This window comes from Scyliorhinus torazame, chromosome 2 (assembly GCF_047496885.1).
Source record: "Scyliorhinus torazame isolate Kashiwa2021f chromosome 2, sScyTor2.1, whole genome shotgun sequence".
In the NCBI taxonomy this organism is placed as follows: Eukaryota; Metazoa; Chordata; class Chondrichthyes; order Carcharhiniformes; family Scyliorhinidae; genus Scyliorhinus; species Scyliorhinus torazame.
The window spans coordinates 162,893,159-163,037,337 of NC_092708.1; the positions used below are offsets into that span (position 1 = coordinate 162,893,159).

Consider the following 144,179-nt stretch of genomic DNA (forward strand, 5'->3'; position numbering starts at 1 on the left):
AGTGTCCGGTCTGTCTGTCCTCTGTGTGTCAATGTCGTGTCTGTCCGTCCTCTGTGTGTCAGTGTCCGGTCTGTCTGTCCTCTGTGTCAGTGTCCGGTCTGTCTGTCCTCTGTGTGTCAGTGTCCGGTCTGTCTGTCCTCTTTGTGTCAGTGTCTTGTCTGTCTGTCCTCTGTGTGTCAGTGTCCGGTCTGTCTGTCCTCTTTGTGTCAGTGTCCGGTCTGTCTGTCCTCTTTGTGTCAGTGTCGAGTCTGTCTGTCCTCTGTGTGTCAGTGTCGGGTCTGTCTGTCCTCTGTGTGTCAGTGTCGAGTCTGCCCGTCCTCTGCGTGTCAGTGTCGGGTCTGTCTGTCCTCTGTGTGTCAGTGTCCGGTCTGTCTGTCCTCTTTGTGTCAGATGTCTGGTCTGTCTGTCCTCTGCGTGTCAGTGTCGAGTCTGTCTGTCCTCTGTGTGTCAGTGTCGGGTCTGACTGTCCTCTGTGTGTCAGTGACCAGTCTGTCTGTCCTCTGTGTGTCAGTGTCGAGTCTGCCCGTCCTCTGTGTGTCAGTGTCCCGTCTGTCTGTCCTCTGTGTGTCAGTGTCCGGTCTGTCTGTCCTCTTTGTGTCAGTGTCGGGTCTGTCTGTCCTCTGTGTGTCAGTGTCCGGTCTGTCTGTCCTCTGTGTCAGTGTCCGGTCTGTCTGTCCTCTGTGTGTCAGTGTCGGGTGTGTATGTCCTCTGTGTGTCAGTGTCCGGTCTGTCTGTCCTCTTTGTGTCAGTGTCTTGTCTGTCTGTCCTCTGTGTGTTTAGTGTCGGGTCTGTCCGTCCTCTGTGTCAGTGTCGGATCTGTCTGTCCTCTGTGTGTCAGTGTCGAGTCTGTCTGTCCTCTGTGTGTCAGTGTTGGGTCTGTCTGTCCTCTGTGTGTCAGTGCCGCGTCTGTCTGTCCTCTGTGTATAAGTGTTCGGGTCTGTCTGTCTCAGTGTCGGGTCAGTCCGTCCTCGGTGTGTCAGTTTCCGGTCTGTCCGTCCTCTGTGTGTCAGTGTCCGATCTGTCTGTCCTCTGTGTGTCAGTGTCCGGTCTGTCTGTCCACTGTGTGTCAGTGTCCGGTCTGTCTGTCCTCTTTGTGTCAGTGTCTTGTCTGTCTGTCCTCTGTGTGTCAGTGTCCGGTCTGTCTGTCCTCTGTGTGTCAGTGTCCGGTCTGTCTGTCCTCTTTGTGTCAGTGTCTGGTCTGTCTGTCCTATGCGTGTCAGTGTCGAGTCTGTCTGTCCTCTGTGTGTCAGTGTCGGGTCTGTCTGTCCTCTGTGTGTCAGTTTCGAGTCTGCCCGTCCTCTGCGTGTCAGTGCCGGGTCTGTCTGTCCTCTGTGTGTCAGTGTCCGGTCTGTCTGTCCTCTTTGTGTCAGTGTCTGGTCTGTCTGTCCTATGCGTGTCAGTGTCGAGTCTGTCTGTCCTCTGTGTGTCAGTGTCGGGTCTGTCTGTCCTCTGTGTGTCAGTGTCGAGTCTGCCCGTCCTCTGCGTGTCAGTGTCGGGTCTGTCTGTCCTCTGTGTGTCAGTGTCCGGTCTGTCTGTCCTCTGTGTGTCAGTGTCGTGTCTGTCCGTCCTCTGTGTGTCAGTGTCCGGTCTGTCTGTCCTCTGTGTCAGTGTCCGGTCTGTCTGTCCTCTGTGTGTCAGTGTCCGGTCTGTCTGTCCTCTTTGTGTCAGTGTCTTGTCTGTCTGTCCTCTGTGTGTCAGTGTCCGGTCTGTCTGTCCTCTTTGTGTCAGTGTCCGGTCTGTCTGTCCTCTTTGTGTCAGTGTCTGGTCTGTCTGTCCTATGCGTGTCAGTGTCGAGTCTGTCTGTCCTCTGTGTGTCAGTGTCCGGTCTGTCCATCCTCTGTGTGTCAGTGTCCGGTCTGTACGTTCTTTGTGTGCCAGTGTCGGGTCTGTCTGTTCTCTGTGTGTCAGTGTCGGGTCTGTCCGTCCTCTGTGTGTCAGTGTCCGGTCTGTCTGTCCTTTGTGTGTCAGAGTCCGGTCGGTCCATTCTCTGAGTGCCATTGTCCAGTCTGTATGTCCTCTGTGTGTCAGTGACTGGTCTGTCCGTCCTCTGTGTGTCAGTGTCGGGTCTGTCTGTCCTCTGGGTGACAGTGTCGGGTCCGTCTGTCCTCTGTGTGTCAGTGTCTGTTCTGTCCGTCCTCTGTGTGTCAGTGTCCGGTCTGTCCATCCTCTGTGTGTCAGTGTCCGGTCTGTCCGTCCTCTGTGTGTCAGTGTCGGGTCTGTCCGTCCTTTTTGTGTCAGTGTCGGGTCTGTCCGTCCTCTGTGTGTCAGTGTCGGGTCTGTCTGTCCTCTGTGTGTCAGTGTCGGGTCTGTCTGTCCTCTGTGTGTCAGTGTCCGGTCTGTCTGCCCTCTGCGTGTCAGGTGTGTCTGTCCTCTGCGTGTCAGTGTCCGGTCTGTCTGTCCTCTGTGTGTCAGTGTCGGGTCTGTCCGTCCTCTGTGTGTCAGTGTCGGGTCTCTCCGTCCTCTGTGTCAGTGTCGGGTCTGTCTGTCCTCTGGGTGTCAGTGTCCCGTCTGTTTCCTCCTCTGTGTGTTAGTTTCGGGTCTGTCTGTCCTCTGTGTGTCAGTGTCGGGTCTGTCTGTTCTCTGTGTATCAGTATCCGGTCTGTCTGTCCTCTGTGTGTCAGTATCCGATCTGTCTGTCCTCTGTGTGTCAGTGTCGGGTCTGTCTGTCCTCTGTGTGTCAGTGTCCAGTCTGCCCGTCCTCTGTGTGTCAGTGTCCGGTCTGTCTGTTCTCTGCGTGTCAGTGTCCGGTCTGTCCGTCATCTGTGTGTCAGTGTCGGGTCTCTCCGTCCTCTGTATGTCAGTGTCGGGTCTGTCTGTTCTCTGTGGGTCTGTCCTCTGTGGGTCCGTCCTCTGTGTGTCGGTGTCGGGTGTGTTCCTCCTCTGTGTGTCATTGTCCGGTCTGTCCGTCCTCTGGGTGTCAGTGTCGAGTCTGTCTGTCCTCTGTGTGTCAGTGTTGGGTCTGTCCGTCCTCTGTGTGTCAGTGTCGGGTCTGTCCCTCATCATGTGTCAGTGTCGGGTCTCTCCGTCCTCTGTGTCAGTGTCGGGTCTGTCCGTCCTCTGTGTGTCAGTGTCCGGTCTATCCGTCCTCTGTGTGTCAGTGTCCGGTCTGTCCGTCCTCTGTGTGTCAGTGTCCGGTCTGTCTGTCCTCTGTGTGTCAGTGTCCGGTCTGTCCGTCCTCTGTGTGTCAGTGTCGGGTCTGTCCGTCCTCTGTGTGTCAGTGTCCGGTCTGTCCGTCCTCTGTGTGTCAGTGTCGGGTCTGTCTGTCCTTTTTGTGTCAGTGTCGGGTCTGTCTGTCCTCTTTGTGTCAGTGTCCGGTCTGTCTGTCCTCTGCGTGTCAGGTGTGTCTGTCCTCTGCGTGTCAGTGTCCGATCTGTCTGTCCTCGGTGTGTCAGTGTCCGGTCTGTCCGTCCACTGTGTGTCAGTGTCGGGTCTGTCTGTCCTCTGTGTGTCAGTGTCGGGTCTGTCTGTCCTCTGTGTGTCAGTGTCGGGTCTCTCCGTCCTCAGTGACAGTGCCGGGTCTGTCTGCCCTCTGTGTGTCAGTGTCTGGTCTGTCTGTCCTCTGGGTGACAGTGTCGGGTCTGTCTCTCCTCTCTGTGTCAGTATCCGGTCTGTCTGACCTCTGTGTGTCAGTGTCGGGTCTGTCCGTCCTCTGTGTGTCAGTGTCCGGTCTGTTTCCTCCTCTGTGTGTTAGTTTCAGGTCTGTCTGTCTTCTGTGTGTCAGTGTCGGGTCTGTCTGTCCTCTGTGTGTCAGTATCCGGTCTGTCTGTCCTCTGTGTGTCAGTGTCGGGTCTGTCTGTCCTCTGGGTGACAGTGTCGGGTCTGTCTGTCCTCTGTGTGTCAGTGCCAGGTCTGTCTGTCCTCTGTGTGTCAGTGTCGGGTCTGTCTGTCCTCTGTGTGTCAGTGTTGGGTCTGTCTGTCCTCTGTGTGTCAGTGTCCAGTCTGTCCCTCCTCTGTGTCAGTGTCGGGTCTATCTGTCCTCTGCGTGTCAGTGTCCGGTCTGTCTGTCCTCTGTGTGTCAGTGTTGGGTCTGTCTGTCCTCTGTGTGTCAGTGTCGGGTCTGTCCGTCCTCTGTGTCAGTGTCAGGTCTGTCCATCCTCTGTGTGTCAGTGTCCGGTCTGTACGTTCTTTGTGTGCCAGTGTCGGGTCTGTCTGTCCTCTGTGCGTCAGTGTCCGGTCTGTCTGTCCTCTGTGTGTCAGTGTCCGGTCTGTCTGTCCTCTGTGTGTCAGTGTCCGGTCTGTCTGTCCTCTGTGTGTCAGTGTCTTGTCTGTCTATCGTCTGTGTGTCAGTGTCCGGTCTGTCCGTTCTTTGTGTGTCAGTGACTGGTCTGTCTCTCCTCTGTGTGTCAGTGTCCAGTCTGGCCATACTCTGTGTGTCAGTGTCCGGTCTGTCCGTTCTCTGTGTGTCAGTGTCGGGTCTGTCTGTCCTCTGTGTGTCAGTGTCCGGTCTGTCTGTCCTCTGTGTGTCAGTGTCCGGTCTGTCTGTCCTCTGTGTGTCAGTGTCTTGTCTGTCTATCGTCTGTGTGTCAGTGTCCAGTCTGTCCGTCCTCTCTGCGTCAGTGTCTGGTCAGTCCTTCCTCTGTGTGTCAGTGTCGGGTCTGTCTGTCCTCTGTGTGTCAGTGTCGGGTCTGTCCGTTCTCTGTGTGTCATTGTCCGGTCTGTCTGTCCTCTGTGTCAGTGTCGAGCCTGTCTGTCCTCTGTGTGTCAGTGTCGGGTCTGTCCGTCCTCTGTGTGTAAGTGTCTGGTCTGTCTGTCCTCTGTGTCAGTGTCGAGCCTGTCTGTCCTCTGTGTGTCAGTGTCGGGTCTGTCCGTCCTCTGTGTCAGTGTCGGGTCTGTCTGTCCTCTGTGTGTCAGTGTCGAGTCTGTCTGTCCTCTGTGTGTCAGTGTTGGGTCTGTCTGTCCTCTGTGTGTCAGTGCCGCGTCTGTCTGTCCTCTGTGTATAAGTGTTCGGGTCTGTCTGTCTCAGTGTCGGGTCAGTCCGTCCTCGGTGTGTCAGTTTCCGGTCTGTCCGTCCTCTGTGTGTCAGTGTCCGGTCTGTCTGTCCTCTGTGTGTCAGTGTCCGGTCTGTCTGTCCTCTGTGTGTCAGTGTCCGGTCTGTCTGTCCTCTTTGTGTCAGTGTCTTGTCTGTCTGTCCTCTGTGTGTCAGTGTCCGGTCTGTCTGTCCTCTGTGTGTCAGTGTCGGGTCTGTCTGTCCTCTGTGTGTCAGTGTCCGGTCTGTCTGTCCTCTTTGTGTCAGTGTCTGGTCTGTCTGTCCTATGCGTGTCAGTGTCGAGTCTGTCTCTCCTCTGTGTGTCAGTGTCGGGTCTGTCTGTCCTCTGTGTGTCAGTGTCCGGTCTGTCTGTCCTCTGTGTGTCAGTGTCGTGTCTGTCCGTCCTCTGTGTGTCAGTGTCCGGTCTGTCTGTCCTCTGTGTGTCAGTGTCTGGTCTGTCTGTCCTCTGTGTGTCAGTGTCCAGTCTGTCTGTCCTCTGTGTCAGTGTCGAGCCTGTCTGTCCTCTGTGTGTCAGTGTCGGGTCTGTCCGTCCTCTGTGTCAGTGTCGGGTCTGTCTGTCCTCTGTGTGTCAGTGTCGAGTCTGTCTGTCCTCTGTGTGTCAGTGTTGGGTCTGTCTGTCCTCTGTGTGTCAGTGTCGGGTCTGTCTGTCCTCTGTGTGTCAGTGTCGAGTCTGTCTGTCCTCTGTGTGTCAGTGTCGAGTCTGTCTGTCCTCTGTGTATAAGTGTTCGGGTCTGTCTGTCTCAGTGTCGGGTCAGTCCGTCCTCGGTGTGTCAGTTTCCGGTCTGTCCGTCCTCTGTGTGTCAGTGTCCGGTCTGTCTGTCCTCTGTGTGTCAGTGTCCGGTCTGTCTGTCCTCTGTGTGTCAGTGTCCGGTCTGTCTGTCCTCTGTGTGTCAGTGTCCGGTCTGTCTGTCCTCTTTGTGTCAGTGTCTTGTCTGTCTGTCCTCTGTGTGTCAGTGTCCGGTCTGTCTGTCCTCTGTGTGTCAGTGTCCGGTCTGTCTGTCCTCTTTGTGTCAGTGTCTGGTCTGTCTGTCCTATGCGTGTCAGTGTCGAGTCTGTCTGTCCTCTGTGTGTCAGTGTCGGGTCTGTCTGTCCTCTGTGTGTCAGTGTCGAGTCTGCCCGTCCTCTGCGTGTCAGTGTCGGGTCTGTCTGTCCTCTGTGTGTCAGTGTCCGGTCTGTCTGTCCTCTGTGTGTCAGTGTCGTGTCTGTCCGTCCTCTTTGTGTCAGTGTCTTGTCTGTCTGTCCTCTGTGTGTCAGTGTCCGGTCTGTCTGTCCTCTTTGTGTCAGTGTCCGGTCTGTCTGTCCTCTTTGTGTCAGTGTCTGGTCTGTCTGTCCTATGCGTGTCAGTGTCGAGTCTGTCTGTCCTCTGTGTGTCAGTGTCGGGTCTGTCTGTCCTCTGTGTGTCAGTGTCGAGTCTGCCCGTCCTCTGCGTGTCAGTGTCGGGTCTGTCTGTCCTCTGTGTGTCAGTGTCCGGTCTGTCTGTCCTCTTTGTGTCAGTGTCTGGTCTGTCTGTCCTCTGCGTGTCAGTGTCGAGTCTGTCTGTCCTCTGTGTGTCAGTGTCGGGTCTGACTGTCCTCTGTGTGTCAGTGACCAGTCTGTCTGTCCTCTGTGTGTCAGTGTCGAGTCTGCCCGTCCTCTGTGTGTCAGTGTCCCGTCTGTCTGTCCTCTGTGTGTCAGTGTCCGGTCTGTCTGTCCTCTTTGTGTCAGTGTCGGGTCTGTCTGTCCTCTGTGTGTCAGTGTCGGGTGTGTATGTCCTCTGTGTGTCAGTGTCCGGTCTGTCTGTCCTCTTTGTGTCAGTGTCTTGTCTGTCTGTCCTCTGTGTGTCAGTGTCGGGTCTGTCCATCCTCTGTGTCAGTGTCGGATCTGTCTGTCCTCTGTGTGTCAGTGTCGAGTCTGTCTGTCCTCTGTGTGTCAGTGTTGGGTCTGTCTGTCCTCTGTGTGTCAGTGCCGCGTCTGTCTGTCCTCTGTGTATAAGTGTTCGGGTCTGTCTGTCTCAGTGTCGGGTCAGTCCGTCCTCGGTGTGTCAGTTTCCGGTCTGTCCGTCCTCTGTGTGTCAGTGTCCGGTCTGTCTGTCCTCTGTGTGTCAGTGTCCGGTCTGTCTGTCCTCTGTGTGTCAGTGTCCGGTCTGTCTGTCCTCTTTGTGTCAGTGTCTTGTCTGTCTGTCCTCTGTGTGTCAGTGTCCGGTCTGTCTGTCCTCTGTGTGTCAGTGTCCGGTCTGTCTGTCCTCTTTGTGTCAGTGTCTGGTCTGTCTGTCCTATGCGTGTCAGTGTCGAGTCTGTCTGTCCTCTGTGTGTCAGTGTCGGGTCTGTCTGTCCTCTGTGTGTCAGTGTCGAATCTGCCCGTCCTCTGCGTGTCAGTGTCGGGTCTGTCTGTCCTCTGTGTGTCAGTGTCCGGTCTGTCTGTCCTCTTTGTGTCAGTGTCTGGTCTGTCTGTCCTATGCGTGTCAGTGTCTGGTCTGTCTGTCCTATGCGTGTCAGTGTCGAGTCTGTCTGTCCTCTGTGTGTCAGTGTCGAGTCTGCCCGTCCTCTGTGTGTCAGTGTCCGGTCTATCCGTCCTCTGTGTGTCAGTGTCGGGTCTGTCTGTCCTCTGTGTGTCAGTGTCCGGTCTGTCTGTCCTCTGTGTGTCAGTGTCGTGTCTGTCCGTCCTCTGTGTGTCAGTGTCCGGTCTGTCTGTCCTCTGTGTCAGTGTCCGGTCTGTCTGTCCTCTGTGTGTCAGTGTCCGGTCTGTCTGTCCTCTTTGTGTCAGTGTCTTGTCTGTCTGTCCTCTGTGTGTCAGTGTCCGGTCTGTCTGTCCTCTTTGTGTCAGTGTCCGGTCTGTCTGTCCTCTTTGTGTCAGTGTCTGGTCTGTCTGTCCTATGCGTGTCAGTGTCGAGTCTGTCTGTCCTCTGTGTGTCAGTATCGGGTCTGTCTGTCCTCTGTGTGTCAGTGTCGAGTCTGCCCGTCCTCTGCGTGTCAGTGTCGGGTCTGTCTGTCCTCTGTGTGTCAGTGTCCGGTCTGTCTGTCCTCTTTGTGTCAGTGTCGAGTCTGTCTGTCCTCTGTGTGTCAGTGTCGGGTCTGACTGTCCTCTGTGTGTCAGTGTCCAGTCTGTCTGTCCTCTGTGTGTCAGTGTCGAGTCTGCCCGTCCTCTGTGTGTCAGTGTCCCGTCTGTCTGTCCTCTGTGTGTCAGTGTCCGGTCTGTCTGTCCTCTTTGTGTCAGTGTCGGGTCTGTCTGTCCTCTGTGTGTCAGTGTCTTGTCTGTCTGTCCTCTGTGTGTCAGTGTCCTGGGTGTCCGTATCCTGGGTCTCTGTGTTGGTGGCAGGGCTTCTGTGATGGCTGCCCTCCCCCCGGTGGCCTGCGCCCCTGGGGACACTGGACCTGGCATTGGCCGTGGGCACGGTACGCCTGACGTTCCGGTACGACCGGTGGTTGGTCCTGTAAGACACAAGACAGCATGTCTCGTTAGACAAGTGGAGGGGGTGAGGGGGTGGAGTTGGGGGCTGGGGTGAGGGTCTGGAGTGGGGGGCTGGGGTGAGGGTGTGGAATGGGGGCTGGGGTGAGGGTCTGGAGTGGGGAGCTGGGGTGAGGGTGTGGGGTGGGGGCTGGGGTGAGGGTGTGGAGTGGGGGGCTGGGGTGAGTGTTTGGAATGGGTGCTGGGGTGAGGGTGTGGAGTGGGGGGCTGGGGTGAGGGTGTGGAGTGGGGGGCTGGGGTGAGGGTGTGGAGTGGGGCCTGGGGTGAGGGTGTGGAGTGGGGGGCTGGGGTGAGGGTGTGGAGTGGGGGGCTGGGGTGAGGGTGTGGAGTGGGGGGCTGGGGTGAGGGTGTGGAGTGGGGGGCTGGGGTGAGGGTGTGGAATGGGGGCTGGGGTGAGGGTCTGGAGTGGGGAGCTGGGGTGAGGGTCTGGAGTGGGGGGCTGGGGTGAGTGTTTGGAATGGGGGCTGGGGTGAGGGTGTGGAGTGGGGGGCTGGGGTGAGGGTGTGGAGTGGGGGGCTGGGGTGAGGGTGTGGGTGGGGGCTGGGGTGAGGGTGTGGAGTGGGGTGATGGTGTGGAGTGGGGGGCTGGGGTGTGGAGTGGGGAGCTGGGGTGAGGGTGTGGAGTGGGGGGCTGGGGTGAGGGTGTGGAGTGGGGAGCTGGGGTGAGGGTCTGGAGTGGGGGGCTGGGGTGATGGGGTGGAGTGGGGGGCTGGGGTGAGGGTGTGGAGTGGGGGACTGGGGTGAGGGTGTGGAGTGGGGAGCTGGGGTGAGGGTCTGGAGTGGGGGGCTGGGGTGATGGGGTGGAGTGGGGGGCTGGGTTGAGGGTGTGGGGTGGGGGGCTGGGGTGAGGGTCTGGAGTGGGGGGCTGGGGTGAGGGTGTGGAATGGGGGCTGGGCTGAGGGTGTGGGGTGGGGCGCTGGAGCGAGGGTGTGGAGTGGGGGCTGGGGTGAGGGTGTGGAGTGGGGGGCTGGGGTGAGGGCTTGGAGTGGGGGCTGGGGTGGGGGGGTGGAGTGGGGGGCTGGGGTGAGGGTGTGGAGTGGGGGCCTGGGGTGAGGGTGTGGAGTGGGGGGCTGGGGTGAGGGTGTGGAGTGGGGGGCTGGGGTGAGGGTGTGGAGTGGGCTGCTGGGGTGAGGGTGTGGAGTGGGGGGCTGGGGTGAGGATGTGGAGTTTGGGGCTGGGGTGAGGGTGTGGAGTGGGGGGCTGGGGTGAGGGGGTGGAGTGGGGGGCTGGGTTGAGGGTGTGGAGTGGGGGGCTGGGGTGAGGGGGTGGAGTGGGGGGGTGAGGGTGTGGAGTGGGGGGCTGGGGTGAGGGTGTGGGGTGAGGGGCTGGGGTGAGGGGGTGGAGTGGGGGGCTGGGGTGAGGGTGTGGAATGGAGCTGGGGTGAGGGTGTGGAGTGGGGGGCTGGGGTGAGGGTGTGGAGTGGGGGGGTGAGGGTGTGGAGCGGGGGGCTGGGGTGAGGGTGTGGGGTGAGGGGGTGGAGTGGGGGGCTGGGGTGAGGGTATGGAATGGGGGCTGGGGTGAGGGTGTGGAGTGGGGGGCTGGGGTGAGGGTGTGGAGTGGGGGGCTGGGGTGAGGGGGTGGAGTCAGGTCGGGGAGTCTCACTTGGTGGTGCGCCTCCGACCTGGCAACCGGCAACCTCCCGGTCCTTGGGTCCGCCTGCGAGGTCCAGTGCCCTCTGCTCATGGACGGTGAGGGAGTGCAGTACGGGTGGACCCCCTCTGTTTTTTCCCGCTCCCTGTGGTTGTGGGCGCTCTTATTCATAGATTCATAGAATTTACAGTGCAGAAGGAGGCCATTCGGCCCATCGAGTCTGCACCGGCTCTTGGAGAAGAGCACTCTACCCAAGGTCAACACTTCCACACCCTATCCCCATAACCCAGTAACCCCACCCAACACTAAGGGCAATTTTGGACATTAAGGGCAATTTATTATGGCAAATCCACCTAACCTGCACATCTTTGGACTGTGGGAGGAAACCGGAGCACCCGGAGGAAACCCACGCACACACGGGGAGGACGTGGAGACTCCGCACAGACAGTGACCCAAGCCGGAATCGAACCTGGGACCCTGGAGCTGTGAAGCAATTGTGCTATCCACAATGCTACCGTGCTGCCCCTGGGGAGGTGGGGGGAAACAAATATCAGTGTTAGGCGGATCGTCGCATGCAACGCAGCTGTTGGGTACATAATGGCATAGGAGCACGGGGCACCCGGCCAATGCGGCTGGCATGGGTGGATGCAGCCCATGTGGATCAGCGAGGGGGATGTGCCGTCCTCTTGGGGGAGGGGGGGGGGCCCTTTCACATGCGTGGGGGGGTAGGGGTGGTGGTGCCAGGGGCACGTTGCTGTGTACTCACCCTGGCTGCCCTTGTTAGGTCATGCAGTCTTTTGCGGCACTGTTCGCCGGTCCGTGGAGTGTGCCCCACGGCGCTGGTGGCGTGGCCCATCTCCCTCCACATTCGCCGGACGGTGCTGCGCGGGTTGTGGCGGCCCGGTCCAGGGTACAGGACCGCCGTCCTCTCCTCCACCGCGTTCAGGAGCGTGTCGAGGTCGTGGTCCCTATCCCTCGAGGCAGCATGACAGCGGCCATCTGACGAGCGTCGGCAGTGAGTGCCGCTCGCATAATTTATGCGACGCAGCCCACGTATCCGACGCCACTCTGGGGCTGCTCCATCAGTGCACGAGATGGCCCCCTGTGCGCCACAGGATCGCTGCTCCCAGCAGCCAGCTGACGCCATCGTAAAACACTCCGGCGTTTACGACGGAGTCAACACTGTGCCGCTGTAATGGAGAATCCCTCCCTAAGTCCCCACGCTGGCGTGAAAACGGTGGTCTTTAAACCACCACCGATTTGGCGTTTTGCTGGGGACTAGCAGGGAGGCAGCATAGAGCTTGCAGCTCTAGCTGCCGATACGGTCCTGAGCATTTCCGGTTCTGTGGCCACGCATGTGCATGGCGGCGGCCTGCAGCGGCTGTGTCATGCTTCATGGCGGACTCAGCCCGCGGACCCAGACCGCAAAAGTAGTACCCCCCTTCGCCCGCTCATGCGCCCTGGACCGCCCGGCCACAGTGCCCCCAGCCCCGAATGAACCCTCCCCTGCCCACGGTTCGTCCCTCCCCCGACTGTGGCGGCAACGGACTGAGTCCGCAGCCGCCATGCGAGGTTCCCGGACGGTGTGCGCACACTGAGGTACCCTCAATAACGACACTTAGAGTGTGAACGGTAAAGAAGGCTTTAATAGACTAAGAACTATGCTAGAGCCGAGACGTGTGCTAACTGCTGCACAGCCCACAAGGCAGCCCCTTATATATGGCTCACAGATGGGCAGAGGCGGAGTCCCCAGGGTTCCAAGCCCGGTCTTTAAGGGGACATCACCTTACATGATGATAAGGCAGTAACCGTTCATCACATTCACCCCCTGTTTAAAAAAGAGTCCGGCGGGGGTGAAGTGCCATCATAGGTCCATCCGTCTTGGTGGCCGGATCGTCCTCATCGACCTCCTCAGTCCGGGCGGTGGCGCGGCGGGCACGGACGTCCCTGTCGATGGTACATCCGGGAGCACAGCGGTCGGAGCTTCGGTCCGGGTCGGGGCAGGAGGACTAGGCAGAGCCGAGGGTAGCGGTGCCGGCGCCGGCGGGGTGTGTAAGGGGGGGGGGGGGGGGCGCTAGGGGGGGCACGCAGTAGGTGCTCACCAACGGGGGGTAGGGCCCGAAGGGGGGGTGTTGTAGGGGGCGCCGGGTCCTGCAGGGGAGCGGCGCGGGAAGGGGCGTCAGTAGTGGGGGATCCCGGAGGGAAACCGTATCTTGCCTGCCGTCGGGGTACTCAACGTAGGCATAACTGGGGTTGGCGTGGAGCAGTCGGACCTTTTCAACCAGGGGGTCCGTTTAATGGCTCCTCGTGTGCTTCCGGAGAAGAACAGGTCCCGGAGCCGTCAGCCAAGGTGGAGGCGAGACCCCGGAGGTAGACATCCTGGGGAAGACAAACAATCGGTTGTGAGGAGTCTCGTTCTTGGCCGTGCAGAGGAGTGACCTAATGGAGTGTAGGGCATCGGGTAGGACCTCCTGCCAGCGGGTAGTTGGGAGACTTCTCGACCGCAGGGCCAGAAGGACAGCCTTCCACACTGTTGCGTTCTCCCTCTCCACTTGCCCGTTTCCCCGCGGGTTATAACTGGTCGTTCTGCTCGAGGCGATGCCTTTGCTGAGCAGATACTGACGCAGTTCATCGCTCATGAACGATGTTCCCCGGTCGCTATGGATATAAGTGGGGAAACCGAACGGAGTGAAGATGCTGTGCAGTGCCTTCATCACGGTGGCTGAGGTCATGTCGGGGCAGGGAATGGCGAATGGGAAACGGGAGAACTCATCGATAACGGTGAGGAAATAGGCATAACGATTGATGGATGGGAGGGGCCCCTTGAAGTCCACGCTCAGTCGCTCAAAGGGACCCGAGGCCTTCACGAGCTGAACCTTGTCTGGCCGGAAGTGCGGTTTGCACTCCGCACAGATCTGGCAGGCCCTGACCATGGCCTTGACCTCCTTGGTTGAGTAAGGTAGGTTGTGGGACTTGATAAAATGGACGAGCCGGGTAACCCCCGGGTGTCCGAGGTCATTGTGGATGGCTTGCAGGCGGTCATCCTGCGCGTTGGCACATGTGCCACGGGACAGGGCACCTGGGGGCTCGTTGAGCTCCCCTGGATGATACTTGATATCGTACGTGTAGGTGGAGAGTTCGATCCTCCACCTCAAAATTTTATCATTTTTTAATTTGCCCCGTTGCGTGTTATCGAACATATAGGTGACTGACCGTTGGTCGGTGACGAGGGTAAACCTGCTACCGGCTAGGTAGTGTCTCCAGCACCGCACAGCCTCCACAATGGCTTGTGCCTCCTTTTCGACTGCGGTGTTGAACCTCGGAGGCGGTGAGGGTTCGGGAGAAGAATGCTACAGGTCTGCCTGCCTGATTGAGGGTAGCAGACAGGCCATGTCTGATGCATCGCTCTCTACCTGGAAGGGGATAGTATTGTCCACCGCGCGCATAGCGGCCTTGACGATATCGGGCCTGATGCGGTTGAAGGCCAATTGAGCGTCAGCCGAGAGGGGAAAAATGGTGGTCTTTAGGAGTGGGCGGGCTTTGTCCGCATACTTGGGGACCCACTGGGCGTAATAAGAGAAAAGCCCCAAGCACCGTTTGAGGGCCTTGAGGCTGCGGGGGAGAGGGAGTTCCTTAAGGGGGCGCATGTGGTTGGGGTCGGGACCTAGGACCCCGTCTTCCACGACATAGCCGAGGATGGCTAGCCGGGTGGTGTGAAAAACGCATTTTTCCTTGTTATAGGTCAGGTTAAGGGCTCGGGCGGTCTGGAGGAACTTTTCGAGGTTAGCGTCATGGTCCTGCTGGTCATGGCCGCAGATGGTGACATTGTCCAAGTACGGGTATGTAGCCCGCAAACAGTACTGGTCCACCATTTGGCCCATCGCCCTTTGAAAGACGGAGACCCCATTTGTGACACCGAAGGGGACCCTGAGGAAGTGGAAGAGCCGGCCGGCTGCTTCGAAGGCAGTATAGGGGCGGTCCTTTGGTCGGATGGGGAGCTTGTGGTAGGCGGATTTGAGGTCGACCGTGGAAAAGACTGTATTGGGCGATCCGATTTACCATTTCCGCGATGCGAGGAAGGGGGTATGCATCAAGCTGCGTGAATCGGTTTATGGTCTGGCTATAATCTACGACCATCCGTTTCTTCTCCCCGGACCGGACTACCACCACTTGCGCTCTCCAAGGGCTGTTGCTAGCCTCGGTGACCCCCTCTCCCAGTAAACGCTGGACCTCTGACTTGATAAAAGTCATATCTTGGGCACTCTAGCGCCGGCTCCTGGTGGCGACTGGCTTACAGTCGGGAGTGAGGTTCGTGAATAGCGAGGGGGGTGCGACTTTCAGTGTCGCAAGGCAGCATACCGTGAGGGGGGGCAAGGGTCCGCCGAACTTCAGTGTCAGGCTTCGGTGACTGCACTGGAAATCCAGTCCGAGCAGCAAGGGGGCACAGAGGTGAGGGAGGATATATAATTTGAAACGGGTGTATTTGGCGCCCTGGATCGAGAGATCCGCAATACAGTACTCCTTGATTTGTACCGAGTGGGACCCAGATGCGATGGCTATGGTTTGGGATGCGGGATGGGTGCGTAGGGAGCAGTGCCTTACCGTTTCAGGATGGATAAAGCTCTCCGTGCTCCCGGAGTCGAAGAGGCATGCAATGTCGCGCCCATTGACCTGGACCTGCACCATCGAGTTCTGCAGGTGTTTTGGCCGAGTTTGGTCGAGGGTGATCGCACCCACTCGCGGGTACTCCGAGTCCTCAGCCGAGTCGGACTCGTAAAATGGCCGCCGCCGTCGGTCGCACGTGTCGGGTCGAGAAGATGGCCGCAGACAAGATTGTTGCTCCCATGATTCGCACGAGGCTGATGACGCGTCAGAAGGGGGCGTGTCGGGTCGGTGCGCAGCCGCATTGCAAGGCCTGAGAGCCTGATCTTCGGGCCGGCTGTTCTTTGTTTTTCTGGCCCCTGGGTCTGGCCAGGCAGACCCTCGCAAAATGCCCTTCCCACAGTTGCTGCAGATCGCGGAGCGGGCTGGGCAGCGTGGGCATGGGTGCTGGCCCTGTCCGCAGAAGTAGCACGTTGTGCCCCCATGGTGAGCGGGTCGCCGCGTGGCGATGGCCTGCAACATGGCTGAGTCTGAGGAAGTCCGAGGGGGGCTCGCAGAGTCCGCGGGGTACGTACCCAAGTTATGTCAGGCCACCTCCAGTGAGGAGGCAAGCGTTAGTCCTGACACACTGAGGTACCCTCAATAACGACGCTTAGAGTGTAAACGGTAAAGAAGGCTTTAATAGACTAAGAACTATGCTAGAGCCGAGACGTGTGCTAACTGCTGCACAGCCCACAAGGCAGCCCCTTATCTATGGCTCACAGATGGGCGGAGCCAGAGGCGGAGTCCCCAGGGTTCCAAGCCCGGTCTTAAAGGAGACATCACCTTACATGATGACAAGGAAGTAACCGTTCATCACACACACGTAACCCACGTCGTCGGGAACTCGGCCGGTCGGGATGGGGCATTGTGGGCCATGGATAATCGGCGCGCTAGAGTACGCCGCTTTTCAGGGGGCGGAGAATACAAAATCCGGTGCCGGTCCCGATATTGACGTCAAAACATATTCTCCGCCCCGGCGCCAAACACGATTACGGCATCGGGGAGCGGAGAATCCAGCCCAACAGTTCTAGTGTGAGATTATTCATTACTGGTTGTGAGGAGCATTACCTGAGACTTTCCTGCACCTCTGCTTGAGTTCCAATAATCGCTGATCCCTCTATGGTCACAGTAGGAAGCCAGCACCATTATTTGGATGGGAGTTCAGAACAATCAACTATCGTTGGAGCGGGTCTGCTATTAATTTGTCTTTTCTCTCTTTTTTAATTTCTGATGGAGATGGAGGCTGGATTCTCCGATTTTGAGGCCATGTCCTCACGCCGGTGTGGGAACGGTGGCGTTTTACGACAGAAACAATTGCGTAAAATGGCCCCAATCTTCCGTTTAGTGGGGGGGCTAGCAGCTGGGCAGCAGAGTGCACCCGACTCTAGCTGCCGATACGACCCGGAGAATTACCCGGTTTGTGGCCGCGCATGCGCACGACGGCGGCTGTGCCGTGCCGTGTGGCACCGGTCGGCTCGCAAGCCCCGGGCCCCAGGTGCTGGCAAAGTCCCCCCTGCCCGCGGATCTATCCTGAGTCCACAGCCGCCATGCCGAGTTCCTGCTAGATGAGACCACACGCAGCTGACACTGTCGGGAACTCGGCCGGTCGGGAATGGTGCATCGGGGGGTGGGCCTCAGCCAATGTCCTGAGGCCGTCGGTACGGCGCGCGGTGTACTCTCCGAGTGCACCGCTTTGGAGGGCGCGGCGCATTGCGAAAGCATCGCCGTCCCCGATTTGGTTGGAAATGGGGATTCTCCTGACGATCGCCGAATGCGATTTCGGCGTCAGTGAACTGAGAATCCCGCCCAAGATTTATTTTAGGGCAGCACGGTGGCACAGTGGTTAGCACTGCTGCCTCACGGCGCAGAGGACCCGGTTTCGATCCTGGCCCCGGGTCACTGTCCATGTGGACTTTGCACATTCTCCCCGTGTCTGCGTGGGTCTCACCCCCACAACCCAAAGATGTGCAGGCCTGCTAAATTGCTCCTCAATTTAAAAAAAATAATTGGGTACTCTAAATGTATTTAAAACAAAAATGGGCGACAGTCTTCACAGTGGAAGACACCAGTGGGATTCCAGAGCTCCAGGAGAACCAGGGGGCAGAGGTGAGTGCAGTGACCATTACTAAGGAGAAAGTTCTGGGGAAACTGAAAGGTCTGAAAGTGGATAAATCACCCGGACCAGATGGACAATACTGCAGGGTTCTGAAGGAGATAGCTGAGGAGATTGTGGAGGCATTGGTGGTGATCTTTCAGGAATCACTGGAGGCAGGAAGGGTCCCAGAGGACTGGAAAGTGGCTAATGTAACACCACTGTTTGTGGTAGTCACCACTAACTGTATATTAGATGTAGTACGGTAAGGCTCCTGTACTAGAGGTACATGGGTAAATCCCTGCCTGCTGCCTCCGCCCAGTAGGCGGCGTATAAATGTGTGTGCTCACCGGAGCCGCTCCCATTCTGGTAGCAGCTACAGGAGGCACAACATCTTTACTCAATAAAGCCTTGATTATTCCACTACTCTCGTCTTTGTAGTAATTGATAGTGCATCACTGTTTAAGAAGGGAGGGAGGCAAAAGATGGGAAGTTAAAGGCCGGTTAGCCTGACTTTGGTCATTGGCAAAATTTTAGAGTTTGTTATTAAAGATGAGATCGCAAAGTACTTGGAAGTGCATGATAAAATAGGACTGAGTCAGCGCGGCTTTGTCAAAGGGAGGTTGTGTTCTTTGAGGAGGTAACAAGGAAGTTAGACAAAGGAGAACCAGTGGACGTGATGTATTTAGATTTCCAGAAGGCCTTTGACAAGGTGCTGCATAGGAGACTGTTAAATAAGTTAGAAGCTCATGGCGTTAAGGTAAGATCCCGGCATGGATAGAGGATTGGCTGACTGGCAGAAGGCAGAGAGTGGGGGGAAAGGGGTCTTTTTCAGGATGGCAGCCGGTGACTAGTGGTGTGCCTCAGGGTCTGTGCTGGGACCACAACTTTTCACAATATATATTAATGATCTGGAAGAAGGAACTGAAGGCACTGTTGCTAAGTTTGCAGATGATACAAAGATCTGTAGAAGGGCAGGTAGTATTGAGGAAGCAAGGGGGCTGCAGAAGGATTTGGACAAGCTGGGAGAGTGGGCAAAGAAGTGGCAGATGAAATACATTGAGGAAAAATGTGAGGTTATGCACTTTGGAAGGAGGAATTTAGGCATAGGCTATTTTCTAAATGGGGAAATGCTTAGGAAATGAGAAGCACAAAAGGACTTGGGAGTCCTTGTTCACGATTCTCTTAAGGTTAACATGCAGGTTCAGTCGGCTGTTAAGAAGGCAAATGCAATGTTAGCATTCATGTCAAGAGGGCTAGAATACAAGACCAGGGAGGTACCTCTGAGGCTGTATAAGGCTCTTGTCAGACCCCATTTGGAGTATTGTGAGCAGTTTTGGGCCCCGTATCGAAGGAAGGATGAGCTGGCCTTGGAAAGGGTCCAGAGGAGGTTCACAAGAATGATCCCTAGAATGAAGAGCTTGTCATATGAGGAACGGTTGAGGACTCTTGGTCTGTAGTCGATGGCGTTTAGAAGGACGAGGAGGGATCGAATTGAAACTTACAGAATACTGAGAAGCCTGATAGAGTGGATGTGGAGAGGATGTTTCCACAAAATGCGAGACGAGAACTTGAGGCCACAGCCTCAGACTAAAGGGACGATCCTTTAAAACAGAGATGAGGAGGGATTTCTTCAGCCAGAGGGTGGTGAATCTGAGGAACTCTTTGCTGCAGAAGGCTGTGGAGGCCAAATCACTGAGTGTCTTTAAGACAGAGATAGATAGGTTCTTGATTAATAAAGGGATCAGGGGTTATGGGGACAAGGCAGGAGAATGGGGATGAGAAAATATCAGCCATGATTGAATGACTATGCCGACACCAGAACACCCATTGCCCTGACCAGTGACCCCCCCCCCCACCATGGGGTCTGCAAAACGTATCTCAATGATCCTAACCGCACTTATCTTGGTTCCTGTTTAGCATTCATGATGCTGCATCAGGCTAGGTGGAGTTCCAGCAGCGGCCATTGCTTCCAGTGGCATTGCTGGGTCTGAAGTTCTGCCTGTCCTCTGATTGGCTGATAGCTCTTGGAGGCAGGGTCACATCCCTTGAAGGGACGGGAGCCCCAACACCAGGCAGTGATTGCCACAGAATTGTGCTGAGGCTGCTGGAAACAGTCAAGACAAGATAGTCCCTGGATTTCCGGTTAACCATCTGTTGCCTCCACAAAATTCAACCCAATAGCTCCTTCTGTAGCTTGGTGTCAGATTATGTTTGATAATGCCAATGCAAAGTGCTTTGGATTTTACTATATTAAAGATGTTACATAAATGCAAGATGTTGTTGCTGAGCTTATTATTTCCCATGGGCTGTGCAGAGTTTTCATTGGCACAGATCTCTTTGTTCTATTCAATTTTCTCAATGCCCTGAGTAGAATTACAAAGCAGAAGCCACTTGAGATTTCCACCTGCCCCATTCATCATGTATGGAAATGAAAGGGAACCTGTCATTAACCTATATTTCATTCAATGATGAAATTCCAGTTAATTATGTAAAATGTTCTCCACGTTTCAAACAATAGTTTATGATCGCTTCTATAATGCTGTTAAGATACGAATCTAAAACCAGTGACTTCATTATGGACCAAGAAATTCATAGAGTCAAATTTGGCTTGACATTTATTGGGACTGGAACAGAAACTCATGGGCCTGCATTTTTGCTACGACAGAGCCTCTGGCAGACGCATCCGGAAATCAGAACTCGGAACACGGCACACACAATTTTCATGGGGTGGGAATGAGTCTGAGTTGGGGTTTGCACTTGCACATTTCATGGGGGCAGCTGCCTATATAAATCAGCAATCGCTTCCACTGATTTGTGTATCACAGGTTTCCGGAACACGACATGCGGAGATTAGGCCGAGTAGGAACAGCTCTGAACTTGTTTCATATCTTTGGATAGCCATGGTAACCCTTTGGAGAGGTGCAGGTACCGCTATGCAATTGGCTTTAAAGTTGGCAAAGATTCAAATTAAACCATCTTGTTTTAACCCAAGGGTGGGTGTGCTGGAATCCGAGAGCAATCTTTTTTCCCCCATGTCGAATGCACCCAAGTGCCAGGAAGGAATTCATGCTTCAGAGGGCGGATTGCAGTTAGTGTAATGGAAAGATGCAAGGTGGCATTTCACCCTCGCACATCGACTCCATAGAAGCCAGTCAACATGGGCAGCCGGAAGTCAGACGGCAGCAGGAAGATGCAGTACCAGGAAGGAGAGTATAACCAGGTACTACCCTGTGGAAAGGTTGTTCAGACCTTGAGCATCCTACCTCAATATGATGGAAAACCAGTGACGAAGGTGACAGAGACTAAGCTATGAGATGGTGACAGACAGATGTCACATGGTCCAGCACAACCGGAGCTACAATCCATTGACCCCTAATAGTGACTGAGAAGGTAACTGACGCTCACAACCTCGATGCCTCAGGATCTTTCCAGGGATTATCTGGTGACTTGTCTGGTATAGCCCAGTCCGCAGCACACAGTTGCATAAGGCTGTAACTAATAACCTGTTTGTTCATGTGGGGAATCATATTAATTTCCCTGCATACTTGGCATTCCAGATGCAGAGACCAAGGCTCTAATAGCAGGCTTCTCAGGATTTATTGATCACATCCTTGTTGTTATAAAGGCCCCAACTCAACAGGTGGACGCCTTTGCAAACTGGTGTTCCTTCCACTCAATCAATGTACAGGTGGTTTGTGATCTTAACAGATCTTGTTCCATCTGTATGTAAGGTTCCCTCGCATCAGGCATGACTCTTTCAAATTAAGGAGTTTATAACTTCCTCAGATATTTCCACCCCTGCAGATCTGTGACACGCTTCTGGGGAACTTGGATAATGACCCCCTTTAAGAACCCACAACTGGAGGCACAGCACAACTACAGCAGCAGCTATGATATCAGCTGTAAAGGTGCAAGTATTTGGCATTTTAAAGATATATTTCAGATGCCTCAACCACTCAGGTGGAGCTCTACAATATGCCCCAGAAAGGATATTGTTAGGTATCAGAAAATACATTCCTACTGGTAAAATTTCACCTGATGTGTAGTGACGTCAGCAAAGTGTTTGTGTGGGATTTGTAGTTCTCCATCTTAGATTGTGTGAGCAACACCTCTTAATAAAACCTCTCATCCAGGAATCCAGAGTGTGGACACTTCCATACCTTTTCTCTTTGCAGCGAACAAAAAAAAAAGAAGAGAAAACTGGTGACATTAATTGAGGCAAGAAAATTGATGAAGAAGAAATTTGGTGCTAAAAATAGTGGAGACGGCATCGGGAGCAAAGGGAGATTCTTGGGACTGGACTCTCACACACATACAGACACACACATACACAAACACACATGGACGGCCAAGTAAAGCAGCTGATGCTGAAGGTTTAAATAAAAGCTTTTTATGAAAATCATGAGTAAAGAAGAATGACAGTTTGGGAAACTTGCTTGCCATTGAAGTCTGGGTTACAGGGACCATGCATGTGGCGAAGTGAAATGGGCTGCGGATCACGGAGATTCACAAATCTTCCGACTCTGTACAGGCCACTGTTCAGGGAAGAGTCGAACTACAGTCAGGCAAAAAGAAAGAAAAGTTCTAGTTGCTTGTGGATAAAGGGGGTCTTTTGTGTCATACAAAAGAATTGGAAAGGAGGAAGTTGGGTGAAGTAGAGACTCTAAGAGCTGGGTTCCGAAATAGTGGGAAAAATGAGCGCCATGGATGCATTTAATGAAGACCGTGAGACTTGAACCTCAACTGAGGAAAGATTACAATTATATCTCATAGCAAATCAAACACCAGATGGCCTAAAAGTTGCAATATTTTTCCGTGTGGTTGGACGTAACATTTATGCTGCGAAAAAATTTAGTTCACCCAGCAAAACTGGGAGAAAGGACCTACATCAAACTAATGAAAATCGTAGAGGGGCAATTCTCTCCCAGAATGTTATTGATTGCAGAAAGGTTTCGGTTGCACAGCCGTAGCCGGGAAGAAGGTGAAAACATTTTACAATTCGTAGTGACTTTAAGAAGGTTAGCAAAATACTGCGAGTTTGGAACAACACTTGATGACAGTTTGTGACAGACTGGTTTGTGGACTCCACCGTGAAGCTATTCAGAGGAAGTTGCTTCCTGTAAATAATTTAACACTCAAACTTGCTGTGGAAGCTGCCACATCTAGGAGCTCTCAACAAAAGATAGAGGCTGCAGCGAAGATCCACAAAATGGATACCACAAGGCTGCAAGGGTACAATCATGTCACTGATGTACATGAGTTGGACACTCAGTGGGGGACTACTGGAGTAGAATAAATATATGCAAGAATTGTGCCAAAAAGGGCTAGAATCCCAAAGCGTGTTGGGCTCAGAAAACTTCTCCAACACCAAGAATATCCAAGGAAGAAAACACATCTAAACATACTAATCATGTCTATAAATTAGTAAACCAAGTTCAGAAGACAATGTAACCGAGCTACTGCAGGAGCTGAAGCTAAGTGTCTAGTTGTTGCGGGGTGATCAACAACATTTTGGGGCATACCCAAAACCTGAAGGTTCACAAAATTTAAATGGGAGTAGGTACGGGCTCAGCTGTATCGTTAATACCTGAGACAATTTACAATTGTGATCCTAAGGATGTACACTGAAGAAGCTGTACCATTGAAAGGGTGCATTATGGTGAAAGTGGAAGTAAATGGACCGACAGCAAAGTCGCCTCTTCATGTTGTTTGTGGAAATGTTCCTGCTTTATTTGGTAAAGCATGGTTGGCAAAGATTAGACTCAACTTAGAAACAGTAAATTAACGACTGGATTCAAAGAGCAACTTGCAACAACTTCTGGTGAAGTATGAGAAGACTCACTGGGCTCGATGACGAGTTGAGGCGCACATAAAAATCAAGCCAAACAGTGTACCAAAATGTCTCAAAGCTAGAAATGTACCATATATCATTAGGCAAAAACTTGAAGAAGAAATAGAGAGACTAGCCCAAACAGGAATCATTGAACCAGTTGCCACAAGTGATTGGGCAACACCAACAGTTCCCGTATTGAAACGTGATGGCTTAGTGAGAATAGTGGAGATTTAAAAACCATTATTAACCCAATATTGTGTGCAGATCACTATCCACTGCTGCTCATTGAAGACTTGTTTGCTGGACTTTTTGGGGGCAGAAATTGTGTAAAATTGATCTTTCACAAACATATCTGTAGATGAATGCTAAATCTTTGTCAAGATTGTCGTTACAAATCGAGCATGACCCTGAAGAACATGTTGTCAATATTTTGTATTTTCGTTCATGGATAATGGACCCTGTGATTTCATCTCAAGCTCAGAGATACACAAGAACTGATCCAATGATGGGGAAGGTGATGAACCTGGTCTAAAAAGGAACATTGTCAGATATTCACAGGGAAAATCCAGACCTCAAGCCCTACACCACATGAAGATTTGATTTGACAGGGCAGAATGGCGTTTTATTATGGGGAATCTGTGTGATTATTCCTCCATGCTTGCGTAATAAAGTCCTTGACATGAAGAACATCCTGATGTGGTGAGGGTGAAGGAACTGGTGTACAGTTATTTTTAGTGGCTAGGTTGAGACGCTCAAATTGAACGGAAAGTAGGCAATGTCAATCCTGTACAAAACTAAGGAACAGTCAACATTACAATCATTACATCTGTGGGAATGGCCGACACAACCATGCCAGACAATACACATTGATTATGTTGATCCACTGGAGGGTCACGTGTTTTAGTGATTGTGAATACGCATTCAAAATAGCCAGAAGGCGCAACCATGAAGTCAGTGATGACTGAGAAGACCATTGAAAAACTAAACAAAATATTCACTAGATTTGGAAAACCGGAGCAGATTGTAATAATAATCTTTATTATTGTCACAAGTAGACTTACATTAACACTGCAATAAAGTTACTGTGAAAATACCCTAGTCGCCATACTCCGGCACCTGTTTGGGCACACAGAGGGAGAATTCAGAATGTCCAATTCACCTAACAAACACGTCTTTTGGGACTTGTGGGAGGAAACTAGAGCACCCGGAGGAAACCCACGCAGACAGGGGGAGAATGTGACCCAAGCCAGGAATCAAACCTAGGACCCTGGAGCTGTGAGGCATTGTGCTACTGTGCCGCTGACAATTGTACTCAGTTCACTTCAAAGAAGGTTCAGGACTACTCAAAGGGAAATGGTATACACCAAGTCAACTGAATATCATCCTGCAGCAAACTGATTGGAAGAACATTTTATTTAATCCTTGAGCGCCCCCCCCCCCCCCCCCCGAGTAGTTATAAATGAACCGTAATTGATCTTATGAAAAAGAAATTTGATTAATTAAATAATGTCACAATTTTCAGATGACCATCAAACTTATACAGTTGTCCTCTTTTTCATTTGTCATCAGCAACTTAGAAAGTCTCATAGCACTCCTAGTAATTTTCTAGATTACATAAATTAACCACTCTCCCAGAAGTATCAGCTGGGTGCCTGATGAAGAGTATCTCAAAGACAAACTTCTCTTTATGGGCTGGGATCAAGAGGAGCAGGAGTGCTACCTTCAGATTCCGCCAAACCCACCTGGCCAATTGCCACTCCTGCTGTCTCCTTCCAATGATCTACACCCACCCATCATGGAGCTGTCTCCTTCAGGCCTGGAGGTAATGTGGGCTGACTGATATTGCAGTGGCCCAGAGTCAGTAAGCTGGCCTGGGGTGCCTGATCTCTGGCTGTAGCCAGCCATTCCAATTCCAACAAGACCCTGCCAGGACTAACAGGCAACCGGCCAACCTGCTTTACCCAGGAGGATAGGTTTTGAGGGATACAATCCACCCTGAGCATTGGACCCACTGTGAGAGGATCATCAATATCGGACAGTACATGTTTGACTCCACCATGTAAAATTAAGTGTCTGCTTGAGATATGAAATACGGCAACCAATTGGCTGATTGCACAATGATGATTTATAAATATATTATGCCAAATCTTCCTCAGGGCCATCATAAAAAAATAAAACCTTATTGTTTCTCAGCTATGTAAATTGCACTGATGGTGCTTAATGTGTTGCAACGATGCAGTTATTAACCTAGCAAGTAGAAAGTTGATCAATGCAAAATGTATTTACTCATATCATGTATGTGATGTCTATCAGCGTACCATGTGACCATTATGGCTCCAAGAAAGATTTATTATCAGCCTTTATGCAGATCTTTCTAACCGATAACAAGCTATTTATTGACATAAAATCATGATCGATGACTATGCCAGAAGTAATTATCAATGAACAATACCCTTTTGAAGCCAGAGTCCCAGTCATAGTTTCAAAATACGGTCTAATTTTCAGAGGTGAAATTGTAGATTTTGTTCTAAGACATAGCTGAACACAAAGGCCCTGGAGCAGTGAACAGCTGGCACCGTAATCTTCCGCATTTGTACAATTTTTAATGTAAATACTGTACTTTGGCCGTGGTTATTGCACAATGATGAGCATTTTTCATTATCTTGCTGGATCACTATGACAGCCCCTGTTATCAAGAGGTGGCAGTCCATTCAATGATGTTTAATGCTTCCTTAATGCAGAAATAAAACCAATGTGTTTTGAAAAGGCAAACAGATTACTGGGACAAAATGGGGCCATTGAAAGTCAGTGACATTTGCACATATTGGTTGTTAAATGGTATGTTTGTATGCAGGGCGAGACTCCTTAAACATTGCATGCCCATTAGTCATAACCAAAAATGATATGATTTAGAGGCTTCATAAAATAAGAGGACAGATAATAAAAAATTGTGCTGATGAGCCTCTACAGGCAAGTATTGTGATGCAACACTAATGTGTGCAATGGCGTGATGGATGGGGAACATTGTTTAGGTGTGGCACTCAGTAGCATTTTAATACTGCACAAATTTTAAACCCATTGCATTAGGCCTGAATAGCCACACTTCTAACAGGCATGAAAAATTCAGCCATGTGGATTCACATCCTGCTATATTTTCCACGTGTCAGAATCTCTGCTCCTTATGTCAGTGGACAAAAGCAGAAAGAAACATCTGTAATTGTTTTGCATGCTACTTTAAAATGGGAATTTAATTCATAGGCTGGAAAGTTCAGCAGCTTGGATAGCCCTTTTTCCTACCACTGAAGTCATAAGTTGGAAGACATTCTGTAATATATCTGGGCATACAATTTCCTCAGTCTGCCTCACGTCAACATTTATGCTACTCTTGCCCAGGACAATTTGCACCAACATTTCCTGCGAATCTCATGAGTGTAAAAAAAACCCTGCTGGATTACAAGCAGATACGAGGGCCTGAGAAAAGCAAGGAACATATTCCAATTTCATTCTTCAACTCCCACAATTCCTTACTGATCTGATGAAAATATCTGAAGCCGTCAAACCATAATTTAAGAATATAATGTTTTGTTTTAAAATACAGTTCAGGAAGCTTTTCTCTTAAATGCAACAGATTTGTGATTCTGCAGGACAAAAGGCATTCCAAGGTAGAGAAAATGCAATGCAACTCCCAATATGAATGTTTCTTTTTGCTGAATAAATGCGATAACATGACATAAAACAGTGATGTTGGGTCCTGGTATGTTTATGATCGGTATCGTTTCATGTTGTTCAGCTTTTGCTGTATCTCTTAGCAACTTACATGGGCCTAAATTCAATATTGTTGAGCCTGTTTCCCATGCAGAAAATAGGCATAACAATAATAGGTTTAGCAATGGGACCGCCTGTACCAATTTGTGCTTGCATTTGGGCCAATGATAACTTAGTCACGCCCACGCTTTCAGGTTTCCCTGGCAACCAGTCAAAATGGACATTAACCTGTCAAATAAGGGAACCAAACACAGCTGTCAGGCCCCTTACAAATGTAAAAATGCCTAATGGGTCTAATGCTTACTTTTTGCCCCCTTGCTTGGCAATTCCGAACCAGGAACCTGTGCTATTCTATCCGGGATCGGCAGTCCCCACAAACATCAACAAAAGTGAAGTTCTTTTTTCAAAGAAATGTTCAAAAATCAAAGCTGTGGTTCAAGAGCTGTCTCTCAATTCCACCGCACACAGGATGTGCCTGTGGTACAACACTGAAACAAAACTCTTTGTGATAGGAGCTTCTTCCACCAGTCCAAAACGTCCTCGTGTAAACACCAAACAGATATCTGACATAATCTGTCTCCACCTCTTCCTCCTGGCATTGTCCAGGTCCCCTCTCACAGTCTCTCCCTCTCCGTTGTCACTTCTCTTCCTGCAGTTGTCCAGGTCCCTGTACAGTTTCTCTTTCTCTCTCTCCCACTCCTCACTCTCAGGTATATTGGATAATGCTTATTCTTCACAACTGCCAAATGTTTTCTTTTGTTCATTCATGGGATGTCGGCGACACTAGCATGGGCAGCAATTACTGCTCATCCCTAATTTCTCGAGAGCTGGCGGTAGTGAGCCACCATTTTGAACTGCCGCAGTCCATGTGTTGCAGGTACACCCACAGTACCATCGGGAAGGGAGTTCAAGAATTTTGACCTTGTGATGGTGAAGGAGTGAGGGGCATGGTGAGGGGTGGAGTGAGGGGGTAGATTGCAGGGTGGTCTCTGGCTTGGAGGGAAACTTGCAGCTGATGGTGTTCCCATGTATCTACTGCCTTCCGGATGGTAGAGGTCATGGGTTCGCAAGGGGCTGTCGAAGGAGGCATGTAGAACTGCTGAGGTGCGTCTTGTAGATGGTACACACTGCTGTCACTATGGTGGTGGAGGTAATGGTTATTTAAAATGGTGGACTGCTTTGGCCTGGCTGGTGTCGAGTTTCTTGAGTGCTGGAGTTTTACTCATCCAGGCAAGTTCCATCACACTTCTAACTTGTGCCTTGTAGATGGCGGACAGGCTTTGGGGGGTTAGGAGGTGAGTTATCCACTGGAGAATCCCCAGCCTCTGACCTATTATAGCCACAGTATTTGTATGTCTGATCCATGAAGTTTGAGGTCAGTGGTGAATGACTATCCTCAGGATGTTGATGATGAGGGAATCAGCAATGGTAATGCCATTGAATGTCAAGGGGATGCTCGTAGATTTTCTCTTGATGTAAATGGTAATTGGTTATCCCTTAGTGGTGTGAATGTTAATTGCTACTATCAACCCAAGCCTAAATGTTGTCCATTTTGCTGCATATGAACATGGACTGCTTCAGTATCTGAGGAGTTGCAATTGGTACTGAAGTGCATATGATTTTTACATTACAAAAGTTAACATTTTTCCCATTTGTGTAACACCACAGAGGGATTATAGACAGTTGATCAGCAGATAGATAAGCATTGGAAAGAAGTAACAAAATAATACTTCCTAATGTTGATTCAGTAGTTCCATTCCGGTTATTGGAATAAGAAATGAAACATTTTAGGGCAGCACAGTGGTGCAGTGGTTAGCACGGCCGCCTCACGGCACCGAAGTCCCAGGTTCGATCCCGGCTCTGGGTCACTGTCCGTGTGGAGTTTGCACATTCTCCCTGTGTTTGCGAGTGTTTCGCCCCCACAACCCAAAGTTGTGCAGGGTAGGTGGATTGGCCATGCTAAATTGCCCCTTAATTGGAAAAAATGAATTGGGTACTCTAAATTTATAAACTAAAATTGAGCATTTTAAAGTGAAATAAAATGCAGCAGATATTAAAATTAAACTGTATGTATGAATAATCATGAACCATGGTAATTCCCTTTGGCGGTAACAACACTATAATATCTTGTTGATAATCAATATGATGTTTCATTTCAATTCAGAATGATTGACAATGCAAGAAACATAAATATATGTAATTTTGTACATATATGTTTGCTAAGTGACAAATCTATCGTTCGATCTGTTGTGCACCAGCCCTGTGTTATTTATTAGCATGGCTGAGGCCACTGTGAAGATGCTTTTCTGTGGAATTACACTGAATTAGCACTAGCTGTGAGCAGTCTGAACACTGTTGCTGAGACACTGAGACAAAAACAAAGGATAAACATAATTGGGAATTAAGGATGCAAATTAGCTTACTTGTCCAGAAAAGGTGAGACTTTCATCATGGCTGACTCCTTGGATGGCATTCACCCATCTTGTCCGCGGCAGGTTTGGTAGCAGGCGGGGGCAGAGAATTTAGTGGGAATCAAAATGTTTTAAACCTGCTGGTGAAAAATCACCAACGGCGGGTTAATGGGTCGTGCTTCCCGCAGGCTGGTAGCATGAATGTCATTTGAATTCTTTTGCATCTCATAAGTGCTCATGAAAACAGCAGGCCGCCAGCATGCCGTCAGGCCTTCCAATCTTGCGTTACGCCAGTGTGAAATTACATCGGTCTAAAACCTGAGTGATAAATTGATATGAGTGACGTGCGCAAGGTGGTCCTCAGTTTTCCAGAAACATTGAGATGAGTACAACAAAGCCTTCCTGCCATAGTATTGCTCTGCTCCTGATATGCTGTAGACCGCTCTGCCGGGGCAGACCGGTTCCTGACTCCATACCCATGCCAAGTTGGTCTTCATGGACAGCATCGTACCGCTGGACACATGGACTCTTCTGTTTCACCAAGTTTGATCGGTACTGTGCCAGCAGTAGGGAATTGTGGAATACAGGGGCCTCCTTCCCCCCGCGGTGTCACACTCAAGTGTTTATATGGGCAGCATTGTGCTGCAAAATTGATGCAACAAAAGAGCAGAGGTGGAATGGGGGAGCGGGCGGGCAGGCAGGGGGGCGGGGGCAGTTGTGCTGCTGGCCTGACGAAGATGAAGGCATCATTGTGGAAGGAAGTTTGTTCAAAGAGTAGGGGACGAGGGCAAGGGCTCACAATGGCAGGCAGAGGGGCAAGGAAGTGGATGAAGATGAACAGTTGAAGGCACAGGGAAAACTGCGGGATGGGAGAAATGCTGGACATCGAAGGTGCATGAAAAGCTCACAAATGAGGGGGTCGAAGGAATACCACATGGTTCACTGTAAGGGGATGGATGAAGACTGTAGATGAGGTGCGTAGATGTCCAAGTGGGGTATGGCCCTCTCTCAAGTTGGGGAAGAGTGGCTGAATCATAGAATAGAATCATAGAATCTCTACAGTGTGGAAGGAGGTCATTTGGCTAATCGAGTCTGCACCGACCCTTGGAAAGAGTACCCTTACTACGTCCTGTCCCTACCCTGCCCACACCCTGACCCGACCCTATCCCTGTAACCCCACCTAACATTTTGGACTCTATGGGGCAATTTATCGTGGCCAATCCACCTAACCTGCACGTCTTTGGACTGTGGCAGGAAATTGGAGCACCCGGAAACCCACGCAGACATGGGGAGAACGTGTAAACTCCACACAGACAGTCACTCAAGGACAAAATTGAACCCAGGTCCCTGGTGCTGTGAGGCAGCAGTGCCAACCACTGTGCCACCATGCTGCCCACTTCTTCCTGAGGCGCAAGCCTTTTTCCTCTGAGTTGCTGACATCCTGCATGGTCTGGTGAAGATAGCTGGGCTGGAGGGAGTGAGATAAGTGTGCTTGACTGGTGTTTAAATATGGCACCTGCATCTCCATACCCACCAGCTGATGGCGGGCAGATGAATCAGCTGCTGGCCCACCAGGTGACTCGAAGGGGAAGCCGCCTGGGCATCATTAGTGAGGTTCCAAGTGCAGAATTAGCGCTGCCGGAACCTCCCGCAGCTGCAATTCGTCTCAAAATGGGGGAATTCCACCCTTAAATTCAGCTTCATATGAAAGACGAAACAAATCATTTCAAACACAAGAAACAACCTTGCTACGACAGGTAGTTAGATGATTAGAAATACTTAATATACATTAAAAATACTCATAATAATGGGTCCAAAACTGAACTATGCGATACTCGTGTACATATGCTTTTATTTAAAATCCGTCTCAAAATAAATGGGTTAATAATATCTTCAGAAAAATATCAAAAGAGAAAATTTAGACAAACATGTTTTTGATATTTACTTTGTTAATTGTTTTAATGTGTGTTCACAATTAAAAGGCGGTTTCCATAATCCAATCAAGGCTGGGATTTTGTTAGTTCATTAGAGACAAGCTGGGAGGTTGGAGAGGGTAGAAATGGCAGCAAAAGATACCAGGAAGGAAATTCTGTGTTTAAGCTGCTGGGGGATACTCCCTGAAGCAGCCGGGCTGGCAGAATGAGGCCGTGCTTGAAGGCAGTGGGACGATAAGTTTTATAAAGCACAAATGAGGAGATTTAAGAAAACCTGGTTTATTAACACACACTAGTATTTGCAATAGATCCCAACCGTGTCTGAACTGTCGGGACCATATCTGGTCCACTTTATGCAGAACGTAACTGTGGATGATTTAGGGTTCCCCACCCCTTTAACTTCAACTTTGTAGGCCTTGTGTGGGTTATAACGTGATGTGAACCTGTTAAACAGGCAATTAGTTGGGATTTTACCAGTGCTTTTCCATTTTGCGAGGGGCACAGGAGCCTCAGAGCCTCGCCAGCTAAGAGGAGGTGAAGGCATACCTGAAGGTCAGCCTTGGCTGAAGTTAGCCATGATGTGGAGATGCCAGTGTTGGACTGGGGTGAGCACAGTAAGAAGTCTTACAACACCAGGTTAAAGTCCAACAGGTTTGTTTCGATGTCACTAGCTTTCGGAGCAGCGCTTCCATTCACCTGAGGAAGGAGCAGCGCTCCGAAAGCTAGTGACATAGAAACAAACCTGTTGGACTTTAACCTGGTGTTGTAAGCCTTCTTACTTGGCTGAAGTTGGCAGCAGAGAGGTACAGGTATCATGAGGCTTCAAAGGACACAGATGAAAAGGGTGCAGAAGGGCATGCAGGCTCTTCATGGAAGCAAATGGCACCCATCAGAGAGGGTCTACCATCAAAATCTTTGCTCCCTGCAAATTTTGGGGCAACGTTGTTGAAGACTATGGGTGAGATTCTCGCAATGGGCGACTAAGTGATCCCACCAGCAGGAGAACAAGAGTGATTTCCGCTAGCGCTAGGAGCTGCCCCGACATGCCATTTAATGGCATGTTGAAATTATTGTTGCCTCAAACGGGTTTTCAGTACCATACCATGGCACACCAGTCTCTGCAAGGGACTGAGAGGAGCAAGACCTAATCTCTCTGACAGGTACCACACCTCAGAGATTGAGGCACCATGTTTAAAGGGCACCCCTATCTCAAAAGTATGCTGCAGCCTCCCTGTAAATCATTGACAAGGCACCCCCCCCCACCCTAATTGCTCGCAAAGGCTCCCCCCAACTCAGTGCCCCCTTCAGCCCCACAGCTGTTCTTTCTGGGACACACTTGGGAACAAAGAAGACGTCTCTTAAAAAAAACTGTGGTTAGGAAAACACCTGCTCCCCTGAGTTAATGGATCACTGCAGAGCTATATAAATAAACAATCTGAATATCCCCATTGAAACTGCCTCGACCTGTCAATCTAAACACCTTTTGCAGGCAATGGTGTGTGAAATTGAATGCAAATACTGCAGTTCAAACCTTTTAGCCATCTCGGCATTCGCACAAGCTTCTCTCCTTGAAAGGGATTTGAAATTGGCCGTGATAAAACTAGTTCAGAAGTTTCGACACATTAAAGGGATTACTTTTACCTTAATCTCACAGACATTTGAACATGGCACGTTGACAGACTTTTAAAGGGTTTAGGGGTACAGATGGGAACACTCATTTTATTATGAGAGTTGTGTATTTTTGAGATGAAATGAAAATCGCCATAGTCCCCGAGAACCATAGGCTGCTCTCGCCTCTTGAGGGGGAGATGACTGGTGGTGATTTAACCTGAGGGTCACCACACCTCAGGTGAGGGACAAGGCAAAAAAGGCAGGGCCTTTAATAACCTCAGCTCCACAACACAAACCAGCTGTCCAGCTGTTGTGTCTAAACCACAGTGTGTCTTTAACCCATATACAATGGACAAATGGCCACAAGTTGTTTCATACAATAATATAATTTATTTACTGTTGCACAATTGTTACACACATGCAGGTTGAACTATAAGTCAGTGCATCCAAGACCTTAACTGAACTTTCAAGTGACTAGCAAGTACCGGGCAGATATGGCTTTATCTGCAGTCCGCTGTCTGGCAGTGTTGAAAGTCAGTTGCTGGTCGTCAATGTCCTTGGCTTTGGTCCTTCTATCAATAGCTATATAATGGTCTTCCTCTTCAGCCGGTGAAGGGTCACTGTGTTGTTGGTTGCTGTCGAGAGAGCGAGTGATGGGTTGCGCAGCACCTTTTATCCCCAGAAGTTTTTGTGTCCTTTTGAGCGGTCCCAGGTGAATGTCCAATCAATCGATCAGGGCTTGATCACCCTGATCGATAATGTCCAAATATGATCCGCCACCTTGGTGGTGGGACGTGTCCTTACCGGCCATGTCCGTTGGTGTCCGAGGCATGTAGGCCTTTCCAACTAAGGAAACAGATGCCACCAAGTCTGCAACATAATAATAATCTTTATTGTCACAAGTAGGCTTACATTGACTGCAATGAAGTTACTGTGAAAAGCTCCTAGTCGCTGGCACCTGTTCGAGTACACAGAGGAAGAATTCAGAATGTCCAATACACCAACAGCACATCTTTTGGGACGTATGAGAGGAAGCCTGAGCACCTGGAGGAAACCTACGCAGACACGGGGCGAATGTGCAGACTCTGCACAGACAGTGACCCAAGCGGGAATTGAACCTGGGACACTGGCGCTGAGAAGCAACAGTGCTAAACACTGTGCTATTATGATTCCCACACCATGTCAATCTACATTTCAAGCCCATTGTCCTTGGATGGCCTCTTAATGGCCTTTTTCCTGGGCTGTTAGCAAATGTCTGGGCTGCAGCTTTTTGTTTGTTTGCGAGTTGCTGCCTGTCTGTCCCTGTACTTCGCCACTTTTCCCAGCGTCCCTTGCCGGACGCCATTTTAGGTGGCCACACAGCCAACTGAACTAATCGACTCCCTATTTTGTTTTACGATACTGAGTGACTGTTTAACGGGTTTAGGGGTACAGATGGGGACACATTCACTTTATTATGAGAAAACTTTAATTTTTAGGTGCTGAGTGACTGTTTAAAGGGTTTTAAATTTGCAGATGGGCAGCGCAGCCAAACGAGCCCCATCCCACGAAAGACCCCCGACCTGAATCTCTCCAACCCAGAACAAGCCCCCCCTGACCTTCACCTCCTATGAAGGACCCCATCCTTGGCACCCTGGAGGCAATTGTTGGGAGGATACTCACCCCCTTGCCACCCCTCAGACTGCATTGTGCCAAGTTCACGTTCTTTAGGACTTGCACCAATTTATGCCAGGGGGACTCTCGGTTGGGATGATTGGAGTATTCCAGATGGCAGGTGAATCGGGCATCCTGACCAGCAATTAGATGCTAAGCAGCTCTATTGAGCTGTTTTCATGTTCTCACTGGGTCGGGGGGAAAGCTCATCTGGGACGTTGGGAAACCTGTTATGGCCAACTGGGAGGGTCAGGAAACCACTGACCGGTTTGACATCTGGCGTGAATCCTGATTTTAGTTCGACATGGGTTTCAGCAGACCATCATATCTAGCAGGCGGCCCCGGAGAATCCTGGTCTATGTCTCTCAGTCTGGTCATTGACTGCAGCATTGAAGTTTTACTGTGGGCTTTAATTTCTACACCTCCAGATTATTCCAGGGATATTCTGTAGATATCTGTGAGATGTCTGTCTGTGGCCCATCGCTGTGTGCATCAAAATGATCTCCAATACTATATCCAAGAGGGCCAGTCAATATTTTGTTTTAATAGATTTAGAGTACCCAATTCATTTTTTCCAATTAAGTGGCAATTTAGCGTGGCCAATCCACCTACCCTGCACATCTTTGGGTTGTGGGGGCGAAACCCACGCAAACACGGGGAGAATGTTGCAAACTCCATGGACAGTGACCCAGAGCCAGGATCGAACCTGGGACCTCGGCGCCGTGAGGCAGGAGTGCTAACCCACTGCACTACCGTGCTGCCTTGAGGGCCAGCCAATATATAGTTTCACACTGATCCGTAAAACCATAGTGCAGGCCATAGGCCTTCAGCAGATGTCTTGATAAATCCAGTGGAGGTGAGCTATGCTTTGCACAAATGGGTGCTCCCAAGGGGAGAATCCTTACATAATGAGGACATTCTAGATTTCGGAACCTCCTCTAAGGATAAGGGTATGGAGGGGGATGATGACCAGGCACAACAGGCTGAAGTCCCTTAGAGACTGCAGGTAAGGGGCAATGAGAAATGTGTGAGGGAAGCTCATGACAAACAAAACAGAGATGCTCCTCATGAGCCTGCCTTAGACACCCAATAAACCTTTCAACTTCTAAAGACCTTTCCTTGTATGCTCTTATCATCTCACAGGACCTGTCATTATATTAGGTCATGGTATGGAAAATTAATTGACTCAATCTGGTATTCTCCTTCCTGTTGTTCCTTCTGCCTCACACAAATACATCAACCACATGAGGAGGGTTGATAACTCCATTTGGTGGGTTCTTATTTTTTGGAGCGATGAGATTATATACAACAATATCTGAAGGTTAGTCTAAATGCCTGGTCTCTAGGTCTACTTCTATCTTCTGTCTGATCATTACATGAGTATTTACCTCACATGTGATGCACAACAGTTTAGATATATCCCTTAAAGTTATACCACAACATCCTCCAATTTCTCTAATTTAAAGTTGTAAGCTTAAATAATCAGAACCCTTTACATTACTGATGTGGTGGGTGTTCTGGATCACAAACAGGTCACCAACACTGGAAGTGGTGCAACTCTATTTTATTATAAGGTTAACTATATTAACATACTTGAACTGTGGGTAAATGCAATACCAGCTTTTACTGTTGACCCTTGCCTAGTCCTAACCAGGTGATGCACTCAGCACATGGTGAATGTCTGTGTTGCAGGCTGTGAGCTCTGTGCTCCGAGCTGGCTGCTACTAGAATGAGCGGGAACTCTCCTGCCCCCTGTCTTTATAGTGTGTGTGCTCTCACTGGTGATTGGCTGCGGTGTTGTGTATGCTGATTGGTCCCACTGCATGTCCATCAGTGTGTGTGTGTGTGTCTGCACCATGATATACTGGTGAATATTATGACAATTACTTCAAAAGAAAACGGATGTGCCCAGACTCGGTAACTGAAGTTGACTTGAGATCGCTGAATGTTTCAGAATTCTGGTTTTCTATAGGAGTGTTGTACTTGGATTCTCTCTTATTTGGTGTTCTACTTGTGATGGGGTTACTTGGTGTTTCTTGTTCTGGTTCTTCCCTGATTTGTTTTTAGGTTTCTTCGCAATGTCATGACATTGGTTATTTGTTTTTGATAGAATCAAGCTTCTGGACAAATATGAATGATTTCTGCTGAATTCCATGTTCCCTTAGTCGGGTGTTGTATTCATACCTTGGGCGGGATTCTCCGAAATTCCGGCGAAGTGTTGATGCCGGCGTAAGCACCGGTGCGTTTCACGTCGGCATCAATGGGCCCCATAGCCCAGCGATTCTGCGGCCCACAAAGGGCCAGCACGGGCGCCACGGGAAGCACGGGGGAGCGGCCCCAGACCAGTGTCATTGACACGCGCCGCGGTGCACTGAAATAAACGCGACCCCCCCAAAACACAGCCGAGGCTTGCAAGGTGGCCGTCTGCCGCGCAACGCCAAGGTTCAGGGAGGGCGACTTCGACACACTCCTGGACGTCGTGGAGCAGAGGAGGGGGCTTCTGTAACCCGGACCCAGCCGCAGGACCGCACGCAACATCGTCCTGCGTATGTGGAGGGAGGTGGGCAAGGCCGTCAGCACAGTCGGGCCGACACCCAGGCGAGCAGTGTCGCAAGAAGCTGAACGATCTACTCAGGGCAGCGAGGGTGAGTACCCAGCACTCTGCCCATGGCACCAACCCCCCTACCCCCCACACATGTGACACTGCCCCCCCCCCTCCCCAGGGGGACGATACAACCCCCGCTGTGACCCACATGGCTGCACCCACCAATGTCAGCCGCATTGGCTGTGTGCCCTATGCACCTAGATCATCACAGACCCAACTGCTGGGCTGCATGCGTCGGACCGCCTAACACTGCTGATGTTTGTATGCCCCCCCCCCCCCCCCCCACAAGGACAAGAGCGCCCATAACCGTAAAGAGTAGGAGAAAACCGGAAGGTGTGCACCTGAATTGCACTGGACTGGACGTCGCTGGCGTACCTGAAGACCGGGAGGTTGTCCATGCCGAGATCAGGAGCGCACCACCAAGTGAGACCCGCCTGCCTGACCCCAGCCCCTCACTCCACCCCTACCTCAACCCCTCACCCCACCCCTAACTCCACCCCACAATCCACCCCCTCACATCACCCCACTCCTCACCCCACCCCTCACTCCACTCCGCAATCCACCCCCTCACCCAACCCCGCAACCCATCCCTTCACCCCACCCCCCACTCCACTCTGCAATCCAGCCCCTCACCCCACCCCTCACTCCACTCTGCAATCCACCCCCTCACCCCACCCCTTCACCTCACCCCTCACCCCACCTCCTCACCCCACCCCTCACCCCACCCCTTCACCCCACCCCTCACTCCACTCCGCAATCCACCCCCTCACCCCACCCCTCACCCCACCCCTCACCCCACACCCCACTCCTCACTCCACTGCGCAATCCACCCCCTCACCACCCGTCCACCTGTCTAACCATACATGCTGTATTGTGTCTTGCAGGACCACTCGACGATGGACCCGGCCCATCAGGCGCACCCCACCCCCAGCTAGTGCCAGGGCGGCCACCCCCCAGGGACTCAAGCACCGACGGGGAGGGCAGCCATAACAACAGCCCTCCAGCCAAGTCGAGCCAGGAAATCACGAACCAGGGGACGGAAACACAGGGGACAGACAGACAGGACACCACAACCTAGGGGAACAGCACACAGGGGACTGACACAACACACCACGCCCCAGGGGACCCTGGACTTCGGGACCGATGAGGACATCGACTTTACGCCACTCTATCCCCTGCAACCTCCACCATCGCAGTGACTCTCACCTCGGTTGGGCACTTTAGTGATGAGGCTTCTGGGACACTCACTGGTGAGCACCACACAGCCGTCCCGGTACAGCAGGTGGAGGTAGAAGCAGCCAAGGGGCCGGACAGTCGGAGGACAGACCGGTCTCAGCAAACAGCTGCCGCCCAGATGGGTTCTGGGTTCCTGGAATACCCACTCCCACCCAGTGACCCGATGCAGTCAGAGACCCAGGGACGAGAGAAAGGGATGACGGCCGGCATCCAGCACCTGTAGACGCAGGTGGAGGAGTCCAAACGCGTGCAGGAGCAGGGACTGGTGCCGGTTATGCTTGGCACCCAGGCCGAAACCGCACGGGTGGTGTCCGCGGTGGAGGCAATGGGGGCGACGGTGTCAGACATGGGTCGGTGCATGCAAGGCCTGGGGCATTCTGTGCACGTGGCGTCCATGGCCCAGGACAGGGCTGCCCTCTCACAGGTAGCCATGAGCCAGGGCCAGCAGCAGATTGCAGCAGCGCTCAGCACCGTGGCCCAGTCTCAGCAGGCCATCGCTCAGAGCATCGGCGCCATTGCCCAGGTGCTGGCCAGCATCGCCCAGACTCAGACAGGGATGGCCCAGTCCCTGAGCTCCATGACTGCAAACTTGAGGAGCCTGGTCGATACCAGAGTGGGCCTCCAGGACTGGCAGCGCCATGTGCCGGGGGTGCCTCGGGTGGTGGATCCTTGCACCCACATCCCACAGCGAAGCCCGGGAGCCATCGGGCACCCTGAGGGAGGAGGAGGTGCTGGGGCCCGTTCTGGGTCCCCCTGCAGGAGAGGTCCCGGAACTGTGGCACCTTGGACTCCACACCTACCATCCCTGATGCATCTGGTGGGCAGCGGGCAGAACAGGGTGGCAGCATGCCATCCTGGTTGCCTGAAGCGCAGCCTGGCCCATCCAGGCCGGGCTGTCCCAGGAAACGAGCACCAACGGGGACCCTAGTCGAAGGGCGGGAGTCACAGTAGTCCACCTCCACTTCTGCTGTACCGTCTGGGGAAACACCGAGACGTGTAAGGCCAGAAAGGTAGATACCTAGTAAGTTGGCACGGGTGCAGGGCACAGCTTAGTTATTGGGGCTGTCATAATATGCACTCATGCACATCATGAGGTAAAAGCAGGCAGTGACAGACACCTAGGTGAGCCAATCAACATGCAGAATAGAACATGACCAATCACCAGACAGAACACCAGAGGGGGGCTTCCAACTATAAAACACACGAGGCATCAGCACTCTGCCTCTTTCCACTGGTGACAACTGTAGTGACAGTCAGGGTGTACAAATCATTCAACACCTTCTACACGTGGATCAGTGCTAGCCTGGTCCAGATAGTTAATGTTAGTTTACTTAGAGTAGTAGAGAGTCAACCCACAGGCAGCTGTGTGCTTCGTTACTGAAGTTCAATAAATCTTATTAAACCAACGCCTACGTTTTGTGTATGCTTGATCATTTAACTGCATCGTGTTGCAGTCCGTGTTACCCCAGGGTGACTAACACAACATGATACCAGAACTGGCTACTGCTTCTAAGTCATTTACCTTCAAAAATTCACTGACGACCAGCAACTGCCTTCCAGCGGCATGGAAAAGATCCAGGCACCTCCGCAGCTCCGGATCTCCGGGAACCTTGGCATCAACTGGCGGGTCTTCAAGCAGAAATTCAGTCTATACATTGAGGGCTCGATGCCCAAAAAATTGTGCTGCTACTGTCGACTGCGGGGGACCAGGTCATCCAAATCTTCAATTTGCTCACTTTTGCCAACGGTGAGGACAAGACCAAGTTCCAGACCGTCTTAGCCAAATTAGACAGTCACTGTGAGGTCGAGACGAACGAAAGCTTCGAGCGTTATGTCTTCCAGCAGCGCCTTCAGGGTAAGGATGAGCCTTTCCAGTCTTTTCTCCCTCATCTTCGCATTCTAGCGCAATCCTGCAACTACGGTGACACCGCTGACTTCCTCATCAGGGATCAGATCGTGTTTGGCGTCCACTCCAACGCCCTGCGGGAGCAGCTCCTAAAAATAAAAAATATGATCCTGCCAGTGGCCATCGAGACGTGCAAAGTCCACGAGCAGGCGAAAAGTCGCTATTCCCACCTTAAGTCGGCAGAGCAGGACCAACTTGCCTCCCACGAGGCTGATAGTGTACAGGTCATCGCCTGAATGCGGCGCCTGAGCATCGATGAAGGCGGCCATTTTGCATGCTTTTCCAGGGGTCCCATGCATGCGCACTACAGGCGGGAGAATGAAGTGGCCAAAGACTACACTGCGCAGGTGCGAGCGCCGGCTGAGCGCACTGCGCATGTGCGACGACGCACCAAGCGTCATGACGTCTACATGATGACGTGCCCCGACTGCGGCACTGCCCATTTAAAGCGGCAATGCCCTGCAAGAGGCAGGCGATGTCTCAACTGCAAGAAGCTTGGCCATTATGCGGCTTTGTGCAGGTCTGCACCTCCGATAGGGGGCCAGCGATCCCAGTTCCAACGCAGACGCGTTCGAAGTGTGCAGCAAGGGCTGCTGGATTTGGAACCTGATCCCGCCACGGATCCAGAGGACAACGGCCCAGAGTCCCCATATTGAGTGGGCATCATCACCATGCATGACAGGGCCTCCTCGCATTCAGCAACACACACACCATCCTCAATGTGGATTATGCGGACGGGTGGCGTGCCACAGTACAAGTCAACGATTGTAGCATCCGGTTCAAGCTGGACACCGGTGCTTCGGCCAGTCTAATATCCCGAGCAGATCTTGCTCGTACCCAAAGGCAGCCAACAATTCTTCCTCCAGCCTGCCAGTTGCTCGATTACAATGGAAATGCCATCACTGCGTTAGGGTCCTGTCACCTGCATGTATACATCAAGGCCACTTTGCGGTTTGAGATCGTCAAGCCCGGCAAGGTTTCTCTGCTTGGTGCCCATGCATGCAAGCTGCTCCATCTCGTCCAGCGTGTCCATGCCATGTCGTCTGCCAACACCACTCTTCAGGCCGACATTGAGGAGCTACTATTGCAATACCCGGATGTGATCAGTGGGATGGGTACGCTGCCCTACCGCTATAAAATTCTGCTCAGGCCTGATGCCACGCCTGTCATCCATGCGCCACGCCGGGTGCCGGCGTCCCGAAAAGACCGTCTAAAGGCGCAGCTGCAGGAGCTCCAAGATCAGGGAATAATAACCAAGGTGACGGAACCAACTGACTGGGTCAGCTCGATGGTCTGTGTCAAGCAGCCCTCTGGAGAACTGCGCATTTGTATCGATCCCAAGGATCTGAACCACAACATTATGAGGGAACACTACCCGATCCCAAAGTGGGAGGAGCTGACGAGTGAGATGGCACATGCCAAATTCTTTACAAAGCTGGATGCATCGTGTGGCTTCTGGCAGATACAACTGGACGAGTCCAGCAGGAAGCTCTGCACGTTTAATACACCCTTCGGCAGATATTGCTACAACCGCATGCCGTTTGGTATTGTTTCAGCCTCTGAAACCTTTCATCGAATAATGGAGCAAATGCTAGAGGGCATTGACGGTGTGTGGGTTTATGTTGACGATGTCATCATATAGTCCATGACCCCGGAGGAACATGTTTCCCGTCTGCAACAAGTCTTCAGGCGCATACATGCCAACGGCCTGAAATTAAATAAAACCAAATGCTCCTTTGGCATGTCGTCAATTAAGTTTCTGGGTGATCAGATCTCCCAGCAGGGCGTGCAACCAGACTCGGACAAAGTCAAGGCCATCAACACAATGAAGACCCCAGTGGACAAGAAGGTGGTCCTCCGCTTCCTGGGGATGGTAAATTTTTGGGGGAAGTTCATTCCCAACCTCACGTCACACACCACGGCCCTCAGACACCTGGTGAAGTCCACCGCTTTCCAGTGGCTACCCACACATCAAGCAGAGTGACTTGAGTTGAAAGCGAAGCAAACCACCGCACCACACTGTTGTAGCTTTTTATGACCCAGCGAGGGAGACTAAAATCTCCACAGACACCAGCCAGGACGGCATTGGGGCGGTGCTCCTCCAGAAGGTCGACACCTCGTCCTGGGCCCCAGGGGCCTTCGCGTCAAGGGCCATGACCCCCACTGAGCAACGATATGTTCAAATAGAGAAAGACTGCCTGGGCCTTCTCACTGGCATCGTGAAATTCCACGATTTTGTCTATGGTCTCCCGCCCTTTACAGTGGAGACGGACCACAGATCCCTAGTGCACATTATACACAAGGACTGAAATGACATGACACCCAGGCTCCAGCGGATTCTCCTTCGACTCTGCAGGTATGATTTTGAACTGCTTTATACACCTGGAAAGGAGCTAATCATCGCGGATGCCTCGTCGCGTGCCATCACCTCGCCATGTGAGCAGGTAGACTTCATACACGACATTGAGGCGCAGTGCAACTGTGTGCCAGCACCCTCCCGACATCCGACGAATGACTCGTCATCATTCGAGAAGAGACCGCCAAGGACCCTCTGCAATAACGGGCCATACATTACCTCACAAATGGCTGGCAGAAAGGGCAATGCCCCCAATACTATAATGTAAAGGATGACCTAACTGTTGTCGAGGGGATGCTCCTGAAATTGGATTGCATCGTCATTCCGCGCAGTCTCCAGAGCTTGGTGCTCACGCAGATACACGAGGGACACCTCGGTATTGAGACGTGCAGGCGCAGGGCCTGGCAGGCTATCTATTGGCCCAGCATCAATGAGGATATATCAAACATGGTCCTCAATTGCGTGACTGCCAGCACTTCCAGCCTGCTCAGCCCAAAGAAACGCTCCAGCAGCACAAGATCGTGACCTCTCCGTGGTCTAAGGTCAGAGTTGACCTTTTTCACGCCAACAGGCGTGACTGCGTCCTGATAATTGATGACCTCTCCAGTTACCGCGAGGCAGTGAAACTGTCTGACCTAACATCCAGGACTGTCATAAAGGCCGGCAAGGAGGCATTTTCCAGGCATGGAATCCCGCTCACGGTTATGAGCGACAACAGTCCCTGTTTCTGTAGTCAAGAATGGTCCAACTTCGCAAAGCAATACACTTCCAGCACATCACCTCGAGCCCGCATCACCGCAATCTAATGGGAAGGTCGGAAATGGGGTCCATATCGTGAAGCAGATGCTCTGTAAGGCTGCGGACTCAGCTTCGGACTTTAGTCTTGCTCTTCTGGCGTACAGGGTAACCCCTCTGTCCAACGGTATGTCTCCGGCACATAAGAACATAAGAACAGAAGAACGAGGAGCAGGAGTAGGCCATCTCGCCCCTCGAGCCTGCTCCACCATTCAATGAGATCATGGCTGATCTTTTATGGACTCAGCTCCACTTTCCGGCCCAAACACCATAACCCTTAATCCCTTTATTCTTCAAAAAACGATCTATCTTTATCTTAAAAACATTTAATGAAGGAGCCTCAACAGCTTCACTGGGCAAGGAATTCCATAGATTCACAACCCTTTGGGTGAAGAAGTTCCTCCTAAACTCAGTCCTAAATCTACTTCCCTTGATTTTGAGGCTATGCCCCCTAGTTCTGCTTTCACCCACCAGTGGAAACAACCTGCCCGCATCTATCCTATCTATTCCCTGCATAATTTTATATGTTTCTATAAGATCCCCCTCATCCTTCTAAATTCCAACGAGTACAGTCCCAGTCTACTCAACCTCTCCTTGTAATCCAACCCCTTCAGCTCAGGGATTAACCTAGTGAATCTCCTCTGCATACACTCCCACACCAGTACGTCCTTTCTCAGGTAAGACCAAAACTGAACACAATACTCCAGGTGTGGCCTCACTAACACCTGATACAATTGCAGCATAACCTCCCTAGTCTTAAACTCCATCCCTCTAGAAATGAAGGACAAAATTCCATTTGCCTTCTTAATCACCTGTTTAACCTGTAAACCAACTTTTTGCGACCCATGCACTAGCACACCCAGGTCTCTCTGCACAGCAGCATGTTTTAATATTTTATTATTTAAATAATAATCCCTTTTGCTGTTATTCAGCAATGGATAACCTCACATTTGTCAACATTGTATTCCATCTGCCAGACCCTAGCCCATTCACTTAACCTATCCACCTCCCCCAGAACCGATTCCAATGCCCCAGGAATTTGAATTCCTCCCTCTTGCACCATCTCTCGAGCCACGCATCCTATCCTGACATTCCTACTCTGACTAGCTCGTGACACTGGTAGCAATCCTAAGATTACTGCAGCACCTTATGAACCGTAACCTGCGGACGACTGTTTCGACCATTCATGTACCTGACCTGGATCACCTTCCAGTGCTGCAAAAGATGCAGCAGATCAGAACCCGGCAAAAGCTGACATATGATGCTAATGCTACTGATCTGCCCGTGCTCTCTCCGAAGGACGCTGTTCGCGTCAAGTTGCCTAGTGGAGACTGGTCAGCTCCAGCTATTGTTGTTCGACAGGCTGCTCCCAGGTCGTTTGTGGTTCGCATGGCTGATGGATCTATTGTCCGGCGCAACAGAAGGGCACTACGCAAACTTGCCTGCCCACCACTGGATCTCACGTTCCAAGATGTCGTTCTGCCTTATCCGGACACCTCACTCCACGAGGCCACCAATCTGGCTTGATGCCAACCTGTCAAGACACCATCATCCCCGCCTCCACCTCTCAGGCAGTCCACAAGAATCCGATGACAGCCTCAATGACTGGACATATAAATAGTTCCATTGTATATATGCTGTTATGTTTCTGCACGCTAGACACCTTACATGTACATAGCCATTACTGACCAATTGCTGAATGTAGTTACTTTGTAAATATGTCGTATATGTTCTAAGCAGCCGACAATTTTTTTTTAAAAGGGGGGGGATGTCATAATATGCACCCATGCACATCATGAGGTAAAAGCAGGCAGTGACAGACACCCAGGTGAGCCAATCAACATACACAACAGAACACGACCAATCACCAGGCAGAACACCAGAGGGGGGCTTCCAACTATAAAACACACGAAGCATCAGCACTCTGCCTCTTTTCACTGGTGACAACTGTAGTGACAGTCAGGGTGTACAAATCATTCAACACCTTCTACACGTGGATCAGAGCTAGCCTGGTTTAGATAGTTAATGTGAGTTTACTTAGAGTAGTAGAGAGTCAACCCACAGGCAGCTGTGTGCTTCATTACTGAAGTTCAATAAATCTTATTGAACCAATGCCTACGTTTGGTGTATGCTTGATCATTTAACTGCATCGTGTTGCAGTCCGTGTTATCCCAGGGTGAATAACACGACAGGGGCTAGGGCACATGTACAGAATTTCTCTTATTAAACACATTGTAACACGTATAAAAGCACCTCAGTGCTCTGTCCGATGCGTGCATGGGTGGGGAAGGTGAGGGCGGTCGGTGGTGGGGCAGGTGAGGGTGGTCGGTGGTGGAGGAGGTGAGGGCAGTCGGTGGTGGGGGAGATGAGGGCGGTCGCTGGTGGGCAGGGTGAGGGCAGTGGTGATGAGGTGGTGCCATGCCGTGGTGTATGTGCCCATGCTCAGCAATCCCCCGCACCCCCCAGTCAGTGAAACGTGCTACTATCGACTCCTCCCATGCCCGTTGGCCCAGCCGGTGACATTGGGCAACCTCCCATCCCTGTCCAGCCCCCTTGTCCGGTACATTGCCCCCCCCTTCTGTCGTGTTAGGTACACTGATATAACACTGGCTGCAACTGAATCCAGCTTAGATCAAAAAGATATTCCAGACCTTGAAGTTAGTTCAATCAAGTTTATTGAACTAATAGCACAGTTAGCACCGTTCTCTGTGAGTTCGACTCTCTGCTAATTTAAGTGTGGTTACTCTGAACCAGACTAGCTCCTAGCCACGGGGCGGAGGTGTGAGATTGTAACAACACCCTTGACTGACTCTCTAGATGTTGATCAGTGGAAAGAGGCGGAGTGTCAGTGCCTCGTTCCTTTATAGTCAGATCCCACCCCTGAGTGTCCTACCTGCTTATTGGTCATGTCCTGTTCTCTGTGTCCATTAGCTGCTTGTCTGTGCCTGCCTGTATATCATTATGTGTGTGTCTGCATATCATGACATCTCCCCTTTTTTTAATGTTTGGATGATATATGTGAACGTATTTACAAGAATAGGCCAATATTAACATATATACATGCAGTGGATGTGAACATATGTACATGTGAAAACAGCTGTCTAATGCGAGAACACAGAACAAAGCAAACAGAACAAATGTTCATAAGTCCAGTCTCTGGGACTTGCGTCTGATCTTGGTCGATCGCCGGAGAGGTGGTGGTGGGGACAACGGCGCCTTGATGGGTGGGATTGAAGCCTGACTGGTGGCCTCGTGAGTCGAGGTATCAGGAGGTGACAAAACAACAGAAGGAAACGGAGAAGAATGTAGTTGCGGGCAGGCAGCTTTGCGCAGTGCCCGCCTGTTTCGTCGCACAACAGAACCATCAGACGTACAACATACGAGCGGGGGCAGCCAGTCGAACAACGACAGCTGGAGCTGACCAGCCTCCATAAGGGATCTTGACCCGAACAGTGTCTGCCGGGGATAACACGGGCAAATCGGTGGCATGAGCATCATAGCCCTATTTTTGCCGGTCTCGGAGTTGCTGCACCTTCTGCAGCACCGGGAGGTGATTCAGGTTGGGCAAGTGTATGGCTGGAAGTGGCGTTCGCAGGTCCATGTGCATCAGGAGTTGAGCCGGCGACATGCCAGTGGACAGTAGAGTCGCCCTGTATGCAAGCAGCACAAGGTGAATGTCAGGCGCAGAATCCGCAGCCTTGCAGATGAGCTGCTTCGCTATGTGCACCCCTTTCTCAACTTTTCCGTTTGACTGCGGATAGTGTGGGCTGGAAGTGACGTGTTTGAACTGATACGACTGGGCAGAGACCATTCATGGCTGCTGAAGCATGGGCCATTGTCACTCATGACAGTGAGTGGGATACCATGCCTGGAGAACATCTCCTTACAGGCTTGATGACGGTCCGAGATGTGAGGTCCGAGAGCTTTACGACTTCAGGATAATTGGAAAAGTAATCAATGATTAACACTTAATCACGACCATTTGCATGAAAGAGGTCGATGCCAACCTTGGACCACGGAAAGGTTTCGATTTCATGCTGCTGAAGTGTCTCTTTGCTCTGCGCTGGCTGGAAGCGTTGACAGGTCGCACAGTTAAGGAACATGTTCGCGATATCCTGGCTAATCCCGGGCCAATAGACAGCCTGCCTGGCTCTGCGTCTGCACTTTTCTACACCCAGGTATCCCTCATGGATTTGGCGGAGCACCAAGCTCTGCAGACTGAGTGGAATGACAATCCGGTCCAGCTTGAGGAGGATACCATCAATCGGCGTCAGGCCGTCCTTTACATTGTAAAATTGAGGGCACTGCCCTTTTTGCCAGCCATTGGCTAGGTGTTGCATAACACACTGCAAGAGGGGGTCTTCGGATGTCTCCTCACGGATATGAATCACCTTCTCATCAGATGCCGGGAGGGTGCTAGCACACAGCTGCACCTGTGACTCAACCTGTGACTCAATTTGCCGGATGACGTTCAGTGGTTCACTGGGCACGGTGATGGAGCGGTACAGTGTATCGGCGATGATGAGCTCCTTGCCAGGCATGTAGACCAGGTCAAAGTCGTCCCTTCTGAGTTTGAGGAGGATGCGCTGCAACCGAGGCGTCATGTCGTTCAGGTCCTTGTGGATAATGTGGACCAGAGGCCTATGGTCCGTCTCGACAGTGAATGTCGGCAGGCCGTAGACATAGTCGTGAAACTTGAGAATGCCAGTGAGAAGACCCAGGCATTCCTTCTCTATTTGTGCATACCTTTGTTCGGTGGGCGCCCTTGATGCGTAGGCAACCGGTGCCCAGGATGAAGTGTCATCGTGTTGCAGCAGGAGCGCACCAATGCCACCCTGGCTCGCATCTGTCGAGATTTTTGTTTCCCTGTCTGGGTCGAAAAATGCCAATACGGGTGCAGTGGTGATCTTGGCTTTCAGCTCCAACCACTCTGCCTGATGGGCCGCCGTCCACTCGAAGGCAGTGGACTTCTTCACTAGGTTTCGTAGGGGGGTGGTGTTTGAGGCCATGTTTGGGATGAACTTGCCCAGAAAATTGACCATGCCCAGGAAGCGCAACACCGCCTTCTTGTCTTCCGGGACCTTCATGGCGGTGATGGCCTTGACCTTGTCTGTGTCGGGGCACATGCCCTGCTGAGAGATCTGGTCTCCTAGGAACTTGAATGTCGACATGCCAAAGCTGCATTTGGCCCTGTTCAGCTTCAGGCCATTGGCATGGACACGGCGGAACCCTGCTGGAGACGGGAAATATGCTCAACAGGGATCGTGGACCATATGATGACGTCGTCCATGTACACACGAATCCCTTCGATGCTCTCCATCATCTGCTCCATGATGCGATTAAATATCTCCGATACCGAACGGCATACGGTTATAGCAGTACCTGCCAAACGATGTGCTGAAGGTGCAGAGCCTTCTGCTGGACTCATCCAGCTGGATTTGCCAGAACCCATGTGACGCATCTAACTTCGTGAAAAACCGTGCATGTGCCATCTCACTGGTGAGTTCCTCCCGCTTCAGGATGGGGTAGTGTTCATGCATTATATTCTGGTTGAGATCCTTGGGATCAATGCAGATGCGCAGGTCTCCAGAGGGTTTTTTAACACACACCATCAAGCTGACCCAGTCAGTTGGTTTGGTTACCCTGGAAATGATCCCCTGCTGCTGCAGCTCCTTGAGCTGTTCCTTCAGGCGCTCCTTCAGCGGAGCCGGGACCTGGCGTGGTGTATGGACCACTGGCTTGACATCAGGTCGCAGTAGGATCTTGTACCGATATGGCAAAGTGCCCATCCCGTCAAACACATCTGGATACTGAGCGAGGATGTCGTCAATGCCAGCTTGAAGATCCACGTTGGAGGATGTCGTTGAATAAACCCGCTGCACCAGGTTTAGCTTTTTGCAGACATGCGCGCCCAGTAGGGGTGCCCTGTCCGGCTTGACAATTTCAAACCTTAGCCGTGCATGGGTGCTCCGGTTGGAGACGAGTAGATGGCAGGATCCCAGTGCCATGATGGCATTCCGTTATAGTCTAGGAGCTGGCAGGCTGCTGGAAGGACCTTGGGGGGCTTCTTGATGCGTTTGAAGTCTGCCTGTGAGTGGAGGTTGGCGGAAGCACCTGTGTCCAGCTTTAACTGGATGGAGCAGCGGTTGACCTGCATCACCGCACGCCATTCGTCCTCCGAATCCACAGCGAGGATGGACTGAATGCGAGATGAGTTAGGTGTGGCATGTTCGCGTGTAATAATGATGCCCACTCGGTAGGCGGACTCCAGGCACTCGTCCTCTGGATCCGTTGTGCTGCCAGGATCAGAATCCTGTCATCGTTGTTGCACACTCTGAACGCGCCGTCATCGGAATTGGGATCGCTGGCCCCTGACTGGTGGTGCAGACCTGTACAAGGCTGCATAGTGTCCAGGTTTCCTGCAGTTTAAACATCGCCTGCCTCTTGCAGGGCAATGTCCCTATAAGTGGGCGTTGCCACTGTTCGGGCACGTCATGACGTCGGCGTCGTCACGCGGTGTACGCCGTCGCACATGCACAGTACGGTTGGCAGACGTCTGCACCTGCGCAGTGTGGGTGTCGGCCGCTTCGTTATCCCGTTCGCATCGCGCATGCGTGGGGCTCTGGGAAAAGCATGCGAGGTGACTGCTGTCTTCAATGCTGAGGCGCTGCATCCGGGGTATGGCCTGCACACTCACGGCCTCGTGGGAGGCAAGTTTCTCATTTTCAGCCGATTTGTATTGGGAATACTGATTTTTTTGCGTGCTCGTGCACTGTACATGTTTCAATCGCGACTGGCAGGGTCATACGCTTGATTTTTAAGAGCTGCTCTCTCAGAGGATCAGAGTGAACTCCAAACACGATTTGGTCTCTGATCATGGAGTCAGCACTATCACCAAAGTTGCAGGACAGGCGGAGGTTAGTTAAGAAGGCATTGAAAGATTCATCTTCACCTTGAAGATGTTGTTTGAATATGTAGCGCTCGAAGATTTCATTGGTGTCCACTTCACAGTGACTATCAAACTTGTCCAGGATGGTCTGAAACTTTGTCTTGTCCTGGCCTTCGGTGAAGTTAAACGAGTTGAAAAGTTGGATGGCTTGATCCCCCGCAGTTGAGAGAAACGCAATCGTTCTTGTATCAGACGCACTCTCGAGGTCTGAGGCTGCGATGTACAGCAGAAACTTTTGCTTGAATGTCCGCCAGATTGCCGGAGGTCCTGAGCTGGTGAGGAGCCTGAACCTTCTCCATGGTGCCGGGATACAGTTACTAGTTGTCACGGAACGGACTGAGGTAAGCCACCTTAAATTAGTAGTCCCCTGGTATCATGTCGTGTTAGGTACACTGGTATAACACTGGCTGCAACTGGATGCAGCTTAGATCAAAAAGATACTCCAGATCTTGAAGTTAGTTCAATCAGGTTTATTGAACTAATAGTACAGTTAGCACCGTTCTCTGTGAGTTCGACTCTCTGCTAACTTAAGTGTGGTTACTCTGAACCAGACTAGCTCCTAGCCACGGGGCGGAGGTGTGAAATTGTAACAACATCCTTGACTGACTCTCTAGATGTTGATCAGTGGAAAGAGGCGGAGTGTCAGTGCCTCGTTCTTTTATAGTCAGATCCCACCCCTGAGTGTCCTGCCTGCTTATTGGTCATGTCCTGTTCTCTGCGTCCATTAGCTGCTTGTCTGTGCCTGCCTGTAAATCATTATGTGTGTGTTTATATATCATGACACCCTCCTCATCTGGAGAGGGTTAACTGCCAGCCGCTCAGGCTGGAGGGTCACCTTCGTCGTGATTCCCCCCTCCCCCTACAGCACATTGCCCCTTTGCTGGGCTATATTGTGGAGGACGCAGCATACCGCAACAATGCGGCCGACCCTCTCCGATGGGTACTGGAGGGCCCCACCAGAGCAGTCCAGGCACCTGAATCGCATCTTCAGCAGCCCAAAGCACCCCTGGTCGCACAATGGGTATCATTGTAGTGGTGCTCCAGGTCGATCTGTGGCCTCCGTATAGGCGTCATCAGCCACGACTGCAATGGGTAACCCCTGTTGCCCAGCAACCAGCCCCGCAGCCGGGTGGGGGTGTCCCTCGAACATGTCGGGGATGAACGATTGTGCCAATATGAATGAGTCATGTACACTGCCCGGGTACCGGGCTCAGACGTGCAGGATCCTCACCTGGTGGTCACAGACCACCTGCACGTTCATGGACTAGGACCCCTCCCTATACATGAACATTGGCCTGTTATCTGATGGTGGCCACATGGTGACGTGCACCCCTTCGATCGCCCCCTGGACCACGGGTATCCTGGTGACCGCGGCGAAGCCCGCTGTCCAGACATCCTGGTGGGCGCGGTTCAGAGGGAACTGAATTTACCGGTCCGCGATATCATACAGGGCATCCGTCACTGCATGTATGCACCTGTGCACCGATGCCTGGGTGATGACGGACAAGTCCCCACTCGGAGACTGGAACGACCCATCGGGTAGAGGTTGAGCGCGACTGTCACTGTGACGGCCACAGGGAGAGGATGTCCAACCCTCAGTCCCACGTGGTGCCAGGTGTGCCATCAGGTGGCAGATATGGGCGATGGTTTCCCGGCTCATCTGGAGTCTCCTCCTGCATGCCCTGTCTGGCAGGCCTTGGAAGGACATGCGGCGCCGGTACACAAGAGGCCTCATTGGGTGCCTCTGTGGAAGTGGCACCTCCTCCTCCTCCCCCCTCTCCCCCTCCTCCTCCTCATTGGCATCCTCGTCCAGTGGCTCCCCCTCATCGTGGTCCTCCTCTTGCGCGTACCGGGCGGGTGGCCCTCCAGCCTGAGCGGCCGGCAGCTCACCCTCTGCGGCCCTCTCCTCTGCTGCAGCCTCCGCCTCCTCGCTGTGATGCCCCTGCTCCAGCTCCCACAGGGCTGCATGCAGAGCAGTGGCCCCCGCCACGGCGGCCAACATCGCTGGAAGATGCACAAACATTATGATCTGTAGGGGGTGGCGATTGACAAAGTTTCATCATGGCGCATACCCTGCTCCACAACCAGGTGGCATGGGCTATATGGTCGCCCTGGTTGGCAGCTCGCGCCCCAGCCACACATGCACCCACCCCCATCCGCCCCCTCGGTGCCCTGACTCCTGTCGCCTGTCCCTCCTGCCAGGGCCACCGTTTGACTGCCCTCACCGGGGGGCTGCTGTGCGTGCGGCCCTGGATCTATCCGCCAGTGGGTGCCACTGGCTGGGTGGGGGACGGGGGTGCGCGGGGGGGGAGGGGATAGTACCCATCTGAACGGCCGGGAGGCCTGGGCTGAGCCAGCGACCAGGGTGGGTGCCCAACTGCATGGCGCCATCATGACGTCCATGGCGTTGGCACCGCCCTGTCATGCCGGGCTGTTCCCGTCTCGCCATCCTGAGGTCCCCTCACGCAAACCCCTACATCCTCCGGTCACAGTATCTGCCAGTACAACTGGTTGACGCTTTTTAAAACAATCTTAGAACCATGGTCACGCTGGCGGGACTTCGGCCCATACGGGCCGCAGTATCGTGGGGGCCCGGATTATCGCACGCGAGCCACCTCTCGCGATTTTCCGGGAGCGGGAGAGAGAGTGAGAGAGAGCTGGTGTACTGCTTGGGAACAGGTAGGTGATATAAAGTTGCCCCCAAGTTCCAGCGGCCTTCATTTCCGGGTGCAGGAGGGAGCCGACGTGCAGCTTGGGGACAGGTAGGTGTAATAAACTTACCCTCTGGTTCCAGCGGCCTTCAATTCCGGGAGCGTGAAAGAGAGAGAGAGAGAGGGAACCATAGTGCAGCTTGGGAACAGGTAGATGATATAAACTTACCTCCAGATTCAACAGCACAACTTGCGCCGAACCTGGACCGATTCAGTGACTGTGGAGGGGCTAGCACCGGTGCCATGTGGAACACATTTAATTCCAATGAGAAACGGTGCGGAATTCGCCAGGTCCGTGATTGACACTCAGGAGGCTGATAAGCTGCAGCCGCAAATACACACTTCACTCCCCACACACACCATCCCAGCCAACAAGATGGCACTGGTTGCACTGAGCGTGCCCATCCCATAGGTGGCTCGACCAGGGCCAGAGGACACCTGGGGGGTGGCCTGGGGGAGGCCTCCATATGACCTAAGGCCCTAAATTCACAGTGGGCAGTCAGAAGTGTGTGCAGCTGCATGGCTGCCTTGTGACCATGGTGCTCCGTGCCCGTCCACCTCGACCTCACAGCCCACGTCCTGGTCACCCCCCCCCCCCCCCCCCCCTATTTCCCCCCGGGTCCTGGCAGAAGCTCCTTGGCCAGTGACACAACTGTCATCACACTATAGCGATGTTGGACACTTTCTGTACCCCCTTTCTCTCCCTCAGCAGCCACGAGGCTGGTTTCACGATTGTTAAAAGCACAAGTAAACCACGCCGTTGAGAATTCGATCAATCGGAGATGCAGAATCATGGAGGCCCCGGAGAATACCGGGTCAGGCCTGCCAATGATATCCGTTTATTGTACGGGCATTCCGGAATGCATTGATGCAACTGTCGAGGTGACGGAGAAATACGATTTGGCGTCAAATCGACTCCCGTCGCGATTTCGGAGTTGGAACCGATTCTCCACCCAATCGCATTTCCCGATTTCCCCGCTGACCGATAGAGAATCCGCCGAAGGTGTATGGCCCGCAGTGCCAACCGGGGCCACCGTGTAGCCCATGGAAGCTGGCTGGGCATGGGAGTATGCGCCATGCTAACATGTTGGCCTTCCACCCCCCTGCAGACAATGGCGATTGGCGTTCAACCAGTAATGCTGGCCACCGTGGTGATGGTCGCAGCTCTGCGTGATGCCCTGCGGCTGTGTGAGCGGGGGCCGCTCGGAGAGGAGGGGGAAATTGCAGCAGCAGAGCGGGCAGCAGCAGAGCGGTCAGCAGCGGAATGGCCAGCAGAGGACGAGGCTACAGAGGAACGGGCTGCAGAGGGACAGGTGGCGGTCGTGCAGATTGGAGGACGACAGGACGAGGAGGAGGAGCTGCCAAGGAGGCATGGCATGAGGGCACGAGTGCAGTGTTTCAGCATTCTGAAGATGCGCTTCAGGTGCCTGGACCACTCTGGTGGGGCCCTCCTGTATGATGCTGAGAGCGTCACCTGCATCGTGGTGGTCTGCTGCATCCTCGAAAATAGCGCGCAGCAGGGGGCGATGTGCTAGAGGAGGAGGATGAGGAGGAAGGGCAGTCCTTGTCCGACAAGGAGGATGCAAGGGAGGGGGATGATGAGCAGGACATGGGGCCCAGGCAGGCCGGGGAGGCCGCACAACGTTATCGCCAGGGTCAGGACCAGGGCCAGCAGGGGGGAGGGGCTAGTGCCGGGGGGAGGGGCTAGTGCCGGAGGCACGGAGCGGCCAACTCACTCTGGGCACCCTGAGTTTCTTCCAGCGCTGCATACCAGTCCGAGCGACGTAGCCCATGGCGCTGACCGCCTCTGCCACCTGCGCCCAGGCACGGCGAACGGCAGTGCCTGGCGGTCTTCCTCCGAGGCCAGGATACAGGGTCAACCTTCTCTCATCCACGCCGCCCTGGATGGTTTCCAGGTCAGTGTCCCTGAACTATGGCGCTGCTCTCCTTCCAGCCATCTTGTTGACTGGGACAGCGTGTTCGGGGGATGGATCGTTTAAGTGCGGCTGCGGTGTGTGAGCCTCATGTGATCCAATCACGGACCCGGCGAATCTGGCACCGTTTTCCGTGGAATTGATTGTGTTCGATGTGGCGATGGTGCTAGACCATTTAGAGTTTTGAATCGGTGCAGTAGTTGTGTCGTTTTTGCTGTCGTAAAACACCACTGTTCCCACGCCGGTGCCAGCACTTAGTCTCAAAATCGGAGAATCCAGCCCTATGTTTTTCTGCATGTTGCTGACTCTGTCTTGTATTGTTGAGTTGTGAATGAACTAAAATATATTATGGGATAACCAATAGGATTCAGACAGGTTATAACATAGATCTGGGAGGTTGATTATAACATTTGGTCTGCTCCTATCTCCTACCTAATGGGTAAATACATCACATCTTGTCTGGTGATGCACGGTAAGTTTAGATACACTTCTGAAAAGTATACCACAACACTCCTGGCTGCTCAGCTCCTATATTTCTATCCATGCTTGTTTGGGTTTGACTAGCTGGTCATCTGCTGCCATCCCAATGGAACTGGAATTTTCTCCATACTATACTCTGTCCCAGTGAAAAAACCCTGTTTTTTAGAAGTCTTACTTTATAACAATAATCTCTGATTCCTTGTATAATTCTAGGGAACTTTAGCTGGACTCTTTATCACATTTTGGAGATTATTTATGTTCTTATGTCATGTGAGAGTGCCTTTACGAAATGGATGTCTATGCAATGTACCTTTAAGAAATGCAGTGATGTCAGAGTGTGGGTGGAGCTGGGCTTTAGATTAGCCATTTTGCAGTTTTAGTTTCAGTTTTGAGGAAAGGAGCTCGGGTGTGTCTGTGTTTGCAGTGAGCTGGATCTGCTGTGATCTCTGCCATGAAAGACTATCTCTGGATCATTTGGGTGATTTAAACTCATAATAGTAATGCCTTTAACCTGATGTGTTTCTGTTTAAAGGTGTTAAGTCTTGGATGTTGAAAGGAATAACTGAAGGATTATTTAGTGATGTATTATTTGCGGGGTTATCTTTGAAGTAAGGGGTGTTAAGTGATCCAATGTTTATTTAAAAGGTTAAGTCGAGTTCATGGAATAAACATTGTTTTGTGTTTAAAAAACCCACGTGTCCATAATTGTAATATCACACCTGGAGAACAAGCCGCGTGCTTCAAAAGCAACAACCCATGAAAGGGGGGTGTTGGTTGAACTCCATGACACATTTTGGGGTTCTGAAAACACCTCTCCCATAACACTTAGTTCATTATCACTAGCTGCTCCTGTAAACATGCTCAAACTAGAGTGATAAAACAATAGTATGGACCTGCTGTTACACAGTATACTAGTGGTAGAAACATAGAAAAATAGAAAATAGAAACAGGAGGAGGCCATTCGACCCTTCAACCTGCTTCACCATTCATTGATCAGCCAACTCAATAGCTTAATCCCACTTTCCCCCATACCCTTTGATCTCCTTCGCCCCAAGTGCTTGATCTAACTGCTTCTTGAAATCATTTGGCCTCAACTACTTCCTGTGGTAATGAATTCCATAGGGTATGCCACTCTCTGGTTGAACAAATTGCTCCTCATCTCTGTTCTAAATGGCCTACCCTGTATCCTCAGACTGTGACCCCTGGTTCTGGACACACCCACCCTGGGGAACATCCTTCCTGCATCTACTCAGTCGAGTCCTGTTAGAATTTTAAAGGTTCCTATGAGACTCCCCTCATTCTTCTGAACTCCATCAAGTACAATCCTAACCAAATTCAATCTCTCCTCATACGTCAGTCTCGCCATCCCAGGAATCAGACTGGTAAATCTTTGCGACCACGTGAATTTTCCTTTCTCTATATAAAGTCGCCATAGTCCCAGATGACCATCGGCTGCTTTCCCCTTTGAGGATCATCACACCTCAGGCAAGGGGCATGGTTGAAAAGGCAGACATTCATGAATGAACTCAGTCGGTACGGGAATTGAACCCGTGCTGTTGGCCGTACGCTGCATCACAAACTAGCCGTCCAGCCAGCTGAGCTAACCCATTTCAAAACATATTTATTGAAATTTTGCATTTTCTAAAAAATGTTTCCAATGAAGGGGCAATTTAGCGTGGTCAACCCACCTACCCTGCACATCTTTGGATTGTGGGGGTGAGACCCATGCAGGCATAGAGAGACTGTGCAAACTCCACACGGACAGAGACCCAGGGCCGGGATCGAACTCGGGTTCTCGGCGCCGTGAGGCTGCAGTGCCACCCAAAACTTTGCATTTTAAAGAATTACACAACAAAGTTACAAAATAATACAGCCACATAGGTAGGAAGAAGGAAAAAAATGGCTTAATATAAGTACAGAGTCGACGGGGAGAACGACAGCACAATCGGCTCGATACAACCATTAGGCAGGATTAGTACTCCTAAAGCCCTACCAGAGACCGAGGGATAGGCAGAATAAAGTCCGAAAAGCAGGAGAAAATGGTGCACCCCCTCCTACAGGCAAACAATCACCACAAATAATTATGGTCAGTCACCTGCTCTGCAGTCGGCTGTGCACCAACATAGAGCTCCCAATACTCCAGGAGCGCCAAAGGCACTGCCGACCTACTGTAGTCTCCACTCTTTGGATACCAGACCCATCTGAACCCATGTGGAAACTAAGAACAGACTCATCCTTACAGAAACAAAAGAAAATGCACAAACACCCCAGACCTAAGGGGAATTATGTATGTGCATATATGCCACAAGACACGACTAAACCCCAATCCAGGCCCGAGGGAGTACCAAAGTCATTCCAGATAAATGTAAAGAGAGGACTGATAGCAACACGTTCAGATTTCTATAATAATATAATAATCTTTATTGTCACAAGTAGGCTTACATTAACACTGCAATGAAGTTATTGTGAAAAGCCCCTAGTCGCCACATTCCGGCGCCTGTTCAGATACACAGAGGGAGAATTCAGAATGTCCAAATTACCTAACAGCACGTCTTTCGGGACTTGTGATTTGATTTGATTTATTATTGTCACGTGTATTAGTATACAGTGAAAAGTATTGTTTCTTGCATGCTGGACAAACAATGCATACCGTACATAGGGAAGGAAGGAGAGACTGCAGAATATAATGTTACAGTTATAGCAAGGTGTAGAGAAAAGATCAACTTAATACGAGGTAGGTCCATTCAAAAGTCTGATGGCAGTAGGGAAGAATCTGTTCTTGAGTCGCTTGGTACGTGACCTCAAACTTTGGTATCTTTTTCCTGACGGAAGAAGGTGGAAGAGAGTATCTCCGGGGTGAGTGGGGTCCGTAATAATGCTGGCTGCCTTTCTGAGGCAGCGGGAATTATAGATAGAGTCATGGATGGGAGACTGGTTTGCGTGATGGACTGGGCTACATTCACGACCTTTTGTAGTTTCCTGCGGTCTTGGGCAGAGCAGGCTCCATACCAAGCTGGGATACAACCGGAAAGAATGCTTTGTATGGTGCATCTGTAGATGTTCGTGAGGGCCGTAGCTGACATGCCAAATTTCCTCAGTCTTCTGAGAAAGTAGAGTCATTGGTGGGCTTTCTTAACGATAGTGTCGGCATGGGGGGACCAGGACAGGCTGTTGGTGATCTGTACACCTAAAATCTTGAAGCTCTTGACCCTTTCTACTTTGTTCCCATTGATGTAGACAGGGGCATATTCTCCACTACGTTTCCTAAAGTTGATGATAATCTCCTTCGTTTTTTTGACATTGAGGGAGAGATTATTGTCGTCGCACCAGTTCACCAGATTCTCTAGCTCATTCCTATACTCTGTCTCGTCATTGTTCGAAATCCCACCCACTACGGTGGTGTCATCAGCAAATTTGAAGATCGAGTTGGAGGGGAATTTGGCCACACAGTCATAGATGTACAAGTATAGTAGGGGGCTGAGGACACAGCCTTGTGGGACACTGGTGTTGAGGATGATCATGGCGGAGGTGTTGTTGCCTATCTTTACTATTTGTTGTCTGTGGGTTAGAAAGTTCAGGATCCAGTCAGAGAGGGAGGAGCCAAGGCCAAGGCCACGGAGTTCAGAGATGAATTTTGTAGGAATGATGGTGTTGAAGGCTGAGCTGTAGTCGATAAATAGGAGTCTGACATAGGAGTCTTTGTTGTCTATGTGTTCCAGGGTAGAGTGCAGGGCCATGAGATGGCGTCTGCTGTGGACCTGTTGCAGCGATAGGCAAACTGTAGTGGATCAAGGCAATCCGGGAGGCTGGAGTTGATTCGTGCCATGACTAACCTTTCGAAGCACTTAATGATGATGGATGTCAGAGCCACTGGACGATCGTCATTAAGGCATGCTGCTTGGCTTTTCTTGGTACAGGGATGACGGTCGTCTTCTTGAAGCAGATAGGGACCTCCGATTGTTGTAAAGAGAGGTTGAAGATGTGTGCGAATACCCCCGCCAGCTGATCCGCGCAAGACCTGAGTGCTCGTCCGGGTACCCCATCCGGGCCAGTGGCTTTCCGTGGGTCGACCTTCGAGAAGGCTGCTCTGACGTCTGCAGTGGTGATCTCAGATACAAGTTCATCCGCGGCTTCTGGGGTGGGAGGAAACCGTAGTACAAAGAACAAAGAAAAGTACAGCACAGGAACAGGCCCGTCAGCCCTCCAAGCCTGTTCCGACCATGCTGCCCGTCTAAACTAAAATCTTCTACACTTCTGGGGTCCGTATCCCTCTATTCCCATCCTATTCATGTATTTGTCAAGATGCCCCTTAAATGTCACTATCGGCCCTGTTTCCACCACCTCCTCCGGCAGCGAGTTCCAGGCACCCACTACCCTCTCTGTAAAAACCTTGCCTCATACATCTCCTCTAAACCTTGCCCCTCGCACCTGAAACCTATGCCCCCTAGTAATTGACCCCTCTACCCTGGGAAAAGGTCTCTGACTATCCACTCTGTCTACGCTCCTCATAATTTTGTAGACCTCTATCAGGTCGCCCCTCAACCTCCTTCGTTCCAGTGAGAACAAACCAAGTTTATTCAACCTCTCCTCATAGCTAATGACCTCCATACCAGGCAACATCCTGGTAAATCTCTTCTGCACCCTCTCCAAAGCCTCCACATCTTTCTTGTAGTGTGGCGATCAGAATTGAACACTATACTCCAAGTGTGGCCTAACTAAGGTTCTATACAGCTGCAACATGACTTGCCAATTTTTATACTCAATGCCCCGGCCAATGAAGGCAAGCATGCCGTATGCCTTCTTGACTACTTCTCCACTGTGTTGCCCCTTTCAGTGACCTGTGGACCTGTACACCAAGATCTCTCTCACTGTCAATACTCTTGAGCGTTCTACCATTCACTGTATATTCCCTACCTGTATTAGACCTTCCAAAATGCATTACATCACATTTGCCCGGATTAAACTCCATTTGCCATCTCTCCGCCCAAGTCTCTAAATGATTTAAATCCTGCTGTATCCTCTGACAGTCCTCATCGCTATCCGCAATTCCACCAACCTTTGTGTCGTCTGCAAACCTACTAATCAGACCAGTTACATTTTCCTCCAAATCATTTATATATACTACAAACAGCAAAGGTCCCAGCACTGATCCCTGTGGAACACCACTAGTCACAGCTCTCCAATCAGAAAGGCAAGTACCCGGAGGAAGCCCACGCAGACACGGGGAGAACATGCAGAACGTCCGCACAGACAGTGACCCAAGCTGGGAATCGAAACTGGGACCTTGGTGCTGTGAAGCAACAGTGCTAACCACTGTGCTTCCGTGCCTCCCCCACTATCAAACCGACAGGGTATCCCAGCCAACAAGGCAATGGGAGCCAAATGCCCTTACCGCATTCCGAACCCACACACGAAGAGAGAGAGAGACCCAAGCGGAGAAGAAGAAAGAGAAAAAAAACCTCAACCTTAAGGGGGAGTCAGAAGAAACACAGTCCTCTCCAGGTGGCACGGTGGCACAGTGGTTAGCACTGCTGCCTCACGGCACCAGGGACCCGAGTTCAATTCCGGCCTCGGGTGACTGCCTGTGTGGAGTATGTACATCCTCCCCGTGTCTGCGTGGGTTTTGTCTGAGTGCTCTGGCCTCCTCCCAGAGTCCAAAGACTATGCTCATTTGTCCCTTAATAATAGGGTGGGAGAGTGGGCCTAGGTGGTTGCGCTTTCATGGGGTTGGCGCAGACTCGATGGGCTGAATGGCCTCCTTCTGCACTGTAGGGATTCTAGCTTTCTGTGATAAAGAATCTTTCCCAGGCTGATGCAGGATAAAGATAGATTCGTAAATGCAATAACTTAAAAAGAAACAATCTAAATAATGTGAAAAGAAACCCAAAATGGATTAACTCGAACTGGGGGGCTATCCTCAATCGAAGTGAGGACTGAACTAACCTGACCAACCCAACCACCCATTCCTCTCTCCCACCCAGCCCCACTAATCCTCCCTAATAAACACAAGGAGTAAAATTATGCACAAATCACGGGCTGGATTCTCCAACCCTGACACCGAAATCGCATTCAGTGACGGGGTGGAGAATCCCCGATGATGCTGAAATCGGGGGCGGAGCACTTTGGTGATGCTCTGCCCCCTGAAATGCAGCGTACTCTAGGAGTGTGCTGTGCGCCGTGTCCACGGCTTCCGCACGGTGGCTGAGACCCGCCACGCAATGCTCCACCCCCGACCGGTCGATTTCCCGACGGCATGGGCCACGTGTGGTCTCACCCGACGGGAACTCAGCACGACGGCTGCGGACCAGCACTGCCACAGTCGGGGAGGGCCTAGCCGCGGGCAGGGGGGGCATTATTCGGGGCTGGGGGCACTGTGGCAGGGCGGTCCGGGGTGCGTGGGCCGGCCGAAGGGATGGAGTATTTTGCGGGCTGGGTCCCCGGTCTACGTTCGCCGTGAAGCACGGCAATGCAGGCAGCCGCTGTGTGTGGCCACGGACCCGGCAACGCTCCGGGCCATATCGACAGCTCGAGCTGGGAGCACTACGCTGCCTTGCTGCGAGACCCCCCCTCCCCCCGGAACAGGGAATCAGTGGCTGTTTGGCGCCGGTTTTCCTGGCGTAAACCGTCACTGTTTTCACGCCTGTGTGGGGACCTAGTCTCCAGAATGGAGAATCCAGCCCCACATTCCCCATAATTGACTCAATATGATTCTGATAGATCAGGATAATCATTGGCACAGGCCATCAAGTTCACATTTCGCACACCCCTGTAGGAAAAATGACAGCGACAAAAAATCAACAAAATGATCAACAGGGAGCAACGTCCAGGATTACAGAAGAACCACAGGGTAATCTGCAGGATAAAGTAATCTTCCATGTTAATCATTTCTATCGCAGATTGCCTGAGGTTGAGGGGAGGCTCCTAAAATTGAGGTTAAATTGGAAAATGCTGAAAGGACTCAGCAGGTCTGGCAGCATCCTTGGGGAGGAAAATAGAGTTAAACTGTTTGAGTCTGTATGACTCGCCTTCGTAGCTGTGCATCCCCATGTTAATTAGCACGTGGTTCAGGTAAAAACCCACAAGGTATTAATTATGAGGTACTGCTTTTAAATTTGAACCAAAACTCTCTCAGCAGAACATCATTCCTAATTCTACCTGTATCATTGTTTCCAACATGGGCATGACAACTGGATGGTACCCACCACCACCAGCCACTGACCACCTCTAAAGCAACTGAATCCAAAGGGTATGATTCCTCCTGAAATGTCCAAGAAACTCTCCCCCATCACTGATTTCCAATAATGTCTGTAACTGGGATTCCAGTCCGATAACTCTGAGTTGCAGCTGACATTCACCACGGACACAGTTTTCTAAGATCACATCGCTTTCCAGAAACTCCTGCACATTGCAGCTACAGCACCTCCCATGTTTGTCTAACGTTATCTATTTATTTATTTGAATAGTTAATTAACTTTTTAAAAATTAAATCAATTATTTTTGTTTCATAGATTTGTGAAGTGCGGTGTAACTTTGTTTCATTACTAGAGGACTGAGCCTCACCTCCATGAACATCCGTTTTCTGTGGTGGGCTATGTGAATCGGTCCATCAAGTTAGATTTGTTTTATGGTGTACTTTCACAGACTTCATTTGTGAATACAAAAAGGATTTATTAATAAGAAAACATCAGCCTCTCAGCTGCACCTAGCTCCCTACATGTCTCCTGCCTAAGAGGAGACTTCATCCCCTGGGGTGATTACCCACTCTCCGTCCCAATTGGTCTCCAAGCCAGGTGACCCTTACTCTGCTGTGTTGCCCTTAAAAGAACAACCACCACAAATCACCAGAGTATGGTTTGGTTTGATTTATTATTTCTCTGAGTTGTGTATTGTAAAACCTCATGAAGTTGCGCAGAACGCTTTGCTTTGAAGTTACTTCTGTAGATCATGTTCCTGTCGAGTCATTGCTTTCGATAGGCCAGAAAGGTCACAAGAGTGGATTTGATTTCAGCATTACTTACCCTTAAATCTTTCTATTACTTTGCATTCTTGCTTTGATTTGGAAATTATGTTGCAATTCAACACACTGAAATTTTTGATTACTACCAAAAAGAATCAAGTATTTAATTTGGCTTTTGATGATGCTGAGGCACTGAATTAAGATAAATGCAATAATATAGGCAAACTTTGCACAAAATGTGAAGTGATCAAACATGACATGATGAACATGATGGCATTTCCTAGTGGCCTCCTGCAGTCCCATTCAGTCCCATTGACTACGAGATGGAGCCTGTGAAGCAGAAGCTCTGGTCGTTGGTAACCAGATCTTGCATTTGGCAGGAAGAAGCCTTCTTCAGAGTGGTACCCTGGATGCCTAAAAATCACCTGAACCAATAAGGCACTTCATGGATTACTGACTCGCATTTTACAGGCGGTCATAAGTTGAATTTTCCTCCCATAATTTCAACTCCCGTCACTTGCACCACAGACCAGACTCCACACAGCAGCTATGACATGTGTGTCAGTTGGTTGTTTGGCAGTAGCTGTGTGCGTTGTGGTTTGTTTTTCTCTGGATTGTATCATAAGGGAAAAAGAGGTACTTATTGATGCTTCTTAATATTTTTTTATGGGGTGGCGGATAAGCAGACAACTCAGTGATTATGCATGTTGGTAATTGTAAAGAAACAGACAGAAAATTTCCCATATTCCGCCATGCAATGGTTTATATTCTGAGACTTTGTTGTTGTGTGTTAACCTAAATTGCAGCATATGATGAGACGCAAACATATGCTATTAACTACAAACCCCACTTTCACTGCTCAGAAGTCAATGGGTAGAGTCAATGTGAATCATTCATTCCTTCCTAAAAAATGTAATTTAGATGATTTATGGATGATTTCTTTGATGATTTGTTACATGTGTGCTGAACAGCTTGGCATCAGCTATTCAGAATATGGTTAAAGGAGAATCATATTGTTGTCAACTAAAACTCAGCGAAACCTGTGCAAAACTAAACTTAAGATGTTGCTGTCTTTTCACTCTGCAGTGTAGTGCAGAGCTTTGCACCCAGCTAAGTCCTACGTTACTACACTGGGTAGAGTTGTAACTTGGCAAAATGCTGTGAGAATGGGAATTCTCTTCAGTCTTTCAGTAGAAAGGCAAATAGTTATCTGTGCTATTGCTGCAATATAATGCAATGCCATTACCATCACTGACTTTCCCACCTGGAGGTTAACATTGACAGGAAACTGAATTGGACTAGGCATATAAATACTGTGGCTACAAGAGCAGGTCAGAGGCTGGAAATCCTAGTGAGGAATTCACCTTCTGACTCTCCAAAGCATGTCCACCATCTACAAGGCACAAGTCAGGAGTGTGATGGAATACTCTACACTTGCCTGGATGAGTGTAGCTCCAACAACACTCAAGAAGCTTGACACCATCCAGGACAAAGGAGCTTGCTTGATTGGCACACCTTCTCCAAACATTCACCCCCTCCACCACCAACGCACAATAACAGCCGTATGTACCATCTACAAGATGCACCGCAAGAACTCACGAAAGCTTCTGCGGCAGCACTTTCCAAACCCATGACTCCTACCATCTGGGGGTGGCACAGTGGCTCAGTGGTTAACAGTGCCAGGGGCCTGGTTCAATTCTGACATTGGATGTTTGTCTGTGTGGAGTTTACACGTTCTCCACGTGTCTAGGCAGGTATCCTCCAGGTGCTCGGATTTCGTCCCATAGACCAAATATGTGCAGGTTAGGTGGATTGGGCATGTTAAAATTGCCCCTTAATGTCTCAAGGTTAAGTGAGGTTACCGGGTTACAGGGGAGTGGGCCTAGATCGGGAGCTCTTTCAGAGCATTGGTGCAAACTCAATGGGCCAAATGGCCTCCTTCTGCACTGTAGGAATTCTATGATTCTATGATGATTCTAGAAAGACATAGGCAGCAGATACATGAGAATACCACCATCAGGAAGTTCCCCTCCAAGTATCACACCATCCTACCTTGGAAGTATATTGCTGATCCTTCATTGTCGCTTGGTCAAAATCATGGAACTCCCTCCCTAACAGCACTGTGGGTGTACCTACACCACAGGGACTGCAGCGGTTCACCACCATCTTCTCAAGGAAAATTAGGGATGGGCAACAAATGCTGGCCTAGTCAGTGAAGCCCACATCCTGTAAAAATGAATTCTAAAAAAACATAAGGCTAGTAAAGACAGTAAAGGTCAACCCTAGCCTGAATATTGGCAATATTGACTCCAATTCCTTTCCATACTGCTGCGTTACTGACCAATGGGGTTGATGGCCTTGAGTGATGTACAGAACAACCTCTTCACACCCACTAAACTTCAGCAGCTATCAAGGAGAGGACTGGGTGCTAGGATTCTTTTCACTTGTTTGCAGTCTTACCCTTATGCCTTGGATTTCCTTTCTCTTCTATTTTCCCTCTCACTAAGCCATTTGTCATAGAGTCATTCAGAATCACAGAAGGAAGCATTTTGGCCCATTGAGTCCATGCTCTGTAGAATAATCCAGTTGGTCCTAATCTCCTATTCTATCCCCATAAATAGATTTCCCTCAAGTGTCTGTCGTACTTCCTTTTAAAATCACTGATTATCCACCACCCTCATAGGTAGCAGGTTCTAGGTCATTACTATTCACTGCATTTGGGGAAGAGGTGGTGTAGTGGCATTGTCACCGGACTCATAAAGCAGAAACCCAGAGTAATGTTCTGGGGACACAGGTTCAAATCCTGCTACTGCAGATGGTGAAATTTGAATTAAATAAAAATATGGAATTAAAAGACTAATGATGACAGTGAAACCATTGTCGATTGTCGTAAACACCCATCTGGTTCACTAATGTCCTTTAGGGAAGGAAATCTGCCATCCTTACCTGGTCTGGCCTACATGTGACTCCAGATTCACAGCAAGTGGTTAACTCTTTACTGCCCCCTCAAGGGCAATTAGGGATGGGAAATAAATGTTGGCACAGCCTGCGTGCCACGTCCCATGAGCAAATATAAAAAAAATTAAAAAGCTTTTCCTTGCATCCTCCCTGCATCTCTTGACCAAAACTTTAAATCTGTGTCCACTAGATCTTATACCAATGGCTAATGGGAACAGCTTTCCCTTGTCAACCTTGCCTAAACCTATCAGAATCTTTTACAATCTCCCCTCAAACTCCTTTCCCCAAGAAGAACAATGGCAACTTTGTCAACCTAGTCTTGCAGTTAAATCCCTCATCTGTGTAATCATTCTGAGAGGCAGCCAAACGTTCATTCGCACTCGGCAGTGAGGCCAGAAAGTCTCGGCTTTGGTCTCTGCCTATCCCTTCTGCCAAAATGCATCACTGCACAATTCTCTGTATTAAATTCCAGCTGACATTTGTCTGCCAATGCTACCAGCCGCTCTATCTGGTATTAGATTGGCATCATTGTCGCCGTTTGTCACACCTCCAACGATCAATACATTTTGAAATTTTGCTCCGCAGTCCAACATTAAAGTCATGTATATATTGTTAGGATACCGGATCAAACCCTAGCTTTTGTTAGGATACTGCACGAGAATCCCAAACAATTTTTCAGGAGTGATGACTCTGACCAACAGTTATATTTTATGTTAAAACAAATTTTTATGTAAACACAGAATTAAGCACATTAACACCAAAGAAACAACTTTACAGTTAACAGTTAAACAATTCTTAAATAAAATGAGAAACTTGAACTTACTATCTACACCTGCCACTATTTCCAATTAAGCAACCCAGTACAGTTCAAATGTCACTTATAAATAATGTTAACACAACAGGGTTTACTTGCTGTCTTCTGTGCAGATATTTCTGGGGAGAGATCCTTTCAAGAGCAGATCCAGTACACTTCTATCTTGTCAGTCACATCTGCTCAAACTAACAGCATTTGGCAAACTGCTGTTCAACTTAAAATCGTATAACAGACTGCAAAACTACAGATAGACTTGGCTCCCTCCATTAATGATATCATCTGTATCCCACTAAGTTCCATGACCTGCTTAGCTAGAACTAAACACAACTCTCTCATAAATTATCTACACTCCAGAGAATCTCCAGCAATCTAAACATGAATCCATTAGCTCTTTATCTGTAACCAAGTAAATGGTTGGAATCAATCATTATCTCACCTTTTATGACTTTTTAATTACAGCTTTAGGAGACATACTGCCTATTCATTTTAAATCAGGGTTTTTAATAAGATTACTGCCACAGAATATAAAATATAAAATAGAGCCTTTTCTACATTCATCATAATATAACAAGAAAACAGTAGTCTTAGCATTGACTGTTGGGGAACACCTCCGACTACCATCCTCAGTCTAAAAAGCAATAATTTGCCATGATCTGCTGTTTCCTGCCCTTTAGCCAATTTTGTGTCTGTTCTGACACCAGCTCTCCTATTCAGGCATCAATTTTGTTAAACTTTTTATGTGATGCCTAGTCAAACACATTACCACTGGGCAGCGACTGCGGAGGGAATAAAAGGGAAAATAAAGGAGCCAGAAGCCGAGTGGGTGCTTATGGAGGAGGACTCCTCCAGGGGGATCTCCCACCGGGCCCTAGCCACTGCGGCATTCCCAGCCCCACCTAATAAATATTCAATGAGCCCAGTGGTGGCAGCAACACTCTGGTCGTGGAACCAATTGTGACAGCATTTCTGGCTAACCAAAATGTCTGACAAAGCCTCCATCTTCAATAACCATAGGTTCACACCGGCAATTATGGATGCCACCTTTAAAAGGTGGAGACAGGATGGGGGAACGCTGATAGTTAGGGACTTTTACATCAACAACAGGCTAACAACACTCGAAGAGCTAACAGAAAGATTCCAGCTGATGGGGGACAATGAACTTAGGTACCTACTAATCAAATTTTTCCGACAAAGGGAAACAAGGACGTACCTGTGACAACCATGACAATCACTGTGAGAGGACCTGCTGGACCAGGGAAACATGAACACAACCAAGCCCAACAAGAGAAACATGGGACACGGGAGGGGGGGGGCAGGGGCAACAACCTGAGTCAAAGGGGAAAGAAAAAAACAGTGGGAACCGAAACGCAGGGGGACCACAATTACCGCTGCAAATACTGTAGGGGGGAAAAGGAAAGGAAACTGTGGTGTATGTAAGTAAATAGTTGAAGCCAATCTATATATAAATAATTCCAATTTTACTTTTTATTCTTTACCTTTGTTCTCTCTTTCTTTTTTGTTTTGTTTTTCATCTCCTATTGTTTGTACATATTTATATTTGTTTTGTATATCAAAAACTCAATGAAAACATTTTTTTAAAAAGTTCAACAAGAACGCCGATGCCTAAGATGCCTACTAAACTTTCCAAGGACCTTCATACATTTGGTCCCTTAATTTGATAATGCTGATGGGATAACATCAGCAAATTTAAGTATATAACCTGCCTCTGGCCATTTGAGTCTGTCATAACCCCTACAAGGGCCACGGGGATCCATCGTTGAAATCCCCATGGGACTTGTGAAGCACGAGCTTCCCGGATATGGGCAGAGCTGCTTAAAGACCTGCACATAAAAGCCGGCCCAAGCAGGGAACGGAGTTGGTTGTCCCAGCAAGGACTGGATTGGGAGAGAGTTACTGCCACGGGTACAGCATTGTATACAGTTCAATAAATCCTTGTTCCACTACTGCTGGCTTCTTCGAGTTACTAAACTGGTGATGAGAAAAAAAGGAGATGGCGGACTGGTTTGTGGAATTGCTTAGCCCCGGGTGATTACTATCCTGGAACACGTGGACATATAGGTTCAAGATGCCACTGTTTGATACGTTGGAAGCCTTTAATGCAGGCCTGGAAGACTGCAGCTAGTATGCTGAACTCATGAGGTACTTCTTCCAGGCTAACGGTATTTTAGGGGTAAGACCATCAGAAAGTCATCCTCCTGACCGCACGCTGGGCCCCAGCTTTTCAAATTATAAAAAGTCTCATTTACCCAGCCGCACCAGACTCCAAACTGTTTGCTGAGCTGGTGGCATTGGTAGTTGAACATCATGACCCTAAACCTTTGGCTATCATACACCAGTACAGGTTTAATGTGGTGATGCGGTCTCCAGGTGAATTAGTCACTGATTTCTTGAGCCGCCTTAGGCAACTGGCAGAGAGCATTGTGAGTTTGGGCCGTCCCTCTCCGAAATGTTGAGGAATACGCTGGTTTGTGGGATAAACAACATGACCATTTGGGAGAAGCTGTTGGCGGAGCCTACCTTAGATTTAAAATGGGCCATTGAGCTATCACTGCCCTCTGAGCATGCAGAGAAAGGAATGCAGGGGCTTATGGACAATGGCATCCATAGTTTGGTCTGCCCTTTGTTTCGAACTCCCACTGTGTCACGGGGCAATGTAGGTCGCACCAGATCACCTCCCAGAGGACAACATCTAAAGCAGTTCCGCAGCTGGGCCAAGAACTTGGGAGCAACCACTGCCCTGTGGGATATCTCTCCTGATGATGATGAGGAGAGACAGACACATTGCCAAATGTGTGGTCAAAAGACACCTGATGGTCAGATCCCCTGAATTCAGTGCAGAGAATTCCATCCAACGCAGCCGCTGAGATCACCCCGAGCCAGGGCCTTGCTCGTGGGCCCACCAAATGATGAGGACAGTTTGATGCAGCTGAGCTGTGTCATGGCCCCGAAGGTAGCACCAATCTGGGTCATGGTACAAGTAAATGATCATCCTGTAGTGGTGGAAATGGACACTGGATCTGCTTTCTCCATCATGGCCCATGAGGCATTTTGATGAGCTCGTGCAGGGATCATGTGGCTGATGTTGCGAGACAACAAGGTGAGGTTAGCAACATATACTGGTGAGCCATTGGGCATCGTTGGGACCACCTTAACTCCGGTAACACACGGGCAACAGTCGGTCTGTCTTCTCTTGGTTGTGGTTGATTGTCGATCTCCCCGTGGGACACATGAAGTACGAGCTTCCCAGGTAGGGGGTGAAGGCTACCCAGCTGGTGCTCATTAAAGCCGGCCCAAGCAGGGCCCGGAGTTGATGGTTGTCCCAACAAGGGCTGGATTGGGAGAGAGTTACTGCCGTGGGCAGAGCATTCTACATTGTTCAATAAATCCTTGTTCGACTCCCACTGGCTTCCTCAAGTTACTAAAGGGTCTAAACTACATCAACCCAAGCAATAGCTTTGACATTGTGGTTTCATGGAGATAGAAATGTTTATCTGGAATGTAGTTTCAGATAAGGGGTTACAGCTGGAGCTGCTAAGTTGTTTCCTATGGCATTCCTCTTTTCCAATTATCTTGTATTGTGATATTCTGATTTCTAAAATTGTAGCAGCGTTCCTTCTCAAGATATCAGCATTTCATGCAAGAACACTGCCAATTTCTCCATATACAAACCTCTATTATTCAACAATCTAATGCAATACAACAGTGAAAATACTGTGGGATACTCATACCTATCACACAAAAGGAGTTTGGTAGCCCAGAGGCCTGTTTTGGGTTGCAAAATAACTCTGAGTTTGTCGGTCTGTTCAACCGTTCGCTGGTGCCGGGGGCCACTGAGGATGTGACGGGCCTAATCATGCCTTTGGTACCCAAACATATCTATTCTTGACTGACTACTGGAAGGGCAAAGAACTCGTACCACCCACAGCTAACACGATCTTGCTTCAGACAAGATGTTGCACGTCCCTGGCGTGATACCATTCATATTTCCCACAACATACACGGGATCTAATTACATGTGGGGTATTCGCCAGGAAAGTGAGCGATATCTGGGGCTGTGCGAGGAGCTGGGTAAACATCAGAAGATTTGTGGTGGTTTCCTGTGGGCTAGCGTCCGACCTACCCCAGGCCCCACCGTCACATCCAGTTGCTAAGTAAGCACTGTCGAGCACAGGGCTAACAATGGCCAATTGCTTCTTAATTGTTGGCAGTGTCTCATTGTCTCCATTGGCCCTGACCGAACCAGTACCGCAACACTCACTGACCATTTCACTAAGCTCCTCTCATGCTTATCTACTGAACCTTATAACTGGATGAACGTCACACCCTTTGTCTGCAAGCATTGCCATCTGTGCACAATAACAAGCGCTCTGAATCAAATCATGTTCCTAGAGCCTGTGTAAAGCTCTCAGATAAAGTAAAACTATATTTTAGAAAATACACATATGGTTAGCAAGTTAAAAGCTTGAAGAAACCGACAATTAATTGGCCCCATGCACTACACATAATGACGTGGTTATTGTGCAATGATAAGGTCTTCCTTCCTAGTCAGCCTGCAGTGATTTGTAGCATATTGCCTGGCTGAAAGAAATGTAGCAAAGTTTGGACTTATTTACGAGCTTTTAAATAACACGCCTATTGTTACTACTTGGAAATGAAGAGCAGACGTGTTCTTGGACTGCCAATTCTCAAGCAAAAGCAAGTATTTATTGTCCCCAACTGCTGTGTTTACCAGTTCGCAGAAAGAAAGTTCCTGAAGATGCAATCAGGTCAGATTCTCCTGGAGAAATGACCACATATACCAGCTTTCAAGTTGGCACCTATGAAGCTCCTGAAGTAGGAGGAAAGGCATTCAGGAGGGTGGGCAGAAAGATGACCAAAAACAGAGGAAGAGAGTGAAATTTGCAAACCTCCCATCTGTAAATCTTGAAACTGAGTATTTTCTGTCATGGATGTGGAATTTGGTAAAACTGATCATTTCTAGAACCAATCCGTCCAAATATGTTCTTCTTTCTTTCTGTTGTGGTAGACCTGTTATGATATAGGAACACCTATGGGTATTATTATATACAACATAAAATAAAAGCGCAAAAATGTTGGATAAACTCGAGCAGGCCCGGCAACATCTGCGGAGAGGAGCTGCGTTAACATTTCGGATCTAAATGATCCTTCTGCAGAACTGAAGTGGGTGAGATCTTGTGGCTTTTTATTCCAGCGGGATCTCCCGGTCCTGCCATCGGCGCACCCATGCCGCGTGTTTCCCGGCAGCGTGGATTCAATGGGAAATCCCATTGGTAACGGCGGGACCAGACGATCCCACCGCCAACCAATGGCGGGCCATCTGCTGCCATGCGAAACACGTCGCTGGGAGGTCAAAGAATCTCACCCATTGTTGGAAAAGGGCGGAGGAGGTGGGGCAGAATAGGAGGCCAGGAATAGGTCGGGGCAAAGGAGAGGTGGACTAATTTGTCATGGGCATAAGACAAAGGAGTGTGTTAATTAAGGGATTGTCATTAAGGGATGAAGAGTGTTAACCATGGCAAAAGGGAAGATGGCGGAATGGGGTAATGGGAGCAACTGGACAGCCAGGGATGGTTGGCCGAATGGTTATTTTTGGCATTCGGGTGATGCCATGTTCAAATGCTATACTGGAGCTGCATTGAAGCCCAGTGATGGTTTTGAGAATCCTGAGGGTTGGGTAACATGGGAAGAGCCCATGATGATGTTAGGGGCTGGTTTAGCACAGTGGGCTAAACAGTTGGCTTGTAATGCTGAACAAGGCTAAATATAAATAGGATCAAAATACTCTGGATGCCAGAAGTCTTCAATTCCCGTACCGGCCTCCCCAAACAGGTGCCGGAATGTGGCGACTAGGGGCTTTTCACAGTAACTTCATTGAAGCCTACTTGTGACAATAAGCGATTATTATTATGAAGCTCAGGCCATTTCAACTCTCTTTTGAGTTTTGAACAACGATCCTTATCCTGAAACATTAACTCTGTTTCTCTTTCAGCAGATGTTGCCAGGTCTGCTGAGTATTTCCAGCATTTTGTGTTTCTATTTCAGACTTCTGGCATCCAGAGTATTTTGATCCTATTTATATTTAGCACTGCCGACTCTCGCCAGAAACCAGATGCGTTTTTGCGACAATGACTTCATGGTCATTCATCATTCGACTCTTAATTCCAAATTTTCAAACACAAATTTCGCCATCTGGCATGGTGGGACTCAAACCCAGATCCCCAGAGCATGACCTGGGGCCTGCTGGATTACTAATCAAGTGATAATACCACCACACACACCACTGCAAGTGAATCTTGGGAAGGCTATTTGGGATTGGGGACTAAGAGGTTGGAGGCAGTGGATAGAAGATCGCCAGACGAGTTGAGGCCAGTGACAGACATAGGATGAATGGCTTGGTGTTTGGTGGGGGTCATGGTCCAAGGGGAGGTAGAAAGAAGAGTTGGAGAGTTGGTGTTTGGCTTTTCCTAGGTAGAGGTTGGTTCTCTGGACAACAAAGCTTTGACAATGACGTCAAGGTTGAGAGGACGGAATGTTACCAGTTCAGAGGGAAACAGGTGAAAGTGAGTGAGGAGAGCGCAGAAAAGATCTAGAGAGAATAAGAAGCATGATGGAGAAGTCCAAGTCGAAGGACAATACTGGCCTGCTGTGTGGAGAGAGTACCGCTGACCATGAAACGGGTGTGGAGTCAAAGCAAGTCAAAGGATGAACTCAACATTGAGCAAAGCTCAAATTTCTTTGAGTTGGGGGCGTGCGGGAATAAAGTTGAGTCCGTTGCTAAAGACAGATCATTCAGGGTCAAAGGGGAAAAACAGAGGCTCTCTTGAATAAATGGCAAGAGGTGAAATTGGACAAAGGAATGGGGTCAGAAGGGAGAGGCAGAAGGATCCGGAGGTTGTGAGTTGGTGAAACTTGAAATCCTTAATACCTCAAAGGAAGAAGTAAAGTTTTTTGTTAAAGCCCCCAGATGAAACATAGGATGGAGTGAAACTGCAAACCATGAACTGAGAGTGAGTGTGATTGTGATGAAGAGCAAGGTCGAGTGTGCACGTGGTGGTTGTTCTGACACCCTGGGCTAGTGCACGGTCAATTCCAGCCCCGCTTTACCCAGAGTCACAACATAAGTAAATTAACCAATAATTCTGAGAAAAATACCCAACCTATTTCACCCTTGGCGGTGTAATAATTACAGTCACCGGGTTTGTAAATGTAAACACAATTACTGATTATCTATAACAAGAATATAATGAAATATGTAGCAAATACAACTGTTTAGTTATTATCTAATTCCCAAATCTCCACTTTTACTTGCCCCCCACCCTCTACACAAACACACAGGACAGACAAACACAGAGGGGAGGAGAGTGGTGAAAATCACAGGTAAAAGGGAAAAAAGATCATTTGTTTCAGATGGTTGTTTCCAGCACCTTACTTCTCTTCAAACGTTGTATCCAGTTTGAGGGTTTACTGTAGATTCATTCAGGCCTTTGTAGTTTCAAAAATACAGGCCCCACGGCCTTTTTGGAGAGAGAGGGTCCTGGTCTTTGTTTCCAGCCTGCAATGGCTTTCCTGTGGATTCATTCATTCAATTTCTCTGCAGCTCTAGAAATATAGCACTCAGCCTTTCTGGAGAAAACACAGAGGAACGAGAATAAGACATTTTCCCGGTGCTGCAGGAGTCAAACTGAGCTCCTTGGGCCTCTGAAAATCATGCCACTGAGATAAGATCCAATCACCACCCGTTACCAGGTAGAGCATGGCCAATTCATTGGCCACCAGTCAATCAATCAATCCAAGTCCCACCCAATCTCTCTCTCTGGTGCTGAAAAGTCTGAAGCTCCTGTTCAAACTAACAAAGACCAGCAGAATGTTGTGTCCTGTAACTTCTGAATTCCTCCTTCTCTGTGCTGCTTGACTTAAATATACATGTCCAATAATCAGCCATGGATCAAAAATGGTAAGGGCAGAATAAAGGAATGGGGAATTAAGACAATAAACAGGAAGGACCCTTACACAGTAAAAGATGGAGACTTGTGGGCGGAGCAGAAATTCAGGTAGCTAGGGCCCAAGCTAGGGACTTGAGATAATGGATCCAGACAGTAAAGTAATAGATGGGGCAGAGGATTGGGAAGACTCCTGTTAGAGGGGAGTGGGTAGCTGGGGGTCAGCTAATAATAATAATCTTTATTGTCACAAGAAGCCTTACATTAACACCGCAATGAAGTTACTGTGAAACGCCCCTAGTCGCCACATTTTGGCGCCTGTTCGAGTACACAGAGGGAGAATTCAGAATGCACAATTTACCAAACAGCACATCTTTCGGGACATATGGGAGGAAGCTGGAGCACCCGGAGGAAACCCATGCAGACATGGGGAGAATGTGCAGACTCCTCACAGAGAGTGACCCAAGCCGGGAATCGAACCCGGGACCATAAGACCATAAGACCATAAGACATAGGAGCGGAAGTAAGGCCATTCGGCCCATCGAGTCCACTCCGCCATTCAATCATGGCTGATTTCAACTCCATTTACCCGCTCTCTCTCCATTGCCCTTAATTCCTCGAGAAATCAAGAATTTATCAACTTCTGTTTTAAAGACACTCAACGTCCCGGCCTCCACCGCCCTCTGTGGCAATGAATTCCACAGACCCACCACTCTCTGGCTGAAGAAATTTCTCCTCATCTCTGTTCTAAAGTGACTCCCTTTTATTCTAAGGCTGTGCCCCCGGGTCCTAGTCTCCCCTGCTAATGGAAACAATGGGACCCTGGCGCTGTGAAGCCATAATGCTAACCACAGTGCTATCATGCTGCAGGAAGAAGATGTGTATCCTTCTGATGTCCAGGGCAGCACCTCATGATCCTTACAAAACATTTAAATAACGAATAAAATAAAAACTCAAGAGCCTTAGATAATGAGCGTGATTCAACCGAAAGAAAATCTATGTCCAGTTTTGGGCACGTTTTGTGGGGTGTTTCTTGGTGGTTGTAATGCTAAGGCCCCGCTATTCAACAGCACTTTGCCGTTTCTTGGGCCCCGGGAAGTTTCTCTCCAGCAAGACCGCACTTGACGAGGTAAGCCCAACAGGAAAAGCTCCTCGCAGATTGGGCTGCCATTTTGTCTGGATGCCCCGATCTTTCCCCCCCACCCCCTTTCAGGCCCCCCCAAAACAGTTTTCAACCATCCCCTCACAACATAAGTAAATTAACCAATAATTCTGAGAAAAATACCCAACCTATTTCACCCTTGGCGGCGTAATAATTACAGTCACCAGGTTTGTAAATGTAAACACAATTACTGATTATCTATAACAAGAATATAATGAAATATGTAGCAAATACAACTGTTTAGTTATTATCTAATTCCCAAATCTCCACTTTTACTTGCCCCCCACCCTCTACACAAACACACAGGACAGACAAACACAGAGGGGAGGAGAGTGGTGAAAATCACAGGTAAAAGGGAAAAAAGATCATTTGTTTCAGATGGTTGTTTCCAGCACCTTACTTCTCTTCAAACGTTGTATCCAGTTTGAGGGTTTACTGTAGATTCATTCAGGCCTTTGTAGTTTCAAAAATACAGGCCCCACAGCCTTTTTGGAGAGAGAGGGTCCCGATCTTTCCCCCCCCCACCCCCTTTCAGGCCCCCCCAAAACAGTTTTCAACCATCCCCTCCCCCCAACTCCAGGAACACCCCCTCACCCCGTCTACCTTGTAAGGTCCCCTGTCCAGGTCCCTGGCAGTGCCAACTTGACACCGTGGCGTGCCAGGGTGACACTGCCAAGGTTCCAGGATGGCAGTGCCAGGGTGCCACCCTGCCCTGTTGTCGACCACCCAATGATCTCTAATAGCCTTGGAGACCATCCCCAAGTGCCATTATGACTGGTCCAAGTTTATGGAAACCAGTACTAAATGGCCGTTAGGCTCTGGGCTCCAGGAGACTCCCGCAAACGTATACTTAAATGAGCCTGATGGCTCATTTAAATATGCAGATCTGGATCTCGACGAGGTCTCTTGCGAGATTCAACGGCCTCAGCCCGTCACCAAGTCAGACGCGACAAGGCGACTAAATTGCGCCAATGTTTTTTGGTGATTGCGCCGGTTTTAACTTATTATCATGGATTTAATTTCTCTTTTGCTTTGTCCATGTCATATTTAGTCTCCTGTTACTGTTCATTATCCAGAAATCAAAGATGACCCAGGCAGAAACATCTCCCTGACAGCTATCAGTGGCACAAGGAGTAATTTTGCTTGGGAAGATGGCTGATTGTGTGATATACAACTTTGCAAGAAAGGAATTCCCCATAACTGACACCTTTCCCACTGCACTCGTCACCAAGAGGAATCTGCTTGGAATGAGAGTGAGATGCTGGCCCACTTATCCCACCACCAACATTTGCTGTCCAATGTACCGGGTCCCCTTCTGTGCACTGGTGAAGGACTCAGAACACACAGTGAAACTGTGAAGGTCAGCTTTGGACAGCAGGCAGCTGTGGGATTTAACTGCATAACCTTCGAGGAGGAGACAGGTGTTCTATTGCTGAAGCTACTGAGGCTTGTTTCGATACAGCTTTTGTCTTTGGAAGCAGATTGTCCAACACATATGGCCACGTACCACTTCAGTAGTTCTTGTTAGGAAGAAACAGTTCTTTCAATCTGCATGATCGTACTTTGTGAGCACAAATAGAAATGACATTCAGTGATCCTGCTTTCCGATGAGCTGCCCGACAAGTGCCCATAGACTAAAATCATTAACCAGTTTTTGAGTACCGGTTTGTGTTAAGTGTTAACAGGATGTAAAATAGGGCCAATAGAGATCATTTGGACTGTGCTTTCTGTGCAATAATTGCAAGCGGGCTTTGCAAAATCTCAAACAATAATATGAGTTTGATTTATTGAGGGAAAATGTCATCAACTTTGGTTGCAAGGGCTATTTGGTCAATGCAAGTGTGAATTGTTACTTTTACTTAACGCGCCCCTGTGCAAATGCAATGCTGCCTAGGAATTGTGTTAAGAAATCAGCAGTTTTCTGTTGGAGCTCAGCGTGTGTGCACTGATGTTCCCTTTAAATAATGTCCTTGTCAAAAAAGATACCTATTAACTGCGATATACTCTGCAGTGTTAGGGACAGTCTCGTTAATGTATAAGAGGTGCAAAGGCACTTTGAGATAAGAGATAATCAGCTTGGTGAACTATGTGTCCGAAGAAGAATCTTCTGCTTTAACTGTTGAGCATTTTAAATGAATAACTTTGCTTATTTATTAAACCTCACAACAATAAAACTATAAAAAGTTTTACCAATGGTCAAACATCAGCTTTACAGTTGTCATCCACAATAAAAGTCAGATGCCAAAGGTAAACAATATTGCTTAGTAAAACAAGTTGTTTTTCTTGTTGCATATAGTATAAACCTCGAATTTCCCAAGGATATCAGAAATACCTTTCCTACTCAGCTGCGGCCCACACCTACTTGTCTTTCAAGTTGTTGCTGCCGCAATGTCTTTATTCACATTGTAGATGAGGTGTCACCTTCATCGCAAGACTTTAATAGTCACTAGTCTAACATTAGTAACATTGACCTTTGAGCCTCATTCTCAAAAGGCTTGGTCATTTACTGATTTCCTGCCAAGTGTAATTAAAATTCACTGGCCAGTTCTTGAGTTACTGTGCCAACAATGTGTGACCTTTTCTAGTTAAATTAATACTTCTTAAATTAACCTTTGGCCAGTTACCTACAAGCTAATAGTCATGCACAGTGCTCTTTTATGGTCTCCTTCCTGCTACTCTCCTAACTGAAAGTAACCTCACTGTCTTTGGCAAGATACATAACCTACAAATTAAACGTAACCGTTGAATGGGTGGAGTTATTAATATCAAAGAAGGATCAAAATCAATAAGACTATCTTCTGTAGTATTTGAATAAATCTTTATTGTGGTATGGTCTAAAACAGACCATAAAACCAATGTGTATGGTTATCACCTACTATCACATTTTATTCTACTATATTGTAATACATTATTGCCCAAAGTACTCCAAATAGCATTAACCAATGTCAAATAATGCAGTAACATGAGGTAAAAAAGGATGGACATTAAGCTATCTAAATGCAACAAAAGGGTCCAGCATTTTCCACTTTTTAAATTATCCATTGGCTCAGAATTTGCTGGAAATGTTTAGTATAATTACGGTAGAAAGGTGGATTTGTGCGGTTTATTTATCGAAGAATTCACATGTCATGATTTACACTGAACCGTCACAATGTGCAAGTTCCTTCAATTGTTTATATCTCGAAACATCATTTAGTTCATTAACATAGCTCCGCCTCTGATCACAAAAAAACAGAAATCTGTTTTGAATGAGTGTAAATTCACATTCTGTAGCATCTTCGATGCAGGAGGGCCCAAAGTATTTCTGGAGCTGCAGCAAATTTCTTGAAGCGTTTTTGTTTTTAATTTCACCTCTCTGGGACTTGCGTATTTTCGATGATTTGAATCCTTTTTTAGGTCATCTAAGTATGTTGGGCGGGATTCTCCGTCCCAGCAGCCAGCCAATGGGGTTTTGCATTGTCGGCATCCCAGGCCGTCGGGAATTCTGCGGGCGTGAATGCACTACGGGCGAAACGGAGGATTTCGCCGACAGAAAATCCAGCCCGTTATATGAAAAAAAGCTTTGACAATGCTATTTTCCTAAACGTGCGTGGCCACTGGTTTGTGCTGGTTTTATCAGCGTAATCAGTCATAAGTCACCCAATTCAGTTTCAAGGACGGCAGATCTTTGAGTGCACATTACATTGAGCATAAATTAATTTTCCATGATCTTTAAACATTGGGCACGATTCTCCGGAGAAATGTCTCAGTGAGGTAGCGAGCAGGAATTGCCACAAGCGTCTGGGCGCTCGGCCCAGCGAGGCCGGCAATGCTATTCCACGTTAATCGGTCAACGTAACGAGGCCTCACGGCAACTCGCCACAAATGAAGACTCGCCAGCTGATTCACCGGCACCATGCTCGCTAGCCCCCCGCTAATAAGGTCGAGCAGCACTTAAGCTGCACTTGCTCAGCCAACCCCAGCCAGCTCGCAACAATGGCGTTCAGGAGACTGGCCCCAAGATTCGGGGAAGCTGACCTGGGGAGGCTGCTAAACGCCGTGGAGGCCAGGAGGGATGTCCTGTTCCCCTGAAAATCCTGGAGAGTGAGACACAGGGCAGCCAGTGATGCCTGGGACGAGGTGGCAGCAGCAGTCAGCTCGGGGAGTGTGACCAGGAGTACTGGCCTCCAGTGCCAGAAAACGGTCAACGACCTACACCGGGCCGCGTGAGTGAGTAGAAATTAATGCTCCCCCCCCCCAACCAAGGGAGATCCACTCCCCCCCCATCCCTCAGGCGACCCCGAACCCTCTTTCCACCCACTCCCCCTTCAACCCTCCCTCCACCCCCTTCAATCCCCCTTCCCTGCACAACCTCCCCTCTCCCCACCACCACCACCACTGTGAGCCATGAGTGTGATGAACAATGCCCTCTCTGTATCTCCACAGGAAAAGCTCTCCCACAAGAGGGGGCCCAGACTGCCAGACTGGCAGTGGGGTACCGGCCTTAAGAATCTCCGGGCTGGATTCTCCAATTCTGGGGCGATGTCCCCACGCTGGTGTGGGAACGGTGGCGTTTTGCGCCAGAAAAACTGATGCAAAATGGCCACCGATTCCCCGTTTTGCTGGGGGCTCGCAGGATGGCAGCGTAGAGCACCCGGCTCTAGCTGCCGATATGGCCCGGAAAATTGCCAGATCTCTGGCCACGCATGCCCACGGCGGCACCTGCAGTGTCTGCACCATGCTGCATGACACCGGCCGCTCGTCGACCCGGCCCACAAAATAGTCCCCCCCCCCCCCCCCCCCTCGGCCGGCTCGCATGCCCCGGACCACCCCTGCACAGTGCCCCCAGACCCGAATAATGTCCCCCCATGCCTGCGGATCAGCCCTACCCCGACTGTGGCAGCACTGGACAGAGTTCACAGCCGCCAAGCTGAGTTCCCGACGGGTGAGAACACACGTGTCCCACGCCGTCGAGAACGCGTCCGGTCGGGGGCGGAGCATCGCTATGCAGGCCTCAGGCAATGTCCTGAGGCCGTCGATATGCCACGCGGCGCACTCCGAGAGTACTCCGCTTTGGAGGGGGTGCAGCATCGCGAAAGCGGCACCACCCCCGATTTGGGGAGAGACTTGGATTCTCCAGCCAGTCGCCGAACGCGATTTCGGAGTCATCGACCGGGGAATTCAACCCCTCATTCTCTTGACCTGGGGCATCCCGGCGATGGTGGAGAAATTCTGCTGCCCGGGCATCTTGTTGGGCTTGGTCCATATCAAAGATAATTAGTCTTCTGCCCAGGCAAATAGGGCACCCGTGACATGCCGCGTGCACCTGTAGGCTATGGCCTGCGAGATGCCACACAGGTCCCCGCTTGAGCTCTGGAATGATCCCAAGGCATCAAGGTTCAGGGCTGCGGTGACTTTGATGGCCACCGGGAGTGGGTGTCCTCCTCCACGTGGTGCCAAGTCCGCGAGGACATGACTCTGGTGCCGCACCATCTCCTTGTTGAGGCAGAGCCTCCTGCCATCCATCTGCCCGCCATCTGCTCGAATGACCAGCGACGTCTGTACACCCTGGGCCGTTTTGGGACTCTCCCTCTGGGTCTGTCACTGGCCTGATGGGTGGCCAGGACCTCAGTGTGGGGGCGGAATCCGGCACATGGGTGTCTCCGGCGTCTTGCCACATCGCAAGCACCAGCATCACTAGGGCAAGGTCTGCGTCCAACATTCCTGCCATAGCGTTCAATATGTGTACGGCATTGGGAGGGGGTGTCAGACTGACAAACAGCGGTGGCTCCCACCGCGGGCCCCTCCATTCCTCCACCCTATCCCTGTAACCCAGTAACCCCACCTAACCTTTTTTGGACACTAAGGGCAATTTAGCATGGCCAATCTACCTAATCTGCACATCTTTGGACCATGGGAGGTAACCGGAGCACCCGGAGGAAACCCACGCACACACGGGCAGAACGTGCAGACTCCACACAGACAATGTCCCAAGCCGGGAATTGAACCTGGGACCCTGGAGCTGTGAAGCAACTGTGCTAACCACTGTACTACCGTGCTGCCGGACAGTCGGCCCCTCTAACAGAGCCACAAATGCTGCATCCTGCTCCATGACTGGGTGATCCTTTTACAGATGCAGATGTACAGTTTGTAGCCGGGTGCCCATGGATACAAAACCCCAAAGGTGTCCACCACGGGCATCTGATTCCCTGCAGGGAAATGAGCAGCCTGTCTCCACATTATTGAGTAGCACCACACCGGAGTGTGAGGAAGAACAGGAAAGCACACTCAGTTGCGCAAAGGGTTTCACTTGGGTGCCTTCATTAATGTCAGTGTCATGAGAATAACTTTCTTGCAATGAAGCCGTTTACCTTGGCCAACTGCTAAGATACATGTAGTTCTTAGTGCCCCATTGCACATTGACTATTAGGAGCTGAATGAATGTGAACTCAATAAACGTGGGGGTTAGAGTGTGAGAGAGGATGCAGCTAGTCTTTATGTGAGAAAAGGAGATCTGGCTGTTGAGATGAGCTTGTCTGAGGTGATATCTACACTCAGCGGTGCCCCGCTGCCAAAGGGAAACAGCTAAATGCCCCACATTGTGAATCTTGACTGAATGAGGGCTGTGTGGACTTCCCTGGCATGCAGGTCAGTCTGCATAGATATCAGCAGAATGGGCGTGCTCCACTGAGCAATTGTCAGCTTCCTCCTCTCCTCAGGATGCTGAGTATTCAGCTCCATCTTGCTCCACCAGTTTCACTGCTCCTCTCTGTGGGGCCAGTTTGTGCAGAGCGAAGAACGTCATCACGATACAATTACCTTTGAAGGGCCATATTGGAGGGTGTCCCAAATGCTGGCCAGAGGAGGTTCACAAGAATGATCCTGGGAATCAAGGACTTGGCATGTGAGGACTCTGGGTCTGTAGTCGATGGCATTTAGAGGGGTGAGCAGGGATCTAATTGAAACTTACAGAATACTGAGAGGCCTGATAGAGTGGACGTGGAGAAGATGTTTCCACTAGTCGGCGAGACTAGAACTCGAGGCCACAGCCTCAGACTGAAGGGACAACCTGATGCACAATCAATTACTCTCGAGACAAGGTGAGTCATAACTAAAGGCTTTAATCAGCTAGAACTGTACCCAGCAGCTTCGATACAGAAAGTGAAGGCTGCTGGGATGGCATTGGTTCTTATACCCCGCCTCTCAGGGCGGAGCTATGTACATTAGCCAATGGTAGACTCCTAGGTCTAGCCAATGGTCATCCACCTCTCAGGTACTGCAATACCTGGTATTACCACATTCACCCCCTGTTAAAAAGAACCCAGCGGGGTGATGGCCAACGTTACTGTCGCCTTTTGCATGGTAGGACCAGGTATGGAGGTACCGTGATGTCGAGGGTAACAGAAAACGTTTTTTATAGTGCAGCAATCAGTCGATCGGGTGGCCTGGTCATCCTTCTGGAGCGTCTGGACTTCGGCGATGATCCTGGTGGGGGCCCCAGCGGTTGTGGCTCCGGGAACGTGGTGTCTTCCTCCCAGGCAGCTTTGTCACCCCTAGGCGGCGTTGTTGGGGCGAAAAGTGAGCATGGGGAGGGGCACCTGTAGGGGGCGTCGGTGGCTGTTCGGCGCTGGGTAGGGACGGCGGCAGTACTGACCCTCCGGTCAGGTGCTTCGGGGAGGGTGGGGTTTGGGGCAATGGTGCGGGGGCGCGTGGGGCTCCGGCGGGCGCCAGGTCCCGAAGGGAGACCGTGTCTTGGCGGCCGTCGGGGAACGCTACGTAGGCGTACTGGGGGTTGGCATGCAGCAGGCGGACCCTCTCGACCAACGGGTCCGACTTGTGCTCCCTCACATGTTTCCGCAGCAGGACGGGTCCGGGTGTCGCTAGCCAGGTTGGGAGCGAGGTCCCGGAGGAGGACTTCCTGGGGAAAACAAGGAGACGTTCGTGAGGTGTCTGGTTTGTGGTAGTACAGAGCAGCGACCGGATGGAGTGAAGGGCCACTGGGAGGACTTCTTGCCAGCGGGAGACTGGGAGATTCCTGGACCGAAGGGACAGCAGGATGGTCTTCCAGAGCGTTCCGTTCTCCCTTTCTACCCGCCCGTTTCCCCGGGGGTTGTAACTGGTCGTCCTGCTGGAGGCGATGCCTTTGCTGAGCAGGAATTGACACAGTTCGTCGCTCATAAAGGAGGACACCCTATCACTGTGTATATATGCGGGGAAATTGAACAGTGTAAAGATACCCTGGAGGGCCTTGATGACGGTGGTCGTGGTCATGTCCGGGCAGGGGATGGCGAATGGGAACCGGGAGTACTCATCAATCACGTTCAGGAAGTACGTGTTACGGTCGGTGGAGGGGAGGGGGCCCTTGAAATCCATGCTGAGACGTTCAAAGGGACGGGAAGCCTTTATCAGATTCGCTCTCTCTGGCCGGTAGAAGTGCGGTTTGCACTCCGCGCAGATTTGGCAGTCCCTGGTGATGGACCTGACCTCCACGATGGAGTAGGGCAGGTTGCGGGTCTTAATGAAATGAAAGAAACGAGTGACCCCCGGGTGGCAGAGGTCCTCGTGGAGGGCTCGGAGGCTGTCCACTTGCGTGGTGGCACAAGTGCTGCGGGACAGGGCATCAGGGGGCTCGTTCAGCTTCCCGGGACGGTACAAGATCTCGTAATTGTAGGTGGAGAGTTGTATCCTCCACCACAAGATCTTGTCGTTCTTGATCTTGCCCCGTTGTGCATTGTTGAACATGAAGGCCACCGACCGTTGGTCCGTGAGGAGAGTGAATCTCCTGCCAGCCAGGTAATGCCTCCAGTGCCGCACAGCTTCCACAATGGCCTGGGCCTCCTTTTCGACCGTGGAGTGGCGAATTTCGGAAGCATGGAGGGTACGGGAGAAGAAAGCCACGGGCCTGCCCTCTTGGTTGAGAGTGGCGGCCAGAGTTACATCAGACGCGTCGCTCTCGACTTGGAAGGGGAGGGACTCGTCGATGGCGCGCATCGTGGCTTTTGCGATGTCCGCTTTGATGCGGCAGAAGGCCTGGCGGGCCTCCGTCATGGCTAGGATGGCTAGACGGTTGGTGCTAAACACGCATTTATCCTTATTGTAGGTCAGATTAAGGATATTCGCGGTCTGGAGAAATTTTCGGAGGTTGGTGTCGTGGTCCTGCTGGTCATGGCCGCAGATGGTGACGTTATCAAGATGCGGGAACGTTGCGTGTAAGCCGTACTGGTCAATCATTCGGTCCATCTCACATTGGAAGACCGAGACCCCGTTCGTGACACCGAAGGGAACCCTTAAAAAGTGGTAGAGCCACCCATCTGCTTCGAAGGCAGTGTACTGGCGGTCACCATGACGGAGGGGCAGCTAGTGGTAGGCAGACTTGAGATCCACCGTGGAGAAAACCTTGTACTGTGCAATCCTGTTTACCAGGTCGGCTATACGGGGGAGAGGGTACGCGTCCAGCTGCGTAAACCTGTTGATGGTCTGGCTATAGTTGATGACCATCCTATGTTTCTCCCCGGTCTTTACCACCACGACTTGAGCCCTCCAGGGGCTGTTGTTTGCTTCGATGACCCCTTCCTTCAGCAGCCTTTGGACCTCGGACCTGATGAAGGTTCGGTCCTGGGCACTGTACCGTCTGCTCCTGGTGGCGACGGGTTTGCAATCCGGGGTGAGGTTCGCAAACAGGGAAGGCGGGTCGAACTTAAGGGTCGCGAGGCCGCAGACAGTAAGGGGGGGTATGGGGCCGCCAAATTTAAAGGTCAGGCTTTGTAGGTGGCACTGGAAATCCAGCCCAAGAAGGGTGGCTGCGCAGAGGTGCGACAGAACGTATAGGCGGAAATTGCGGAATTCCCTGCCTTGGATAGTGAAGTTCGCGAGGCAGAACCCCTTTATCTCCACTACATGTGACCCAGAGGCCAGGGAGATCCGTTGGTTTACGGGATAGGTGACAAGAGAACAGCGCCTTACCGTGTCGGGGTGGACAAAGCTTTCCGTGCTCCCGGAGTCGATCAGGCATGACGTCACATGGCCGTTGATGGCGATCGTTGTGGTGGCTTTCGCTAGCGTCCGGGGCCGACTCTGGTCCAGGGTAACAGAGGCCAGCTGCAGCAAGGGGGAGTTTTGGTCGGGCAGTGTGGAGTCGGCTGTGCTGGGGGCTTGAGGCCCCATCCAAGATGGCATCAGCCACGGGTCGCACATGGAGTCCGGGGATGCAGAAGATGGCGGCGGCGAGGGACAAAATGGCGGCGCCCACCCATCCAGTGTGGTGGCCGGGGGGGCAAAATGGCCGCTGCCGTGGGTCGCACGTTTCTTGGGGATAGAAGGGCGACGGTGGGCCTTGGACGGCCGGGACCTGAAAAAAAGGCTGCCGATAGTCGCTGGAGACTGCTGCCACGGCACGGCCCTGGCAGAGCGCGACATAGTGGCCTTTCTTGCCGCACCCTTTGCAGGTGGCGGTGCAGGCCGGGCAGCGTGCGCGGGGATGATTCCTGGCCGCAGAAGAAGCAGCGTGGCCGGCCGTGAAAACGGGCCGTCTTGCCTCGCAGGCCTGCGGGGTTAGCAGGAAAGTCTGGGGGCTGCCGCGACGGGGTGCCACGCAGCCCAGGGGGGCGCCGTGCGTCCGGGAGCAAAAGCCAGTGCGTTTTTGTACGCAACGTCCATGGACCCTGCCAGGGCCTGTGCCTCAGTGAGGCCCAGTGTGTCCATTTCAAGGAGCCTTCTGCGGATGTCGGGGGAAGTCATACCTGCCACGAAAGCGTCCCAAATTAAAAGCTCCATGTGCTCGTTCCCCGTAACTGCTGGGCAGCCACAGTTTCGGCCCAGCACTAGTAGTGCCCGATAGAAGTCTTCCAGGGTTTCTTCTGGGCTCTGCCTTCTAATTGCCAGCAGGTGACGGACGTAGACCTGGTTCAGAGGACGGATGTAATGTCCTTCTAGCAGCTCCATAGCTGCAGTATAGTTCGCCGCCTCTTCGATCAGAGGGTAGATCGCAGGGCTGACCCGTGAGCGTAGAAGGTGCATTTTCTGCCTTTCCGTGGGGGTGTCGGCGGCCGTGTCGAGGTAGCCCTTAAAACACGCCAGCCAATGCTTGAAAATAGCAGCGCAGTTGTCTGCGTGGGGGCTGAGCTGAAGGCACTCCAGCTTGATACGGAGATCCATCCTTTCAGAAGTAATAGCTGATTAAATTGATGCTCAATCAATTATTCTCGAGACAAGGTGAGTCATAACTAATCGGCTTTAATCAGCTCGAACTGTACCCAGCGGCTTCGATACAGAAAGTGAAGGCTGCTGGGACGGCATTGGTTCTTATACCCCGCCTCTCAGGGCGGAGCTATGTACGTTAGCCAATGATAGACTCCTAGGTCTAGCCAATGGTCATCCACCGCTCAGGTACCGCAATACCTGGTATTACCACACAACCCTTTAAAACTGAGATGAGGAGGAATTTCTTCAGCCAGAGGTTGGTGGACCTGTGGAACTCTGCCGCAGAAGGCTGTGGAGGCCAAATCACTGAGTGTCTTTAAGACAGAGATAGATAGGTTCTTGATTAATAAGGTGCTCAGGAGTTATGGGGAGAAGGCAGGAGAATGGGGATGAGAAACATATCAGCAATGATTGAATGGCGGAGCAGACTCGATGGGATGAATGGCCTAATTCAGCTCCTATATCTTATGGTCTTACAGTGTCAATTCCTCGAAAAAGAAAACCAGTCAGGTGGGTTTAAATTCCTTGACATCATTGAGCTGAAAGCCATTCATTCAATTCTCTTTTAGATTGATTTTACTGAGCTGTGATTGACAGCGTCCGCACACACACACACACACAGCTGTCAGCAGTGTTCCTTAGTGGCTGAGTAACTCTGAAGTGCTCTAACTGCGATGTTTATATGCATCAAGCTTTCATTGACAGGTCCTGGACCATTTCAAACAGAGTTAAGTGCTGCCAATTTCCAGCTGACCACTTTAACATCACTCAAGCGTGAAAGGAGATGAATTGAGAGCACTTTTTGGAAAGGTTGTTTTATGCAGGGGTCTCTTAGGTGGGGTTTGTTTATTTAAAGGGTCTCTGTGTGGGGGGGGGTCCCTCTGTTTAGGGGGTCTCTGGGGGAGTGCGTCATGTTATCCCCCATACTGGAGGGGGAGGATGGAACCCAGAAATTCTAAGTGTGGGGGGCTGAATTGTGCAACAGGGGAGTGGGAGACTGAATTGCGATGGGGGTGGGGCCAGCCACAGGAACATTGTTATCAGGCCTCCCGTTCAAAATGGCAGGCCGATAGTGGGATTCACTGGGGAATCAATCCCTCCCAATCCTCATCATGCATCAATTTGCATGGCAAAGGATTGGGAATCCCCTCCTCATTTGTACAATTCAGCATTGGTGGGAGAACATCGTTGGGATTTTCCACTGCCCGACGCAGATATCGTAATTGGCGATCGGGCGGAGAATCGCTGTTTACGACCAAATCAGGGGTGACATCTGTTTTGGATCCTCCACCCCTCCAAAACGGCAAATGGCTTCATCGAGGAGTACGCCGCATGCTGTTGGGACGGTCTCAGGACGTTACCTGAAGGCCCTCCCATGATGCTCCGCCCCCGATGGGCTGAGACGCGGGACATGTGTGCTCTCAGTTTTCGTAAACCCGGCTTGCTGGTGCAGACTGTGTCCAGCACCGCTACTGTCGGGGGTGGGGGAGCTGCGCTTCTGGCTGGGGGTGATTCGGTGAAGGCAGGGGGGACTGATGGGGGGTGGCCCGGGGGTGGCGAGGGACTGTCCAGGGGGCAGGTCGCCATGTTGTACAGCGCAATCGCTGCAGGTGGTCGCCGTGCGCATGCACGGCCATGGACCCATGGACCATGGCCATGGACAGCAATTCTACAGGTGTTTATATCGGGAAGGCTGTGCATTCTACGTGACGCGGCTGCTAGCCTCTCACCGGTTGGAGCATCGGTGCCGGGGCCTCGCCGATTTTTTTTGTTGTAAAACCAGACACTTCCTCCGGACACAGGGCGTCATTCTCCGACCCCCCGCCGGGTCGGAGAATGGCCGTTGGCTGCCGTGAATCCCGCCCCCGCCGAAGTCTCTGGTACCGGGGATTGGGCGGGGGCGGGAATCGGGCCGCGCCGGTTGGCGGGACCCCCCGCTGGATTCTCCGGCCCGGATGGGCCGAAGTCCCGCCCAGAAATTGCCTGTCCCGCCAGCGTAAATCAAACCTGGTATTTACCGGCGGGACAAGGCGGCGCGGGCGGGCTCCGGGGTTCTGGGGGGTAGCACGGGCCGATCTGACCCCGGGGGGTGCCCCCACGGTGGCCTGACCCGCGATCAGGGCCCACCGATCTGCGGGCGGGCCTGTGCCGTGGTGGCACTCTTTCCCTTCCGCCTCCGCTACGGCCTCCACCATGGCGGAGGCGGAAGAGACTCTCCCCACTGCGCATGCGCGGGAAACTGACAGCGGCCACTGACGCTCCCGTGCATGCGCCGCATTTCCGCGCCAGCTGGCGGGGCAACAAACGCCATTTCCGCCAGCTGGCGGGGCGGAAATCCCTCCGGCGCCGGCCTAGCCCCTCAATGTTGGGGCTAGGCCGCCAAAGATGCGGAGCATTCCGCACCTTTGGGCCGGCGCGATGCCCGTCTGATTGGCGCCGTGTTTGGCGCCAGTCGGCGGACATCGCGCCGTTGGGGGAGAATTTCGCCCAAGGTCTCTTAGGCGCAGCTCTTGACTCAAGGGCATTGGGTGAATAGGGTGTCTGGATATTTAAATGTGATGAATGGTTCATTTAAATATTATATCTGGATCACGCCCAGTGAGGGAGTGATTTAGGCCTCTTCCTGGATTCATCCATTGCACCCGGCTCCATGCCGAATGCAATGTGTTCACTAAATGGAACCCATTTATAGCTGCATGGCTGGAAGAAAGTTCAGTCAGGGAGGATGCAAATGGCCTTGCAGCAAGGCCTAAAAACTATCCTTTTCCCTTGGCTGGCTGCAACCCACTCACCATGTCTGGTGACACACCAGATGCAGATCCCAAATCACTACTCCCTCAAAGGTATTTCCATGACCTCAATCTGGGCTGATGGCTGTTATTTGGTGACAATCGGTGGAATTCTCCATCCCAGGGTACCCGGATCACGTTCACTGATGGGATGGAGAATTGGGAGTCAACGCCAGGAATTGACCTGATCGCGATGCTCGGACCGTCTGCTGGTGGCGGAAACGACGTCCATGCCACAATCCAGCAGGAGCATGTAATAAAATCCATTTAGCTGGCCCGGCGCCCTATGCCTTCCGTGATTCTCCGGTCCCTATGGCTGGGAATCATGTGTGCCTGCGTTGTTTGGCCCACCACAATGTCCACCATGCCAGGGCCACACTGATAGAGTCCATTTGAGCCCATTTGAGCACCACCCCACCACCTCCCCCCAACAATGCACTGCATTCCTATACTTCCTCTACCAGAACCCCCCCCCCCAGCACGCCACCTCACAGGGCTCACTGTAATAGGGAGATCACACCAGAGGGACTCCTGCTGTAGGGGCACCCGCAAGGGACCCCTGTAATAGGGGCACTCTGTAATAGGGAGACCCCCCACATGGATTCCTGTAATGTGCCCCACAGGGACCCTTATAATAAGGGGACCCCACACAGGGACGCCTGTAATAGGAAGATGGCCCACAGAGACCCCTTACAGGGACCCCTGCATTGGGTGACCTCCCATTTTGGGATCCCTGTAAGAGAGGACCCCCACAGGGACACCCTGTCTAAGGATACCCCTCCCCAAGACATCCCCCCCCCACACAGACATCCCTCCCCAGAAAAGAGTCCCCTGTCTGGAAGCTAGTCAGCAGTCCAGACAGGGGCAGTGAGGAGAATTGCAGCAGTAACATTTCCCTCAAAGCTTCACGTTCCCATTCCTGGAAGGAGCCCAGTTGTGACCTGCATCTGGTTCCCACAGATCCATTAACTGCAAGCCATTCATAGCTTTCTCGTAGTGGTTTGTGATTGACAGCTTCTACAAACCATCTGCAGCTTTGATTCATTCTACCTCCCTTCATGGTTCAGTGACTTTAGGAGTGAAACGCCAATGTTTGTAAACGTTGATCAAATCATAGAGTCCTAAGTGCAGTGAAATCACATGCTTGAGTGATTGGAATGCACTCAGTGCTTGGAATGCCCTTACCTCTCTTTGATGTGCTCTATCTTTTAAGGCAAACACTATTGTTGGGGATGATCGCCAGACGGTAATTCTACTGACTGCCTGTGGGGCCCCCACTTTCAGAGTCATAAAGAACCTGATGGACCCTATGGATCCAGACGTCAAGACATTTCAAGAGGTAGTGGTGCTCGTGGCAAACCATTACGACCCCAAGACGCCAGTTATCGTACAGAGGTACTGATTCAATATGGCCAAGAAGACCCCAAGGGAGTCCATTTTGATGTGATTGTGCAAAGTAGTTATCACAGAATCACGGAATCACAGCATAATACAGTGCGAACGTTGTCCTTCGGCCCATCAAGTCTGCACTGATAAATGAAAGACACCTGACGTGCCTACCTAATCCCATTTTCCAGCACTTAGCCTTGAATGCTCTGACGTGCCAAGTGCTGATCCAGGTACTTTTTGAAGGATGTGAGGCAACCCGCCTCTACCACCCTCCCAGGCAATGCGTTCCAGATCGTTACCACCCTCTGGGTAAAAATGCTTTTCCTCAAATCCCCCATAAACCTCCTGCCCCTCATCATGAACCTGTGTCCCCTCGTAACTGACCCTTCAACTAAGGGGAACAGCTGTTCCCTATCCACCCTGTCCATGCCCCTCATAATCTTGTACAGCTCAATCAGGTCACCCCTCAGTCTTCTCTGCTCCAGCGAAAACAACCCAAGCCTATCCAACCTCTCTTTATAACCTAAATGTTCCATCCCAGGCAACATCCTGGTGAATCGCCTCTGCACCCTATCCAGTGCAATCACATCCTTCCTATAATATGGCGACCAGAACTGCACACAGTACTCTAGCTGTGGCCTCATCAAAGTTCTCCAACATGACCTCCCTGCTTTTGTAATCTATACCTCGATTGTTAAAGGCAAATGTCCCATATGCCTTTTTCACCATCCTATTAACCTGCCCTTCTGCCTTCATAGATTTATGGACAAACATACCAAGGTCCCCTCGTTCCTCAGAACTTCCAAGTGTCAGGCCATTCATTGAATATTTCCTTGTCACATTACTCCTTCCAAAGCACATATTTGCTTCTCAACCTCCACAAAGCTTAATTTGATGCCCCCTCAAGATATCATCACTCCTTTGGGGGGAAATTGAAATTGTTGAAGTTAACCAAACGTTTAAGACATGGCAGGAGATCTCAGACCCGTGTCATGCTCCTCGTGTGCGATGTGGGAGCTTAGGGACACGTCCACTGTCCCTGGCTCACTCACGTGCATGAAGTGTGTCCAGTTGCAGCTCCTGTTAGACCGCTTGACGGCTCTGGAGCTGCGGATGGACTCACTTTGGAGCATCCGCGATGCTGAGGACGTCGTGGATAGCACGTTTAGCGAGTTGGTCACACCGCAGGTGAAATGTACTGAGGGAGATAGTAAATGGGTGACCAAAAGACAGAGCAAGAGTAGGAAGGCAGTCAGGTGTCCTCTGCGGTCATCTCCCTGCAAAACAGATATACCGCTTTGGATACTGTTGAGGGAGATGGCTCACCAGGGGAAGGCAGCAGCAGCCAGGTTCATGGCACCGTGGCTGGCTCTGCTGCGCAGCTGGGCAGGAAGAAGAATGGCAGGGCTATAGTGATAGGGGACTCAATTGTAAGGGGAATAGACAGGCGGTTCTGCGGACGCAATCGAGACTCCAGGATGGTATGTTGCCTCCCTGGTGCAAGGGTCAAGGATGTCTCGGAGCGGCTGCTGGACATTCTGGGGGGGGGAGGGTGAACAGCCAGCTGTCGTGGTGCACATAGGCACCAACGATATAGGTAAAAAACGGGACGAGGTCCTACAAGCTGAATTTAGGGAGCTAGGAGTTAAACTAAAAAGTAGGACCTCAAAGGTAGTAATCTCAGGATTGCTACCAGTGCCCCGAGCTAGTCAGAGTAGGAATGTCAGGATAGAGAGGATGAATACGTGGCTCGAGAGATGGTGCAAGAGGGAGGGATTCAAATTCCTGGGACATTGGAACCGATTCTGGGGGAGGTGGGACCAGTACAAACCGGATGGTCTGCACCTGGGCAGGACTGGAACCGATGTCCTTGGGGGGGTGTTTGTTGGGGAGAGTTTAAACTAATGTGGCAGGGGGATGGGAACCGATGCAGGAAGTTGGGAAGTAGTAAAAGAGGGACAGAAATAAAAGGCAGTAAGGGGGAAAGTGTAAGGCAGAGAAGCCATAGTCAAAAATCAAAAAGGGCGACAGTACAAGGTACAGTGACTGAGGGGAGCTCAGTGAATAGGACCAGGAATACTAAAAGAAATAAAACGGGAAGTGAAAACATTAATGGTAAGCGACGTGGCAGGTTGTTACAGGAAGATATGGGTTCGACGACAAGGAAAATTAGGAGAAAGGTTAAGAGGAAATATAACTTAGGAGAGGTTACTGATCAAGGTGTTAAGATTCAGAACAGAGGTAAAATAGCCAACATAAGTGTACTTTACCTGAATGCTCGTAGTATTCGGAATAAGGTAAATGAGTTGATGGCGCAAATCATCGTGAATGACTATGATTTAGTGGCCATTACTGAAACATGGTTAAAGGATGGTCACGGCTGGGAGTTAAATATCCGAGGGTATCAAACTTTTCGGAAGGACAGAGTGGATGGTAAGGGAGGTGGTGTAGCTCTGTTATTTAAGGATGACATCCGGGCAACAGTAAGGGATGACATCGGTGCTATGGAGGATAAGGTTGAATCCATTTGGGTGGAAATCAGGAATAGTAAGGCGAAAAAGTCACTGATAGGAGTAATCTATAGGCCACCAAATAGTAACATTATGGTGGGGCAGGCAATAAACAAACAAATAACAGATGCATGTAGAAATGGTACAGCAGTTATCATGGGGGATTTTAATCTACATGTTGATTGGTTTCACCAGGTCGGTCAAGGCAGCCTTGAGGAGGAGTTTATAGAATGTATCCGCGATAGTTTCCTCGAACAGTATATAATGGAACCTACGAGGGAACAAGCGGTCCTAGATATGGTCCTGTGAAATGAGACAGGATTGATTCAGGATCTCATAGTTAGGAGCTCTCGGAAGGAGCGATCACAATATGATGGAATTTAAAATACAGATGGAGGGTGAGAAGGTAAAATCAAGCACTAGTGTTTTGTGCTTAAACAAAGGAGATTACAATGGGATGAGAGAAGAACTAGCTAAGGTAGACTGGGAGCAAAGGCTTTATGGTGAAACAGTTGAGGAACAGTGGAGAACCTTCCAAGTGATTTTTCACAGTGCCCAGCAAAGGTTTATACCAACAAAAAGGAAGGACGGTAAAAAGAGGGAATATCGACCGTGGATATCTAAGGAAATAAGGGAGAGTATCAAATTGAAGGAAAAAACATACAAAGTAGCAAAGATCAGTGGGAGACTAGAGGACTGGGAAATCTTTAGGGGGCAACAGAAAGCTACTAAAAAAGCTATAAAGAAGAGTAAGATAGATTATGAGAGTAAACTTGCTCAGAATATAAAAACAGATAGTAAAAGTTTCTACAAATACATAAAACAAAAAAGAGTGGCTAAGGTAAATATTGGTCCTTTAGAGGATGAGAAGGGAGATTTAATAATGGGAGATGAGGAAATGGCTGAGGAACTGAACAGGTTTTTTGGATCGGTCTTCACAGTGGAAGACACAAATAACATGCCAGTGACAGATGGAAATGAGGCTATGACAGGTGAGGACCTTGAGAGGATTGATATCACCAAGGAGGTAGTGATGGGCAAGCTAATGGGGCTAAAGGTAGACAAGTCTCCTGGCCCTGATGGAATGCATCCCAGAGTGCTAAAAGAGATGGCTAGGCAAATTGCAAATGCACTCGTGATAATTTACCAAAATTCACTAGACTCTGGGGTGGTCCCGGCGGATTGGAAATTAGCAAACGTGACACCACTGTTTAAAAAAGGAGGTAGGCAGAAAGTGGGTAATTATAGGCCAGTGAGCTTAACTTCGGTAGTAGGGAAGATGCTGGAATCTATCATCAAGGAAGAAATAGTGAGGTATCTGGATGGAAATTGTCCCATTGGACAGACGCAGCATGGGTTCATAAAGGGCAGGTCGTGCCTAACTAATTTAGTGGAATATTTTGAGGACATTAACAGTGCGGTAGATAACGGGGAGCCAATGGATGTGGTATATCTGGATTTCCAGAAAGCCTTTGACAAGGTGCCACACAAAAGGTTGTTGCATAAGATAAAGATGCATGGCATTAAGGGGAAAGTAGTAGCATGGATAGAGGATTGGTTAATTAATAGAAAGCAAAGAGTGGGGATTAATGGGTGTTTCTCTGGTTGGCAATCAGTAGCTAGTGGTGTCCCTCAGGGATCAGTGTTGGGCCCACAACTGTTCACAATTTACATAGATGATTTGGAGTTGGGGACCAAGGGCAATGTGTCCAAGTTTGCAGACGACACTAAGATAGGTGGTAAAGCAAAAAGTGCAGAGGATACTGGAAGTCTGCAGAGGGATTTGGATAGGCTAAGTGAATGGGCTAGGGTCTGGCAGATGGAATACAATGTTGACAAATGTGAGGTTATCCATTTTGGTAGGAATAACAGCAAAAGGGATTATTATTTAAATGATAAAATATTGAAACATGCTGCTGTGCAGAGAGACCTGGGGCTAGTGCATGAGTCGCAGAAAGTTGGTTTTCAGGTGCAACAGGTGATTAAGAAGGCAAATGGAATTTTGTCCTTCATTGCTAGAGGGATGGAGTTTAAGACTAGGGAGGTTATGCTGCAATTGTATAAGGTGTTAGTGAGGCCACACCTGGAGTATTGTGTTCAGTTTTGGTCTCCTTACTTGAGAAAGGACGTACTGGCACTGGAGGGTGTGCAGAGGAGATTCACTAGGTTAATCCCAGAGCTGAAGGGGTTGGATTATGAGGAGAGGTTGAGTAGACTGGGACTGTACTCGTTGGAATTTAGAAGGATGAGGGGGGATCTTATAGAAACATATAAGATTATGAAAGGAATAGATAGGATAGATGCGGGCACGTTGTTTCCACTGGCAGGTGAAAGCAGAACTAGGGGGTATAGCCTCAAAATAAGGGGAAGTAGATTAGGAGGAACTTCTTCACCCAAAGGGTTGTGAATCTATGGAATTCCTTGCCCAGTGAAGCAGTAGAGGCTCCTTCATTAAATGTTTTTAAGATAAAGATAGATAGTTTTTTGAAGAATAAAGGGATTAAGGGTTATGGTGTTCAGGCCGGAAAGTGGAGCTGAGTCCACAAAAGATCAGCCATGATCTCATTGAATAGTGGAGCAGGCTCGAGGGGCCAGATGGCCTACTCCTGCTCCTAGTTCTTATGTTCTTATGTTCTTACTCCAGTAGCTGACTTCTTAACTAATAATGCAAAGCCTCCTCCTCTTTTACCCCCTTTTCCATCTTGGCTGAAGTTTCAATGATGGCTGCTATATCACAATTCCATGTGTCAATCCTCATCTTTAATTCATCCGTTTTATCTATTATACTTCAAGCAATAAAGTAGAGGCCATCTAGCCAAGTCTTACTCCTCCCAACAGCACTAGCAAACCTGCCAGTAAGGATGTTAGTCCAGTTATGGTTCAGATTTAGACCGTCCCGCTTGTGCAGGTCCGACCTTCTCCAAAAATGGACTCTGGGCCATTCCTACCCGAGATACTTCAGGACCACCTTGTATGCGGAGTAAATAATATGGCGACCCAATGAAAATTGCTGGCTTAGGTGCTGCTGGACCTTAAAAAAGGCCATTGAGATCTCCCTCTCTCAGGGAAAGTGTGGAGACGGGAGTCCAGGAACTCCAGGGGATATCAGGGATGGAGGTAAATTGTGTAGGACTTCTCCCTGTTCTGGTGCACAGCGGACTGGGACTAGGACTGAGACCCCGAGATCCTGCCCTGGCCCAAACACCACCGGGACTAGACCCGTTGGTCAAGGGCTGCTACGACCAGTCGGGACATCTTCCGGAATCAACAGTGGACAATCCAAGGGGTGCGGCACTTGTGGCAGCGGAGTCGCAGGGATAGGAAAGCACAGGTCAGCCAGCAAACTCGCCACACCACCCGGAGGAGACACCAGCCCAGAGACCAGGACCCCCCACTTAAAATGACCTTATGATGAGGAATGTGTGCAATTGAATTGCATTGCCGCGCCACGAGTTGTTCCCATTAGGATTACCGTCCAGGTGAACAGTCGAGATGGATTTGGACAAGGGGGCTGCAATTTCGGTAATCAGGAGACAGACTTTTAAGAGAATCAGTACTGGAGTTCAATGATTGTGTTTGCGGGACACCGAGGCAAGGCTAGCAACCTATACGGGGAAACCCCTAGCCCTAGTGGGTACGAGAATGGTTTAGGTAACTTAGGCTGTCGCCAATAGGGCCTCGGACTGAATCTGCTGGGCCGTGACTGGCTACAACGCCTTCAGTTGGACTAACAACAGATCTTCTGGATGTGCACCGCAGGACACTACGAAGTATTGGGAAAGTACCCTGTAGTTTTCCAGGAAGGTCAATGTTAAGGGAACTGTGGCCAAACTATATGTAGACTCTGAGGCCCAGCATAAGTACTTCCGGGCCCAGCTGGTCCCCTATGCACTGCTGGCAGAGATGGCAGACGAACTCAGCTAACTGGAAGGCTCGGGATCATCCGACCTGTACGGATCGCTGATTAGGCACTGCTGGTAGTCCCGGAACTAAAACCTGACAAACTGGATGCTTGTGCGGTGATTACAAGTTGACCATCAACAAGGCCGCCTCTCTGAACAGGTACCTGATGTCGCAGACAGAAGACCTATATGCAAATTTAGCCAGAGGTCATTCTTTTTCCAAGCTCGACATGAGCGATGCCTATCTCCAGCTGGAGCTGGATTCTGATTCCAGGCGTTACGTAACTACTAATACCCACAGGGGTCGTGACGAATACACAAGACTGGAGTGTCATCAACTTGCACAAAATTTCAGCATGTTATGGAGAACATTCTGAGAGGGCTATCGTGTGTGGTGGTCTACTTGGAGTCACAGAAAGGGAGCAACTTAGCAACCTGCAGTAGGTCATCAGCTGATGTTCCGAGTGTGTCCACCTCAAGAGAGGAAAGTGCATTTTCTACACCAAGAAAGTCATGTACTTGGGGTATCGTGTGGACCGGGACCGACTGGACTGTGACTGACTACATCTGGTAGAGGAGAAGGTGCTGGGAATCACACAAGCCCCAACTCCGGAAAAGGCGACAGAGTTACGCTCATTCTTAGTTCTCATAAACTATTCACCCAGAGAATCTCTCTTTTGTAGGGCAGCCCAGTGGATAGCACAGTTGCTTCACAGCTCTAGGATCCCAGGTTCGATTCCCGGCTGGGTCTCTGTCTGTGCGGAGTCTGCACGTTCTTCCCGTGTGTGCATGGGTTTCCTCCGGGTGCTCCGGTTTCCTCCCACAGTCCAAAGATGTGCAGGTTAGATGGATTGGCCATGATAAATTGCCCTTAGTGTCCAAAAAGGTTATGTACGATTACTGGGTTACGGGGATAGGGTGGAAGTGTGGTATTAAGTATGGTGCTCTTTTCAAGGGTTGGTGCAGACTCGATGGGCCAAATGGCCTCCTTCTTCATTGTAAATTCTATGATTTACAGGAACTTTATTCCTGGCTTAATCACCATCTTTGCTCCTCTGCGCACATTGCTGAAGAAGCACCAAAGGAGGTGTGGAGAGCACCTCAGGAGGAAGCTTTTGGCAGGGTGAAGCAGAAGTTAACTTCATCCAGATGATTGACAGATTACGACCCCTCCAAGCCTCTTTTGATAAGTGCGACGTCTCACCTAATGGAATCCCACCGCGTGTATTGTCCCACCGCAAGGCTGACGGAAGAGAGAAACCGATAGCAATCACATCAAGGACACTGGCCGCTGCAGAGCGCAATTACACTCAGATAGAAAAGGGAAAGCCAGGTCATCATATTCACCGTGAAGAAATGTCAGCAGTATGTGTATGGGCGTCAATTCATCACTATGTCACTATGACGGACTACAAGCCAATTCAAGAGCTTTTCCCGCAAATAGCACCCGCCCGAATTCAGTGCTGGGTCTTGTTGCTAGCAGTGCATGAGTACACCTTCCAGCATCACCCAGGCACGCAAATTGCAAATGCGGACACGTTGAGCAGGCTCCCGCTGCCGATACACACCCTGTCTCCACTAAGATGTTTCGGCACTTAATTTTATGAACACCTTGCTGATCACCCCCATCCAGATAGGCGACTGGATGCAGTAAGATTCCATATTGGCGAAAGTACGCCTCATCATCTTACATGGGGGTCAGCAAGAGAAGAAGTTACACAAAGAATTCCGGGCCTTTAAAGCAAAAATGCTAGAACTCAGTGTTGAGGACGGCATAATTCTGTGGGGGACTTGCATAATGGTCCCCCACCAAGGCAGAGATTCCATCCTTCGGGGTCTGCACAATGGACACCCAGCGGTGTCAAAAATGAAGATACTAGCCCACAGTTATACGTGGTGGACAGGCCTAGATGGTGCGATCAGACGACTGGCCCAACAGTACACAACTACATGGAACAGCAGAAACTCCAGCCTGCTGCCCTGCTACACCCGTGGGAATGGCCAGGCCAGCTCTGGGTGCACCTACATGCTGATTTCGCCAGAACCTTCCAGGGGGTCAATGTTTCTACTCATGGTTGACATCCATTCCAAGTGTCTGGAACTCCATTGGATATTGTCCACCACTCGGGACATGCCTCATCCTCACATTGCCAATTATTGGCGGGGAAGTACAACAGAGTCAGGACCAGCAGAGCTAAGTCTAGGCAGGGGTACATGGACCAGGAGTTTCAAACCAAGGGCCACAGTTTATGTCCACAACATCAGGGGACGGTGCCCGATGGATTCCAGGGACAGTGGTACGGCAGTCCTGACCGGTTTCGTTACAGGTGCAGATGCAACAACGGACGATGCGGATACACCTTGACCACCTTAGGAGCAGGGGACCAGCGGTAAGCAGTGCCCCACTTCAGCAACCATCTTCAACACACATCCCCCCGACACATGGAGATCCAGGGGGTCAACCCCTGGGGGACAGAGATGCAAGACGTGGTTGACTCCGATTCGGAAATGGGGACCCAGGCATCTGAGACGTCCGGCTGCGCCCTGGCCAGGGATCACCAGTGGTGAAACCCCTCAGACCATCATCAAGAAAGTGAGGTTCCCCATTATGCTATACACCCACCCGACCCAGCCCCACAGTCACTGGATGTGCACCGCAGGCAAAGTAAAGGCGGTTTATCACAGGGCTAAATCGCTGGCTTTGAAAGCAGACCAAGGCAGGCCAGCAGCACGGTTCAATTCCCGTAACAGCCTCCCTGAACAGGCGCCGGAATGTGGTGACTAGGGGCTTTTCACAGTAACTTCATTTGAAGCCTACTCGTGACAATAAGCGATTTTCGTTTCATTTCAAGAAGAGAAGATCTCCTCCGGCTCCATCTCTTTCGGAGTGACTTATGGACTTCAGGGCTGAACTATTAACGGGATAGTAACTCAATACATTAAAAGCTGGCCCAGGTAGGAGCCAAACTGCAGAGTGGTCCTGGCTGGCACTGGGACTGTAACAAGTATATACTTTACTTTGGTAATAAACCATTCATTTTGACTCTCCTTTCCGGACTCCTCTGTGACTGTTAAACTTTACAAAGATCTCAGGGTAAAGAAATGATGTCCTGGAAACAGACTACTCTGCATCTTGCCCTCTTGGAGCTCCTTAGTCATCTGACTTCCGATATCATCATCAATATGATCATGGCCTCATTAACATAACTATTAACCCAGTACTCTACCACCAATCCAAACATCCTTCAAAGAATCCAATTGCACACGAGTTTGAATTTGAGTAGATCTGTGCCCAGACTGACATCTGTGGACAGATAGATATTTATCTGTCTAAAAATCTGCATATTAACTGGCAACTTGAGGTAGAAGTACCTGTAAAAGACAATAGGTTTTTGGTCTATTGGTGACAACCAATGTAGGCCCTTTTGTTGTAAGCAATCATTTTCTTGCACCCCACCATTTTGGATTTTAAAGTCTTGGCTTATTGAATGCTCTCATCGAGCCTCTTTATCCTCTAAAGCTGCCCTTTCCTACTGATCCATCCTCCAACCGCACTTCGGAAAATCGGACTGCAAGATGGTGCTCCTTCTCCCGGCAGAAAACAGAAACTTAAGTGGGGGAGTCCGGTTAAGAAGGTTGTGTAATGCTGGTCCGAGGCAACAGAAGAGCTCTAAAGTGACTGCTTGGAGTCAGTGGACTGGTCCATATTCAAGAACTCAGCGACCAACCTGAACAAGTATTCCACCATCGTCACAGACTTTATCAACAAGTGGGTAGAAGATTGCGTGCCAAAGAAGGTAGTACTTGCGTTCCCCAACCAGAAACCATGGTTCAACTGGGAGATTCACTCCCTACTGAAGACCAGGTCTGAGGCATTCAAGACAGGCGACCCTGACCTATACAAGAAATCTAGATTCGACCTCCGCAAAGCCATCAGGGATGCCAAGGGACAATACCAGACTAAGCCACGTTTACCGACGGACTCTTGTTGATTGTGGCAAGACTTAAACAACATAACGGGCTACAAAGCAAAGCCAAGTAGAATCTCTGGGAACAGAGCCCACATCCCCGATGAACTCAATGCTTCTATGCTCGTTTTGACCAGGAAGCCAACAAACCATTGTCAACTGCCCCAACAGCCTCGGAAACACCCATACCTGCTGTCTCAGATTCCAAAGTCAGATCGACCTTCTTGAAAGTGAACCCTCGGAAAGCAATGGGTCATGATGGGATATCTGGTTGTGCACTCAGATCCTGCGCAGATCAACTGGCAGGCGTGTTCACGGACATCTTCAACCTCTCCCTACTCTGTTCCGAGGTTCCCACCTGCTTTCAAGACCACCATCATACTGGTGCCAAAGAAGAACCAGACAACGTGCCTGAATGACTACCGTCCGGTGGCCTTGACATCTGTCATTATGAAGTGCTTCGAGAGGTTGGTCATGTGACACATCAATGCCATACGCCCAGAATGCCTTGATCCACTGCAATTTGCATACCACCACAACCGGTCCACAGCAGATGCCATTTCCCTGGCTGCACACTCATCCCTGGAGCACTTTGACAACAACAGACACCTATTCATTGACTACAACTCTGCCTTCAATACCATAATCCCAGCAAAGCTCATATCAAAACTCCAAAATCTGGGACTTGGCTCCTCCCTCTGCAAGTGGATCCTTGCCTTCCCGACCCATGTACCACAATCAGTAAAAATAAACAACACCTCCTCCATGATACTTGTCTCCATGATACGGGCTTGTTCAACAAATTTTTATGAATATTCAGGATACATCACATGGAAGAGGAGATCCAGCAGCTATGTCAAGAATACCCTGACGTATTTAGAGATATGGGCACTTTACCTTACCAATTTAAGATTTTGCTGAAAAAAGATGCAAAAACTGTAATTCATCCGCCGAGGACGGTTCCAGCTCCTTTTCAACCAAGAGAGGTTGAAATTAGAGCTAGAAAGATTACAGTCTCAAGGAATCATCTCTAGAGACACGCAGCCGACTGACTGGGTCAGTTCTCTAGTATGTGTTAAGAAACCATCTGGAGATCTCAGAATCTGCATAGATCTAAAGGGTCTGAACAAAAATATTTGTAGGGAACAGTACCTATCTCTAAGCGTGAAGAGATCACATGCGAGGTGACAAATGCTCGCATTTTTACTAAACTCGACGCTTCGCAAGGATTCTAGCAGATGCATCTTGGTGATTCAAGTAAGTTTAATACTCCATTTGGATGCTTCTGTTTTAAACGCATGCCTTTGGGATCATCTCCGCTTCAGAAATTTTTCACCGGATAATGGAGCAGATGACTGAGGGTATCAATGGTGTAAGAGTCTATATCGATGACATAATAATCTGGTCCACAACAGAAGACCACATTGTTCATCTGAAACAGGTGTATCAAAGAATCCACCAGTATGGATTGAAACTAAACCACTCAAAGTGCACGTTTGCACAAACATCTTTAAACTTCTTGGGAGATACAATATCATCTCAAGGTGTCAGACCAGATGATGCAAAAATTTCTGCGATCCAGAACATGAAACAGCCACAGGATAAAAAGGCTGTGTTACGATTTCTGGGCTTCGTAAACTTCTTGGGCAAGTTTTATCGAACCTGTCGACGAGGATGTCAGCTTTCCACAATTTGATAAGGAAGACCACTGAATTTGAATGGTCACAACGTCACCAAGATGAATTGGTGGATCTCAAACAGCAACTGATGACAGCTCCAATTCTTACTTTTTTTGACCCAACTAGAACTACCAAAATCTCCACCGAAGACGGGATAGGCGCAGCTCTTCTACAACAAAATGATCAATGAGATTGGGTTCCAGTTGCATATGCATCCAGGGCTATGACTGCAACACAGTGCAGATATGCACAGATTGAAAAAGACTGCCTTGGACTGCTCACAGGAATAATGAAATTCCACTATGTGTAAGGGCTTCCTACATTTATCGTGGAAACGGATCACAGACCGTTAGTTCACAAAATAGATAAGAATCTGAATGACATGACTCCTCACCTACAATGCAAAATGATGAAGTTAAGGAGGTATGACTTCACCTTGGTATACACTCCAGGAAAGGAACTCATTATAGCTGATATCTTATCAAGATCAATTGACACAGAAAGTTCACCACCAGAGTATATTGGAGACATCGAAGCTCAAACGCAGTTATGCACGGAGAATCTTCCGGCACCTGATGAGAAGCTATAACAGATTCGTCAAGAAACGAGAAAGATGCAACTTTGCCAAGAGTGTTGCACCATCTCCAGCATGGTTGATCAAAGGGACAATGTCTGCAATATCAGAACATTCAGACAGAGTTAACAGCAGTTGATAGATTGTTGTTGCGCAATGACCAAATTGTCATTCCATTCAGAGATGCTACACAAGATTCATGAGGGATATCTCGGAATCGAGAAATGTAAGAGGAGAGCACGACAGACAGTTACTGGCCTGGTATCAACAAAGAAATAACTGACACGATCATGACATGTGACACTTGTCAGAAGCATCAACCTGTACAGTGTAAAGAGACACTTCAGCAACATGTGTTAACTACGTCACTGTGGACAAAAGTAGGCATCGATATGTCTCATGCTACGGGTCGTGAATATTTTCTCATCATAGACTACTACTCAAATTTTCCTGAGGTTATGAAACTTCCTGATCTTTCGTCTTCTTCTGTAGTAAAGGCTTGTAAGGAAACACTTTCAAGGCATGGTATTCCACACACGGTAATGTCCGAGATGGTCCTTGCTTCGCGAGTTGGGAATGGACAGAGTTTTCCAATAATTACAACTCTCGTCATGTGGCATCTAGTCCACACTTCCCACAGTCTAATGGGAAAGTTGAGAAAGGTGTGCACAACATCAAGCAACTCGTGAGCAAGATGAATGATTCGCAATCCGACATTCACTTGGCTTTGATATCGTACCGAGCGACTCCATTCAGCTCAATCCTGTCACCAGCTCAGATGCTTTTTAACAGAGACGTCAGAACAACATTACCTGCAATTCAACTCAAGGAACCTGATCATTTGTATGTTCTCAACAAAATCAAAGAGCAATGTACTGAACAAAGGCAATATGCGATTGAGCTCAAACCACTGAAGAAAGGTGACACCGTCAGACTGAGAAATCCAAAAAAAGGATGGTCTGCTCCAGCCACAGTACTCAGGCAAGCAACACCGCGGTCCTACATCGTTAAGTCTGCAGAGGGTGTGCTTTTTCGACGTAATCGGCGAGACCTACTGAAGATACAACTTCAAACACCAGTCTTTCCTACGTTGAATCTGAATGAATTATTTATTAGGCAGAACTTAATTCACAACAAAATGACAGATGACGTTCACAAATACATCACAACATCCACAACACCACTTCAGCTAATAAGATCCAACAGAAGAAGGAAACCCAACCGTCTAAATTTGTAAAGATTGGACTCATTAATAACATTTTAATTGGCTTTGCATAATTATCAGTATCATTACAACTTGTACAGATATTCACATCATTTTTTCTTATTGTACAATTTTCTTTCAACAGTACAGAAAATAAAAAGGGGTAGATGTGGTGATCTGCAGATCTGTATATACACAAGTATAAGCACATCTGTATAGACATAACAGCTAAGTGATCACTAGATGGCAGCACTAGAAAGAGGTATAAAAGATAGACTCAATCAGAGTTCCCGCCTCTTTGTGTGTATAGTGATTTGTGACCAGAGGTAGAGAGAGATAGCTCAGAGTGCAAGTGTAGTGAATCATAGTTTAACCTTATTCAACCTTGTTTATTGAGTATCTAGTATAAGCATTAGAGAGAGAACAAACTCACAGTTTATTTGTTTGAGTTACTCAATAAATTATTTGCTTTAATTGGAAGACTACGTGTGTTAATCAACATCGAATTTAACAGCATCTTGGTAAGAAGCAAATGAGTAACATATATTACATCAAGCAATATAACAACCAGGGCCCCACAAGGCTGGGTACTTATCCCCCTACTGTACTCCCTACTGTATGGCAAAATGTGGCTCCAGCTCCATCTTCAAGTTTGCTGATGTCATAACTGTAGTCGGTCAGTTCTCAAACAACAATAAGCCAGAGTACAGGAGGGAGATAGAGAACCTAGTGGCATCATGCTAAGAGAACAATCTCTCCCTCAATGTCAGCAAAGCTCAGGATCTAGTCATCGCCTTCAGGAAGCAAAGTATCGTACACACCCCTGTCTGCATCAATAATGCTGAGGTGGAGATGGTTTACAGCTTCAAATTTCTAGGTGTATACATCACCAACAATCTGTCCTGGTTGATTGATTGATTGATATTTATTGTCACATGTACCAAAGTACAGTGAAAAGTATTTTTCTGCGGCCAAGGGAATGTACCGCCTACGTCGACGCTATGACCAAGAAAGCACAACAGCGCTTTTCCCTCTTCAGGAAACTAAGGATATTCGACATGTCCATATTGACTTTTACCAATTGTTACAGATGTACCATAGAAAGCATCCTATCTGGCTGCATCACAGCCTGGTATGGCAACTGCTCGGCCCAAGACCGTAAGAAACTGCAGAGAGTTGTGAACACAGCCAATCCATCACGCAAACCCATCCATTGACTCTGTCTATACCTCCCGCTGCTTTGAGAAAAGGGCAGCATAATCAAGGACCCCTTCCACCCGGCTTCCTCACTGTTCCAACTTCTTCCATCTGGCAAGAGATACAAAGTCTGAGAACACGCACTAACAGATTCAAAAACAGCTTCTACCCCGCTGTTACCGGATTCCTGAATGACCCTCTTATGGACTGAACTGATCTCTCCATGTATTTTCTCTGCTGTGTAGTACCACACTCCGTATGCTTCACCCGATGACTATTTACTTACATTGTATATTTAGCGTTTGTTCTATGTTTTTTCATTTATGGAACAATCTGCCTGGACTGTATGCAGAACAATACTTTTCACTGTACCTCGGTACACGCGACAATAAATCTGAATCTAAATCTTTCTCCTATTGTTGCATTCAGCTTGTGAAGCCTTCAGTTTCGATCTGAATGTCCAGTTGTTAACAGACAGGAAAAATGTCTGGGTTTGTCTGCAGCTCCCACCCAAGAGTTGTTTAATGATTTGGTCACTTTGCAGTGTTTGGACATTGACTGGTTACATGCCGGATGAAAGTAATTCCCGGAACCAGTTACTTATTCTACATAGCAGGGAAGCTGGTGTTTAAAATAGAGTGGTAGACTGTGATCCCCTGCGTGGCTAGCATGAATATTAATACTGTCCAGCACAATACCTCCAAGGAGGAGGTATTGTGAAAGGAGGAGAAATGAACGAAACATGTCTCTCTAACGCTGAACATCCAAACAGTTAGACTAAGACTAGTACTGTCACAAGTCATCTGTTCGCTTTAACCTGGAAATTATCTTAATCTTGCAGATAGCGAGTAATGTGGGGGAAAGGTAATGCAATCTTTAAATGTATAAATTACATTTAGTTCACTTCTATTGTGCCTCTTAGTTGTGTGTGTGACTGACAAACTTTCCAGCTGCTATGATCTGCATTAACTACATTAGGGCAGCACAGTAGCACAAGTGGATAGCACTGTGGCTTCACAGCGCCAGGGTCCCAGGTTCGATTCCCCGCTGGGTCACTGTCTGTGCGGAGTCTTCACGTTCTCCCCGTGTCTGCGTGGGTTTCCCCTGGGTGCTCCGGTTTCCTCCCACAGTCCAAAGATGTGCAGGCTAGGTGGATTGACCATGCTAAATTGCCCTTAGTGTCCAAAAAGGTTAGGAGGGGTTATTGGGTTATGGGGATAGGGTGGAAGTGAGGGCTTAAGTGAGGGCAGACTCAATGGGCCGAATGGCCTCCTTCTGCACTGTATGTTCTTTTCATAGAATTTACAATGCAGAAGGAGGCCATTCGGCCCATCGAGTTTGCACCAGCTCTTGGAAAGAGCACCCTACCCAAGGTCCACACCTCCACCCTATCCCCATAACCCAGTAACCCCACCCAACACTAAGGGCAATTTTGGACACTAAGGGCAATTTATCATGGCCAATCCACCTAACCTGCACATCTTTGGACTGTGGGAGGAAATCGGAGCACCCGGAGGAAACCCACGCACACACGGGGACGATGTGCAGACTCCGCACAGACAGTGACCCAAGCTGGGAATCGAACCTGGGACCCTGGAGCTGTGAAGCAATTGTGCTAACCACTATGCTACCGTGCTGCCCTTAAATGATCTGCATTAACTACATTAGGGCAGCACGGTAGCACAAGTGGATAGCACTGTGGCATCACAGCGCCTCGGTCCCAGGTTTAATTCCCCGCTGTGTCACTGTCTGTGCGGAGTCTTCACGTTCTCCCCGTGTCTGCGTGGGTTTCCTCCGGGTGCTCCGGTTTCCTCCCACAGTTCTCTGTTCTATGTATGTACAAAAAAGTAAAATTTCAACAGCAGGTGAAACCATGGCACATCAATCCTTGAAATCCTGTACGGCTGTTTGTTCAGGAGAACAAAAAGGCTTCCATGTCCATCAGAGTTTTTAAATATCCTTGATTTTAAGCATGATAGGACTCTATCGGATGCTCGTTTACTGTCTGCATCAAAAAGGGGTGAATGCAGATGTATCAGCACACATAATTAAAACTCTGCAAAGTCTTTAATTGACCACAGTACTTGTATCCCAGGATAGTTTGATTGGAATTTTAATATGTATCATTTAAATGTTTTGGACAGTAATGTTCAGATACCACCCAAATCTTGCTAGTACACACTGACAATAATCATTCTTATCAGGGTGTAATCAGTGTCATATGCAAGCTTATCCTGCACGTACCTTTGCAAATATACATTGTTTGAAGACATTAAGTCAATAATGAGTAAAAATGAGATGCATGTGAACCGTTCAACAAAGCTAATGTTGATTGGGCCATAATTATCTCCCAGTTTCAGCATGGATTGGATTTCTTTTAACAGCATTTGAAACAGTAATATTTGCAAAACAAAAATACCTTCCTTTTTTATCGGCCTCTGAGGAATGCTCTTGCAGTTTGAAACAGCAACTTTAGAATTTTATATAGTCCGCATTGTCAAGGTCTGATTGTGGGAAACGATGCCATTGCACAATCATAAAAAGTAGAAGGAAAATATAATCAAGCAGTAATTGGTTAATGATGTCACAACCAACAACTTGACTGTGCCAGCTTGACACATAATAATTGTTCTTTGGACTCGTTAAAAACATGTGGTGTCATGAGTCTAATCTCCCACGATAAATCATTTGACATTTCAGTTTAGTCAGCAACATCTAAAAAGTAGGGGGCAAGAGAAATTGCTCAGGTATTAGAAATCATTTACGTTGCGTTCCAATTTCTAAAGGTACATCTGAAAAGGTCAGCCTCAGGCATGGAGATGGAAAGTTTCTGCTTTTTCTGCGTCGGGAGGAGGGGTAACAGTGTTTGGAGCCAACTTTTTTTTACTGGTTGCACTCAATTAAACAAATCAGTCTAGCCGGGTCAAGTTCATCATTGATTCCAGCAATCGAACAACATTTGCCATCCCCTCATCAGAAGCTTGACACCTAAGGCACCAGTTTGCAACTTGTGTTCCTCGTGTCATCTATTTTGGACCCTCTATGAATGGGATTGTCAAATTAGTGTCAGTTCGCAGGCAGTTCAGCAGCGTGAGCTTGCGTTCACTAAAAATTGCATGCCAACTATCCAACTTAATAATAATAATAATGTTTATTATTGTCACATGTAGGTTTACATGAACACTGCAATGAATATACTGTGAAAAGCCCCTAGTCACCACACTCCGGATGCGTGTTCGGATGCACCGAGGGATAATTCAGAATGTCCAATTCACCTAATTGCACATCTTTCGGGACTTGTGAGAGAAAACCGGAGCACCCAGAGGAAACCCACGCAGACACGGGAAGAATGTGCAGACTCCGCACAGACAGTGACCCAACACGGGAATCGAACCGGGAACCCTGATGCTGTGAAGCAACAGTGCTAACCACTGTGCTACCGTACCGCCCACTTACACCCTTGGGGTCTCAGCAACTATCCAAGGGAGATAATTCTTTGTTGCACTGTTCCAGAGCAGACCATCCCCTCGGTTCCAGAGGTGAAATGTCACTCACTCTTCAACACTCGATCACTAGATTATGAGAAATGCTTTAAAGGCACCTTGTGCAACTGTGAAAAATATTTGTGTGTGCTTCTTTAATGCTTCACTGAGATTTTTATTTTCATTCATTCCTGGGATGTGAGTGTAACTGGGCAGGCCAGTATTTATTGCCCAGCTCTAAATGCCCATGAGAAAATGGTGTACCTACTGCAGTCCATGTGGTGTAGGTATGCCCATGGTACTGTTACAGGGACTTCGAGGAATTTGATCCAGTGATATAGGCTGGAATTGTCCGGCCATTGCAATTCACCTTTCCCGCCGGCAGCACATCCCCACCCATAGGTTTCCCGCCGGGCATTGACAAGTGCCGGGACAGAAAATCCTGCCACCATCGAATGGCGCCATGCTGAGAAATATGTGCTGGGGGGGCCGGAAAATCCAGTCCATAGGCCCAAGTAGGGTTGGCGTGCGACTTAGGAGGGGATGTGCAGGAGGCGAGTTACTGTATGTCTGCTGCCTTGTCCTTCTAGGTGGTAGGTGTCAATGGTTTGCAAGGTGCTGTTGAAGAATTGCTACAGTGTATCTTGCAGATATGGGGCTGGGTTCTACACGCTGCCGCGCCACATTTCTGGTTCAGCACGCCAGCGGGACGCTCCGTTATGCCAGCTGGTCAATGGGGTTTCCCATTGTAGGGCAGTCCCACACCGTCGGGAAACCCTCAGGCTGCTGGCAAAACGGAGCATCCCGCCAGTGGAAAATCCAGCCCATGATATTTACTGCTGCTACTGTGTGCCAGTGGGAGTGGATGTTGAAGGTGGTGGATGGGGTGCCTATCAAGCGACAGAAACATATATTCTAAAATGTAAATATAAAGTGCAGGGGGACGATGCTAGTGTACCACTAACATTTGTACTATTATCTTTTTACATACAAGTTATTTTCAATCAATTGGAGAATTGCATAGTAAAAGTAAAAACTGTTTAATTTTGAACATTTCCCGCTATCATTTCCTTTGTAAACAATTGTGTCACACAATACCTCCCTTAAATAAGCTACATGTTAAAATGACCATAATCTCAGGAAACAGAAATACTCACAACAAGCTGATATTGAATTCATTCTGCTTCTGGGTGGGAGAGAGAGTTGTATTTCTTTAATTGAGCCAAGAATATGTTACCCTGTTACTTTAGCTCAAGCAAATCTCCACTGTCACAAAATCAGGGGAATAATGTTCCTCTTATGTTCAACTATATTCAACTTCATCTGCACGATTAGTGGGAAGCCTTTTACTTATCAGAATTTTTAGGCAGAATCCTTTGGTAGCTTAATTTGCAAGTGCACAGCTGAGGATGGAGTTGAACCATAGACACCAAAAAGATACTGGGTGGGATTCTCTGTTAGCCGACGCCAAAATTGGGAGATGCGATTGGGCGGTGAATCGGTTTTGATGCCAAAATCGTGGCTGACACCGGGTTCACGCCAGATTGCGATTCTCCGTCGCCTCAACAACAGCATCAATGCGTGACACTCCACACATACAGTAAATTCCACTTGCACATGTTTGTGAGGGCCACGTAGAATCCAGCACGAGGTTTAAGGATACAAAGAAATAACATTTATTTACAATAACATATATATACACAACAGCAGCAGCAACTTCACTTGCTGCTCACTCCTTCCTGGCTGGTTCCTAAACTGGCCAGCTTTATTTATACAGGGAGTGTGCTAATGATTTCTCCTCCCCCTCATTGGGGAAGCTCATACTCCCACAGAATTGTGGGATTGTCATTAGTCCCCAGCCAATGGTAAGCAGGCAGTTTATAACATCCCTCGCTCCCCCCAAAGTCCAAGGAATCCACCGAAGACCCTGGCGAAGTAGGGCGTCGGACTCGTTTTGCCGCAGGCCGGACACCATTTGCACGAGGTGCTGGATTGGGCGGCGTGTAACGAGACGGAGACCGGCGCTTCCGTGATGAACGGCATAACGGTTGTACATCCACGGCCTGTGGGCCCGAGGATTCCCTCTCTGATGCATCCTGTGTCTCCATCTCGGAGTCAGAGTCTGCTGCCTCCGTCATCTCGGCGTCTCTATCTCCGCGCGGTTCTGAAACGACCTGCGCAGGCTTTGGGTGAGGCACCAGAGGAAGATTATGAGGACTACTTTCCATTGTCTCTGGTCTCTGTGGCTGTAGAAATGAGCTCCGGGGACGGGGAATCTTTGGAAGGGATAGTCTTCTGGACCGAACGTGGTCTACATGTTTGCGCTGGAGACGACTCTGGGCTTGAACCTGGTAAGAGATAGGCCCCGTTTGGCGAAAGATTACGCCAGGGACCCACTGGGCACCACCAGCAAAATTCTGAAGGAACGCTGGGTCAGCGGGCGCAAACTGCCGAACCGGCCGATGCCGAGAAAAATCATGTCCCTGCCGTTCTTGTGTGCGGCGTACTTTTGCGCCAATGTCCGGAAAAGCCATGCTAAGGCAGATGTGAAGTCTCCGGCCCATTAGGAGTTCTACGGGAGCTACCCCAGTCACCGCATGGGGGGTGGTCCTATACAAAAATAAAAAACTAGCCAGTCTCAAGTCCATTGACCCGGAAGACTGCTTCTTTAGGCCTTGTTTGAATGTCTGCACTGCGCGCTCCGCCAACCCATTTGAAGCTAGGTGGTCAGGGGCAGTGTGGATATGGCGTATGCCGTCCATCTTCATGAACCTTGCAAACTCCTCATTTGTGAATGGAGTGCCATTATCCGTGACCAGCACCTCGGGGAGGCCATGCATACTAAACAACAAACGCATCTTCTCAATTGTTGTGCAGGACGTTGTGCCTACCATCTTATGCACCTCTAGCCACTTAGACTGGGCATCGATTAATAGAAGGAACATGGATCCTTGAAAAGGGCCTGCGAAATCTGCATGCAAGTGTGCCCAAGGCCGCCCGGCCATTCCCAGTGATGTAGGGGCGCGGCCGGCGGAAGCATCTGGTACTCCTGGCAAATGGAGCAGTTTTGGGCCACCTTCTCAATGTCGGTGTCGAGGCCTGGCCACCAGACATAACTCTGGGCCAACATTTTCATTTTGGTCACACCTGGATGCCCATTGTGCAAGTCTGATAGTATCAGCTCCTGTCCTTTTTCCGGGACAATTCATTGCTTCCCCCACAAGACGATGCCGTCTTCCACGCTGAATTCTGACAGCTTGGAGGAAAATGCCCGCAACTCGCCTGGGAGCTGTCTATGCTGCCCACCATACAGGACTATGTGCCGAACCTTTGACAGGACTGGCTCCGTCTGGGTCCACTCACGGATCTGTGATGCCTTGACAGGCAAGGTTTAGGGTCCATAAAATTTAGGGTTGCAACCACCTCACCGGTCGTGGGGGTCGACATGGGGCCGGTCGATAAAGGCAATTGGCTCAGTGCGTCGGCATTCGCTATCTGCGTTCCTGGTTTGTGCTCCAGAGAATACTCGTATGCAGCAAGCAACAAAGCCCCGCGCTGGATCCGTGCGGAAGCAATGGGCGGTATTGGCTTATCCTCTCTGAAAACTCCCAGCAGAGGCTTCTGATCAGTCACGATAGTGAAGTGGCGGCCATACACGTACTGGTGGAAACGTTTCACCGCAAAGACCACCGCCAGGCCCTCCTTCTCGATCTGCACGTATTTTTTTCCGCTGCAGTCAATGTGCGGGAGGCGAAAGCTATCGGCTGCTCGGCCCCGTTCTCCATCTTGTGGGACAGGACGGCCCCAATACCATACGGGGACGCATCACATGTGACGAGCAAAGTCTTTCCAAGATCATAGTGTGTTAGTAACCCAGACGACGACAATTGTTGTTTTACCCGCCGGAAAGCGGTTTCTTGTGGCTGACCCCAAACCCAGGTGTGATTTTTCTTTAGCAGAAGGTGCAACGGGGCCAGCGTAGTTACCAGACTGGGGAGGAACTTCCCGTAATAGTTTACGAGGCCGAGAAAAGAACGAAGATGCGAAGTGTCAGTCGGGGCGGGGGCCTATTTAATCGTGCGCACCTTCTCTGCGACGGGGTGCAAACCTTCGCGGTCCACCCGATCACCCAGGTAGACTACTTCCTTTGCCTGAAAGATGCACTTTGTGCGACGTAAATGGACTCCAGCCTCCGAAAAGCGTCTAAGGACAGCATCCAGATTTTCCAAATGTTCCTGCTGCGACGTCCCTGTGATCAAAACGTCATCTAAGTAGACAGCGACATGCGGTAAACCTCTCAAAATGCCCTCCCTAACGCATTGAAAAATAGCGCAGGCAGAGGATACTCCAAAGGGCAAACGTGTATATTCATACAGGCCCCGGTGTGTATTAATCGTTACATATGGTCGTGAGGCAGGGTGCAGCTCCAACTGTAGGTAGGCGTGACTCATATCTAATTTTGTGAACGAGAGTCCGCCTGCAAGCTTCGCGTAGAGATCCTCTATGCGAGGCATTGGATATCGGTCGAGTCGGGAAGCCGTATTCACTGTAAGTTTATAGTCGCCGCACAAGCAAACTGTGGCATCTGGCTTCATTACAGGTACAATTGGTGCTGCCCAGTCAGCGAAATGGACAGGCCTGATAATACCCAAAGACTCCAAACGAGTGAGCTCCCCTTCTAGCTTCTCGAGCAAGGCGTAAGGCACCAGGCGTGCCCGGAAATAGCGCGGCGTGGCTCCTGGTTTGACTTGGATACGGGCTACGGCCCCTTTTATTTTCCACAAACCAGACTGGAATACATCTGGGTATCGTCCTAGCACCTCAGTCCAGAAACGTTTTGGAGGATGTGCTGCTACTGCAACAGCAAATGGCGCAACCTGTCCCGGCCCAACAGGCTGGGCCCCCGGCTGCGCACCACGATAAGTGGGAAACACCCCTCCTGGCGTCCATAAACTACAGGGGTCATCGTAGTCCCTGCAATATCCAATGGTTCCCCCATATAGGTGGCCAACCTGGCCTGTGTGTCAGTTATTGTAAGGGTCTGTATACCCTGCTTGATGTGGTCGAATGTCCTCTGGGCGATCACGGAGACCGCTGCGCCAGTGTCCAACTCCATCTCAAGTGGGTGACCATTGACCCATACTGTCACCTTAATGGGGGCCACACGGGGAGCTGCCACACAATGCAACTACAGGCAGTCGTCCTCCGTCTCCACGTCCTCAGGAGTAGTCGCTGCAGGTTCATCCACATGGAAGGTACGGCCCCTGGGCTGGCCCCAGGTTCGGTCGGAATGACAGCGCCTCTGGTGCCCCCAGGACCGACATCCGCGATGGGGTCGGCGCCTACAAGTCTGACACGGACATGACTCCTCATCCATTGGTTCTAGAGAAGGCTCCCTTCGGGGAGGAATGTCCGACAGCCACTGGCGTCGATCCGGACATCGCCTCGCCCAAGGTACTACAGGAGTGCGGGGGGACGTTTTCGGATGGAAGGGGTTGCGCCTCAAAGCATGCACCTCCATTCCCTGTAGCTCCTGAACTCCTTGTTCTGCGCTCTCGCGGGAAAATACTATTTGAATGGCCTGTTGAAAAGTCAATGTTGGCTCAGCTAACAACTTTCTCTGGGTGGCCGCATTGTTAATACCGCAAACCAAACGGTCGCGTAACATTTCTGACAACATAGAACATAGAACATTACAGCACAGTACAGGCCCTTCAGCCCTCAATGTTGCGCCGACCTGTGAAACCACTCTAAAGCCCATTTACACAATTCCCTTATTGTCCATATGTCTATCCAATGACAAGGTCTCACCACAGTCACAGTACTCCGCAATCCTGCGTAACTAGGATAGAAAGTCGGCAAGGGATTCTCCTGGGGTCCTCTCAGCGGTATTAAACTGGTAACGTTAGACTATCATGGACGGGGTTGGGTTAAAATGTTGCCCCACTAAGTTCACAAGTTCATCAAACGTTTTGGTGTCCAGCGCAGCTGGGTACATAAGGCTCCTAATCACCCCAAACATATGCAGGCAGTGAGCAATATGACCACCTGGCGCTCGTTTTCGGTGATGTTGTTTGCCCGGAAATAGTAACACATCCGTTGTGCGTACTGGTTCCAGCTTTCCAGCGCAGCATCAAAAACATCCAAACATCCATACAGAGGCACGGTATAATAGAAAACAACTTCCAACCTGTATTCAACAAAAATCCAGGGAGGTGGCTTCAGCAGTGTAGACAGCTATTCACTTTAACCCTCGTCGCCAGTTTTGTGAGGGCCACGAAGAATCCAGCACGAGTTTTAAGGATGCAAAGAAATAACATTTATTTACAATAACATATATATATATACAACAGCAGCAGCAACTTTGCTTGCTGCTTACTCCTTCCTGCTGGTTCCAAACTGGCCAGCTTTATTTATACAGGGAGTCTGCTAATGATTTCTCCGCCCCCCCCCCCCCCCCCCCCTCACTGGGGAAGCTCATACTCCCACAGGAGTGTGGGATTGTCATTAGTCCCCAGCCAATGGTAAGCAGGCAGGTTATAACACACATCATTAGCGTGCCTGACCTGCTATTCTCCGGGGCCACCGCGATTCTCTGCCCCCCACTAGTGGAATTCCCGATGGCGAGGTTCACTTATGCTTTTAAAAATTGGATAGCAGGTGATGATGAGAGAGAGAGAGGAGGTAGAACATGCAGAGGTGCGACTGTGGGCTGCCGGTCCTGACGCTGGCCGGGCTGGCTGGGGGCCTGGCAGGGCCGGCGAGTAGTGGGGGATGAGCCAGAGGGCCGGGATGATCTCTCTTGGGACTGGGGCGGTGTCCAGGCACGGACACTGCCGCAGCCTGCAAGAAAGCCATCTTGCTGCGCAACCACTGACCACCCACTGCCGCTCGTGGTTCTGCAGAGTGCCACCGGCCTTAAGGGTGAGCCACCCAGCCACCCCCGCATTCCACCCTCCAGGCCACCACGCCTGCACCCCAGCCTCCACCACTACATCCCACCCTCCTCCATATTACCACCCCCCCCCCCTTCCTGGCACCATGGGGAAATGGGGGTGGGCAACTCCTGGTGGCCTTCAAGGTGATGGTTGCCCTGAACTTCTACGCCAATGAGTCCTTCCAGGTGCCGAGAGCAAACCTGTCCGGAATCTCACAGAACTCGGTGCACAGGTGCATCCGCACCATCATGGAGGCCCTAAATGCTCAGTTGGCACAAGACATCCACTTCAATGTGGACCAAACTACTAACCAGCCGCCACCCCCCGGCAGTACATTGCGTGGCCCACCTAAGGGCAATGCCCACAGTAACCTCCTTCAGGGAGCACCGGAGTATGTGGCTGGCAAGGGCGACAGTACCCTTGGCAGCAGGGATGGGCGCGTAGCACCTGAGGCCCCAGGGATGGGGGTGCGGGGATGGGGTAGATGGGATGACATGCAGGGGCAGGTTCCTCAGTGCCAATCGGGGACACCATGTAGCCTGGTGGATCTGGTTGGGCACGGGGGGACGCACCACGCTAACATGTCAGCCTTTCACCCCCTGCGTGCAAAGGAGGCGCTGCATGAGATCTCGCATGTACAGACAGAGCCTGTCACTCTAGGACCAGCCAGGCCAGGCATGCCGCTGAATTTTCAGGTTGAGCAGGGGGACAGAGTGACATATCTGCCAGATCATGGCACACCTAGCACCATGTGGGAATGGGGGAGGACACCTGCTCCTGTGGCCATCAAGGTGATGGTCACCCTGAACCTCTATGCCCTGAACTTCTACGCCACAGGGTCCTTCCAGGCATGAGTCAGGACCTGTCCGGAATCTTACAGAGCTCGTTGCATCTGCGCCATCATGGTGGCCCAAAATGCCCAATCGGCACACTATATACACTTCAATGTGGACCAAGTCCAGGCAGCGGGGTCCAATCGCCGAAATGTCCCTGGTCCAGGGAGTGATCGACAGGATGCATGTTGCCTACGAATACCTGCAGCTGACAGGCCATTCTATACAAACCAAAAGGGGTTACACTCGATGAACGTGCAACTAGTGTGTATGACCATGAGCTGCACATCATGCACATTGCGCCCGATACCCGGGCAGTGTGCATGGCTCTTCATCCTGGCACACTTGACGGTTCCTGGCTTCTTTGTGGTGCACCCCCATTGGGCAACAGGGGTTACCCACTGCAGTCGTGGCTGATGACGCCTATCCGGTGGCCGCAGACTGATCCAGAAACCAGCCACGACAAAGCTCAAACAGCGATCAGGGGCATTATCGAGCGGTGCTTCGGCATCCTGAAGATGTCGTTCAGGTCACACACGATCGGTGCGTCTGCGGGAGGTGTGGGGGTATAGGCGTGCGCAGCTGCAGCCTGTCATCCCTACGCATGCGCAGCCCGAGACCCAGCGATTCACCGCCCGTTTTCAGAGCGATCCGTGGGTGTTTCACGCAGCTCGATGCTAGCCCCTCACTGGTACTGGAATCAGTGAGGGTTTTGTGCCGATTTTCCCGTCGTGAAATACCACGGATCCTCTGTTGGAGCCGGCGCTTAGCCACAGAAATGGAGAATCAAGCCCAAGAACTTTAAGAATGGTCTCTTGGACGAGGCATTGAACACATCCAGTACCTGTAGATCTTTGACTCAGCAGGGCTCAGTGCCTTCCATGCAGGACAGAAAAAGATCTACCGTAAGCTGGAGACATTTCACTTTTCTTTTCTCCATTTACAAGCCAAATTAGAAGAAAGCTCACAGATACACTTGAACTGTGCGATTCGCTATTTTAAAATAATTGTGATATTCTAATTTGAGTGCATGTGGCGGGGTGGGTAATCACTTAGGAAACTGCGGACTGTAATGTTTTTCCAATATTTTAACTATTTTTAGAGGGGAACATTGACAGAGGGATCGATCGATCAGTCAGATAGATAATTAAATATCAATGTGCATTCGTATTCGTTTTCTATCAGACTTTTCGGTATTTTGTGATTTTAGAGTCAAACCACCAGGGACCTCGAAATGCTCTCATACAGCAGTGGAATTATCAGCAAATAGAACTATTTTCATTTTGAAGCACAGGATAATGAGAAAATAATGACACAGTTTAACAAAAGGACATTATAATTTTTGACCTAATTTGTGGAGGAAACTCGTGCATGTTTCTTAATAGGCATGGACTCCGATTTGGCCCATTTTCCAATATTCATTGTGCTCTGGTCATTATCTGTGAGGAAAGTAACTTTTCTGATTGGTTCAAAATATTTAGATTCTGATAATGTATGAAAACTGTACACATAGGTTAAGTGCCACACCATCTGTAATAACTTTGACTCACCTGCTTGGTATGAAACAGCCAACGTTTATTTACAACATACAGAGTTGCAGCTGGCCAGTGTCCAGAATCGATCGGAGGCAAAAGTTGGCATTTGCAAGGCTGAACCCTCCACCTCGGGCAGTTTTCTCACACCATGTGACCCTATCAACCGATCGCCCCTGAAAGGGTGGCACGGTGCCCGGTGTCCAAAAAGGTTGGGTGAGGTTATGGGGATAGAGGGGCGGTGTGGGCTTGGGTGGGTGCTCTTTCCAAGGGCCGGTGTAAACTCGATGGGCCGAATGGCCTCCTTTCTGCACTGTAAATTCTATGATGACCCTGATTCACTCCTGGCCCCAGGTCACTGTCTGTGTGGAGTTTGCACATTCACCCAGTGTCTGCGTGGGTCTCACCCCCATAACCCAAAGATGTGCAGAGTAGGTGGATTGGCCATGCTAAATTGCTCCTTAATTGGAAAAAATAATTGGGTACTCTAAATTGAAAATGAAAAGAAAAGGTAGGGTTACTTGGTTACGGGGATAGGGGTGGAGGCGTGGGCTTGGATAGGGTGCTCCTTCCAAGGGCCGATGCAGACTCAATGGACCAAATGGCCTCCTTCTCGACGGTAAATTCTATGATACGCAACAGCATTCACTCTAACTGGTCTTTGCTGGTTGTTATGTCTTCTGGTTACCATAAGCCCCAAATAATCACACTTCTAAACACAAAATACTGGAGTTTCATCGAGTGTGTTTCTGGCAGTTCCCCATATGGCTGGTAGACTGATACACTATCCGGAATTCTCCAGTCACCAGGATTCTCTGTGCCTACAGGGAGCAGACCCCCACCCATGGGTTTCCTGGTGGGGTGGCTTCAATGGGAAATCCCATTGACAAGTGATGGGAAGACAGAATTCCGCCACGAGCGAATGGCGTACCACCGAGAAACAGACGGCTGGTGGATGGAGAAACCCATCCATTGTTGCATGGTGTGTGGCTGCAGTGCAGCAGTAAGTATAGCATCCTGGATGTACATCCCATAACAATTAGTTCCTAACTTTGTTACGTTCTGGTGCTTGGCAGGTTGGAATAAGTGCACTAGAGAACGTTTAGTTTGTGACTAGTTAGATGTTTATTGTTAAACAACAACGTGGATTAGATAACCATAAGAAAATTATCAAAATCTACTAACTATTATAAATTATCGAAGAGCTACTACAATTGTGACTACCCACTACAAAGACCATCTCCAGAGGTAACAGTGTCATGTTATTATTCTCTACCGCCACCTGCTGGTTGGAGGTTGTACATATTACTATTTACACGATTGCTTATGCATAACATCACAAACTGGTTATGAAAAATATAACAATATTTACACCTCTGGAAAAAAATGCCTTTATAATCAATCCAACCGTTTCAATTGTTAACTTTTTTGAAAAAAATTAACAATCAACTTTTATACTGAAACTGACGGTCTGTGTACCTTGTTTTCTTTTCTCAAAATGTATTTTTAAAAATTCATTTATAATAATAATAAGAATCTTTATTGTCACAAGTAGGCTTGCATTAACATTGCAATGAAGTTACTGTGAAAATCCCCCAGGTTCGTTCGAATCGGTGTCTTTTTGTACATTTTCCTACCTTTTCTCTAGAATAGCCTGATGTTCCTTATCTCTGTATTAAACAGCCTGTCTTAGAGACAGCTATTCACATTTATGGATTTATATATTTTTTTAAGGACGGTGATAGCCTGGCACCTTTTTAACCGTAACTGAACTAGTCTGTAGTGGGCCATTTCAAAGATGGTTATTCACATTTGTCGGATTATTCTTATTTTAAGGATGGTGACCTTCACAGGACCTGTTATCAGTATTTAATTGCGGCGCTGGTGTCAATACATCTTGAAATACGGCCAGACGAATAGTTGTTCAGCACCATGTTATCTCTTGCTATGCTTTTACTCATGATGTTTTTTGATAGGAAGAATTTTTGTTTATCAACTGAAGATCCTGGCGTACAATTTATTCTCTTCGTATTACATTCGTTGTTTGGGGTAGTTTGAACTATTTAAGTCTTATTCAGAATTCTATTTGTTATGTTTCCATCCCAATGGGTTTTAGGGATTCCGAATGGAAATTACAGGCTTTATTTGTACCATTTTGACTTCATCTGGTTTTGTGATCAGTGTGATATTCATCACAAGCATTTATTACCCATCCTCAATTGCCCTTGAGAAGGTGCTGGTGGGCTGCCTTCTTGAAACCTGCAGACTATGTTATTATCGTATTGACTGGTAGGAAGTTATGCCTCCATCTTCTAGATTTAGTCACCTTTCTCAGTGTGAGTTGGCATGCTGCACTGGTGATGCAGCTCGTGTTGCTCCTGATAGTCTAGTTGTGTTTGAAGTTGCTAATGTTGCATCACTTGCTGGTGATATTGTTGGTATTGCACCTTTTGTTGGATATGCTGTTGTCTTGCTGGTTAGTCATGTTACTGGTGTAATGATGATCTTTTGTGCTTTGTCAGCTCAGGTGTAGGTTGAATATGGACTCTCTTCCTTCTCGTTTGCTCACCTGTTCCAGTCTCAATGATGTATGACCTCGAAGTCTCAGCTTCACCTTCAACTTTTGCTGAGTCCCAGGTTTTCATGATGGAATGCTGCACATGTGCAGCTTGTCCGATCAGCAGCTCAGAGAGGGATTTAGCGTGTTTGTCGAAACGTTGACCTCCTTCTATCTGTGCAACAGTGAGTTGTTGCTTTACTTCCTCCTGGTCACTTGGAAAAAGTATCTTGCTTCACAGAGTTGTCTTATCTTCTGTTCCATTCAACAGCTGTGCAGCCGATTTCATATCACTCTTGAGAGATGTAGATCAGGTTGATAATAAGGTAAAGTGTGGGACTACCTTCATCATTTGCATTTCATCAGGGTTCCTTTGGCCATCTGGCCATATCTTTCTATAAATCTCTTTCTCCTTGGGTCCTGGGATGATGAGGTAATGATATTGAACCCATTCTGTTCAATGAATCCCTTAACTTCTCTTGTGGTGAACTGGGTCCATTGTCACATGTTCTTTCAGGAGGCCCTTTGCTCAGTGAACAGAACTTGTCCGACTGGGATGATTGTTGTAGCTCCTCACTTTTTGGATAAAAGGGAACTTATTGGAGTTCTGCACCTTTCAAGTAAAATGAAACTTTGAGTGGTAGTCTCCCAATATGAGCTACCATTTTGATTGTGTGTGTGTAAATCAGCTCCCACAGAATGCCCTGGTCTGGGTGATATTTCAATAGCTATTATCTCCTCTTTTGGTACTTCTGGCACACATTGCATGTGGACAGTGTCATAATATACATCTATGTATACAATGGAGTGCAGACAGGCAGTGATTGACACACAGGATGACCAGTAAGCACACAGAACAGAGCAGCCAATCACCAGACAGGACACGACCACTATAAAGCCAGAGGGCACCAGTTTTCCCGCTCTCTCGGGACCCAGCCTCTGAGACAGTGAGAGCTCGTGAGCTAGCCAGTGCCTACACCATGTGGTAGCTAAGTTAGTCGGGTCAGGCTTGTGTCAGGTCTCCAGTCAAGCCAGCATAGTGTCGACCCACAGTTGAACATGTATAATAGTTTGGATGTTGAATAAAATTGTGTTGCATTTTATCAAGTGTTGGAGGTCTGTCTCTCGCTACACAGCGTCAAGTGCAGTCCACATCGACCCAGCCTACCCAACACATCATGGTACCAGCTGAGTGATGCTGAAAATTTGGTGGGCCTACCTTGAGTGAATCAGCGCTGACCAGCAAACAGCCATCCGGTGGCATGGAAAACGTCCGCCCTCCTCCACAGCTCCGCATCGCCGGCAACCTCGGTGCAAATTGGAGGATCTTCAAACAAATGTTCCAACTCTATCTCGAAGCCACGGATCTTGAGGGCACATCGGACGCCAGGAAAATTGCACTATTCCTCTCCACCGCGGGGGACCACGTCATTCACATCTACAACTCCCTTACATTCGCTGAAGGCGAAGACAAGACAACATTTAAAACAGTCCCACTGAAGTTCGACAGCCACTGCGACATTGCGGTGAATGAGAGCTTTGAACGGTACGTTTTCCAGCAGAGGCTTCAGGGTAAGGATGAACCTTTTCAATCCTTTCTGACACATCTCCGCATCCTCGCGCAGTCATGTAACTATGACTCGACCACTGATTCCATGATCCGGGATCAGATCGTTTTCGGGATCCACTCCGATTCCCTTCGCCAGCAGCTCCTGAAAGTCAAGCAGCTCACCCTCACCTTCCCCATCGAAACGTGCATTCTCCACGAACATGCTAACAATCGGTACTCCCACATCAGGGCGGCAGAAACGGCAAAGCTAACCTCCCACGAGGCGGAACGGGTGCAGGCTATCGCACAAATGCAGGGCTTAAGTATCGACGAGAGTGGCCATTCCGCACGCTTTTCCCGGGCCACAGCACACGCGCGCCACGACCGAGGGGACGGCGAGACCGACGACCAGACTGCGCAGGTGCATACATTGTTCGACCGTACTGCGCATGCGCGATGGCGCACGGAACGCGCTGACGATGACGTCATGACGTGTCCAAATTGTGGCTCCGCCCATTTAAAGCGGCAATGTCTGGCAAAATCACGGCGGGGTCTACATGTGGCAAGCTTGGCCACTACGCAGCCCTTTGCAGATCTGCTCCACTGCCCAGCATCCAGCGATCCCAGCCGCGGCGCAGAAGCGTCTGATCAATACAGTAGGCCATGCCAGACTCCGACCCTGACAGCCCAACAGATCCTGATGCTGCGTGCCTCAAATCTCCATATAGGGTGGGCATCATTACGAAGCACGTGCTGCCTTTCTCCAAGACAGCGACACACCTCCCGATCCTCAGCGTGGATCCCGACGACGAGTGGTGCGCTATCCTCACAGTCAACAAGGCTCGCATCCGATTCAACCTGGACACCGGTGCATTGGCGAACCTCATCTCCAAATCCGATCTCGACACCATCCGCGTCAGACCAGGCATTCTTCCACCGGCCTGCCAGCTCCTTGACTACAATGGCAATGCCATAGCTGCCAGTGTCTCATGCCAACTCAGAGTTTTCAATAAGTCATTTAAAGCGACACTGCGATTTGAGATCGTTGGGCCTGACAGAGCATCCCTGCTCGGTGCTCGGGCCTGCAAACCCCTGAACTTGGTTCAGCGAGTCCACACCATGTCATCCTCACAGGCAACGGCCTCACCTGATGAGAACTTCCAGGCTGAAATTGATGACATCATCGCGCAGTACCACAGCGTGTTCGACGGAATGGGCACACTCCCAGACCAATATAAAATCCTGCTCAAACCAAACGCCACCCCTGTGATCCACGCACCACGTCGGGTGCCGGCACCCCTCAAGGACCGCCTCAAGCAGCAGTTACAGGACCTCCAGGACCAAGGCATCACATCAAAGGTCACAGAAACCACGGACTGGGTCAGCTCCATGGTCTGCGTCAAGAAGCCGTCAGGGGAGCTTCGAATCTGCATCGACCCCAAGGATTTAAAACGCAACATCATGAGGGAACATTACCCGATACCAAAACGAGAGGAGTTGACCAGCGAGATGGCTCATGCCAAACTCTTTACGAAGCTGGACGCCTACAAGGGGTTCTGGCAAATACAGCTGGATGCATCCAGTTGCAAGCTGTGCACATTCAACACCCCGTTCGGTCGCTACTGCTACAACCGGATGCCTTTTGGCATCATCTCTGCCTCAGAGGTATGTCACCGCATCATGGAACAGGTGATGGAGGGTATCGAGGGGGTGCATGTGTATGTTGACGATGTCATAATCTGGTCCACAACTCCTCAAGAACACATCGATCTCCTCAAGCAGGTATTCCACAGAATCCATGAGCATGGCGTCCGACTCAACAGAACCAAGTGCTCGTTCGGTCAATCAGAAATCAAATTCTTTGGTGACCACCTCTCGCAGCAAGGCGTGCGGCCAGATGCTGACAAGGTCTCGGCGATCAACGCTATGAAGACCACAGAGGGCAAGAATGCGGTCCTTCGATTTCTAGGGATGGTCAACTTCCTCGGGAAGTTCATTCCCAACATAGCGGCACACACCACAGCCCTCCGCCATCTCGTCAAAAAGTCGACGGAATTCCAGTGGCTGCCCACTCATGAGAACAAATGGAGTGAGCTCAGGACAAAACACACCACAGCCCCGGTTCTGGCGTTCTTCGGCCCTACCAAAGAGACCAAAATATCCACTGACGTGAGCCAGGACGGTATTGGGGCAGTGCTCCTCCAACAGGCTGACTCCTCCTCATGGGCCCCAGTTGCGTATGCCTCCAGAGCCATGATGCCCACTGAGCAACGGTATGCACAGATCGAGAAGGAATGCCTGGACCTCTGTCGCGCACAAAGACTCCATGAGACGAACAGAGTGAAGTCGATGAGGCTTTATTAAGCGTGTCTGTTCCCCAGCAGCTCGATAGTAAACTGGCCTGCGGGGGAAGACTCCGGCTTCTTATACTCCGCCTTCAGGGCGGAGCTTGAGGTCAACGGCCAACCAGGACCCGGGATCTGTCAGCCAATGACATTAGGGCTTCCAGTCCCACATGACCCCCAATACATACTACCACATTCACCCCTTGTCAAAAATGAACCCGGCGGGGTGATGCTTCGTATGGTGGTAAGGGTTTACAGGGCTGGTCCTGGGAGGATAAAACATTCACATGGCAATACAGTATTGGACAATTTTGTCCTGTTGCAACTATTTACTGAGGGTATAGGAAGAAAAGCAAAATGTTCTTGTGAACAGTCCATATTTGTGTTACATCGACGCCACGAGTCGGTCGGGCGGTCTGGTCGTCCGTGTCGATCGCCTCGGCCCCGGCGGTGGTGGTGGTGCTTGTACCAGTGTTGTCGCCTCCAGGAGCCGTACGGTTTCAGCTGTCGGTGCAAAAGGGAGGGGGACTGATCCTCCTGGGAAGGGGGCGGTTGCAGGGTGCGGCGGTGGCAGGAAGGGGGGGGGTTGGGTTGATGGTGTCGGGGGGGTGTGCGTGGTGCCGGCGGGCGCCAGATCCCGCAGGGAGACCGTGTCCTGTCGGCCATCGGGGTACTCCACGTAGGCGTACTGGGGGTTTGCGTGGAGGAGGTGAACCCTTTCGACCAACGGGTCCGCCTTATGTGCCCGCACATGCTTTCGGAGCAGGATGGGTCCTGGGGCCGCCAGCCAGGTCGGCAGCGACGTTCCAGAGGAGGACCTCCTAGGGAAGACAAGGAGACGCTCGTGAGGCGTTTGATTAGTGCTCGTACATAAAAACGACCGGATGGAATGGAGAGCGTCCGGGAGGACCTCCTGCCACCGTGAAACTGGGAGATTCCTGGACCGTAGGGTCAGTAGGACGGCCTTCCAGACCGTGCCGTTCTCCCTTTCTACTTGCCCATTCCCCCGGGGGTTGTAACTGGTCGTCCTGCTTGAGGCTATGCCCTTGCTGAGCAGGAACTGGCGCAGCTCGTCACTCATGAAAGAGGACCCCCTGTCGCTGTGGACGTATGCGGGGTAACCGAACAGTGTGAAGATGCTGTTCAGGGCTTTAATGACTGTGGCCGCGGTCATGTCAGAGCAGGGAATGGCAAAAGGGAAGCGGGGGTATTCGTCCACTACATTAAGAAAATATGCGTTGCGGTCGGTGGAGGGGAGGGGCCCTTTGAAATCGAGACGGAGGCGTTCAAAGGGGCAGGAAGCCTTAATCAGGTGCGCTCCATCTGGCCTGAAAAATTGCGGCTTGCATTCCGCGCAGATGTGGCAGTCCCTTGTGACTGTACGGACCTCCTCTAAAGAGTATGGGAGATTGCGGGACTTGATGAAGTGGTAAAACCAAGTGACCCCCGGGTGGCAGAGGTCCTCGTGGAGGGTTTGGAGGCGGTTAATTTGTGCGTTGGCACATGTGCCGCGGGATAGGGCATCGGACGGCTCGTTCAGCTTTCCGGGACGGTACAAGATCTCATAGTTGAAGGTGGAGAGCTCGATCCTCCACCTTAAGATCTTGTCATTTTTAATTTTGCCCCGCTGTGCATTATCGAACATGAAAGCTACCGACCGTTGGTCAGTGAGGAGAGTGAATCTCCTGCCGGCCAGGTAATGCCTCCAATGTCGCACAGCTTCCACTATGGCTTGGGCTTCCTTTTCCACTGAGGAGTGGCGGATTTCTGAGGCGTGGAGGGTTCGGGAGAAAAAGGCCACGGGTCTGCCCGCTTGGTTAAGAGTGGCCGCTAGAGCTACGTCGGAGGCGTCGCTCTCGACCTGGAAGGGGAGGGACTCGTCGATGGCGCGCATCGTGGCCTTTGCGATATCCGCTTTGATGCGGCTGAAGGCCTGGCAAGCCTCTGTCGACAGAGGGAAGGTCGTGGTCTGTATTAGGGGGCGGGCCTTGTCTGCGTACTGGGGGACCCACTGGGCGTAGTACGAAAAGAACCCCAAGCAGCGTTTCAGGGCTTTTCGGCAGTGCGGGAGGGGAAATTCCATGAGTGCGCGCATACGTTCGGGGTCGGGGCCTATTATCCCATTGCGTACTATGTAGCCCAGAATGGCTAGCCGGTCGGTGCTAAAAACGCACTTGTCCTCGTTGTACGTGAGGTTCAAGGCTTTGGCGGTCTGGAGGAATTTCTGGAGGTTGGCGTCGTGGTCCTGCTGATCGTGGCCGCAGATGGTTACATTGTCGAGATACGGGAACGTGGCCCGCAACCCATGTTGATCAACCATTCGGTCCATCTCCCGTTGGAAGACCGAGACCCCGTTTGTGACGCCAAAAGGGACCCGTAGGAAATGGTATAATCGCCCGTCTGCCTCGAAGGCTGTGTACTTGCGGTCACTTGGGCGGATGGGGAGCTGATGGTAGGCGGACTTGAGGTCCACGGTGGAGAAGACTTTATATTGGGCAATCCGATTGACCATGTCGGATATGCGGGGGAGAGGGTACGCGTCTAGTTGTGTGTACCTGTTGATGGTCTGGCTGTAGTCAATGACCATCCTTTGTTTCTCCCCTGTCTTCACTACTACCACCTGCGCTCTCCAGGGACTATTGCTGGCCTGGATTATGCCCTCCTTTAGTAGCCGCTGGACTTCGGACCGAATGAAGGTCCGGTCCTGGGCGCTGTACCGTCTGCTCCTAGTGGCGACGGGTTTGCAATCCGGGGTGAGGTTCGCAAACAAGGACGGGGGTTGCACTTTGAGGGTTGCGAGGCCGCAGATAGTGAGTGGGGGTATGGGGCCGCCGAATTTGAACGTAAGGCTCTGTAGATTACATTGGAAATCTAATCCCAGCAAGGTGGGGGCACAGAGTTGGGGAAGGACGTTAAGTTTGTAGTTTTTGAACTCCCTCCCGTGCACTGTAAGGGTAACTATGCAGAATCCCTGGATCTGTACGGAGTGGGATCCTGCAGCTAGGCAAATCTTTTGTGCGCTGGGATAGGTGGTCAAGGAACAGCGTCTTACCATGTCGGGGTGTATAAAGCTTTCCGTGCTCCCGGAGTCGACTAGGCATGGCGTCTCGTGGCCGTTTATTAGGACCGTTGTCGTCGTCGTCTGGAGTGTCTGGGGCCCGAGCCTGATCGAGCGTAATCGAAGCGAGCCGTGGTTGTAGTAGTGGAGTGGGGTCCGTTGTTGCCGTCCAAGATGGCGTCGGGGATGAACAAAATGGCCACCCCCATACATCGCACGTGGCTGGGGGGTCACAAGATGGCGGCGGGGGTGGACAAAATAGCCGCCCCATGCGTCGTACAGGTCTGGGGCGGTCCAAAATGGCGGCGCCCCTCCTCCCCTTGTGGTGGTCGGGACCCAAAATGGCGGCGTCTGCGGGTCGCACATCGGCGCCCCTCCTCCCCTCGTGGTGGTCGGGACCCAAAATGGCGGCGTCTGCGGGTCGCACATGGTGTGCTGGGGGGGCTGGGAGCGCTAGGACCGCGAGCGCTAGGACCGCGCGGAGCTCCCTCACCGCGAGCGCTAGGACCGCGAGCGCTAGGACCGCGCGGAGCTCCCTCACCGGGGACAGCGGTGGTCGGGGCCCAAGTCTGCGGCGCCGGCGGGTCAGGCGTGGGGCCGCGAGCGCAAGGACCGCGCGGAGCTCCCTCACCGGGGTCAGCGGTGGTCGGGGTCCAAGTAGGTGGCGCCGGCGGGTCAGGCGTGGGGCGCGGGACGGGGGTTAGGGTGGCGTTAGGGACGCGAAAAACTCCCTCCTCTCCGTGGAGCGTGTTGGCCGGGACCCAAAGCGGTAGCGCCGGCGGCGGGTCATACATGGGCTGCGGGGAGGGGGGTTGGGGAGCGTAGGCGGCGTGCAGGGCTCCCAGTTCTCCCGGGACCGCGGTGGTCGGGACCCAGAGCGGCTGCGCCTGCGGGTCGTACATGGCGTGCTGGGGGGGTTGGGGCGCATAGACTGCTTGCAGGGCTCCCTGTGCTCCCGGGACGGCGGCGACCTCGCAGGACCGGCACACAACCGCATAATGACCCTTTTTCCCGCAGCTTTTGCAGATGGCTGCGCGGGCCGGACAGTGCTGTCGGGGGTGTTTCGCCTGGCCGCAGAAATAACAGCGGGCGCCCCCGGTGCGACTCGGCGTTTGGACCGCGCAAGCCTGTGGGGTGTCCGGGGGGGGGGTAGGGGGTTTGCCGCGACGGGTACGTACGGGCCCAATGGCCTGCCGCGCGGTCGGGGCCGTAGACGCGGGTATTACGCGCGGCCACGTCTAGGGAGGCTGCTAGGGCCCGTGCCTCTGAGAGTCCTAGCGACTCTTTTTCTAGAAGTCTTTGGCGGATTTGGGAGGATTGCATACCTGCCACAAAAGCATCGCGCATTAACATGTCCGTGTGTTCGTTTGCGTTCACCGACGGGCAGCTGCAGGCTCGTCCCAAAATCAGCAGCGCGGCGTAGAATTCGTCCATCGGTTCTCCGGGAGCTTACCGTCTCGTCGCGAGCTGGTAGCGAGCGTAGATTTGGTTAACTGGGCGAACGTAGAGACTTCTGAGTGCTGTGAACGCCGTCTGGAAATCGTCGGTGTCTTCAATGAGGGTGAAAATCTCCGTGCTCACCCTCGAGTGCAGGACCTGCAGTTTTTGTTCGTCTAAGACTCGGCCGGTGGTCGTTCTGATGTAGGCCTGGAAGCAAGTCTGCCAGTGTTTGAAGGCTGCTGCCGCGTTCACTGCGTGGGGGCTGATCCTCAGGGATTCCGGAATGATCCTGAGCTCCATAGTCCTTTTTAGGCACGCTTAATAAATTGTAGCGCACAAAGACTCCATGAGACGAATAGAGTGAAGTCGATGAGGCTTTATTAAGCGTGTCTGTTCCCCAGCAGCTCGATAGTAAACTGGCCTGCCGGGGAAGACTCCGGCTTCTTATACTCCGCCTTCAGGGCGGAGCTTGAGGTCAACGGCCAACCAGGACCCGGGATCTGTCAGCCAATGACATTAGGGCTTCCAGTCCCACATGACCCCCAATACATACTACCACAACCTCCTAACAGGAATCGACAAATTTCTCGACTATGTGTATGGCCTCCCAAAATTCACGGTTGAGACGGACCACAGGCCACTAGTCCACATAATCCAGAAGGATTTGAATGACGTGACGCCTCGGTTACACCGAATCCTTCTCAAGCTACGCCGCTATGACTTTGAACTTGTCTACACGCCAGGCAAAGAACTCATTGTTGCAGATGCCCTTTACAGGTCTATCACCACACCATGTGAACAAACTGACTTTGTCTGACAAATCGATGCGCAGGTGCAATTGTGTGCCTCCAATCTTCCGGTCACTGATGAGAGGGTCATCCAAATTCGTGAGGAAACGGCCAAGGATCCTCTGCTACAGCGTGTGATGCAGCACCTCACGAATAGCTTGCAGAAGGGACAGTGTCCCCAGTTCCCCAGTTTTACAACGTCAAGGACGACCTGACGGTGGTGGCCGGCATCCTCATGAAGCTCGATAGGATTGTGATTCCGCAGAGCATGCGAGCTATGGTGCTCGGTCAACTCCATGAGGGTCACCTGGGAGTCGAGAAATGTCGACGCAGAACTCGAGAGGCAGTCTATTGGCCGGGCATCAGCCAGGACTTGCCAACACGGTCCTCAACTGCCCCACATGTCAGAAATTTCAGCCAACTCAACCCAAAGAAACTCTGCAGCAACATGAGATAGTGACCTCCCCATGGTCCAAAGTCAGTGTCGACCTTTTCCACACCAAGGGGCGTGACTATGTCCTCCTGGTCGACTACTTCTCCAATTACCCTGAAGTGGTGAAACTGTCCGACCTCACGTCGAAGGCGGTGATTAAAGCATGCAAAGAAACGTTTGCCAGGCATGGGATACCGCTCACGGTGATGAGTGACAATGGTCCCTGTTTTTACAGCCAGGATTGGTCTGATTTTGCCCGCCTAAACACCTTTCGTCACATAACCTCCAGCCCCCACAACCCGCAGTCAAAGGGGAAGGCCGGAAAAGGGGTCCATATCGTCAAGAGATTACTATGCAAGGCTGCAGACTCAGGCTCCGACTTCAACCTGGTGCTGCTGGCGTACAGAGCATCCCCGCTGTCCACTGGGTTGTTTCCCGTGCAGACGCTCATAAATCACACTCTGCGAACCACGGTTCCAGCCATCCATGTTCCAGACCTTGATCACCTCACGGTCATACAAAAGATGCAGCAGTCTCGGGCCCAACAGAAATCAGCATACAACGCTCATGCCACGGATCTCCCTGAGCTGATTCCAACTGATTGTGTTCGTGTGCAGTTGCCTGACGGCGGCTGGTCCGCCACAGCTGTGGTGGGCAAGCAAGTGGCCCCGAGATCGTTCCTCGCCCGCATGGCTGATGGCTCCTTCCTACGACGCAACAGACGGGCGCTGCGCAGAGTTCCATGCCCGCCACCTAACCATGATGTCCCGCCTCACACAATGCTTCCTTCGGACGTGCCCTACCACGAGGCCACCGATCTACCAGCAATCCTGCGGACCTCTGCGACCACCGCATTGGCGGCGGCCCCTGATCCACCCTTGAGGCGGTCAACCAGAATTCGTCGCCCGCCGCAGAGACTAAACTTATAGACTGAACTTTTGCACAACTGTGTTACCTTATCGTTTTAAATATCAGTGTTACCGTTTCATCTGCCCTATATCTGTACTAGCGACACCTTCCTGTGTACATAAGGTTATTTTAGCACATTCTGTATATAGTCACGCACATATACACATCCACACGCACATGCACCTTAATATTTATTATCTCAACACACACAATATAGAAAAAAAAAGGGGGGAGATGTCATAATATACATCGATGTATACAATGGAGTGCAGACAGGCAGTGATTGACACACAGGATGACCAGTAAGCACACAGAACAGAGCAGCCAATCACCAGACAGGACAGGACCAATATAAAGCCAGAGGGCACCAGTCTTCCCGCTCTCTCTCGGGACCCAGCCTTTGAGACAGTCAGAGCTTGTGAGCTAGCCAGTGCCTACACCATGTGGTAGCTAAGTTAGTCTGGTCAGGCTAGTGTCAGGTCTCCAGTCAAGTCAGCATCGTGTCGACCCACAATTGAACATGTATAATAGTTTGGATGTTGAATAAAATCGTGTTGCATTTTATCAAGTGTTGGAGGTCTGTCTCTCGCTACACTGCATCAAGTGCAGTTCACCTCAACCCAGCCTACCCAACACATCAGACAGCAATTTTCCAATGTCTTTGTACCCAGTACACAGGAGATTTGGTTCTGAGCCGACACTTCAGCATTCCCATATGGCTTTCATTTTTCTTCTGGAGAAGTTCTTCCTGCATTGTTTTGGGTGCAGATAATCTTTATCTTGTATTGCTGACTGTCTGTTGTATCTTATCAGACCATCCCTGAGCCACTTGCAGAGAGAGCCTCTGTAACTCTTCATCATTATTGGTATCATATCTAATTTGACTTGGTTTTGGTGGTGTTACATTTACTAGATGATGGATAATGGTAACTAGATAATGGTCCAGATTTTCCGGTTTCTGGATCATCGGAGACTGGACGTATCCCCCGTGATACATGTTGGGATCCCTCTGATGTCCCGAGGCACTGACACCATGGGCATTGTTTGGGAAGTTTGAACTTCCAATGTGCAATTCCCCTGCTCTCTGGTATTCTCCACAAACGTCTGCAGCTCTGACACACACACTCTCTCACACTTACACACTCACTCACTCTCTCACACTTACACACTCACTCACTCTCTCTCACACACACACACACTCACTCACACACTCTCTCTCACTCACACACACACACACTCTCTCTCTCTCTCTCTCTCTCACACACACACTCACTCTCTCTCTCACATAAACACTCACTCTCTCTCTCACACACCTCTCTCTCTCACACACACTCACACACTCTCTCTCACACACACCTCTCTCTCACACACACTCACTCTCTCACACACACCTCTCTCTCACACACACCTCTCTCTCACACACACTCTCTCACACATACTCATACTCACTCACTCACTCTCTCACTCTCACACACACACCTCTCTCACACACACACACTCTCTCACTCTCTCTCTCTCTCACACACACACACTTACTCTCACACACCTCTCTCACACACACACACACTCACCTCTCTCTCACACACACACACTCACTCTCTCACGCACACACACCTCTCTCTCACACACACACACTCTCTCTCACACATACTCACACTCACTCACTCACTCTCTCTCTCTCACACACACTCACTCACTCACTCTCACACACCTCTTTCACACACACACACACCTATCTCACACACACTCTCTCTCACACACACACTCACACACACACCTCTCTCACACACACACACTCTCTCACTCTCTCTCTCTCACACACACACACACTTACTCTCACACACCTCTCTCACACACACTCACACAGTCTCATACACCTCTCTCACACACACACACTCTCTCTCACACACACCTCTCTCTCACACACACTCTCTCTCACACATACTCACACTCACTCACTCACTCTCTCTCTCTCACACACTCACTCACTCACTCTCACATACCTCTTTCACACACACACACACACCTATCTCTCACACACACACACACTCTCACACACACACTCACTCACTCACACACACACACCTCTCTCTCACACACGCACACACTCTCTCACACACACTCACACTCACTCACTCTCTCTCTCTCACACACACACCTCTCTCACACACACACTCTCTCACACACACTCTCTCACACACACTCTCTCACACACAAACACTCACACACAAACACTCACTCACTCTCTCTCTCTCACACACACCTCTCTCACACACACACACACCCCTCTCTCACACACACTCACACACTCTCTCTCACACACACACTCACACACTCTCTCTCACACACACACCTCTCTCTCGCACACGCACACACTCTCTCACACATACTCACACTCACTCACTCACTCTCTCTCTCTCACACACACACCTCTCACATGCACACACTCTCACACACAAACACTCACTCACTCTCTCTCTCACAAACACTCACTCTCTCACACACCTCTTTCACACACACACACATCTATATCTCACACACACTCACACACTCTCTCTCACACACACCTCTCTCACACACACACACTCTCTCACACACAAACACTCACTCACTCTCTCTCTCTCTCTCACACACACACTCACTCACTCTCTCACACACCTCTCTCACACACCTCTCTCTCACACACACTCACACACTTTCTCTCACACACACACTCACACACTCTCTCTCACACACACACTCACTCTCTCTCTCACACACACTCACTCACTCACACACACCACTCTCTCACACGCACACCTCTCTCTCACACACACAAACACAACATTCACACTCTCTCTTTCACACACACCTCTCTCTCACACACACACACACTCACTCACTCTCTCACACACACACACACTCACTCACTCTCTCTCACACACACACTCACATACTCTCTCTCACACACACATACACACACCTCTCTCTCTCACACACACACAAACACAACACTCACACACTCGCTCACACACACACACACACCTCTCTCTCACACACACTCACTCACTCACTCTCTCACACACACACTCTCTCTCACAAACACACCTCTCTCTCACACACACTCACTCACTCACTCTCACACACACACTCTCTCTCACAAACACACCTCTCTCTCACACACACTCACTCACTCACTCTCTCACACACACACTCTCTCTCACAAACACACCTCTCTCTCACACACACTCACACACACACCTTTCTCTCTCACACACACACTCACTCATTCTCTCTCACACACACACTCACATACTCTCTCTCACACACACACACTCACATACTCTCTCTCACACACACATACACACACCTCTCTCTCACACACACACAAACACAACACTCACACACTCGCTCTCACACACACACCTCTCTCTCACACACACACCTTTCTCTCTCACACACACTCACTCACTCTCTCTCACACACACACTCTCTCTCACACACACACCTCTCTCTCACACACACACACTGTTATGGGCCAGCGTTTAGAGAACCCCAAAGTGTATTATGGAGTTCACCTGACCCACAAATTTTAATAGATTATGGTATGGGGCGCACACGACCCACTCTACATTTTTTCCAGAAATCAAAAAAGTATTTTTTCAAGCAATACAATGTTTATTTTATTAACACTAGTTAAACTTTTTAAAACATACAGTGAACATCTTAGCAACCATTAATTCAAATACAACCACCAAAAGAATACAACAATAAGTAACCCTTAAGCTGTCCTTTTAACATCCATAAGACTTTTTTAAAAACTTTAAATAGAAGCAATTCAGGTTAAAGTCACTACTGAGAGCAGTTATTAGTTTTAAATCACCAAAGGATCGATTCAAAGTCTTTAGATTACAGAGAGAGAGACTAATACATCTTCTGGCTGTGACTGCAGCTATCCAGCTCTGAAAACGAAACTAAAACACACCCTTCAGCAAACAACCTAAAACGAAAGTAAAAAACTGACAGACAACCCAGCTCTACCCACACTCTTACATCACTGATAAACACCCATTTCTTAAAGTACATTTCCTAAACTCCCAAAGTACTCTCACATGACAGCAGGCTCTTGCCTGGAATTCTGCTCACTTTGTTGGTCAACTAGGAACTGTCAGAGTTCAGTTCCAACAGATATTATCACAGTGCAACTTGTGGAGAGGGAGCTCATGTGACACCTCCTCGATGTTGGACCCAGGATGTATATTTCCACGGATGGATTCTAGCAGCTTCATTGGAGTCGATACTCCATTTGTTCGACCCGGGTGTTAGGTCTGATTGCGTTTTGATCATGAGTACCATTATGCGAGATTACAGACACGATCTACCGACCATGTTGCGCCCAAACGAGAGTGCAACACATCTGGCAAATGCCTGGAGAGGAATGCTGCCTGCTTCCCGATAGCCAGTACGCCTCGTGAGATCTACCCAGACCTTGTGGGGAGTTGTGATCAGGATCCCGCTCATAATGGGTGGACCAAGCCACGCATGCCTGAGTAGGTTCAAAATCCACCTAGGCACGCTCACCCAGCTTCGACCAGCCTCCCGGCATCCACCGGCCTCCCCAGCGACTCCCCAGCAGGGTGCCGTTCAGTACTGGTCCATAGAAATGCGGGCCAGGCAGAAAAGCACTTGGGGGTCACTGGGAAAGGAGAAAAGAAAGAATAGCCCGAGCAGAACAAAAAGAAAAAGAAACAGAGATACAGATCAAGGAAAAAGATAAAGACAGAGAGTTTGAACTTCAGAAAATGGCCATGAAACATGACAGTCAGTTAAAATTGGCAGACGTAAAGGGAAACGTGCAGTTGGATGATAGTGATGAGGATTGTGAAAAAGAGCGTCAAAGTCGAAGGCTTGGTGGGGATCTTTTTAAATATGTCCAAGCATTGCCAAGGTTTGATGAGAAGGAGGTAGAAGCCTTTTTCATTTCATTTGACAAGGCAGCTAAACAAATGAAATGGCCACAGGATATGTGGGTATTACTGATTCAAACAAAGCTGATCGGTAGGGCTAGTGAAGTGTTTGCATCATTACCGGAGGAGGTATCTGGGACATATGAGGAGGTGAAAAAATCCATCTCGGGTGCATATGAACTAGTGCCTGAAGCCTACAGACAATGTTTAGAAATTTAAGGAAAGAATTTGGTCAAACATACATGGGGTTTGAAAGGCTCAAACAGAGTAATTTTGATAGGTGGATCAGGGCTTTGAAAATAGACCAAACGTATGAAGCTCTCAGAGAAATTATACTTTTGGAGGAGTTTGAAAATTCAATTCCTGGTGTAGTGAGAACTCATGAGGAAGAGCAGAGATTTAAAACTGTGAGATTAGCAGCAGAAATGGCAGGTAATTATGAATTAGTTCATAAATCAAAGCTTGGTTTCCGACATCAGTTTCAGCCGGTGAGGGATAGAAACTGGGGACATGAGAAATACTCAAGTGGTAAAGGTAAAGGTGATCTAATGGGAGATAATAAGGAGAGTGTACCTCAATTTAAAAAAGAAATCCAGGACAGTGGAAAAGAAATGAAAAGTTTCAAATGTTTTCACTGTATTAAACTAGACCATGTAAAGTCACAGTGTTGGTGATTGAAGAAAAGCACTGGGAAGGTTGATGTGATAAAACAGGATGAAGCGAAGGAGGGGCAAAAGATTGTACAGCCTGATCAAGAGGTGATTGAGAAGAAGGTGCCAGATCTCTTTAAAGAATTTACTTGTGCGGGTAAAGTCTACACAAGTGTGTCAGGAGGAGCAGGTAAAGAAGTCACAATTTTAAGAGATACGGGAGACAGTCAATCTTTAATGGTAACAGATGAGGAGTTATGTAATGTGGGAAGAATGTTGTCAGAAAAGGTGTTAATATGTGGAATTCAGGGTGAGAGAAGTAGTGTTCCATTATATAAGGTAAGGTTGGAAAGTCCAGTGAAGAGTGGTGAAGTGGTAGTAGGAGCAATAGAGAAACTATCTTGTCCAGGAATACATTTTATCTTGGGTAATGATATAGCTGGATCGCAGGTGGGAGTGATGCCTACTGTAGTTGATGAGCCAGTGGAAAATCAGACAACTGAATGGTTGAAGGACGAATATCCTGGGATTTTTACGGATTGAGGATGAAGCGGATATTTTTAGTTCCAGGAAATTGGCGGAGTTACAACAAAAAGATATAGAAATAAAACGGATATATCAGAAAGCATATATGGAAGCGGAATCTGAGTGTATACCAGAGTGTTAGTACCGTAAAAGTAATGTCTTGATGAGAAAATGGAGACCTTTACATATGCAGGCGGATGAAAAGTGGGCAGAAGTTCATCAAGTAGTATTGCCGGTAAGGTATAGAAAGGAGGTGTTGCGAGTTGCACATGAGGTACCAGTGGGAGGGTGTTTGCGAATGAGGAAAACTCAAGCTAAAATCCAAAAACATTTTTATTGGCATGGACTACATAAAGATGTAGTTAAATTTTGGCAATCATGTCACACATGTCAAGTGATAGGGAAACCTCAAGCAGTGATAAAACCAGCACCCTTAATACCCATTCCAGCATTTGAGGAACCTTTTACAAGGGTTCTAATTGATTGCGTAGGACCGCTTCCTAAAACAAAAAGTGGGAATCAATAATATTTTGACTATAATGGATGTGTCTAATAGGTTTCCAGAGGCCATTCCAGTACGTAATATTACAGCTAAAAAGATTGTGGAGGAGTTACTTAAATTCTTTACTATATATGGACGACCCACAGAATTACAATTGGATCAAGGATCGAATTTTACCTCAAGTTTACGTGTCAACTTTTAGGGAACGATCAAATAGAGCTGGTGAATTGGCTAGACAACATTTAAAAGGTGCACAAAATGTGATGAAACGGGTAGCAGACAAGAAATCCAATGTTCGTAGTTTTGCCGGTGGAAATAAAGTGTTAGTACTGTCACCAGTGGTAGGTGAACCTTTAAAAGCAATGATGTGGAGATCCCAGCATTGGACTGGGGTGAGCACAGTATGAGGTCTTACAACACCAGGTTCAAGTCCAACAGGTTTGTTTCAAACACTAGCTTTCGGAGCACTGCTCCTTCCTCAGGTGAATGAAGAGGTATATTCCAGAAACATATGTATAGACAAATTCAAAGATGCAAGACAATGCTTAGAATGTGAGTATTTGCAGGTAATTAAGTCTTTACAGATCCAGAGATAGGGGTAACCCCAGGTTCAAGAGGTGTGAACTGTCTCACGCCAGGACAGTTGGTAGGATTTTGAAATCCTACCAACTATCCTGGCTTGAGACAAATGCTGGTTGTGGCATGGGCGTCATTGTAGCGGGTCTCCGCGTCAGTCTGTAGCCATAACCCAGTAAATAATCCCTGTTGCCCAGGAGCCAACGCCTCAGCCGGAGGTGCACCTCAAAGAGTCCGGGAATCGCCGATTGTGCTTAGATGAAGGCGTTCTGCACACTGTCCAGTTATCGGGCGCAGACATATATGATAAGCATTTGATGGTCAAACAGCTGCTGCACATTCATCGAGTGGAACTCTTTTTGGTTTATGTAGAGCGGCTTGTCATCTGCAGGTGCTTGTAGGGTGACATGCCTCCCATTGATCACCCCATGGACCCGGGGCATCTCGGCGATGGCGGCGAACCCCACTGCCTGGGCATCCTGTTAGGCTCGGTCCAAATTGAAAAGGATGTGTTGTGCTGACTGGGAATATAGGGCCTCCGTGATGGTACGGATGCACCAGTGACTTCACTTCAGTAAAGAGCGTGGAGAGAGAGGGGCGAGACCTCAGTAATAAGCGCGGAGAGAGAGAGGGCGAGACTTCAGTAAAGAGCGCGGAGAGAGAGAGAGGGCGAGACTTCAGTAAAGGGCGTGGAGAAAGAGAGGGCGGGACTTCAGTAAAGAGCACTCTCGGGTAAGACAGCTGTCTGTTAGTTGTTTTTTTAAAACGGTATTGTGACACACGCAAAACTGTAACCTGATTGGCTGAAAGTCAGATTGGGCTAAATTTGAATATCTGGAGTTACTGATTTAAATACTAGTTTTGATTTGACTTAGATTACCATTTTGAAGTTGATTTGAATTACTATTTTAAAATTTTTTAATTTAACTTAAATAACTATTTTGGGTTGATTTAAATTACTATTTTTAAATTGATTTAAATAACTTTTTTGATTTCAATTAAATAACTATTTTTAATTTGTTGTCAGATCAAGAGGGATAAATACTCAGCTTATCTAATTAAATAGTACACGGGGATTGGATTTAATCTGACACAAAAACATCTTTTCGAAGGTTTAATTTCAAAGGTTTAATTTAAAGGAATAATTCATGGCAGGACAGCTCCAAGGTGTGGTCTGCTCTTCTTGCTCCATCTTGCAGGCTGGGGACAGTTCCAGTCCCCAGGGTCAGCATGTGTGCAGGAAGTGTCTCCAGTTGCAGCTCCTGGAAGCTCTAGTTTCAGAGCTGAAGAGGCGGCTGGAAACACTGTGGAGCATCCGCGAGTCAGAGAGCAGCGTGGATAGCACGTATAGAGAGGTGGTCACACCGCAGCTTCAGACTCCGCAGGCAGGAAGGGTGACCACCAGACAGAGCAAGAGAGTGAGGCAGGTAGTGCAGGAATCTCCTGTGGCCATTCCCCTGAAGGACAGATATACCATGTTGGATACTGTTGAGGGGAATGGCCTCTCAGGGGAAAACAGCAACAGCCAAACTCATGGCACCACGGTTGGTTCTGCTGCAGAGGGGAGGGGTTATAAGTGTGACACTGCAATAGTTATAGGCGATTCAATTGTAAGGGGAATAGACAGGTATTTCTGTGGCCGCAAACGAGACTCCAGGATGGTGTGTTGCCTCCCTGGTGTTCGGGTCAAGGATATCTCGGAGCGGGTACAGGACATTCTGGAGGGGGAGGGTGAACAGCCAGTGGTCGTGGTACACATAGGTACAAACGACACAGGTAAAAAAAGGGATGAGGTCCTAAAAGCAGAATACAGGGAGCTAGGAAGGAAGTTAAGAAAGCGGACCTCGAAGGTAGTGATCTCAGGATTATGTCATAAGAGTATGTGAGAGTACCTTTAAGACATGGGTGTTTAAGCAATGTACCTTTAAGAAAACAGTGATGTCAGAGAGTGGGTGGAGCTGAGGACAGGTCAGCCATTTTGCAGTTAAAAAAAGCAGCTCGTGTGTGTCTGTGTGTTTCCAGAGAGCTGCAGTTGCAGTTTGAAAAGAGCTTGGGAGTGTCTGTGTTTGCAGTGAGCTGGATCTCTGCCATGAAAGACTATCTCTGGATCATTAGGGTGATTTAAACTCATAATAGTAAAGCCTTCAACCTGATGTGGTTTTGTTTAAAGGTGTTAAGTCTCTTGGAAGTTTGAAGGAACATTTTAAGGAATTATTTATTGTTGCAATATTTTCTGAGATATCTTTGAAGTAAGGGGTGTTAAGAGATCCAATGTTTATTTAAGATGTTAAGTTGAGTTCATGGAATAAACAGTGTTTTGTGTTTGAAAACCCACGTGTCCATAATTGTAATCCCACACCTAGGGAACAATCCGTGTGCTAGGAAAAGCAACAAATGCATTAAAGGGGGAGGTTGGTTGAACTCCATGATACATTTTGGGGTTCTGAAAACGCCGCTCCCATAACAATTACTACCGATGCCGCATGCTAGTCAGAGTAGGAATGACAGGATATATAGGATGAATACGTGGCTGACGGGGTGGTGTCAGGGGGAGGGTTTCAGATTCCTGGGGCATTGGGACAGGTTCTGGGGCAGGTGGGACCTGTACCATCTGGACGGGTTACACCTGGGCAGGACTGGAACTGATGTCCTGGGGGGCTATTTGCTAGAGCGGTTGGGAGTGTTTGAACTAGTGTGGCAGGGGGCTGGGAACCGATGAAGGAAGTCAGAAGATAGTAAAACAGGGACAGAAACAAAAGGCAGTAAGGGGGAAAGTGTAAGGCAGAGAAGCCATAGTCAAAAATCAAAAAGGGCGACAGTACAAGGTACAGTGACTGAGGGGAGCCCAGTGAATAGGCCCAATAATACTAAAAGGAATAAAACGGGAAGTAAAACCATAAATGGAAAGTGACGCTGCAAGTTGTTACATGAAGATATGGGTTCAACGACAAGGAAAATTAGCAGAAACGTTAAGAGGAAAAATAACTTAGGTGAGGTTACTGATCAAGATGTTAAGATTCAAAACAGAGGTATAAAAGCCAACACAAGTGTACTTTACCTGAATGCTCCTAGTATTCGGAATACGGTAAATGAGTTGATGGCGCAAATCATTGTGAATGACTATGATTTAGTGGTCATTATTAAACATGGTTAAAGGATGGTCACGACTGGGAATTAAATAACCAAGGGTATCAAGCTATTCGGAAGGACAGAGTGGATGGTGAGGGAGGTGGTGTAGCTCTGTTATTTAAGGATGACATCTGCGTAATAGTAAGGAATTACATTGGTGCTATGGAGAATAAGGGTGAATCCATTTGGGTGGAAATCAGGAATAGTAAGGCGAAAAAGTCACTGATAGGAGTAGTCTATAGCCCACCAAATAGTAACATTATGGTGGGGCTGGCAATAAATAAAGAAATAACGGATGCATGTAGAAATGGTACAGCAGTTATCATGGGGTATTTTAATCTATATGTCGATTGGTTTAAACAGGTCGGTCAAGACAGCTTTGAGGAGGAATTTATAGAATGTTTCCGTGATAGTTTCCTCGAACAGTATGTAATGGAACCTACGAGGGAACAAGCGGTCCTAGATCTGGCCCTGTGTAATGAGACAGGATTGATTAATGATCTCATAGTTAGGGATCCTCTCAGAAGGAGCGATCACAATATGGGGGAATTTAAAATACAGATGGAGGATGAGAAGGTAAAATCAAACACTAGTGTTTTGTGCTTAAACAAAGGGGATTACAATGGGATGAGAGAAAAGATAGCTAAGGTAGACTGGGAGCAAAGACTTTATGGTGAAACAGTTGAGGAACAGTGGAGAACCTTCCAAGCGAAGTGCTCAGCAAAGGTTTATACCAACAAAAAGGAAGGACGGTAGAAAGAGGGAAAATCGACCGTGGATATTGTAGCCATCTGGGATGGCCACTTCCTGATTACAAATGGACACTTTGAAAAGATTGAGATCAATATGAATGATCAAGAAACGGTCCAATTGATTGGGGCCAAGTTCAAGGCCCGCCCAAAAGAGTGCGAAGCCCCTTTGGGAATAAGAAGGAGCCCCCAAGAGAGAATCATTCTCACACTTGTAGTTTTTCTGTTTCCAATTGGATTCCAATTCAAATTTGGGTTCTCTCGGAGTGACTAGGCCACTTCTAAGTCGAGTCCTGTCAGAGGTCGCCAGTAAATGTTGCTCTCTTTGGGTGGCTCTGAATATGGCGGCCAATATGGTCACCTTCCTTAATTCTAATTACGTTTGCTCTAGTCGGCAGGTATCTTTCGATACCGCCACAAGGTTCAAACCGGATACTGATCAAAGACTCGATACACCAGTTAGTTAGTTCAAAGTCAAATGCTTAATTATTTACACACACAGTTAAATATACTCATGCACAAATACTACAGACTAAACTATCACTACTGCTAAAGCCTAGACTTAGCTTCGGGCACCCACTCAGTCAGAGGAACAATGGCCGTTATATGGATCTGAGGCTGCTGGGGTCGAAGTGGTGAAGGGGAACAGCTAAGGTCGTCTGTCTGGTAGCGTGCGTTGACCTTGGACTTACTTGCTTCTGGTGCAGCTGGTGGACAGGTCTCTCCTCGGTGGGAGCCGGAGCCAAGAGAACGATTCTCTCTTGGGGGCTCCTACTTATCCCAAAAGGGGCTTCGCGTTATTTTGGGCGGGCCTTAAACTTGGCCTCAATCAATTGGGCCATTTCTTGATCATTCATATTGATCTCATCCAAGAAAGGGGTGGGTGCCCCGATGGCTGGGCGTGTCCTAGGTGGCCGTTGGCCTGCTTTGTTCCGGTTTCCTCTGGCGCCGGGGTGTCTGTCTTAGTATCGGTTACTCAAATGTTACTCTTTTGTTCCCGGAGATGGGCCATTAGTATGCTAATGGGCCTACAGTTT

The 144,179-nt window shown here is 49.9% G+C and overlaps 1 long non-coding RNA gene across 4 annotated transcripts; it reads right to left on the minus strand.

Annotated features, from left to right (window-relative positions):
* Positions 1–32,696: 32,696 nt before the first annotated feature.
* On the minus strand, positions 32,697–108,743 carry LOC140393038 (uncharacterized). Of its 4 annotated transcripts, none has more exons than XR_011935475.1 (4): positions 108,621–108,743; positions 74,139–74,332; positions 71,596–71,716; positions 32,697–33,183 (listed from the first exon to the last, which is right to left on the minus strand). It is a non-coding gene; the product is annotated as an uncharacterized lncRNA (long non-coding RNA). The 4 variants fall into 4 exon arrangements; XR_011935471.1 differs by lacking the exon at positions 108,621–108,743 and adding an exon at positions 78,144–78,275; XR_011935477.1 differs by lacking the exon at positions 108,621–108,743 and adding an exon at positions 78,174–78,254.
* Between the last annotated feature and the right edge of the window lie 35,436 nt (positions 108,744–144,179).